The 142,754-nt window shown below is 50.5% G+C and overlaps 4 protein-coding genes across 4 annotated transcripts in view; 2 read left to right on the top strand and 2 right to left on the bottom strand.

The window, feature by feature from the left end:
* LOC139228508 (SURP and G-patch domain-containing protein 2-like) overlaps positions 1 to 9,905 on the bottom strand; it is a 31,623-nt gene extending 21,718 nt beyond the window's left edge. The window contains exons 1-2 of the mRNA XM_070859576.1: positions 9,862 to 9,905; positions 147 to 2,150 (exon numbers count right to left, since the gene is read on the bottom strand). Coding sequence (XP_070715677.1) covers positions 147 to 2,150; positions 9,862 to 9,883 — 2,026 coding nt within the window. The 5' untranslated portion in view covers positions 9,884 to 9,905. The remainder of the gene's footprint in view (positions 1 to 146; positions 2,151 to 9,861) is intronic.
* Positions 9,906 to 10,180: 275 nt separating this feature from the next.
* sugp1 (SURP and G patch domain containing 1) lies at positions 10,181 to 44,323 on the top strand. Its single transcript, XM_070859575.1, has 14 exons — positions 10,181 to 10,243; positions 14,231 to 14,432; positions 16,198 to 16,292; positions 19,680 to 19,922; positions 23,165 to 23,288; positions 27,653 to 27,798; positions 28,752 to 28,875; positions 31,825 to 32,147; positions 36,430 to 36,536; positions 37,622 to 37,799; positions 38,789 to 38,895; positions 39,987 to 40,132; positions 42,102 to 42,231; positions 43,567 to 44,323. The coding sequence occupies exons 1-14, from the start codon at positions 10,222 to 10,224 to the stop codon at positions 43,591 to 43,593; spliced, it is 1,974 nt and encodes a 657-aa protein (XP_070715676.1). The 5' UTR covers positions 10,181 to 10,221; the 3' UTR covers positions 43,594 to 44,323.
* Positions 44,324 to 51,596: 7,273 nt separating this feature from the next.
* Positions 51,597 to 83,256, top strand: tm6sf2b (transmembrane 6 superfamily member 2b). Its single transcript, XM_070860769.1, has 10 exons — positions 51,597 to 51,685; positions 61,247 to 61,350; positions 64,133 to 64,230; positions 65,882 to 65,985; positions 66,224 to 66,306; positions 76,275 to 76,399; positions 77,149 to 77,250; positions 78,889 to 78,981; positions 80,589 to 80,708; positions 83,008 to 83,256. Exons 1-10 carry the CDS (start codon positions 51,597 to 51,599, stop codon positions 83,215 to 83,217), a joined length of 1,128 nt encoding a protein of 375 aa, XP_070716870.1. The 3' UTR covers positions 83,218 to 83,256.
* Positions 83,257 to 90,963: 7,707 nt separating this feature from the next.
* LOC139229109 (occludin) lies at positions 90,964 to 140,623 on the bottom strand. The gene is made up of 8 exons (XM_070860768.1): positions 140,559 to 140,623; positions 130,906 to 131,690; positions 118,857 to 119,018; positions 101,718 to 101,863; positions 99,927 to 100,121; positions 97,888 to 98,059; positions 92,887 to 92,928; positions 90,964 to 91,428 (listed from the first exon to the last, which is right to left on the bottom strand). The coding sequence occupies exons 2-8, from the start codon at positions 131,656 to 131,658 to the stop codon at positions 91,327 to 91,329; spliced, it is 1,572 nt and encodes a 523-aa protein (XP_070716869.1). The 5' UTR covers positions 131,659 to 131,690; positions 140,559 to 140,623; the 3' UTR covers positions 90,964 to 91,326.
* Positions 140,624 to 142,754: the final 2,131 nt, after the last annotated feature.

Below are 142,754 nucleotides of genomic sequence, written 5' to 3'. Positions count from 1 at the left end.
AATGACCTCAGCTGTCGTGGATTTAAACTCGTGTCTCTGGATCACTAGTCCAATAACATACCCACTATGCTACCGTACCCTATTCAAGCTGTGTATCTGTTGTAAAATACAGTATTACAAACTGTGAAATTAATTGGAGTACTTACTTCTTGAGAGCGCGTCGTTGTTTGATTGTTCCTCCGCGTTAATCGTGAACTTACTGGAACAAGAAACCTGGCTAGGTACTGGAGGGAAGTAGACTTGCTCTGCTCTGTTCCTCAGCTCGTGTGTGTATTTGTTCCCAAACAGCTGATTGTTCTCCAGATTCATGAAATTATCATACTTTGGAGCCACTGACACCAGCCCGGTCTTGTGCAACAGATTCTTCCTTCTCTCTTGGCTGACAAAAGCAAAGGTTTGCCCAATGAACACCATTGACTGGCGGCAAGCCATGATCGCCCGCTCGAGCGCACTGGCAAGTTCGTTAGGGGTCTGCGAGCTTGGCGGCTTGGAGCTCAGCTCATGGTTACTGCTTGTTAAAAGGAGTGGGCCTATGCATTCTAGCAGCTTGCTCTGGATCTTTTGCAAAAGAGGTTCTTCTTGACGTACAACATTGTCCAACTCTATCCTACTTGAAATGACATTCTTCCTTCTCAAAAGAGATACAAAAGAGTTATCTATCACAGGGCACGTGAGGCCTGGGTGCACCACTGATGTCGACTGACAGATATCCTGATGCTGCTTTGCCATCAAGCACCGGAAGGCCAAGGCTACCTTAGAATGGGTATCTGTGTTGGGATCAAACTTCTTTTTTATGGAATGGTCAACCGCGACACTATGAAAGCCAGCCCATTTTATTATCTGCCGCCCCAGTTCCATTTGACTACCTGGAGCAACAGATACATTCCCCAATGACTGCAAGTGAGGAGAGTCTGGGGCCACATTTGTGTAGGTGGCCACTGGCACGCTGGACACAGAAGACCCCATTAAACCAGCAGGGGCTGTCCCGAGAAGCCCAGGGGCGGTCCCTAAAAGCCCAGGGGCTGTTCCCAGAAGGCCCGGGGCTGTTCCCAGAAGGCCCGGGGCTGTTCCCAGAAGGCCCGGGGCTGTCCCTAGAAGGCCAGGAGCTGTCCCGAGCAGACCAGGGGCTGTCCCAAGCAGACCAGGGGCCGTCCCAAGCAGACCAGGGGCTATCCCTAGAAGCCCAGGTGCTCTCCCTAGAAGGCCCCGTCGCACTGGAGCCTTTGGACGCTTAAGCAAAGGCGCTCTTGCACTTTTAGGAGGCACATGAAAAGAACGACTTCTTCTGGAAGCTTCCGTGCTTTTAGGAACATAACTGTGCTGGTCCAAGTGAGGGTTATAATCCTCAGCTGCATGGAATCCATCTGTAGGTGCATCGGTCTGATAAACAGAAGAATCCATTTGAGAGGTGTCCCTGGATGGGTCTCTCCAGGATGTGTGAGTGGGGTCATTCTTACTAGCCGCCATACGGCGAGCATTATCAATAACGTTACTTAATAACTTGTATAACTCTGCATCAGGCGCCTTAACAGGACTCCTGGGTCGAGGGTTTGATCCCTGATCCCTGGTCTCATCGCCAGGGCTCCAGGATCGCCTGTGTGATTCCGAGTGTCCTGTTTTATCAACAGGATTTTGGGATCTATTGTATGAACTTTGACCATCTCTGCCATCAGGACTTTGAGATCTCCTATAGAATTGGTAATCTCTCGAGTCATTAACTGGACTTTGAGACTGCCAATTACTTGGGCTGGTTGGTCTTCTGTACAATCCTGGCCGATCTCTAGACTCAGCAGGGCTGACTGATCTTCTGTAGATCCCAGATCCCCTCCTGGCATCACCATCATTGGAATTTCCAAACAACCCTGGATCCCCAGTGGGTTCAACGGGGTTCCTTAATTCATTATACTGCGAATGGTGATCATCTCTGGCATCGTGATCCAGGAAATTCTCTCTTGCTGATGTAGAATAGGAAGCATCATCATAATACCTTCTGTTATCTTCGGAAGGCATTTCTGCCTGATTGGACATATTCCTCCATCTCTCCGACCTGTGAGATGGAGATTCATAGTCATCATAGGGCCGGTCATCGTATTGTGTATTTTCTTCATAAGATTCCCTGGGATATCGCCTGGGTGCATAGTTGAGCATTTCTTCAATGGTAGAGGGGGGGGAAGAAAGGAAGAAAAAACGTGTTTAGCTTTTCTTTTATTAAAATTGAAACAATTCTAAAAACGTTGCAATCTATATTTCATGTAAAAGCTAATGTATTAGAGATCACTTGGGCATGCTGATAACGCCACGAAGATCAGGAAGACATGATGGGTTTGCAAGCACAAAGTGCACCTGGCTAACTGCTTTTAGGAAATCTGACATAGTCCAAGTGATGCAAGTGAGAAAATCAGGAATGATTTGTCCTATCAATGGGGGCATGCGTTGTCCTCCTCAAGATACTAAACAATGAGCATTCTAAAGAGAGAGCCTCACACCTTTTGTCCTCTGGGCTCAAGAATAGATGGTGAATGGAGGTCTGAAGTGCCCTGGCACCAACCCACTTGCTCAAATGGAGCAAAGCAGCTTGGAGAAAGCCAACTTTAGACAAAGGTATACTGGACCATACTGCGCCAAGATACGCTGGCCATTTGTAATCCATTCACCAAGGACCAAATTCAGCAGACAAGATCCCGTACAATTACTCTCTCCTTTGTAACACATAAGGCAATATTGTGTAGCTCCAGATGTGGAGGTGCAAGTTTGCGTTGCTTCACCTCCAACACGTTGATGAGGCTCAACTTATACTTTGGCTAAAAGCTGAATGTGTCGCCGAATAACGAGCCACCTCCCCAATCAGTCCTTACAGGTAAATCAAGGACAAGAGGTCCTGAATGGTTCATGATGTTGATAATACATCAAGGTTCGTCTTCCCCAAGGATGGCTCAGTTCTTCTTGGAATCTTTGCTGACTCCATAAGGAAAGCCACTGTTGAGTAAGAAACTCAAGGGTGACATGGAAGTGTGAAGAAAATTTGTGTTATGCAAGACGCACTCAAAAGATAACATTTCGTATGTGGGCTGGCACCAATGAAAAAAAAAAGAGTTGCATTTCTAAAGCACCTTTCACCACCTCAGGATCTCCCAAAGCGCTTTACATCCAACGAAGGATTTTCTGAAGTGCAGTCACTGTTGTAATGTGGGAAATGCCGCAGCCAATTTGTGCACAGCAAGCTCCCACAGACAGCAATGTGATAATGACCAGATCAGTTTTAGTGATGCTGGTTGAGGGATAAACATTAGCCAGGACACCTGCACTTCTTTGAATAGTGCCATGGGATCTTTTACGTTCACTTGAGAGCGCAGGCAGGGCCTCAGTTTAACGTCTCACCCGAAAGACGGCATCTCTGACAGTGCAGCGCTCCCTCGTACTGCACAATGAAGTCTTATGGTACAAGTTCATTACAAAAGCCAGGATTTGGTGTTAGGAACGAGGGCTGACCTATGCTTGGTAGATTACAGTCTTGTGCTAGCAGGGAGTGCACAAACAAGAGGAGTTCACCAGTTGCAGTATTAAGAGTGAGAGAACTTGTTAAAAACAATCAGTAAAGTGGAAAATGGAATATTCTGAGCTTGTTCTGTTTCAAAGCAAACCACGTACACAACTGTAACTTTCAAAATCAAGTTAAAAACATCTAATATATATACATAAGAATGGGGTTCAATTCAATGGCACATTTTAAATATTCCAACCTAAATGTGATCACTATATAAAAGGATTCAACAATCCCATATGGCAGCATCCCACCTGCACAGGCATCTCACAGAGTGAAACCATTCTGCAGTAAGCTGCTTTAATAGTGTATCGGTCTATCCGTGCAATGATGCAGGTTCACTTTGTCAATGTGATTCCAGCCTGGCAGCCCAGGAAAACTGTAAATGATGAAATGTTCTTCTCCAGTGGCGGGGGACCGAGACAACAGCCCAGCTACCTTGCGTCATTCTCCCTGCATCTCGTGCAAGAGCCAGGTACAAAGTTAGGGCAGGGAAGGGAAATTCAATTAAAAATAATCCCACCAGCCCTGGCGCCGAGACCAAAATGTGAATCTAATTCTTCACCACCTGCAAATCACATTTTCAAAATGGCAGCTCAAATGAATGCTGGCGAGTCTCTGTTCATAACGGTCTTCGATGTGGTCCATCAAAAAATATACAGGTGGTGTGCAGGTAGAACACTCAGTGAGAAAAGTGATTTATTCTGCTCAGAGGTGACTATGAGAGCTGAGCCATCAGGTCTTCTTCATTCCTGGAGTAAGTTGTGTTTTGCACATACCCTAGTGTCCATCTGAGAATTAAAGATCTGCATTTCTATAGCGCCTATCACAACCTCAGGACATCCCAACGTGTTTTACAGCCAATGAAGTACTTCTGAAGTGTAGTCACTGTTGTAGTGTAGGTAGTCATTGCTGTGATGTGGAAAACGTGGCAGAAATTCACGTGCAGCATTAACATGGTATGCATAGTCAGATCAGTGATTTCCTTCATTCTATGATCACGAGTGTATCTATACGGAGGCTTCCATTGGAACAGTCATTTACCTCCCCCCCCACATTGCGTGCTATCCCAATCTTTGCGCGTCTAAAACTCTTGCAATTAGAAAATGTTCCCAGGTATTTTTCCAAGGAAGCAAAGTGTGCTGTGAAACATTTCTTGCAATTCCAAACTGCTTCACTGGTTGTCAGTAGGGTTAGGCTTACCTACTGTTGCCACCTCTTGTAGCACAGCAGCTGGGCGAGCTTCCTAGGTAGGAAATAATTAGCGGCACCAGGAGAACGAGTACAGCCAATCCCAGCCTCCCAGTGGAAGACATCCAGAGGGGTAGGAGCAGGAAAACGATAGAGAGGAAAGATTACTCAAATAAGTTAAACCATGGTACCAAAAACTAGAAGTTCTGACCATGTGATAGCATCACTGCCCTCAGGGACAAAGGAGGAATGAATTAGCCGCATTAAGTCCAACCTTTACGTGCAGTCTATCTGAATATTAGAAAATATCAATGTTAGGAATGACTAAGATCATACTGATCAGCAAACCCTGAACAGTAAGATTGCAGGTCAGGAAGAGGTCAGGCCCCTTTGTCATTGTACAGCATGAAGGAAAGTGCATTATTAAACAGAGAAGACTAACGACAAACCACTGTCCTGTGATGCATCAGTCTAGACTTCTGAAAGCATACGAAATAGAAGGAAAGTAAGAGACTTACGACTGTGCAAGAAAATTCATATGGAATAAAAGTGGCTGCCACAAGATCACTGTCCAGGGTGCTCTGGCCAAAACCCTTTCCTCTCGGCTAAAGAGAAAGGCGACATCACCAGCATCAGGACTGAAGGCAAAGAGGAGGCTTTGCGAATGTCAAAAAGAGGTGTCTTAACATGCAAGATATTAAAAAGTATCAGGTCACCTCAGGTGTGGGGGCATCTCAGTTCTCTCTGAAGAACATTGAGAGCAGGCTTCATTCCAATATCCCTACTTGCAAAAGACCCTGGTAAGTGTATCAGAACAGGCTGTTCCAAGAATGAGTTTGGCCTCCTGATGCCAAGCAGGGACTTTCGAATTACTCACCTGATAAGGTAAAAGAGCAGTTAGTCAGGTTCGGTGGTAATAGGATGCGGCAGAAAATGCAAGCAGCAGTGAGCATTTGTACTTCTGTGTCAAGGTAAATAATGATGTCATGTTTCTACTCATGAGATTTAGGAAGGATAAATCATACTACAGATGCCGTTCAATGTCCTGGAGGATTTTTAAACTTGGAATGGGAGGGGAAAGGAAGAACAGCATTCGAGACACAATATTTCAGATCTTCAGATCCACGCAGGTTTTCCCTAGTAATAGGGTATGGATTTTTTCAAGATGATTCAGTCTATCTCTTCTTTTGGTGATCGGGAGCTTCAGGTAGCAGTTAGCCATCAGCACTCATAGAACAGTACAGCACAGAAGGAGGCCATTCTGTCCATCGGGTCTGCGCCGGCTCTTTCGAAGAGCGATCCCATTAGTCCCAGTCCCCCGCTCTTTCCCCACAGCCCTGCAATTTTTTCTCCTTCCAGTATTTATCCAATTCCCTTTGAAGGCTACTATTGAATCTGTATCCACCACCCTATCAGGCAGTGCACTCCAAATCCTAGCCACTCGTTGCATAAAAAGGTTTTTCCTCATCAGCCCTCTGGTTCTTTTGACAATCACAATTCAGTGTCCTCTGGTTACCGATCCTTCAGCCATTGGAAATAATTTCTCTTTAATTACTCAGTTTCAACCCTTCATGATTTTAAACACTTCTATCAAATCTCCTCTTAGCCTTCTCTGCTCCCACAACCTCAAGTTACTTCTTGCCTTAGATGCAAACACAAAGAAGGGAAGTCTTGGGGATGCTTTCCATTTAAAGTACTCCCATATTCTGTATTCAAAAAAATCTATTCTCAGAAAAGCTATCCTTGCTTTTGGAATATTTACCCTACAGGCAGCTTACTAGATCAGGTAGTCTCCTCGCTAGTGGGCCAATCCCTGAGCTCATGAACAGTAAAGCACTTGGTGTCGTTGCATTGAAACCAATAGAGGGATAATTAAGTTGGACTAGTTTTAAAGTTGCTGCCTGACCCTAGATTGGCAACTACTCATTGGATAAGCAGAGCGAGCTAACAGTGAGGAGTAAACCACTGCTGTTGAGGCAGCTGTCTGTTCAGGTGAAGGTTCGATACCTTTTTAAAAAACAGGATAATTTTTCTGAACTTATTTTTAAGATGTGGAGTCAGCAGGTGTGACACTGCTTTCCCTTTCAGGTAAATCACTGTGCACAAAGTCCTGCAGTAGGAAAGCTGCACAGTTCCCAGTTGAAAATAAATCAACAATTTCATTAATCTGAGATTTCAGACAGATGACTCTACATCTGAATGCAGACCAGCAGAGACAATGCCTGGTAATGTGGACACAAAATAGCTGCCACACTTCTCCCATCCACTACAAAAATATCCGTGGGCTACAGATGAATTTCATTTATCGAGATTAAAGCGCTAATTACAGAAATTCCATTTCAAAAACCAACCAATGTGAAATATACATTTCCCCTTTCCGACTTTTTAATCAATGTGAATTAAAATCAGGGGCGATCACTTCCTACTCCGCTCCCATTTACAATCTGAAGAAACGTGTGCTGGCCATTTCCACCAGCCAGTCACTGACTCAGCAGCATGGTCGGCAGAGCCAAACAAGCTCAGCTGTCAATGTACGGGGGGGGGGGCGGGGGGGGAGCGGACCAGCTGGACTGCCTGGGGAGAGAACACACTGCCTTCTTTGAAAACATATAGCCTTGAAGGCTGTTGTAGAGCTTATCCTTGTACGGCTAGCTCATGGTTGTTTAGTGACACTTTTTCTTTCTATGGAATGTACAGCACAGAAACAAGCCATTCGGCCCAAAGGGGTCCATGCTGGTGTTTATGCTCCACATCAGCCTCCTCCCACCCCTCTTCAGCTCACCCCATCAACAAAACCCTCTATTCCTTACTCCCTCATGTGTTGATCTAGCTTCTCCTTAAATGCATCTATACTATTCGCCTCAACTGCTCCTTGTGGTAGCGAGTGTAGGTCAGCCTGGGATTTCAATAAAGCATAATGGAAGATGTTTAAAAATTCCATGCCATATCCACTTGAACTGTAAAAGTCAGTCAACAGTATAGTTATTGGTTCTGTCCTTCCAAACTTGTGTTGTGCCTGGAGAAGTAATTTACAGCTATATAACACGGAGGTGAAGATCAGATCAGCAGCACCGGCAACACCATATCCATTACTGTTTCTAAGCCTTACAATCCATACAATACATTTAAACATGGGAAATTTCTGCACATCAGAGGCTGTTCAAGTAGGACGGTCACTGGCGGTGGGTGTAATTTGAATGAGCAGCCAATGCAGTGGCATTTTTTCCACATATTATATAATGGTTCCAACAGAGATAAACCTATGGACAATATGATTTACCATTTCGAAAAACAACTATACAGGTCTCGGTATTGTTAACAGTCGTGGATGTGAATGAGATAGAAACCATTTTAGCATAAGGAACCTTTCACTACAAGAGTGAACACGCAGCAGGACATTCTTTAGCAGAAACCAGTGGATTTTCATTATATTTAATATCTCAAACCTACATCTCAATAAAAATAGGTCAATAAGATTGCATCAATAAGACAATTGAACAGAGCCATCGAGAGGAAAGCTCAGCCTTGAAGAGAACAAACAGCATCTACCACACACATGCGCACAAAGAATTTTGTCAAGAAATAATGACAGATCATTTTCCATATACACAACAGATCTGTCAGCATGAAAACAGGCGAAGACTCTCCGTTTGTGCCTCAGCCGAAAGGTGAATGTCAGATGCTGATGGTCGTGTGTTCGCAGGGCTATCTGCTTTTATTTAAGATCTCCAGCATTTGCAGTTATTGTTTTAATCTGATTAAGAGCTGGGACCTCCTTCAATTTCAGAAAGCATTTTAGTGAAACATTTATAAACCCAGAGGTCTTTTTTAGTATTCTCTGGTTACCTTGGTGGAAGGGTCAGAACCTTTGCTCATTTCCCATATGGAGCTCAGTGCCCCTCACTCCTCCAGGTGGGGGTGTTTAACCCTCTCTTCATACAGGACCTGGTTATCCAGGTTGGGGCAGAAATAATCAGATCTGTTGCCAAAACAGGTCCTTGTAACCCTGGGGTGGAATTATTAAAACCCTCCCCATACAGGGTCTTCTTACTCAACAGTTACCCCGGGAAGAGGAAAGGGGTGGAATTAGCCCCTCTCAGGGACCAGTTACCCTGGGAAGGGGAAAGGGGTGGAATTAGCCCCTCTCAGGGACCAGTTACCCTAGGATTAGTGTTGCCAACTCTCCAGAATTGCCCTGGGGTCTCTGGCAATTGGAGATGAATCTCCAGGACACTGGCTGTGTGCAAAACCCTGGACAAAAAAAAAATCATAGGGGTGTTTAAAAAATATTTCTTTCCATATTCTTTTGATTATTAGTGATAGAAATATTGGAAAGGGTGGAGGGAGTGCGGTTTAACTGGGCAAGGTATGTGATGAAACCTCCAGGAATTCATGGGGGAATCTAGAACTAGGGGCATAGCTTCAGAATAAGGGGATGAGGAGGAATTTCTTCTCTGAGGGTTGCGAGTCTTTGGAATTCTCCAGTCCTGACAGCTGGATCATTGAATATATTTAAGGTGGAGATACAGATTTTTGAACGATAAGGGAGTGAAGGATTATGGGGAGCGGGCAGGGAAGTGGAGTGGAGACCAAGATCAGATCAGCCATGATCTTATTGAACGGTGGAGCAGGCTCGAGGGGCCAAATGGCCGATTCCTGCTCCTATTTCTTATGTCTCACCAGAGGTGTCAGACCTTCCCCCCCAGAACAAGGGCCTTGTTGCCTCGGGGTGGGGCTGAGACACTCTCCCCCAGACAGGGCCGGGTTCTCTCTCCCCCCCCCGGGAGGGAGAGGGGGACCTCGAGCCTTTGCCCAGCGCACAAGGCCCGGTTGCTCCTGGTTACCCCGGGCTGGGGGCGCTCGGCCCTTCTCCCCGCACAAGGCCCGGTTGCTCCTGGTTACCCCGGGCTGGGGGGCGCTCGGGCCTTCTCCCCGCACAGGGCCCGGTTGCCCCTGGTTACCGCGTTCGGGCCCCGGCCTGTGCCACCCAACCCGCCGCACACAGAGCCTCCAGGGAGCGAGTATTGCCCCCCACCCCCACGCCCCCAGCAGTGCCCCGAGACCAGGTGCGGGATTCGGCCTCACTTCCCACCCCCCCGCGGCTCTCCCTTTCCTTCCCCACCACAAACCTGAACAAAACCTCTCCTCCATTGCTGCCAGCGCGTCACTTCCGTCCCCCCCAACCGGAAGCACCCCGCGCAATCTGCCATAAAAAAAACTATTGCTCAAATTCTTATATTTTGGAAAAAAATATTCGCGACTGTATACCTTACAGAGAAATAAATAAATTAGGAATCACAAAAGTGGTTTCTGCTTTTTTTTTAAAGATGTGTTTTTTAAACAACTGTTGTAGTTTTTATCCCGGCTCCTGCCTTTGAGGTCAGCGGAGGCGGGAACTACAACTCCCAGCGTGCCGTGCGCAGAGACTTCCGGTCTGGTGGCGGTTGCGGCCCGGTTTACCGGAAGTGAGGTCAGCAGGAGATGAAGCCATGGCGATGGAGGGAGAGACAGGTTGGTACTGAGCGCCATGGGGGCTCGGGGAGGGGGTACCGGGCACTTCACAAGGGGCAGCTGCACACAGAATTGGGGGAACATCTCTCATTAACCAAGTGCGCCTTCCATCCCACTCCAGAGGCTTGAATCCAGGCTGACACTCCCAGTGCAGTACTGAGGGAGTGCCGCACTGTCGGAGGGGCAGTACTGAGGGAGCGCCGCACTGTCGGAGGGGCAGTACTGAGGGAGCGCCGCACTGTCGGAGGGGCAGTACTGAGGGAGCGCCGCACTGTCGGAGGGGCGGTACTGAGGGAGTCTGCACTGTTGGAGGGGCAGTACTGAGGGAGCGCCGCACTGTCGGAGGGGCAGTACTGAGGGAGCGCCGCACTGTCGGAGGGGCAGTACTGAGGGAGCGCCGCACTGTCAGAGGGGCAGTACTGAGGGAGCGCCGCACTGTCGGAGGGGCAGTGCTGAGGGAGCGCCGCACTATCGGAGGGGCAGTACTGAGGGAGCGCCGCACTGTCGGAGGGGCAGTACTGAGGAAGCACCGCACTGTCGGAGGGGCAGTACTGAGGGAGTGCCGCACTGTCGGAGGGGCAGTACTGAGGGAGTGCTGCACTGTAGGAGGGACAGTACTGAGGGAGCGCCGCACTGTCGGAGGGGCAGTACTGAGGGAGTGCCGCACTGTCGCAGACACCGTCTTTTGGTTGCGTCGTTAAACCGAGGCCCCGTCTACTCTCTCGGATCCAAGCGCACTCTTTTGAAGAAGAGCCAGGGGAGTTCTCCCCGGTGTCCTGGAGTAAATATTTATTCCTCAATCAACATCACTAAAACAGATTATCACATTGCTGTTTGTGGGAGATTTCTGTGCGCAGATTAGCTGCTGCGTTTCCCACATTACAACAGTGACTACACTTCAAAAAGTACTTCCTTGACTGTAAAGTGCTCTGGGATGTCCAATGGTTGTGAAAGGCGCTATAGAAATAAGAACATAAGAAATAGGAGCAGGAGTAGGCCAGTCGGCCCCTCTAGCCTGCTCCACTATTCAATAAGATCATGGCTGATCTGATCTTGGCCTCAACTCTAGACTCCCGTATAGTTCTTGAATCTGTCTATCTCAGCCTTGAATTTATTCGGCCTCCACAGCTCTCTGTGGTAGATAGCAAGTCTTTTTCTAGAATACAAATAGGGAAGGAGGGGGAAAACCCCCAATTGGGGGTTCATCTCCCCCCACCCCCACCAAGGGGGCAGCGGATTCCGATTAACTCCAGTTACAGGAGGGGACATTTGTTCAATTTTGCATCATTGACTGTCCTTGTCCCATTTACCCCAAGTGATTAACACCCTCTAACCCAGCTTACTGATTAGGAGCTAGTTCCTGGTTGCCATGGTATCCATTTTCCTCTTGCAGGTTTGTAGGACTTCAGGATTTGTCACTCAGCTCATCTTTAAAAAAACAAAGTCACCTAATTTGATGTGTAAGCATTCTTAAGACTAGCATTCAGCCTGTTTGTGTTTCTAAGTGAAGCCACAATCTGTCTCACTTGTGCTATTTGAAGATCCCACCATCCCCCACCCCATTGTTCACAGATCTGGATATCAGAGTTGCCTTCATTTTCTGGCATGCATTTTTTCCAAAGAATGTTATTATTGTTTACATGTTTGCCAGGGTTATGCTGCAGTGTAGAATGATACAATGGGTCTGTTGGCGTAATGTTCTAGTGAAAAGTTACATGCCTGAAATGGCAGCAGCTCGTCTTTACTCTTTACAGCTACTGCCTGGCCTGTCTTATCTTCAGTATTTTCTGTTTTTATTTTAAAAGAAAATAAATATTTTCATTTCTATAGCGCTTTTCACGATCTCAGGGTGTCCCAAAGTGTTTTACATACTTTTGGAGTGTAGTTACTGTTAGAATGTAGGAAACGTGGCAGCTAATTTGTGCACACCTAGCTCCCACAATGACCAGATAATCTGTTTTTTTAGTGATGTTAATTGAGGGATATATCTTGACCAGGACACTAGGGAGAACTCCCCTGCTCTTATTCAAAATAGTGCCGTAGGATCTTTCATGTCCACCCGAGAGGGCAGACAGGGCCTCGGTTTAACGTCTCATCTGAAAGGTGGTATCTCCAACAGTCCAGCACTCCCTCAGTACTGCCCCTCCAACAGTCCAGCACTCCCTCAGTACTAATACAAAAACAAAACTGCGCGAGTGTCACCCTAGATTTGAATGCTCAACTCTCTGGAGTGGGACTCAAACCCACAATCTTCTGACTCCAAGGCAAGAGTGCTACCAACTGAGCCATGGCTCAGTGTTGACTAGTGCAGTGGCGAGGATCAGGGTGTTATCTATGCAGTGGCCACGCGGGAGAAGAATGGTATCACATAGCATTTACAGCACAGAAACAGGCCATTCAGCCCAATGGGTCTGTGCCGCTGTTTCTGCTCCACGCGAGCTGCCTCCCACCTTACTTCATCTCACCTGACCAATATATTGTGTGGTTGCACATGAACAGTTGGAAGCTGCTGTGCTCATGTCTAGGATTGTGGTTGGATTTACTTATGGTGGCCAGTGCATCAGAAGAATGTCCTTCTGTCTCCTATCTGGTGCTAATTTGTCTCTCCCACCGTGAGGGAACCTGTGGTGGAGCTTATGCAGGGGCAGTGTGTAGCCTTGTGTAGGACACTGAGTGCTACAGCACATAAGAACATAAGAAATAGGAGCAGGAGTAGGCCATTTGGCCCCTCGAGCCTGCTCCGCCATTCAACAAAAGCGTGGCTGATCTTCTACCTCAACTCCACCGTCCCGCGCGATCCTCAGATTCCTTAATTCCCTTGATTCCCAAAAATTTATCGACCTTTGTTTTGAATATAATCAACGACTGAACATCCACAGCTTTCTGGGGTAGAGAATTCCAAAAATTCACAACTCTCTGAGTGAAGAAATTCCTGTTCATCTCAGTCCTAAATGACCTCACTTATCAATTTCTTGGTCCTCCTTTGCTGAATTCTAAAATCCTCCCAATCCTCAAGCTTGCTACTCTTTTTGGTAATATTATAAGCCTCTTCCTTTGATCTAATACTGTCTTTAACTTCTCTTGTTAGCCACAGATGGACCACTTTTCCTTTGGGGTTTTTGTGCCTTAAATGAATGTATATTTGTTGTAAATTATGTATTCATTCTTTAAATGCTGGCCATTGCTTGTCTACCGCTATACATTTTAATGTAGTTTCCCAATCTACCTAAGTCAACTTGCCCCTCATACCTATGTAGTTTGCTTTGTTTAGATTTAAGACCCTAGTTTCGGACTTAACTAAATTACTTTCCAACTCGATATAAAATTCTCATATGGTCACTCTTCCCTAAAGGCCCATTTATTACAAGGTTATTAATTAACCCTTTTTCATTACACAATACTAGATCTAAAATAGCTGGTTGTCGAGTTGGTTCCTCAACATACTGATCTAGAAAGCTATCTTGAAGGAGGCCATTTGGCCCATCACTATTAGCAGATGAAAGTATTGGGAATATTAGCATAAGTGTGCATTGTTAAGGAGAAAGAACTACATTTATATAGTACCTGTACCATTCAATAAGATCATGGCTGATCTTGAACCTCAACTCCACTTTCCCGCCCAATCCCCATATCCCGTGATTCCAAGAATCTATCAATCTCAACCTTGAATATACTCAAAGACTGAACATCCACAGCCCTCTGGGGCAGAGAATTCCAAAGATTCACCACCCTCTGAGTGAAGAAATTCCTCCTCATCTCAGTCCTAAATGGTTGACCCCTTATTCTGAGACTGTGTCTCCCAGTTCTAGACTCTTCTGTCAGGGGAAACAACCTCTCAGCATCTACCCTGTCAATCCCCCTCAAGAATCTTGTATGTTTCAATGAGATCACGACTCATTCTAAACTCCAGAGAGTATAGACCCAATCTACTTGATCTCTCCTCATAGGACAATCCTCTCATGTCTTTTGTTTTTTTCCTTATTGCAGGAAAGGCTGGTGGTGCCACCAAGTCGAGCAGTGAGCGGTCCTTTAGCCTGGAGCGTCTGGGCTCCTCCAACAGACCCAATAAGTTGTACGTGAATCTAATGAAACAGGAGGAGCTGATCGCTCAGAAGAAAAAGGAAATCGAGGCCAAAATGGAGAGGGCGAAAAAGGACAGCTTCACGAAGCTGCAGGCGACGCGTGCTCAGTACGTGCCGATTACTGCTTCGTATTGACCAGCATGCAATTCGCTTCACCTTTAACTTGCACTCATTGAGATCAGGGATGTTGGCACTGCGAATGGAACACACTTCATTTCAGGCTCCTTGTGTCCACATCAATCGCTACCACATTGGATTAGAAAGGGTTAGATACAGAGTAAAGCTCCCCCTACACTGTCCCATCAAACACTCCCAGGGCAGGTACAGCACGGGTTAGATACAGAGTAAAGCTCCCTCTACACTGTCCCATCAAACACTCCCAGGGCAGGTACAGGGGGTTAGATACAGAGTAAAGCTCCCTCTACACTGTCCCCATCAAACACTCCCAGGGCAGGTACAGCATGGGTTAGATACAGAGTAAAGCTCCCTCTACACTGTCCCATCAAACACTCCCAGGGCAGGTACAGGGGGTTAGATACAGAGTAAAGCTCCCTCTACACTGTCCCATCAAACACTCCCAGGGCAGGTACAGGGGGTTAGATACAGAGTAAAGCTCCCTCTACACTGTCCCATCAAACACTCCCAGGGCAGGTACAGGGGGTTAGATACAAAGTAATGCTCCCTCTACACTGTCCCATCAAACACTGCCAGGGCAGGTACACGGGGTTAGATACAGAGTAAAGCTCCCTCTACACTGTCCCATCAAACACTCCCAGGGCAGGAACAGGGGGTTAGATACAGAGTAAAGCTCCCTCTACACTGTCCCATCAAACACTCCCAGGGCAGGTACAGCACGGGTTAGATACAGAGTAAAGCTCCCTCTACACTGTCCCATCAAACACTCCCAGGGCAGGTACAGGGGGTTAGATACAGAGTAAAGCTCCCTCTACACTGTCCCATCAAACACTCCCAGGGCAGGTACAGCACGGGTTAGATACAGAGTAAAGCTCCCTCTACACTGTCCCATCAAACACTCCCAGGGCAGGTACAGGGGGTTAGATACAGAGTAATGCTCCCTCTACACTGTCCCATCAAACACTCCCAGGGCAGGTACAGCATGGGTTAGATACAGAGTAAAGCTCCCTCTACACTGTCCCATCAAACACTCCCAGGGCAGGTACAGGGGGTTAGATACAGAGTAAAGCTCCCTCTACACTGTCCCATCAAACACTCCCAGGGCAGGTACAGGGGGTTAGATACAGAGTAAAGCTCTCTCTACACTGTCCCATCAAACACTCCCAGGGCAGGTACAGGGGGTTAGATACAGAGTAAAGCTCCCTCTACACTGTCCCATCAAACACTCCCAGGGCAGGTACAGTGGGTTAGATACAGAGTACAGCTCCCTCGACACTGTCCCATTAATACACAAGTGACTCCCACTACAACAGGTTGGCGATTTCTATTGGTGCACACCAGCCATCCTGCAGCCTCCTCATTAGCTGTTATTTTTTTGCTGTTGTACCATCTCCATCGGCAACTAGGCCGAGACTGGTCAAACCCAATTCACAAAGTACCCTTACAGTCAACACAGCGAGGAAACTTCCAACCCATCGCTGGATTGGGTTTGAACCCAAAGGCTTTGTGTAACCCAATACACAACCCTGTTACACTAATGTATCTGCCACTGGGTCACCTGGACATCATTCTTAATGATGGTTCTCGTTGTGTTGTTAAGAGTTTGCATGGACCTTTTATTTGATGTGTGCAAGGTATATTTTCAGAACTAGTTGAATTCTGAGACCTTGGTGCTCAGCCCGGGTTGGCTTTTTGCTGGTTTGTCTGGAATTCACTGTCATTCTAATTATTCTGCAGGGATAATGACCAAAAGAACACATCCAACAAGTTTGCCAATGACGGGAGCTTCCTGCAGCAGTTTCTGAAGATGCAGAAGGAGAAAGCGAGTACAGGTGAGCGCAGTGCGGAGGTGGGTACACATGAGGAAAGGGTGGAGGTGGGTACAAGTGAGGAGAGGGTGGGGGCAAGGCGGGTACAGGTGAGGAGAGGGTGGGGGCAAGGCGGGTACAGGTGAGGAGAGGGTGGGGATGGGTACAGGTGAGGAGAGGGTAGAGGCAAGGCGGGTACAGGTGAGGAGAGGGTGGAGGTGGGTTGACTGAGTGTAGAGACGTGAGCCACTCACAACGGGGAGGGGGGGAGGGGAGTGGGTGGAGTCTAGAACAAGGGGTCCAAATGTTAAACTGAGAGCTATGCTGTTCAGGGGTGATGTCAGGAAACACTTCTTCACACAAAGGGCAGTGGGAATCTGGAACTCTCCCCCAAAAAGCTGTTGAGACCGGGGGTCAATTGAAAATGTCAAACCTGAGATTGTTAGATTTTTACAAAAGCAAAATACTGCAGATGCTGGAATCTGCAATAAAAATTGAAAATGCTGGAAATCTCAGCGGGTCAGGCAGCATCTGTGGAGAGAAACAGAGTTAGCATTTCAGGGTGATGACTCTTCACCAGAACTGGCAATAGTTTGAAATGTAACAGATTCTTAAGGAAGCCCTGGGGCCCCCAGCACTTCTTTAAGACTCTGTTACATGAATAGATTTTTGTTGGGTAAGGGTATTATGGGTTATGGAACCAAGGCGGCTCGATGGAGTTAAGATACAGATCAGCCGTGGTCTCATTGAATGGTGGAGCTGAGGGGCTGAATGGCCTCATTTTCCAATATAGAGACATTGCAGCGCCACCACTGGCAGGAGGCTGTAATTACAACATGATGAGTTTACATTATCAATGTGAATATGGACATTTATAATGGAAATATAAAAATAAGGACAGAATGTATGACTTTATAAAATAGGGACTCGGATATGTCTGCGTGCCTGGTCCAGTTAACCCCCCCCTCTAACCCTGCTTCACCTGAAGACTGCACTTGCTCTTCACTGCTAGTGTGGAACAGAAGGTCAATTTGTTTAAAAATGAATTAGTTGTACATAAGAACATAAGAAATAGGAGCAGGCGGAGGCCATTTGGCCTCTCGAGCCTGCTTCGCCATTTAATAAGATCATGGCTGATCTTATCTTGAGCTAAGCTCCACTTCCCTGCCCACTCCCCATAACCCTTCACTCCCTTATCGCTCAAAAATCTTGTCTATCTCTGCCTTAAATATATTCAATGTCCCAGCCTCCACAGCTCTCTGGGGCAGAGAATTCCACAGATTTACAACCTTCTGAGAGAAGAAAATCCTCCTCCATCTCCATTCTAAATGGGCGCCCCCTTATCCTGAAACCATGCCCCCTAGTTTTAGATTCCCCCACAAGGGGAAACATCCTCTCTGCATTCACCCTGTCGAGCCCCCTCAGTATCTTGTTTCAATAAGATCACCTCTCACTCTTCTAAACTCCAATGAGTATAGGCTCAATCTTTCTTCATAAGTCAATTCCTTCATCTCAGGAATCAATCTAGTGAGCCTTCCCTGAACTGCCTCCAATTAAAGTATATCCCTCCTTAAATAAGACCAAAACTGTACGCAGTATCTAGGTGTGGTCTCACCAATACAGTGTACAGTTGCAGCAGGATTTTCCTGCTTTTATACTCTATCCCCCTTACAATAAAGGCCAACATTCCATTTGCCTTCCTGATTACTTGCTGTACCTGCATACTAACTTTTTGTGTTTGGTTTACAAGGACCCCCAGGTCCCTCTGTACTGCAGCATTTTGTAATCTCGCTCCATTTAAATAATAGTTTGGCTTTTTATTGTTCCTGCCAAAGTGGATAACCTCACACTTTCCTACATTATACTCAAGTCAAATATTTGCCCACTCATTTAGCCTGTCTATATTCCTTAGCAGATTTTTCGTGTCCTCCTCACAACCTGCTTTCCCACCCATCTTTGCATCATCAGCAAATTTGGCTACATTATGCTTGGTCCCTTCATCCAAGCTATTAATATAGATTGTAAATAGTTGAAGCCCCAGCACCGATCCCTGTGGCACCCCACTAGTTACCGTTTGCCAACCGGAAAATGACCCATTTATCCCGACTATCTGTTTTTTGTTAGTTAGCCAATCCTCTATCCATGCTAATATATTACCTCAACCCCATGAGCTCTTATCTTGTGCAGTAACCTTTCATATGGTACCTTATCGAATGCCTTCTGGAAATCCAAATACACCACATCCACTGGTTCCCCCTTATCCACCCTGCTCGTTACATCCTCAAAGAACTCCAGCAAATTTGTCAAACATGATTTCTCTTTCATAAACCATGCTGACTCGGCTTGACTGCATTATGATTTTCCAAATAACTTTTAATAATGGTCTCCGGCATTTTCCCAACGACAGATGTTAGGCTAACTGGTCTATAGTTTGCTGCTTTCTGTCTCCCTCCTTTTTTAAATAGGGGCGTTACATTTGCAGTTTTCCAATCCGCTGGGACACCTCCAGAATCCAGGGAATTTTGGTAGATTACAACCAATGCATCCACTTTCTCTGTAGCCTCTTCTTTTAAGACCCTAGGATGCAGGCCATCAAGTCCAGGGGACTTGTCCACCTTTAGTCCCATTATTTTACCGAGTACTTTTCTTTAGTGATGGTTTTAAGTTCCCCCCCTCCCTATAACCCCTTGATTTTCTATTATTGGGATGCTTTTAGTGTTTTCCACTGTGAAGACCGATGCAAAATATTTGTTCAAAATCTTTGCCATTTCCCTCTTCCCCATTATTAATTCCCCAGTCTCATCCTCTAGGGGACCAACATTTACTTTAGCCACCCTCTTTTTATGTACCTGTAGAAGCGCTTACTATCTATTGTTATATTTCTTGCTAGTTTACTCTCATAATCCATCTTCTCTCTATTTTTTTAGTTGTCCTTTGCTGGTTTTTTAAAAATTCCCAATCCTCTGGCCTCCCACTAATCTTGGCAACATTGTATGCCTTTGTTTTCAATTTGAAACCATTCTTTACTTCCTGAGTTAGCCACAGATTGTTCTCTTAAAGTCTTTCCTTCTCACTGGAATATATTTTTGTTGAAATATCTCTGTAAATGTCTGCCACTGCTCATCAACCGTCTTACACTTTAATCTATTTTCCCAGTCTACGTTAGCCAACTCTGTCTTCATAACCTTTGTAATATCCTAGTATTAGGGTGTTTTCAGTTAGCTGCGCATTCAACCATTTCCACAGGGTGGGAGTCAGGAATTTTATTCCTGGAATTGAGATAAGGTAAAAGTTTAACTCACAGTGGGAGGAGCGGGTGGGGTTGCAATGTAACTTTGTGCTTTCGACCTAAGTAAGTTTGTCTTTGATTGCAACGTCCGACCCACTGACCCCGGATTTTTACCCCCGAAGGTGTGACAACGGGCAATGGCAGCAGCTCCAGCAGCCCCTCGGGGTCCCAGGTGCAGAGGAGGCAGATTCTGATCGGGAAGCGGCCCGGCCTGGGAGTCAGCTCTTTGGGCAGCACTTTGGGCCAGATGAAGAACTACACCCACGCCAAGCAGACGCCAATCGCGGCCCGCCCCAGCGTCTTCCAGTCGCCAGATGACGAGGAGGAGGAGGATGACGACCTTGAGCAGTGGGCGGAAGTGAAAGGTAACTTGCATTGCCTAAACTGCGATACTGTGCACTCGAATTCAGCAGCTGCGGCTGTCCTGCGTAAGGACTCTGGCTGAAGTTTGAGCGTTTCGCTGAGAGGCCATTTTGTTAACTTCCCCACTTCTCCTGAGGGTGCTGACTCACGGGATCCAGTTCCAAGGATTGTAACTTACATAAGAACATAAGAAATAGGAGCAGGAGTCGGCCATTTGGGCCCTCGAGTCTACTCTGCCATTCAATAAGATCATGGCTGATCTGATCATGGACTCAGCTCCACTTCCCCTCCCACTCCTCATTCCCTTATGTTCAAAAATCTGTCTTTCTCCGCCTTAAATATATTCAATGACCCAGCCTCCACAGCTCTCTGGGGCAGAGAATTCCACAGATTTACAACCCTTTGAGAGAAGAAATTCTTCCTCATCTCTGAGACTATGCCTCCTAGTTCTAGATTCCTCCACGAGAAACATAGAAAATAGGTGCAGGAGTAGGCCATTCGGCACCTCGAGCCTGCACCGCCATTCAATAAGATCATGGTTGATCATTCAACCTCAGTACCCCTTTCCTGCTTTCTCTCCAAACCTCTTGATCCCTTTGGCAGTAAGGGCCATATCTAACTCCCTTTTGAATATATCTAATGAACAGGCCTCAACAACGGGAACATTCTTCCTGCCTCTAACCTGTCCAATCCTGTCAGAATTGTATATGTTTCTATGAGATCCCCTCTCATTCTTCTAAACTCCAATGTATAAAGGCCCAGTTGATCCAGTCTCTCCTCATATGTCAGTCCTGCCATCCCAGGAATCAGTCAGGTGAACCTTCGCTGTACTCCCTCAATAGCAAGAACATCCTTCCTTAGATTAGGAGACCAAAACTGAACACAATATTTCAGGTGTGGCCTCACCAAGACCCTGTACAACTGCAGTAAGACCTCCCTACTCCTATACTCAAATCCCATCGCTATGAAGGCCAACATATCATTTGCCTTCTTCACCGCCTGCTGTACCTGCATGCTAAACTTCAATGACTGATGTACCATGACACCCAGGTCCCGTTGCACCTCCCCTTTTCCTAATCTGCACCATTCAGATAATCTGTTTTCCTGTTTTTGCCACCAAAGTGGATAACCTCACATTTATCCACATTATACTGCATCTGCCATGCATTTGCCCACTCACCTAACCTGTCCAAGTCACTCTGCAGCCTCTTAGCATCCTCTTCACAGCTCACACCGCCACCCAGCTTAGTGTCATCTGCAAACTTGGAGAAATTACATTCAATTCCTTCATCTCAATCATTAATGTATATTGTAAATAGCTGGGCTCCCAGCACTGAGCCGTTCAGCACTCCACTAGTCACTGTCTGCCATTCTGAAAAGGTCCCGTTTATTCCGACTCTCTGCTTCCTGTCTGCCAACCAGTTCTCTGTCCACGTCAATACATTACCCCCAATACCATGTGCTTTAATTTTGCACACTAATCTCTTGTGTGGGACCTTGTCAAAAGCCTTTTGAAAGTCCCAATACACCACATTCACTGGTTCTCCCTTGTCCACTCTACTAGTTACATCCTCAAAAAATTCTGGAAGATTTGTCAAGCAGGATTTCCCTTTCATAAATCCATGCTGACTTGGACCGATTCTGTCACGAGGGGAAACAAATTCTCTGCATCCACCTTGTCAAGCCCCCTCATTATCTTATATATTTCAATAAGATCACCTCTCATTCTTCTGAACTCCAATGTGTATAGGCCCAACCTGCTCAACCTTTCCTCATAAGTCAACCCCCTCATCTCCGGAATCAACCGAGTGAACCTTCTCTGAACAGCCTCCAATGCAAGTATATCCTTCCTTAAATAAGATCATCAAAACTGTACACAGTACTCCAGGTGTGGCCTCACCAATACCCTGGCTCCCTGCGGCAGAAGAAACAAATCAGCCAGGGCTCCCACTTCTGATTGCTATCCTGTCTGATTTTCCATAATGTGTGGTTCTTTATCTGCACTGGTACCCTACCAAACGCAAGTTGGCTGCTGCGTTTCCTACATTATAACAGCGAGTGAGTCCATGTTCAGATCAGCCATGGTCTTATTGAATGGCGGAGCAGGCTCGCGGGGCCGTATGGCCTACTCCTGCTCCTATTTCTTATGTTCACTCCTCTCCTCGGCTGTAAGTAAACGGTATGGTCCATGAGTTTTGGCGCCGGGCGAGGATTGGATCGGGGCTGCTCCCCAACCTGCTAACGCTCACTGTCCCGGCTCTCGCGTGTACAACAGTCACTTGGGAAAGATCGCGGGACCGTCCGGTTGCTATGGAACTGTACAGTGTGAAAAACTGACAGGACAGGAGAATGCTGGGGAGGAGGGGCGCGCTTTATTTTGTAGCTGATCAGTGGACGCATAATTTGTCGCTTGGTACTAGTGCGGAAAAAGCACCACAAGCTACGGAAAATCAGACAGGATCCCTCGAGAGAATGCAAAAACTGCAGTTGGTAAATATAAAGAAATGGAAAGTATTTGCGATCTCCCAAAGCGCTTTGCAGCCAACGAAGTACTTTTTGGCGTGTAGTCACTGTTGTAATGTAGGAAACGTAGCAGCCAATTTGCGCACAGCAAGCTCCCACAAACAGCAGCGTGATAGTAACCAGATCATCTGTTTTTAGATTTTGGTTGAGGGATAAATATTGGCCCAGGACACCGGAGAGAACTCCCCTGCTTTTCTTCAAAATAGTGTCATGAGATCTTTTGCGTCCACCTGAGAGAGCAGACGGGGCCTCGGTTTAACGTCTCATCCGAAAGACGTCACCTCCAACAGTGCAGCGCTCCCTCAGTACTGCCCCTCCAACAGTGCGGCACTCCCTCAGTACTGCCCCTCCAACAGTGCGGCACTCCCGCAGTACTGCACTGGAGTGTCAGCCTAGATTTATGGCTCAAGTCCCTGAGGTGGAACTTGAACCCACAACTGGCTAACACCTACAGGCATTGACTATATATGCACTAAGACATTGGGGGAGCATTTCTTGGTGTGTATGGAGGAGGAGAGTTTACTTTGCATTCTCCAATGAACAAACCCAGTGCCAGCGTAGAGTGTTTTACATAGTACGTGTTCTCAACATTGGCTTCCTCCACCGTTTAACCCATCCTCTTCCTGTATCCCGCTCTTACCCACCGACGCTTGTAGACCTTGTTTGGCTGTTGACTGTTGGGTGTGTGAGTTGAACTCAAGTACTGATAGCCTGCTTAAAGTTTCACCCCCAGAGGACCCGGAGGTCCGGAGCGTCGCTGAGAAGCTGGCGAAATACGTAGCGGACGGGGGTCATGAGGTCGAAAAGCTCGCCATTCAGAACAACAGGGACAACCCGGCCTTCTCGTGAGTATCGTCGGTTTCCTGTGTCAGCTAATGATGTGACTCAAATAAAACAGGTGCAGGGTCTGCGCAGAGCCAGTGTTTAAAGATCCTGTCAGTGTCAGAGCCAGTGTTTCTAGATCCTGTCTGTCAGAGCCAGTGTTTCTAGATCCTGTCTGTCAGAGCCAGTGTTTATAGATCCTGTCTGTCAGAGCCAGTGTTTCTAGATCCTGTCTGTCAGAGCCAATGTTCATAGATCCTGTCAGAGCCAGTGTTTATAGATCCTGTCTGTCAGAGCCAATGTTCATAGATCCTGTCAGTGTCAGAGCCAGTGTTTATAGATCCTGTCTGTCAGAGCCAATGTTCATTGATCGTGTCAGTGTCAGAGCCAGTGTTTCTAGATCCTGTCTGTCAGAGCCAATGTTCATAGATCCTGTCAGTGTCAGAGCCAGTGTTTATAGATCCTGTCTGTCAGAGCCAATGTTCATAGATCCTGTCAGTGTCAGAGCCAATGTTCATAGATCCTGTCTGTCAGAGTCAGTGTTTATAGATCCTGTCTGTCAGAGCCAATGTTTATAGATCCTGTCTGTCAGAGCCAATGTTCATAGATCCTGTCAGTGTCAGAGCCAGTGTTCATAGATCCTGTCTGTCAGAGCCAGTGTTCATAGATCCTGTCTGTCAGAGCCAGTGTTTAAAGACCCTGTCTGTCAGAGTCAGTGTTCATAGATCCTGTCTGTCAGAGCCAGTGTTCATAGATCCTGTCTGTCAGAGCCAGTGTTTATAGATCCTGTCCGTCAGAGCCAGTGTTCATAGATCCTGTCTGTCAGAGCCAGTGTTTATAGATCCTGTCTGTCAGAGCCAGTGTTTATAGATCCTATCTGTCAGAGCCAGTGTTTATAGATCCTGTCTGTCAGAGCCAGTGTTCATAGATCCTGTCTGTCAGAGCCAGTGTTCATAGATCCTGTCTGTCAGAGCCAGTGTTTATAGATCCTGTCTGTCAGAGCCAGTGTTTATAGATCCTGTCTGTCAGAGCCAGTGTTTATAGATCCTGTCTGTCAGAGCCAGTTTTTATAGATCCTGTCTGTCAGAGCCAGTGTTTATAGATTCTGTCCGTCAGAGCCAGTGTTTATAGATCCTGTCTGTGTCAGAGCCAGTGTTGGTGTCAGTGTCTATGTTTCGATCCTGTCTGTGTCAGTGTCTGCTCGTCTCCAGACATGCTCTCCCCATCCCCAGACGTACAGTCGGGGAAATGTAAACTGACGTGATTTGTCTGGTCTGATAGACATAGGACAGATGGGGTGTGGGTGGGTAAATTGCCATGTATAGTCTGTATATACCTAAGGCAAAAAGCAAAAAAGGGCACATTACAGCAAAATTCTAAAGGGGCAAAGTATGTTAGAAAGACAAACCTGAAGGCTCTGTGCCTCAATGCGAGGAGTATTCGGAATAAGGTCGACAAATTAACTGCGCAGATAGCAGTTAATGGGTATGATGTAATTGGCATCACGGAGACATGGCTCCTGGGTGACCAAGGCTGGGAACTCAACATCTAGGAGTATTCAACATTTAGGAAGGATAGACAGAAAGGAAAAGGAGGTGGGGTGGCGTTGCTGGTTAAAGAGGAAATTACTGCAATAGTAAGGAGGGACATTAGCCTGGATGATGTGGAATCGGTATGGGTGGAGCTACGGAATACCAAGGGGCAGAAAACGCTAGTGGGAGTTGTGTACAGACCACCAAACAGTAGTAGTGAGGTTGGGGACAGCATCAAACAAGAAATTAGGGATGTGTGCAATAAAGGTTCAGAGGTTATCATGGGCGACTTTAATCTACATATTGATTGGGCTAACCTAACTGGTAGCAATGCGGTGGAGGAGGATTTCCTGGAGTGTATTAGGGATGGTTTTCTAGACCAATATGTCGAGGAACCAACTAGGGAGCTGGCCATCCTAGACTGGGTGATGTGTTATGAGAAAGGACTAATTAGCAATCTTGTTGTGCGAGGCACCTTGGGGAAGAGTGACCATAATATGGTAGAATTCTTTATTAAGATGGAGAGTGACACAGTTAATTCAGAGACTAGGGTCCTGAACTTAAGGAAAGGTAACTTCGATGGTTTGAGGCGTTAATTGGCTAGAATAGACTGACAAATGATACCAAAAGGGTTGACAGTGGATAGGCAATGGCAAACATTTAAAGATCACATGGATGAACTTCAGCAATTGTACATCCCTGTCTGGAGTAAAAATAAAACGGGGAAGGTGGCTCAACCATGGCTAACAAGGGAAATTAAGGATAGTGTTAAATCCAAGGAAGAGGCATATAAATTGGCCAGAAAAAGCAGCAAACCTGAGCCCTGGGAGAAATTTAGAATTCAGCAGAGGAGGACAAAGGGTTTAATTAAGAGGGGGAAAATAGAGTACGAGAAGAAGCTTGCCGGGAACATAAAAACTGACTGCAAAAGCTTCTATAGATATGTGAAGAGAAAAAGATTAGTGAAGACAAACGTAGGTCCCTTGCAGTCGGATTGAGGTGAATTTATAATGGGGAACAAAGAAATGGCAGACCAATTGAACAAATACTTTGGTTCTGTCTTCACGAAGGAAGACACAAATAACCTTCCGGAAGTACTAGTGGACAGTAGTCGAGTGAGAAGGAGGAACTGAAAGATATCCTTATTAGGCGGGAAATTGTGTTAGGGAAATTGATGGGATTGAAGGCCGATAAATCCCCGGGGCCTGATAGTCTGCATCCCAGAGTACTTGAGGAAGTGGCCCTAGAAATAGTGGATGCATTGGTGATCATTTTCCAACAGTCTATTGACTCTGGATCAGTTCCTATGGACTGGAGGGTAGCTATAATGTAACCCCACTTTTTAAAAAGGGAGAGAGAAAGCAGGTAATTATAGACCGGTTAGCCTGATATCAGTAGTGGGGAAAATGTTGGAATCAATTATTAAGGATGAAATAGCAGCGCATTTGGAAAGCAGTGACAGGATCGGTCCAAGTCAGCATGGATTTATGAAAGGGAAATCGTGCTTGACAAATCTTCTGGAATTTTTTGAGAATGTAACTAGTAGAGTGGACAAGGGGGAACCAGTGGATGTGGTGTATTTGGACTTTCAAAAGACTTTTGACAAGGTCCCACACAAGAGATTGGTGTGCAAAATTAAAGCACATGGTATTAGGGGTAATGTACTGATGTGGATAGAGAACTGGTTCACAGACAGGAAGCAGAGAGTCGGGATAAACGGGTCCTTTTCAGAATGGCAGGCAGTGACTAGTGGGGTGCCGCAGGGCTCAGTGCTGGGACCCCAGCTATTTCCAATATACATTAATGATTTAGATGAAGGAATTGAGTGTAATATCTCCAAGTTTGCAGATGACACTAAGCTGGGTGGCAGTGTGAGCTGTGAGGAGGATGCTAAGAGGCTGCAGGGTGACTTGGACAGGTTAGGTGAGTGGGCAAATGCATGGCAGATGCAGTATAATGTGGATAAATGTGAGGTTATCCACTTGGGGGGCAAAAACACGAATTCACAATATTATCTGAATGGCGGCAGATTAGGAAAAGGGGAGGTGCAACGAGACCTGGGTGTCATGGTACATCAGTCATTGAAAGTTGGCATACACTTACAGCAGGTGGTGAAGAAGGCAAATGGTATGTTGTCCTTCATAGCTAGGGGATTTGAGTATAGGAGCAGGGAGGTCTTACTGCAGTTGTATAGGGCCTTGGTGAGGCCTCACCTGGAATATTGTGTTCAGTTTTGGTCTCCTAATCTGAGGAAGGACGTTCTTGCTATTGAGGGAGTGCAGTGAAGGTTCACCAGACTGATTCCCAGGATGGCAGGACTGACATATGAGGAGAGACTGGATCAACTGGGCCTTTATACATTGGAGTTTAGAAGGATGAGAGGGGATCTCATAGAAACATATAAGATTCTGACGGGACGGGACAGGTTAGATGCGGGAAGAAAGTTCCCGATGTTGGGGAAGTCCAGAACCAGGGGACACAGTGTTTGGATAATGGGTAGGTATTTAGGACTGAGATGAGGAGAAACTTCTTCACTCGGAGAGTTGTTAACCTGTGGAATTCCCTGCCACAGAGAGTTGTTGATGCCAGTTTATTGGATATATTCAAGAGGGAGTTAGATATGGCCCTTATGGCTAAAGGGATCAAGGGGTATGGAGAGAAAGCAGGAAAGGGGTACTGAGGGAATGATCAGCCATGATCTTATTGAATGGTGGTGCAGGCTCGAAGGGCCGAATGGCCTACTCCTGCACCTATTTTCTATGTTTCTGTGTGTGACACCGTGTGGATCTCGTGCTGGGCCCTCTCTGCCTATCAAAAGTCGCTAAGGATTTTTTCCACCCTTTCAATTTTCACAGGTTTCTGTACGATCGCAACAGCCGAGCTTTTCTTTATTACAAGAAAAAAGTGGCCGAAATCAAACGAGAGAAACTGTCCGGCCTGTCAGTGCCCAAATCGCCTGTGCCAAGCTCCGCCTCCTCCTCATCATCATCAGTGCCAAAAGGTAGGGGAATTGGAAGGGGGCAACCTCTGCCTTTCAGATTGAACTCCCGAGTAACAGTTTGACCTGCACAATGTTCAGAAACCAGGGGTCAACGCTAGGGTTTATTTCTAGAGGCATAGAATTGAAAAGTATAGAGGTTTTGCTCAACTTGTATCAAACCTTGGTTAGACCGCACTTGGAGTACTGTGCACAGTTCTGGTTGCCACATTATAAGAAGCATATTATAGAGGCAGTGGAGAGGGTGCAAAAATGATTCACGAGGATGATACCAGAAATGCGAGGTGATACCTATTGGGAAGGGCTGAACTGACTGGGTCTCTTTTCTCTTGAAAAGAAAAGGCTGAGGGGTGACCTGAGAGAGGCCTATAAAATTATGAAAAGTTTTAATAGAGCAGACACAGGGGGAATGTCTCCACTTGTGGGGAAGAACATAATTAGAGGTCATCAATATAAGATAGTCGCCAAGAACTCAAAACAGGGAATTCAGAAGGAACTTCTTTATCCAGAGAGTGGTGCATAAATGCATCTCTGCTATTCACCTCAACCACTTCATGTGGTAACGAGTTCCACATTATCACCACTCTGGCTAAAGACGTTTCTCCTCAAATCCTTACTAGATTTATTCGTGACTATTGTCTGTCACGTTGTTCCTTTTGGAGGGGAGGAATTGGGTATGTAGACATGCGTAGAGTGCTTGAAGTGAAGTGATTTGTATTGGAACGCTGTCTACAGGGTTCTGGGCTGATAGCCCAATGGGCAGCCAGTTAAAACCCAAAGGTTTGAGAGCTAGGTGCAGCTGTGTGGGACACTGTCTCCATTAAACCACTTGTGAATGTGATTTAATCAATGCTCTCCCTGTATCCCACTCTTACCCATCAACGCTTGTAGACCTTGTTTGGCTGTTGACTGTTGGGTTTGTGAGTTGAACTCAAGTACTGATAGCCTGCTTAAAGTTTCACCCCCAGAGGACCCGGAGCTCCGGAGTGTGATTGAGAAGCTGGCGAAGTTTGTGGCTGACGGGGGTCCGGATATGGAAGGGATGGCCGTTCAGGATAATCGAGACAACCCAGCCTTCTGGTGAGCAAGATTTTGTCACGCTGCCTGGTTTCCAAGGCTTGTAGCCGCTTAAGAAAGAAGATAGGAAGAACTTGCATTTCTGTAGTGCCTTTTTCGACCTCTGGACATCCCAAAACGCTTTACAGCCCATGAAGCACTTTTTGAAATGTAGTCACTGTTGTAATGCAGGAACAGCGGCAGCCAATTTGTGCACAGCAAGCTCCCACAAACAGCAATGAGATAAAAGTCCAGATAATCTGTTTTAGTGATGATTGAGGGATAAATATTGACCCCAGGACAACGGAGAGAACTCCCCTGCTCTTCTGGGAGCATCTGAAAGACGACCCCTCCGACAGTGCGGCGCTCCCTCAGTACTGTCCCTCCGACAGTGCGGCGCTCCCTCTGTACTGCCCCTCCGACAGTGCGGCACTCCCACAGTACTGCCCCTCCGACAGTGCAGCACTCCCTCTGTACTGCCCCTCCGACAGTGCGGCACTCCCACAGTACTGCCCCTCCGACAGTGCAGCACTCCCTCTGTACTGCCCCTCCGACAGTGCGGCACTCCCACAGTACTGCCCCTCCGACAGTGCAGCACTCCCTCTGTACTGTCCCTCCGACAGTGCGGCGCTCCCTCAGTACTGCCCCTCCGACAGTGCGGCACTCCCACAGTACTGCCCCTCCGACAGTGCGGCGCTCCCTCAGTACTGTCCCTCCGACAGTGCGGCACTCCCACAGTACTGCCCCTCCGACAGTGCGGCGCTCCCTCAGTACTGTCCCTCCGACAGTGCGGCACTCCCACAGTACTGCCCCTCCGACAGTGCGGTGCTCCCTCAGTACTGCCCCTCCGACAGTGCGGCGCTCCCTCAGTACTGCCCCTCCGACAGTGCGGCGCTCCCTCAGTACTGCCCCTCCGACAGTGCGGCGCTCCCTCAGTACTGCCCCTCCGACAGTGCAGCACTCCCTCAGTACTGCACCGGAATTTCAGCCTGGATTATGGGCTCAAGTCTCTGGAGTGGGACTTGGACCCACAACCTTCTGACTCAGTGGCCCAGACTAAACTACGGTGCGGAGTTAGTTACTTGGGAGGAGGTGGAGGTGCTCGGTCCTGAAGCATACACACACTGGGTTTGATGTTGCGTGTGAGGCGGGGAGTGTTAGAACTGGTAACGGGAACTGTCGATGACAAGTATTTTGTTGTATCTGTAAAACAATAAAACGTTAATCCAAGTGCCCCCTGGCTAAAAGGGGGGTGGGGGCACTAAAACCGACAAACTTAAACAAATTAAACTTTAGATAGTCAACTGGTTCAAATTAAAATTTGGTTGCCGGGGGTGATGATGCACTCCAGTCCCTCCCGCGCCCACCTCTTGCGGAAGGCCGCGAGCGTACCGCGTGGACACCGCGTGCTCCATCGCCGGGGACACCCTGGCTCGGATGTAACCGCGGAAGAGAGGCAGGCAGTCGGGCTGAACGACCCCCTCGACCGCCCGCTGCCTGGACCGGTTAGCTGTTGATTACAACACTGGGGAAAAGCTTCTCACACAATGAGAAGCAGAAATGCCCTGAGCAGAGGTACCACCAGGGTATGTTTACCAGTTACCTTGGTGTGGGGGAGAGGAGGAGGAGGGGAGGGGGTTGCTGGTGAACCTGTCCTGTGGAACATCTTCCCATTGCTCACCTCTTGCTTATTCCCATATAGCACTCACTCCAGCTGTGATAGTCATGTGTATGGTGCCTCGTTGGGTTCTTCTCACCCAATGCAATGATGACGGGTATATAGGAATTGCTAGACGTAAAAACACCAAGGTCCATTTAATTTACCTTCTAGCATCCAGGTAGTCGCACGGTACCACAATCGCAGCAATTAATCTTGATCAATGAGTCTACAACAGACCCAGACATGAGGCGAAGAAACCGGCCAGTGGTGGACAACAGTGGCCTGTCCCCATAAACCAGTGTTCTCCCTGCACAGCTTGCTTACCTGTGACCAATCTTTTCTAAATGTTTGCAACTTTTAAACGTTACTATGGTGTTGGCCTTGCCCCTCTCTGCAGTCCCACAAACCCCCCACGATCTCTGACTCCTTCAATTCCGGCCTCTTGCGCATCCCTGATTTTAATCACTCCACCATCGATGGCCGTGCCTTCAGCGGCCTGGGCCCTAAACTCTGGAATTCCCTCCCTAAACCTCTCTACCTCTCCCTCCCCCTTTAAGACGCTCCTTAAAACTTACCTCTTTGACCGAGTTTTTGGTCACCTGTCCTAATTTCTCCTTATGTGGCCCGGTGGCAGATTTTGTCTCTCAATCGCTCCTGTGAAGTGCCATGTGACGCTTTAATATGTTAAAGGCGCTATATAAATGTAAGTTGTTCTGGTTGGTTTGGGAGCCTTGCTTTAGGAAGGTTGTCGAGGCCATGGTGAGGGAACAGAAGTGTTTTCTCGGCTGGTGTCAGAGATGAGGTGTTTAGTTATGAGGAGAGACTAGAGAATAAAGAAGGCTGAGAAGAGCTGCTAGAGGTGCTCCCAATTATTGAGTGGCTTGGATACGGTACAACAGCCAAACTATTTCCGCTGTTTGGTGATCGGGAAACCAGAGGGCATATAGTTAAGGTCGTCACCAAAAGGATAACGGGAATGTTAGGAGAATTATTTCTCTTTTGCACAGAGGGTTGCTGGGGCAGAGGAGGCCCTATCAGCAGCAGTGGTGGAAGCAGAATCTGTAATAGCTTTTAGCACCGGCATGATGGGCTGAAGGGTCTCCTTGTGCTGTCTCATTTTATGAAAAGGGAAGTAGAGAAATATTTGGAAAATAAACATTTTCAAGGGTGTGGGGAACTAAGTGGATAGCTCTTTCAGAGAACAGGCATTGGCACGATGGGCTGAACAGCCTCCTCCTGTGTTGTAAAACTCTGATTCTGAGCATGCTGTTGTCGAGCACAGAAGCACCTGACACTTCCCTTCCTCTCCCTAGGTTTCTCTATGAGCAGAATAGCGATGCGTATCGATACTACAGGGACACAGTCGAAGTCTTCTGTAAAGTCAAGACCATCGCTCAGAAGGCGGTCCAAGCCAGCATGATGGCGATGTCCTCTTCTGGCACACAGAAGCGCAAGAGCTCTCCCGAGCCCGTTTCCAGCAGCTCGCCCTCGGAGCCTGCGCCCTCACCCGCACCTTCATCGTCCTCGTCCTCTTCTCTTAAAAAGAAAAAGAAGAGCCGGTGGGGCCCAGAGGACGACAAGATTGAACTTCCTCCCCCTGAATTGGCTTATCCGATGCAAGTGCCCGGCTTAACAAGTACGTTCTGTGAATAAGGAAATGATGTCGCCGGTTCCTCGGCACAGGGGGTCGGGTTACATAAGAACATAAGAACATAAAAATTAGGAACAGGAGTAGGCCATCTAGCCCCTTCAGCCTGCTCCGCCACTCAACAAGATCATGGCTGATCTGGCCGTGGACTCAGCTCCACTTACCCGCCCGCTCCCCGTGACCCTTAATTCCCTTATTGGTTAAAAATCTATCTATCTGTGACTTGAATACATTCAATGAGCTAGCCTCAACTGCTTCCTTGGGCAGAGAGAGATTAAAAGAGACGGGCGGAACTTGGAGTGGTGGAGTAAGTTGCCAAGGGCAACAGGCACTATAAATGCTTACAAGGGGCAAGCGGATGTGTTTCTGGACGGAGAAGTTGATTAAGGGGTATGGTGAGACGGTGGGATTGAGGGATATGGGGAGAGGATGGGTAGATGGGGTTGAGGGAGATGAGGAGAAGCTGGGATTGAGGTATTGTGGAGAGTAGGTGGGATTGAGATATATGGTGAGATGCTGGGTCGGTGGAGTTGGGGGATTTGGTAACTAGGTGGGTTCGATCTATGAGAAAGGGTTGGGCTCTTTGGGCCAAATGGCCTTTCTCTGTTGCTAAAAATTGGTACTGGTGGTTGTCGTGTTTTGCCTCTTGTAGAGAGCATGTGGTCCGGGTCCACTTTCATGATCATCATCATAGGCGGTGCCTCGTATCGTGGATGACTTGCTTCCGCGCCAAAAAGGGATGAGTTCACAGGTGTTTCAATGAAGGACCTAATATTCCAGATCCCGAACTGTATCTTGGAGGGTGGAAGATGCCTGTGCTTTGATTTTTTTTTAACGTGTGGTGGCCGTTGCACACCAGCCACCACACGGGCTTTACGTTGATGCGATGGTACAAAAGGAACATGGCCTCCTGTGCTGATCGGTAGCTCTCCTCCTCCGATTCCAGGGACTTATCCTTTTTGAAGTCTGAAGCGCTGTCTTCCTGTCCCTTGACACCCCCACTCCCCGTCCCCCCGTCCCCCGAACCCCCCACTACCCGTCCCTCGACCCCCCACTCCCTGTCCCCCGACCCCCCCACTACCCGTCCCCTGTACCCTGACACCCCCACTCCCCGTCCCCTGTCCCCTGTCCCCCGACCCCCCCCACTCCCTGTCCCCTGACACCCCCAGCTCCCCGTCCCCTGACACCCCAGCTCCCCGTCCCCTGACACCCCCGCTCCCCGTCCCCTGACACCCCCGCTCCCCGTCCCCTGACACCCCCGCTCCCCGTCCCCTGACACCCCCGCTCCCCGTCCCCTGACACCCCCGCTCCCCGTCCCCTGACACCCCCGCTCCCCGTCCCCTGACACCCCCGCTCCCCGTCCCCTGACACCCCCGCTCCCCGTCCCCTGACACCCCCGCTCCCCGTCCCCTGACACCCCCGCTCCCCGTCCCCTGACACCCCGCTCCCCGTCCCCTGACACCCCCGCTCCCCGTCCCCTGACACCCCCGCTCCCCGTCCCCTGACACCCCCGCTCCCCGTCCCCTGACACCCCCGCTCCCCGTCCCCTGACACCCCCGCTCCCCGTCCCCTGACACCCCCGCTCCCCGTCCCCTGACACCCCCGCTCCCCGTCCCCTGACACCCCCGCTCCCCGTCCCCTGACACCCCCGCTCCCCGTCCCCTGACACCCCCGCTCCCCGTCCCCTGACACCCCCGCTCCCCGTCCCCTGACACCCCCGCTCCCCGTCCCCTGACACCCCCGCTCCCCGTCCCCTGACACCCCCGCTCCCCGTCCCCTGACACCCCCGCTCCCCGTCCCCTGACACCCCCGCTCCCCGTCCCCTGACACCCCCAGCTCCCCGTCCCCTGACACCCCCAGCTCCCCGTCCCCTGACACCCCCGCTCCCCGTCCCCTGACACCCCCGCTCCCCGTCCCCTGACACCCCCGCTCCCCGTCCCCTGACACCCCCGCTCCCCGTCCCCTGACACCCCCGCTCCCCGTCCCCTGACACCCCCGCTCCCCGTCCCCTGACACCCCCGCTCCCCGTCCCCTGACACCCCGCTCCCCGTCCCCTGACACCCCCGCTCCCCGTCCCCTGACACCCCCGCTCCCCGTCCCCTGACACCCCCGCTCCCCGTCCCCTGACACCCCCGCTCCCCGTCCCCTGACACCCCCGCTCCCCGTCCCCTGACACCCCCGCTCCCCGTCCCCTGACACCCCCGCTCCCCGTCCCCTGACACCCCCGCTCCCCGTCCCCTGACACCCCCGCTCCCCGTCCCCTGACACCCCCGCTCCCCGTCCCCTGACACCCCCGCTCCCCGTCCCCTGACACCCCCGCTCCCCGTCCCCTGACACCCCCGCTCCCCGTCCCCTGACACCCCCGCTCCCCGTCCCCTGACACCCCCACACCCCGTCCCCTGACACTCCTACTACCCCGTCCCAAGTGGGTCGTACCGAGTGCATTTTCTTGCCTGCGGTGTTAGTGGCCTCACTGTACGATAGATGGTTAGACTGATGGAATGTCACTCACCTTTGTGTGGGAGCCACAATCCAAAGCCGGGTGTTGCTCAAAGCCAACACTCCACACTGGGAGATGCTCCTGGCCCCACTGACGCCCCACACATTGAGCAAGTCCCCAGCTTCGTGCTTATCGCTTCCCCACAGCAAAGTAATATGAGACCAGTGACACTGGAAAGCGGTGCATAAAGATTTGCAGGGCTACGGGGGAAGAGCAGGGGGAGCGAGGCTAATTTTTCAGAGAGCCGGCACAGGCACAGTGGGCCGAATGGCCTCATTCAGTGCTCTATGATTCTATGACCCTTTCACTCGTTGTGTGGAATCTGGGATCGACCTGCTTCCGAGCAACAGTCCCTTGCCTTCCTTTGCTGGAGGGACAGGACAGGACGGGAGAGGGAAGGTGGAGAATCACAGCTCGGTCCATGTGCCGTGTGAATGGAGGCCCAGAGACTCGTGGAGCAGGTGAAGGGCTCATTGGGCTGAAGGTGGCTCCCAGTGCCACAGCTTTGAACTTGTGCTTAAAGCAAACCAAGCACTGGGGTTCATTTCCACAGGTATTGAATTGGAAAGCAGAGAAATTATGATAAACTTGTATCGAACCTGGGTTAGACCACACTTGGAGCACCGTGCACAGTGCTGCTCTCCATATACCTGCGTTAGACCACACTTGGAGCACTGTGCACAGTGCTGCTCTCCATATACCTGGGTTAGACCACACTTGGAGCACTGTGCACAGTGCTGCTCTCCATATACCTGCGTTAGACCACACTTGGAGCACTGTGCACAGTGCTGCTCTCCATATACCTGGGTTAGACCACACTTGGAGCACTGTGCACAGTGCTGCTCTCCATATACCTGCGTTAGACCACACTTGGAGCACTGTGCACAGTGCTGCTCTCCATATACCTGCGTTAGACCACACTTGGAGCACTGTGCACAGTGCTGCTCTCCATATACCTGGGTTAGACCACACTTGGAGCACTGTGCACAGTGCTGCTCTCCATATACCTGCGTTAGACCACACTTGGAGCACTGTGCACAGTGCTGCTCTCCATATACCTGGGTTAGACCACACTTGGAGCACTGTGCACAGTGCTGCTCTCCATATACTTGGGTTAGACCACACTTGGAGCACCGTGCACAGTTCTGGTCTCCATAATTTAAAAAAGATACAGAGGCACAGGAGAAGATGCAAAAAGGATTTACAAGGATACCAGAACTGAGAGGTAATACCCATCAGGATTGAACCAGTGGGGCTCTTCTCTCTAGATAAGAGAAGGCTGAGGGGTGACCTGATGGAGGTCTTTAATAATATGAAAGGGTTCGATAGGGTAGACGTAGAGAAGATGTTTTCACTTTAGGGGAGACCAGAACTAGGGGCCATCAATATCAGACAGTCACTGATAAATCCAATGGGGAATTCAGGAGAAACCTCTTTACCCAGAGAGTGGTGAGAATGTGGAACTCGCTGCCACAGGGAGGGGTTGAGGCGAATAGTATCGATGCATTTAAGGGGAAGTTAGATAAGTACATGAGGGAGAAAGGATTTGCTGATAGGATGAGATGAAGAGGGGTGTGAGGAGGCTGGTGAGGAGCAGAAACCCCGGCACGGAGCGGTGGGGCCCAATGGCCTGTTTCTGTGCTGTAAATACTGTGTAATTCTATGCATCACGTGGAACAGGCGCATGGGTAATGGGCTCCCAGGGTCATAATACAAGTGCTAGGGTGTAAACTGGTGCTGAAGTAATGCCTCTTGTGTGTGTGATTGCAGCTCAGGAGCTGAAGGGGCTCGGCTATCAGAAAGGTAAGCCAGTCGGATTGGTGGGAGTCACCGAGCTCAGTGACGCACAGAAGAAGCAGTTGAAGGAGCAGCAGGAGGTAAATCCCAGCGAGACGATGGTTAATGGCAGGGTGTGGCCACGGGGAGTGCAGCCCTGCGGTGGTGCCGGACTCCGGCATTGCTGCAACTGGGCTCGGAGGCGGCCTGCTTGTGGGCAGTCTTGCTCTGTGCTGCTTTGCTTCTGAGCTGCAGTGCTGCCAGCACAAGGCGATGGTTACATGCTCTCGTGTACCAGGACGCTGACTCTCCTCGCTTTACTCACTCCTTCCTCCTTAAACCTTTTGAAGAACTGAAGCGTCTTTTCTGCTTTTCGAAATGCACCCGTTTGGCAGCAACCTCTGCAAAACTGAGCTAAAAATAAAGCTTAATGTGCGAGTAGAGAAATTAACTGCCACTGCGGGTTGTGGGCTGCCGTGCTTGGAGAGGAAGAAGGATGGACACTTTCAGAGAGAGAGAGAGATGTGGCTACTGGGCAGTGATAATTAGCTAGAGAGAGAAACCGGGCATAGATACAGAGATACAGACAGATACTGGTGAAGGGCAAAGAGAAACACACAGACACTCGGCAGTGATAGCTACCGAGAGAGAGACGAGAACCACTCCGGGCAATTTGAAGCAGGGCAAAAACCAGGCAGGGTCACCTACACTGAGGGGCTGCACCGCAATATCACCAGAATAAGGAAACTGGCCAGTAGCATTTAGCGAGTGAGCTGGAGAGGAACTAGTTCGGGCATTTACAGCGCGAGCAAGGGGGAGCTGTACAGGGGCATTTTCAAAGAGGGACCAGGCAGTGTCTTCTAGAAAGAGGCTGCATTTAAGGAGCGGAATATTGGACAGGTCGAACAAGAGCATTTATGGATGAAGAGGACACGGAGAGACACGGGGCTGGTGATATTGCAGAGGCTGGGTAGAAATGTTTCTAGAGAGTGGTGGAGAGACGTATCGAAGAACGCAAGACTGGGTTGAAGCGTCCCAGAGAGGCAGTGAGGGAGGGGAGGGGTGGGATGAGGGGTGGGAGGTAGTGAAAGAGGGGGGGGGAGGGGCCTAGGGAAGGGGTGAGGGGGCTGATGCAATCTCTGGGCATTTGGCAGGATGGCTGATGTGATTTCTGGGTGGTTTGCAGATGCAGCAAATGTACGATATGATCATGAAGCACAAGCAGGCCATGCAGGAGATGCAGATGATGTGGGAGAAAGCCATTCAGGATCACCGGCACGAGTACGACAGCGACGAGGAGATCGATGGTGACGCAGGCACCTGGGAACATCGCCTGCGGCACATGGAGATGGAGAAGACCAGAGGTAACCACGGGGTCGCTGCAGAGGTCAGGGGTAACCACGGGGTCGCTGCAGAGGTCAGGGGGAACCACGGGGTCGCTGCAGAGGTCAGGGGTAACCACTGGGTCGCTGCAGAGGTCGGGTAATTGCAGGGTTGCAGCAGTCTGCAGAGGTCAGTCAGGGGTAACCACTGGGTCGCTGCAGAGGTCGGGTAATTGCAGGGTTGCAGCAGTCTGCAGAGGTCAGGGGTAACCACAGGGTCGCGGCAGCCTGCAAAGGTCAGGGGTAACCAGAGGGTCACGGCAGTGGTCAGGGGTAACTGCGGGGTCGTGGCAGGCTGCATAGGTCGGGTAACCGTGGGGTCATGGCAGGCTGCAGAGGTATGGGTTAACCGCGGGGTTCCGGCAGGCTGCAGAGGTCAGGGGTAACCGCGGGGTCGCGGCAGGCTACAAAGGTCAGAGAATGGTAAAGGGTTTAACCAGCAGGGGGCATCCACTGCTGGTGATGCCGAGATATGGTGCGGCCGCTGGGGATCTGAGCTCATCTCGGTTACAACCCATTGACACGGTAGAAGCAAGTCGTATTCAAGTCGTATGGGCTTGGGGTGTCCAGACTCGCGTGTGTCCCTAACGCCCTGGCACTAGGGGGGGCCTGTGTGTCATTCGGTCCACACGCAGGCAGACCAGCATCCACCAGGATCCCCTGTTGCTGCTATACCTCTGCAGCCAGGCAGTAATACTGGCTCGCAGAGAAACTCGGGGACAGGAGTGGACCAGTCGGCCCCTCGAGCCACTTCCGCCATTCCATCGCAGCTGATTTGCTTCTGTTGCCTTCGGGGACTCTAACAATACTGCATGGAGGGAACGGTTCAACACTGTATTAGGGCTGCCTTCCTTGTTTGAGAATCCCAGATCATGTTCCGTGTTCTCCGTCACTGGGAAGGGCTCTGCGCTAATGGAGCTTCACAGCTCCAGGTCGATAGTTCCATCACCATTTGTACTCTTCTCTGCTAGAGTGGGCAGAACAACTGACTGAAATGGGTCGAGGAAAACACTTCATCGGAGACTTCCTGCCCCCCGACGAACTGGACAAGTTCATGGAGACATTCAAAGCTCTAAAGGCAAGTTAGATTGGCCGAAAACACTTTTTAAAATGGATTATGGCTGTTGCTACTTTGGGTAACTCTTTTGTATCTTTACCAGAGCAGGTACAGCACGGGTTAGATACAGAGTAAAGCTCCCTCTATAATGCCCCATCAAACACTCCCAGGGCAGGTACAGCACGGGTTAGATACAGAGTAAAGCTCCCTCTATAATGTCCCATCAAACACTCCCAGGGCAGGTACAGCACGGGTTAGATACAGAGTAAAGCTCCCTCTATAATGCCCCATCAAACACTCCCAGGGCAGGTACAGCACGGGTTAGATACAGAGTAAAACACCCTCTATAATGTCCCATCAAACACTCCCAGGGCAGGCACAGCACGGGGTTAGATACAGAGTAAAGCTCCCTCTACACTGTCCCATCAAACACTCCCAGGGCAGGTACAGCACGGGTTAGATACAGAGTAAAACACCCTCTATAATGTCCCATCAAACACAACCAGGGCAGGCACAGCACAGGGTTAGATACAGAGTAAAGCTCCCTCTACACTGTCCCATCAAACACTCCCAGGGCAGGTACAGCACGGGTTAGATACAGAGTAAAGCTCCCTCTATAATGTCCCATCAAACACTCCCAGGGCAGGTACAGCACGGGTTAGATACAGAGTAAAACACCCTCTCTAATGTCTCATCACACACTCCCAGGGCAGGTACAGCACGGGGTTAGATACAGAGTAAAGCTCCCTCTATAATGGGTGTAAGGGCTGGAGGAGGTTCCAGAGATAGGGAGGGGAGTAGGGGCTGGAGGAGGTTAGAGATAGGGGTGTAGGTGCTGGAAGAGGTTACAGAGATAGGGAGGGGTGTAGGGGCTGGAGGAGGTTACAGAGTTAGGGAGGGAGCGAGGGCCATGGAGAGATTTGAAAACCAGGAAGAGAATTTTAAAATCAAGGTGTTGCAGGACCGAGAGCCAATGTAAGTCAGCGAGCACAGGAGTGATTGTATACAGTCAAACACAAGTATACTGACACACATGTGTGCATACACACTGCCCCTCCCCATTGTTCCCTGTCGTCTGATTGCTTCAACGTTGTCATGTCTGTTTCCCACAGGAAGGCAGAGAGCCTGATTACTCCGACTACAAGGATTTCAAAATTACCGTGGAGAACATTGGTTACCAGATGCTGATGAAAATGGGCTGGAAAGAGGGCGATGGACTGGGTTCTGAGGGGCAAGGCATCAAAGCTCCCGTCCCCAGGTACGGAATGGAGTGACGGGATCACCCTGGCTCTGATCTATGAAATGAACCTGTGTTGTTAACGTGGGTTGGAAAGCCAGTGCAGCCTGCACTGGGGAAGCAAAAGGAGACTGAGCTTTGAACCTGCACACCCGCAATGCGAACAGCATTCCTCATTATCTGTTTCAGAAGTGCCCAGTTTTACAGGGGAGCAAAGCAGGTAGTTATAATACCCCCCTGCAAAGGTGCTGATTTGTACTTGGGTAAGAAAGAAATAAAGACTTGAATTTATATAGCGCCTTTCACGACCTCTGGTCGTCTCAAAGCGCTTCACAGAAAATGAAGTACTTTTGGAGTTTAGTTGCTGTGAGGAAACGCACAAGCCAATTTGCGCACAGCAAGCTCCCACAAACAGCAATGTGATAATGACCAGATAATCTGTTTATGATGTTGGTTGAGGGATAAATATTGGCCCCAGGACACCGGGGAAAACTCCCCTCTTCTTCGAAATAGTGTCATGTGATCTATGTCCGCCTGAGAGAGCAGACGGGGCCTCGGTGTAAAATCCAAGGCTGCTTTGCGCAGAAGCAGGAAAGCCACAGTAGTGATATCTAACGGCCGATTGGCTGCCCTCCGCGGGCAGGAGGAACCACGCTGAATTTCTGTTGGGTTTTCCCTTACTCTGCCATTTTAATTTCATTTTGTTATTCTAGTTTTGTTTAAAAAATATAAATGTTTTCGGTGCGAGCTCGCCCTTCCTCGCTGGGGTCTCTTTTTTTAAGTGCAGGCTCTTGATGTTTCCCCCGTAGAGTTGGGCTTTACCCCGATTCTAACTGGGGCGTGAGCACGGCGTTGGGGGGGGGGCCCGGGCCGTGAGGGAGCTGCTCAGTTGGCCGGGGGGGCCAGGCCGCGAGGGAGCTGCTCAGTTGGCCGGGGGGCCAGGCCGCGAGGGAGCTGCTCAGTTGGCCGGGGGTGGGGGCCGCGAGGGAGCTGCTCAGTTGGCCGGGGGGCCGGGCCGCGAGGGAGCTGCTCAGTTGGCCGGGGGGCCGGGCCGCGAGGGAGCTGTTCAGTTGGCCGGGGGGCCGGGCCGCGAGGGAGCTGCTCAGTTGGCCGGGGCGGGGGCCGCGAGGGAGCTGCTCAGTTGGCCGGGGCGGGGGCCGCGAGAGAGCTGCTCAGTTGGCCGGGGGGCCGGGCCGCGAGGGAGCTGCTCAGTTGGCCGGGGCGGGGGCCGCGAGGGAGCTGCTCAGTTGGCCGGGGAGGGGGCCGCGAGGGAGCTGCTCAGTTGGCCGGGGAGGGGGCCGCGAGGGAGCTGCTCAGTTGGCCGTGTGGTGTAACATCCATTTTAATTCCTCGTCCTCATTTTAATTTTCCAAATCGGACTCCCAATCGATGCTGGCGGGAAAGATGCGATGGCCAACAGACGGGAGCAGGAAATCCCACAGCCATGGGCCGCTCCCTGAATTATGTTATATTCTCAACACAGCCAAAGTTATTCCTTGGGGGCATGGGGGGGATCGCCCACGCTTTCCCAATCCCGCGTGTCCCCCTGCTCATCCAATCACAATCTCACTCCAGATCACAACAACTCGCTGCATATTAAAGAAACATTCTCCTTACCTCCCCTCTGGCTCTTTTGCCGATTATCTTCAATCCATGTCCTCTGGTTACCGACCCTCCTGCCATTGGAAACAATTTCTCCTTATTTACTCTTCTCAAAACCCCTCGTAGTTTTAATATTAAATCTCCTCTTCACCTCCTCTGTACTTCATTGGCTGTAAAGTGCTGAGAGATGTCCGGTGGTCGTGAAAGGCGCTATATAAAGCCAAGTCTTTTTTCTTTAACCATCTCTGCCGTGAGGAGAACAATCCCAGCTTCTCTCGCCTCTCCATGTAACTGAAGTCCCTCTTCCCTAGTACCAGGGGGAAAGATGTTAAACCACGATATAAATGTAAGCCTTTTGGTGATATTTAATTTAATTTAACCCGCACAGAGGCAGCACGGCAGTGGACGGAGCCGGCTTTGGTGTCGATCGGCCAGCGGAGCTGAATAAAGATGATGATGAATACGAAGCATTCCGTAAGCGGATGATGCTGGCCTACAGATTCCGGCCCAACCCACTGGTAGGTGTTCTTCACGGGCAAGGGGCGCGGAGAGACTGGGAGTGGCTTGGGCTGCTCGCGATGTTGCCAGCTCCGTGCATGCAGTGCCCCAACTTCATAGAATTTATTCAGATCGTCCTGAGAACCTTCGCTTCTCCACAAAGACCTTGAACTCTGTTGGATTTCGGATCTCACATTTGGAAATAAAAGGCGCGTTTCTGTTGGATGACGGAACAGGCTCGAGGGTTAAGCTGGGTGGACTCGCAGCGCTCTGGAGGTCCCGCGCAGGCTGCTCACTGACTTTTCAATGTAAATAACTAAACACTAAAGGGCCTGTGCACCAAATAAATTACAGGGAACGTTGGCTAAATGGACTACTCCTGTTCCTATGTTCCTAATCGGATAGCTTTTACAGAGAGCCGGCATGGACACGATGGGCCGAATGGCTCCTCCTTGTGCTGTGTGATTCTATGTGTGACTTGGAGGTGATGGTGCCCCCACTGCATTGCTGCCCTTGTCCTTAGTGGGCGAGCTCGTGGGGGGGGTGGGGTGGGTGGGGGTGAGGGGTAGATGCTGTTGAAGTAACCTTGGTGAGTTGGTGCAGTGAACCCCATAGATCACTCACACTGCAGCCACGGTGCGCAGGTGATGGAGGGGGTTGATATGGCGTCCTGAGGCAGTGTACCAATCGAGTGGGTTGCTCTGTCCTGCCTGGTTCTTGTGGCTGCAATCCTACAATCCTGGAATCATAGAAATTTACAGCACGGAAGGAGGCCATTCGGCCCATCGTGTCCGCGCCGGCCGACAAAGAGCTATCCGGCCTAATCCCACTTTCCAGCTCTCGGTCCGTAGCCCTGTAGGTTACGGCACTTCAGGTGCACATCCAAGTACTTTTTAAATGTGCTGAGGGTTTCTGCCTCTACCACCCTTTCAGGCCGTGAGTTCCAGACCCCCACCACCCTCTGGGTGAAAAAAGTTCTCCTCATCTCCCCTCTAATCGTTCTACCAATTACTTTAAATCTATGCCCCCTGATTATTGACCCCTCTGCTAAGGGAAATTGGTCCTATTTGTGGACTCCACCTGTCCAGGTGAGTGAGTTTCCGGTCACACTGCTGACTTGAGCATTTTGCTGAGTATTTTTTCCCCCTTGTTGGCCCTGGATTTTTCTTGCTGGTTATTTTCTGCCTCTCCCAGGGGATTGCGTGACTGGTGGGGTGGGTGTGGCAGGGATGGAGTAGGAGGTGTCTAGTCAGGCTCCAGGCATCGTGGAGTGTGGGGCAAGCTCGGTGGACCAGCTGGGTCTTTTGCTGCCTGTCGTTTTCGCACAAAGTAACACAAACTTTCCTTTGTTTCAGAACAACCCGAGGAGGCCATATTACTGACCCTTGCACCCCCGACCCCCCCCCACACACACAGCCGCAAAGAGACTTTACCATTCAATCCTTGGCTGTGTTGTTTAGTTTGGTTCTTCAACAGCGCAGCGATCATATGAACATCGCAAGGGATGAACGCAAGGGTTGGATTTCCCTGATAAACAGTGCCGGAACTTCCTGTACCGCTGCTATTAGGACACATCCCTCCCAATTTCCTTTCCGACTCAAAATCGAGCCCCTTTTCCCTCGTCACACGGGACCGGGGACCGCGCCGGAAAAAGCAAAAATCCCGGAACGAAATGAGTGTTTTCGTTTTTGACGGTCTCGCCTTGTTCCCAGCCGCCGTGAATGGTCTTGAATCTCTCAGTAAACGGCAAGAGTCCTGGTACTGGGGGTGGGGGGGGGCGAGCATTATTAAGCCTCCTCCTCCCCCATCCCCACCCCCTCTGCGGAGATTCAGCTGCGAGAGGAAACTGCAATGTGTCTCGCTCTGGTCCCGTGTGTCCTGACCCAATCGCTGAGGGAGGAATTCTTTTACCTTCCCTGCTTCAAACACTGCGAGGGAAACCCGGGGGAGTGCTACTGAGCACCGACGCCCTGCAGGCGAAATCTCAACCATTTTAGATATCTCTGCTAGTCGCTCGGTAACCTTTTAATCTCCAGTAGGTCATTTGAACATTTTCTTGCAAAAATGTAGGACTGTTGCATGTTTGTGCATAAATAAATTTATTAATTATAACATTGAGTCTTTTTTTTTTAAATTGCGGCTGTTTTTGCATTTAACTCGAAGGTCACAGTGTAACTGAGGCATCCATCATCATAGGCAGAATCGAGGAAGACTTGCTTCCACTGCTGAAGTGAGTCCTTAGGTGGCTGAACAGTCCAATATGAGAGCCACAGACTCTGACACAGGTGGGACAGATAGCCGTTGAGGGAAGGGGTGGGAGGGACTGGTTTGCCACACGCTCTTTCCGCTGCCTGCGCTTGTTTTCTGCATGCTCTCGGCACAACGGTGAGGAAGTCCCAGGTTTGATTCCGGGACCCTGTTGGGTGAGCCGATCTCCAATGGAGGGGGGGTAGTGGGGAAACTCTACAATTCGACGCCCTATTCTAAATGTGGCCCAACCAATGCCTGGACCCACTTGCTGATCCCTGCAGGACAGTGAAACGTTGGCAGGTTATTGGATCATGGTGGGAGGGGGCAACACAGATGAGACAAATCCTGTCCTCGCACGCTGTCCTCCCACACACACAGGTTCAGTGGGTAACGAGGGAGAGCAGGAACCCTGACACTCTTTCCCCCCCCATATCACAGCAAGTACTTGTATTTATACGTAGTAAATTGTCCCAAGGTGCTTCACAGGAGTATTATCAAAGGAAAATATGATGTCGAGCCACTTAAGATATTAGGACAGGCGACCAAAAGCTTGGTCAAAGAGGTAGGTTTTAAGGAGCATATTAAAGGAGAAGAGAGAGGTGGAGAGGTTTAGGGAGGGAATTCCAGAATTTAGGGCCCAGGCAGCTAAAGGCACGGCCGCCAATGGTGGAACGATTACAATTGCGGATGCTCATGGGGCCAGAATTGGAGGAGTGCAGAGATCTCGGGGGAGGGGGGGGGGGTTGTGGGGCTGGAGGAGGTTGCAGAGGTAGGGAGGGGCGAGGCCATGGAGGGATTTGAAAACAAGGATGAGAATTTTAAAATGAAGCTTATTGTATCCATCCTTTTGGTTGAGGTCGAAGATCAGCTGTGATCTCATTGACTGCCGGAACAGGCTCGAGGCGCTGAATGGGGCTTGGTCCAGGGATCTGCCCAGATTCCTGGCACGGAGATACATCTCGCAGTTTGTCTTCAGGGGGATCACTAACCGATCGAAAGCTACAGGTGTTCCCGGGACTGGGAGTCCTCGGTATTCCCGGGGCTGGGAGTTCCTGGTGTTCCCAGGGCTGGGAGTTCCTGGTATTCCCAGAGCTGGGTGTTCCCAGTGTTCCCGGGGCTGGGTGTTCCCAGTGTTCCCGGGACTGGGAGTCCTCGGTATTCCCGGGGCTGGGTGTTCCCAGTGTTCCCGGGGCTGGGTGTTCCCGAGGCTGGGAATTGCATAAGAAATACGAGCAGGAGTAGGCCATATGACCCCTTGCACCTGCTCTGCCATTTAATACGATCATGGCTGATCTGACTCAGGTCCATTTCCCTGCCTGCTCACCATAACCCCTTATTCCCTTATCGTTTAAGAAACTGTTTATTTCTGTTTGAAATTTATTCAACGTGCCCGCTTCTACAGCTCTTTGAGGCAGCGAATTCCACAGATTTACAACCTTCTGAGAAGAAATTTCTCATCTCAGTTTTAAATGGGCGGCCCCTTATTCTAAGATCATTCCCCCTAGGTCTAGTCTCTCCTATCAGTGGAAACATCCTCTCTGCATTCACCTTGTCAAGCCCCCTCACAATTGTTGTGTATCTGTAAAGCATGCACTCCCATGTTCCGCCACCAGGGAGCTCATCCCCTGAAGTCCCAAAGGATCCCAGCATCCCTTGGGAGCACTGCATATAAGCCGGCCCCTAAGGCCTGTGAGTAAAGACTGAGGTCACTGTTACTTTAACCTCCCTGTGTGCAGCCTCATCTGTGTTAGGAACACAATAACTGGCGACGAGAATACGAATCCAACGCAAAGATGCAGCAAACTGTGGGCATCCTGGAGAAGTTCTCGGAGGGTGAGGACTGGGAAGCCTATGTAGAAGGGCTAGACCAGTACTTTGTAGCCAACGAGCTGGACGGAGAAGGAAGCGCTGCAAAAAGGAGAGCGGTCCTCCTCACAGTCTGCGGGGCACCGACCTACAGCCTCATGAAGAATCTTCTGGCTCCAGTGAAACCCACAGATAAGTCATATGAGGAGCTGTATACACTGGCTCCGGAGCAGCTTAACCCGAGGGAGAGCGTGCTGATGGCGAGGTATCGGTTCTACACGTGCCAGCGATCTGAAGGTCAGGAAGTGGCGAGCTACGTCGCCGAGCTACGGCGACTTGCAGGACAATGTGAGTTTGATGGCTACCTGGAGCAAAAGCTCACAGACTTTTTTGGACTGGGCATTGGCCACGAGCAATGTTCATAAATTAACTGGAACTGTGTTTGTGAGCAGAAATGTACAGGGCAGAAACCACAAGCCTGCAACTACCAGCAGACTTCGGGTGACCCAGATGACTGAGCCCCAACAAAGGATGAATGCAAGACAATTCACACCTTGCTGGCGTTGTGGAGGCTTCCATTCAGCCTATTCATGCCGCTTCAAAGGGTATGTTTGCAAGAGCTGTGGAACAATGGGGCACGTCCAACGAGCTTGCAAACGAGCTGCAAGCTCTGCAAAACCTGCTAACCACCACGTGACAGAGGAAGATCGGTCCATGGTGGATCAAAGCAATTTCGAGCCTCAGAGAGAGGAGGCAGATGCTGAAGTACACGAGGTCCATACATTTTTGACGAAATGTCCACCTATAATGTTAAACGTAAAATTGAATGGCTTACCCGTAGCCATGGAACTGGACACTGGCGCTAGCCAATCCATCATGAGTAAAAAAATGTTTGAGAGATTGTGGTGCAACAAGGCATTCAGACCAGCCCTGAGCCCCATCCACACGAAAAATGAGAACATACACCAAAGAGCTTATCACTGTCCTGGGCAGCGCCATGGTCAAGGTCACCTACGAGGGCACGGTGCATGAACTGCCACTCTGGATTGTCCCAGGCGATGGCCCCACACTGCTTGGAAGGAGCTGGCTGGGCAAAATCCGCTGGAACTGGAATGACATCCGAGCGCTATCACATGTCAATGAGGCCTCATGTACCCAGGTTCTTAACAAATTTCCTTCCCTTTTTGAGCCAGGCATTGGAAACTTTTCCGGGGCGAAGGTGCAGATCCACTTGGTCCCAGAGGCACGACCCATTCACCACAAGGCGCGAGCGGTACCTCACCTGATGAGGGAGAGAGTGGAAATCGAGCTGGACAGGCTGCAATGCGAGAGCATAATCTCCCCAGTGGAATTCAGCGAGTGGGCCAGCCCGATTGTTCCAGTACCCAAAAGTGATGGCACGGTCAGGATTTGCGGCAATTATAAAATAACTATTAATTGTTTCTCGCTACAGGACCAATACCCGCTACCTAAGGCAGATGACCTATTTGCGACGCTGGCAAGAGGCAAGATGTTCACCAAGCTCGACCTGACTTCGGCCTACATGACGCAGGAGCTGGAGGAGTCTTCGAAGGGCCTCACCTGCATCAACACGCAGAAGGAACTGTTCATCTACAACAGATGCCCGTTTGGAATTCGGTCGGCTGCAGCGATCTTCCAGAGAAACATGGAGAGCCTACTCAAGTCGGTAGCACACATGGTGGTCTTTCAGGACAACATATTGGTCACGGGTCGGGACACTGGTGAGCACCTACAAAACCTGGAGGAGGTCCTTCAGCGACTGGATCGCGTAGGGCTATGGCTGAAGAGGCCGAAATGAGTTCATGGCAACAGAAGTGGAGTTTTTGGGGAGAAAGATTGCGGCGGACGGCATTCGGTCCACAGGTGCCAAGACAGAGGCTATCAGGAACGCGCCCAGGCCACGGAACGTCATGGAGCTGCGGTCGTTCCTGGGACTCCTCAACTATTTTGGTAACTTTCTACCGGGGATAAGCACCCTCTTAGAGCTCCTACATGTGTTATTGCACAAAGGTGAGAACTGGGTATGGGGAATAAACCAAGTAATTGTTTTTGAGAAAGCCAGAAACATTTTATGCTCCAACAAGCTGCTTGTATTTAACCCGTGTAAAAGACTTGTGCTAGCATGTGACGCATCGTCGTATGGAGTCGGGTGTGTATTACAACAAGCTAACGTTGCGGGGAAGTTGCAACCTGTTACCTATGCTTCCAGGAGCTTGTCTAAGGCCTACCGCATGATTGAGAAAGAGGCATTAGCGTGTGTGTGTTCGGGGTAAAGAAAATGCACCAGTACCTGTTTGACCTCAAATTTGAGCTGGAAAATGATCTCAAGTCCCTCACATCCCTGTTCGGTGAAAACAAGGGGATAAATACTAATGCCTCAGCCCGCATACAAAGGTGGGCACTCGCGCTATCAGCGTATAACTATACCATCCGCCACAGGCCAGGCACCGAGAACTGTGCGGATGCTCTCAGTCGGCTACCATTGCCCACCACGGGGGTGGAAATGACGCAGCCTGCAAACTTGTTGATGGTGGCGCAGCCCGCAGACTTGTTGATGGTAATGGAAGTGTTTGAAAATGCTAAATCATCTGTCACGGCCCGCTGAGATCCTCTGCTGACCCTAGTAAAAAAAAACTGTGTACTGCATGGGAGCTGGACCAGCATCCCTGTTGAAATGCAAGAGCTAATCAAGCCGTTCCAGCGATGAAAGGATGAGTTGTCCATTCAGGCAGACTGCCTGTTGTCGGGTAACTGCGTAGTGCTAACAAAAAAGGGCAGATAGACGTTCATCTCGGATCTCCACAGCACACACCCGGGTATAGTAATGATGAAAGCGAAAGCCAGATCCCACGTGTGGTGGCCCGGTATCGACTCTGACTAGGAGTCCTGTGTTCGGCAATGCAGCATATGTGCTCAGTTGAGCAACACGCCCAGAGAGGCACCACTAAGTTTGTGGTCCTGGCCCTCCAGACCATGGTCGAGGATCCATGTCGACTATGTGGGCCCGTTTCTCGGTAAAATGTTCCTGGTGGTGGTGGATGCCTTTTCAAAATGGATTGAAAGTGAGATAATGTTGGGAAGCACCACCACCATTGAAAGCCTGAGGGCCATGTTTGCCACCCACGGCCTACCTGACATACTGGTCAGTGACAACGGGCCATGTTTCACCAGTGCCGAATTTAAAGAATTCATGACCTGCAATGGGATCAAACATGTCACCTCGGCCCTGTTTAAACCAGCCTTCAATGGGCAGGCAGAGCGGGCAGTACAAACCATCAAACAGAGCCTTAAACGAGTCACAGAAGGCTCACTCCAAACCCGCCTGTTCCAAGTACTGCTCAGCTACCGCAGGAGACCCCACTCGCTCACAGGGGCCCCCGGCTGAGCTACTCATGAAAAGGACACTTAAAACCAGACTCTCGCTGGTTCACCCCAACCTGCATGATCAGATAGAGAGCAGGCGGCAGCAACAAAATGTAAACGATGGTCGCGCCACTGTGTCACGGGAAATTGATCTGAATGACCCTGTGGATGTGCTAAACTATGGACATGGTCCCAAGTGGATCGCGGGCACGGTGATAGCTAAAGAAGGGAATAGGGTGTTTGTAGTCAAACTAGACAATGGACAAATTTGCAGAAAGCACCTGGACCAAACAAGGCTGCGGTTCACAGACTGCCCTGAACAACCCACAGCAGACACCACCTTTTTCGAGCCCACAACACACACCAAAAGGATCAACGACACCATGCCCGACCAGGAAATCAAACCCATCACGCCCAACAGCCCAGCAAGGCCAGGCTCACCCAGCAGCCCTGCAGGGCCAACAACACGCCAGCCCAGCGAGGGCACAGCCAACACACCAGAACAGACATTTGTACCGAGGCGGTCCACCAGGGAAAGAAAGGCTCCCGACCGCCTCACCTTGTAAATAGTTTTCACTTTGACTTTGTGGGGGCGGGGGGGAAGAGTGATGTTGTGTATCTGTAATGCATGCACTCCCATGTTCTGCCACCCGGGAGCTCATCCCCTGTAGTCCCTAGGGATCCCAGCATCCCTTGGGAGCAGTATATAAGCTGGCCCCTAAGGCCTGTTCCTCACTCTGGAGTGTCTTATTAAAGACTGAGGTCACTGTTACTTTAACCTCCCTGTATGCAGCCTCATCTGTGTTAGGAACACAATAATCTTTTACGTTTCGATAAGATCACCTCTCATTCTTCTGAATTCCAATGAGTAGAGGCCCAACCTACTCAACCTTTCTTCATAAGTCAACCCCCTCATCCCTGGAATCAACCGAGTGAACCTTCTCTGAACTGCCTCCAAAGCAAGTATATCCTTTTGTAAATATGGAAACCAAAACTGCACGCAGTATTCCAGGTGTGGCCTCACCAATACCCTGTATAACTGTAGCAAGACTTCCCTTCTTTTATACTCCATCCCCCTTTGCAATAAAGGCCAACATTCCATTGGCCCTTCCTGATCACTTGCTGTACCTGCATACTAACCTTTTGTGTTTCATGCACAAGTACCCCCAGGTCCTGCTGTACTGCGACACTTTGCAATCGTTCTCCATTTAAATAATAACTTGCTCTTTGATTTTTTTTCTGCCAAAGTGCATGACCTCATACTTTCCAACATTATACTCCATCTGCCAAATGTTTGTTCACTCACTTAGCCTGTCTATGTCCTTCTGCATATTTTTTGTGTTCTCCTCACACATTACCTTTCCTCCCATCTTTGTATCATTAGCAAACTTGGCTACATTACACTCAGTCCCTTCTTCCAAGTTGTTAATATAGATTGTAAATATTTGGGGTCCCAGCACTGACCCCTGCAGCACCCCACTAGTTACTGGTTGCCAACCAGAGAATGAACCATTTATCCCAACTCTGTTTTTTGTTAGTTAGCCAATCCATGCCCCCAACCCCGTGAACTTTTATCTTGTGCAGTAACCTTTTATGTGGCACCTTATCAAATGCCTTCTGGAAATCCAAATACACCACATCCACTGGTTTTCCTTTATCTACCCTGGGAGTTACATCCTTAAAGAATTCCAGCAAATTTGTCAAACATGACTTCCCCTTCATAAATCCATGCTGACTCTGCCTGACCGAATTTTGCTTTTCCCAGGGTGTTCCCGGGGCTAGGAGTTCTGGTGTTCCCCGGTCTCTGTGTGTGTGTGTATGTGTGTGAATGATCCGCGACCTTTGCCTCCTCTCAGTCTGAACCTTTGTCAGACCGACAGCTCCCGGGACCCGGAACAGTCCGAGCCCCGCCCGGGAGTCGCCGTGTCTCCAGGAAGCAGCGAAAATGCGGGTCCCCGGAGCGGCGGGGTTGCTCCTGTCTCTCACCGCCATCCCCGTCTCATTCCTGCTCAACAGGCAGCCGGCCATGGACAGGTGAGAGTGAGCCCGAGTGTGCAAGGGTCTGCGAGCCCGAGTGTGCAAGGATCTGAGAGTCCAAGTGAGCCCGAGTGTGCAAGGCTCTGTGAATCCGGGAGTGAGCCCGAGTGTGCAAGGCTCTGAGTCCAAGTGTGAGCCCGAGTGTGCAAGGATCTGAGAGTCCAAGTGAGCCCGAGTGTGCAAGGCTCTGTGAATCCGGGAGTGAGCCCGAGTGTGCAAGGGTCTGTGAGTTGGTCTGTATGTAAGGGTTTGAATCAGGTCAGTTACACACTCACACTGGGGTACAGTACTGGTGTGTACAGGTTTGTCTCTGTATAGCACAGAGATTGGGACCTGTACCCCAGTGAGAGTCAACACCTTCAGGGGAGGGGGTGCCTGTACCCCAGTGAGAGTCAGCACCTTCAGGGGAGGGGGTGCCTGTACCCCAGCGAGAGTCAGCACCTTCAGGGGAGGGGGGAGCCTGTACCCCAGTGAGAGTCAGCACCTTCAGGGGAGGGGGTGCCTGTACCCCAGTGAGAGTCAGCACCTTCAGGGGAGGGGGGCGCCTATACCCCAGTGAGAGTCAGCACCTTCAGGGGAGGGGGGGGGACCTGTACCCCAGTGAGAGTCAGCACCTTCAGGGGAGGGGGGTACCTGTACCCCAGTGAGAGTCAGCACCTTCAGGGGAGGGACCTGTACCCCAGTGAGAGTCAGCACCTTCAGGGGAGGGGACCTGTACCCCAGTGAGAGTCAGCACCTTCAGGGGAGGGGACCTGTACCCCAGTGAGAGTCAGCACCTTCAGGGGAGGGGGGGGACCTGTACCCCAGTGAGAGTCAGCACCTTCAGGAGAGGGGGGGGACCTGTACCCCAGTGAGAGTCAGCACCTTCAGGGGAGGGGGGACCTGTACCCCAGTGAGAGTCAGCACCTTCAGGGGAGGGACCTGTACCCCAGTGAGAGTCAGCACCTTCAGGGGAGGGGGGGGACCTGTACCCCAGTGAGAGTCAGCACCTTCAGGGGAGGGGGGTGCCTATACCCCAGTGAGAGTCAGCACCTTCAGGGGAGGGGGGTGCCTATACCCCAGTGAGAGTCAGCACCTTCAGGGGAGGGGGGTACCTGTACCCCAGTGAGAGTCAGCACCTTCAGGGGAGGGGACCTGTACCCCAGTGAGAGTCAGCACCTTCAGGGGAGGGGACCTGTACCCCAGTGAGAGTCAGCACCTTCAGGGGAGGGGGGGGGACCTGTACCCCAGTGAGAGTCAGCACCTTCGGGGGAGGGGGGGGACCTGTACCCCAGTGAGAGTCAGCACCTTCAGGGGAGGGGGGTGCCTATACCCCAGTGAGAGTCAGCACCTTCAGGGGAGGGGGGGGGACCTGTACCCCAGTGAGAGTCAGCACCTTCAGGGGAGGGGGGGGACCTGTACCCCAGTGAGAGTCAGCACCTTCAGGGGAGGGGGGTGCCTATACCCCAGTGAGAGTCAGCACCTTCAGGGGAGGGGGTTGCCTATACCCCAGTGAGAGTCAGCACCTTCAGGGGAGGGGACCTGTACCCCAGTGAGAGTCAGCACCTTCAGGGGAGGGGGGGGACCTGTACCCCAGTGAGAGTCAGCACCTTCAGGGGAGGGGGGTACCTGTACACCAGTGAGAGTACACCGAATGTCTCGAAGCGCTTTACAGCCAATTAAATACTTTTTTGAAGTGCAGTAATGTGGGAAAGTTTATATTGTGGGAACAGTTCGAGTTCCAGATCGCTCCCATGTGGCCAGATCCATTTATCAGCAGCTTCTGTGGTGTCACACTTGACCTTTGTACTCTTGGCACACTCGACCTTTGAAACTCTGCCACAGTCGACAAATTCAATCTTGACTTTAAACCTTTGGTTCGGAGTTGCAGTTCCTCTTTGTTGAGCACTGTTAGATGCCGATGTCTGGGGATTATACCCAGGCTGTCGTCAGACTTAGCTCTGGGCGATTATTTCAGCCTGGGTATATCCATGTGATTTTTAATGTATTTTTTGTCAGTAGTCAGTAATGTGTCCTCAAACCTGTGAAGGTGTAAAAGGGCTCTCTGCGTTTTGTTTTTTGCTGATCATTGCGGTCATTTCGACTCCCGCTGAAGTTACCATAGAATAAAACTTTAACATGCAGCAGAGTCAGGCTATTGGGCCCACTGCTCCGTGCCGGGGTTTATGCTCCACACCAGCCCCCTCCCTCTTCATCTCACCCCATCACCATATCCTTCGATTCCTTTCTCCCTCATGTTTTTATCCAGCTTCCCATTAAATGCATCGATACTATTCGCTTCAACCACTCCCTGTGGTAGCGAGTTCCACATTCTCACCACTCTCTGGGTAAAGAAGTTTTTCCAACATAAGAACATAAGAAATAGGAGCAGGAGTCGGCCATCTGGCCCCTTGAACCTGCTCCGCCATTTAATAAGATCATGGCTGATCTGATCATGGACTCAGCTCCACTTCCCCGCCCACTCCCCATAACCCCTTATCCCTTATCGGTTAAGAAACTGTCTATTTCTGTCTTAACTTTATTCAATGTTCCAGCTTCCACATTTTTCTGAGGCAGCGAATTCCACAGATTTACAACCCTCTGAGAGAAGAAATTTCTCCTTATCTCTGTTTTAAGTGGGTGGCCCCTTATTCTAAGATCATGCCCCCTAGTTCTAGTCTCCCCCATCAGTGGAAACATCCTCTCTGCATCCACCTTGTCAAGCCCCCTCATAACCTTAAACGTTTCGATAAGATCACCTCTCATTCTTCTGAATTCCAATGAGTAGAGGCCCAACCTACTCAACCTTTCCTCATAAGTCAACCCTCTCATCTCCAGAATCAACCTAGTGAACCTTCTCTGAACTGCCTCCAAAGCAAGTATATCCTTTCGTAAGTATGGAAATCAAAACTGCATGCAGTATTCCAGGTGTGGCCTCACCAATACCTTGTATAGCTGTAGCAAGACTTCCCTGCTTTTATACTCCATCCCCTTTGAAATAAAGGCCAAGATACCATTGGCCTTCCAGATCACTTGCTGTATCTGCATACTATCCTTTTGTGTTTCATGTACAAGTACCCCCAGGTCCTGCTGTACTGCGGCACTTTGCAATCTTTCTCCATTTAAATAATAACTTGCTCTTTGATTTTTTTCTGCCAAAGTGCATGACCTCACACTTTACAACATTATACTCCATCTGCCAAATTTTTGCTCACTCACTTAGCCTGTCGATGTCCTTTTGCATATTTTGTGTGTTCTCCTCACACATTACCTTTCCTCCCATCTTTGTATCGTTAGCAAACTTGGCTCCCTTCTTCCAAGTCGTTAATATAGATTGTAAATATTTGGTGACTCTGCCTGACTGAATTTTGCTTTTCCAAATGTCCTGCTTTAATAATGGACTCTAATATTTTCCCAACCACAGATGTTAGGCTAAACATAAAGGTGAATCAGAAAGTGAGGTCAAAGCAAGAAAGAATAGTTAAAAAAACAAATTTAAAAGCTCTTTATCTGAATGCACGTAGCATTCGTAACAAAATAGATGAGTTGACGGCACAAATCGATGTAAATGGGTATGATCTGATGGCCATTACAGAGACGTGGTTGCAAGGTGACCAGGGCTGGGAATTAAATATTCAGGCATATTTGACAATTTGGAAGGACAGACGGAAAGGAAAAGGAGGTTGGGGAGCACTCTTAATAAAGGATGAGATCAGTGCCTTTGTGAGAAATGATATTGGCTCAGATGATCAAGATGTTGAATCAGTTTGGGTGGAGATAAGAAATAATAAAGGGATAAAGTCACTGGTGGACGTAGTTTATAGGCCACCTAGCAGTAGCAACACTGTTGGACAGAGTATAAATCAAAAAATAATGGAGGCTTGTAATAAAAGAACGGCAATAATTATGGGCGATTTTAACCTTCATATTGATTGGACAAAGCAAATTGGCCAGGGTAGCCTTGAGGAAGAGGTCATAGAGTGTATCCGGGATAGTTTCCTTGAACAAAACGTTGCGGAACCAACCAGGGAGCAGGCTATCTTAGATCTGGTACTGTGTAATGAGACAGGATTAATAAATGATCTCCTAGTAAAGGATCCATAAGAACATAATAATTAGGAACAGGAGTAGGCCATCTAGCCCCTCGAGCCTGCTCCGCCATTCAACGAGATCATGGCTGATCTGGCCGTGGACTCAGCTCCACTTACTCGCCCTCTCCCCGTAACCCTTAATTCCCTTATTGGTTAAAAATCTACCTATCTGTGATTTGAATACATTTAATGAGCTAGCCTCAACTGTTTCCTTGGGCAGAGAATTCCACAGATTCACAACCCTCTGGGAGAAGAAATTCCTTCTCAATTCGGTTTTAAATTGGCTCCCCCGTATTTTGAGGCTGTGCCCCCTAGTTCTAGTCTCCCCAACCAGTGGAAACAACCTCTCTGCCTCTACCTTGTCTATCCCTTTCATTATTTTAAATGTTTCTATAAGATCACCCCTCATCCTTCTGAACTCCAACGAGTAAAGACCCAATCTACTCAATCTATCATCTCCGGATTCAGCCTAGTGAATCGTCTCTGCACCCCCTCCAAAGCCAGTATATCCTTCCTTAAGTAAGGTGACCAAAACTGCATGCAGTACTCCAGGTGCAGCCTCACCAATACCTTATACAGTTGCAGCAGGACCTCCCTGCTTTTGTACTCCATCCCTTTCGCAATGAAGGCCAACATTCCATTCGCCTTCCTGATTACCTGCTACAACTGTATAAGGTATTGGTGAGGCCGCAATTGGGATTTTTGGGATTCATGCACAAGGATCCCCAGGTCCCTCTGCACCGCAGCATGTTATAATTTCTCCCCATTCAAATAATATTCCCTTTTACTGTTTTTTTTTCCCCAAGGTGGATGACCTCACATTTTCCAACATTGTATTCCATCTGCCAAACCTTAGCCCATTCACTTAACCTATCTAAATCTCTTTGCAGCCTCTCTGTGTCCTCTACACAACCCGCTTTCCCACTAATCTTTGTGCTATCTGCAAATTTTGTTGCACTACACTCTGTCCCCTCTTCCAGGTCATCTATGTATATTGTAAACAGTTGTGGTCCCAGCACCGATCCCTGTGGCACACCACTCACCACCGATTTCCAACCCATTTATCCCGACTCTCTGCTTTCTGTTCGCCAGCCAATTCTCCATCCATGCTAATACATTTCCTCTGACTCCGCGTACCTTTATCTTCTGCAGTAACCTTTTGTGTGGCACCTTATCGAATGCCTTTTGGAAATCCAAATACACCACATCTATTGGTACACCTCTATCCACCATGCTCGTTATATCCTCAAAGAATTCTAGTAAATTAGTTAAACATGATTTCCCCTTCATGAATCCATGCTGCGTCTGCTTGATTGCACTATTCCTATCTAGATGTCCCGCTATTTCTTCCTTAATGATAGCTTCAAGCATTTTCCCCACTACAGATGTTAAACTAACCGGCTTATAGTTACCTGCCTTTTGTCTGCCCCCTTTTTTTAAACAGAGGCGTTACATTAGCTGCTTTCCAATCCGCTGGTACCTCCCCAGAGTCCAGAGAATTTTGGTAGATTATAACAAATGCATCTGCTATAACTTCCACCATCTCTTTTAATACCCTGGGATGCATTTCATCAGGACGAGGGGACTTGTCTACCTTGAGTCCCATTAGCCTGTCTAGTAATTGTCTCAAGGTCCTCCCTTCCCACATTCCCATGACCAGTAATTTTTGGCATGGTTTTTGTGTCTTCCACTGTGAAGACCGAAGCAAAATAATTGTTTAAGGTCTCAGCCATTTCCACATTTCCCATTATTAAATCCCCCTTCTCATCTTCTAAGGGACCAACATTTACTTTAGTCACTCTTTTCCGTTTTATATATCTGTAAAAGCTTTTACTATCTGTTTTTATGTTTTGCGCAAGTTTACTTTCGTAATCTAACTTTCCTTTCTTTATTGCTTTCTTAGTCATTCTTTGCTGTCGTTTAAAATTTTCCCAATCTTCTAGTTTCCCACTAACCTTGGCCACCTTATACGCATTGGTTTTTAATTTGATACTCTCCTTTATTTCCTTGGTTATCCATGGCTGGTTATGCCTTCTCTTACCGCCCTTCTTTTTCACTGGAATATATTTTTGTTGAGCACTATGAAGGAGCTCCTTAAAAGTCCTCCACTGTTCCTCAACTGTGCCACCGTTTAGTCTGTGTTTCTAGTCCACATTAGCCAACTCTGCCCTTATCCCACTGTAGTCCCCTTTGTTTAAGCATAGTACGCTCGTTTGAGACACTACTTCCTCACCCTCAATCTGTATTACAAATTCAACCATACTGTGATCACTCATTCCGAGAGGATCTTTGACTAGGAGATCGTTTATTATTCCTGTCTCATTACACAGGACCAGATCTAAGATAGCTTGCTCCCTTGTAGGTTCTGTAACATACTGTTCTAAGAAACAATCCCGTATGCATTCTATGAATTCCTCCTCAAGGCTACCCTGTGCGATTTGATTTGACCAATCGATATGTAGGTTAAAATCCCCCATGATTACTGCCGTTCCTTTTTCACATGCCTCCATTATTCCCTTGATTATTGCCCGCCCCACCGTGAAGTTATTATTTGGGGGCCTATAAACTACGCCCACCAGTGACTTTTTCCCCTTACTATCTCTAATCTCCACCCACAGTGATTCAACATTTTGTTCATTAGAGCCAATATCGTCTCTCATAACTGCCCTGATATCATCCTTTATTAACAAAGCTACCCCACCTCCTTTCCCTTCTTGTCTATCTTTCCGAATTGTCAGATACCCCTGTATGTTTAATTCCCAGTCTTGGCCACCCTGCAACCACATTTCTGTAACGGCCACCAAATCATACCCATTTGTAATGATTTGTGCCGTCAACTCATTTACTTTATTTCGAATGCTGCCTGCGTTTAGGTAGACTGTTTTAAGACTAGTTTTTAAACCATCCCCTGGGAATGAGTGATCATAACGTGGTTGAATTTCAAATTCAGTTGGGGGGGGTAAGAAAGTTGGTTCTCAAACCAGTATCCTAAGCTTAAATAAAGGAGACTACGAAGGTATGAAGGCAGAGTTGGCTAAAGTGGAAAATAGATTAAAGTGTGGGATGGTTGATGAGCAGCTGCAGACATTTAAGGAGATATTTCATAACTTGCAACAAAAATATATCCCAATGAGAAGGAAAGACTGTAAGAGAAGGGATAATCATCCGTGGCTAACTAAGGAAATAAGGGATGGTATCAAATTGAAAACAAGGGCATACAAAGTGGCCAAGACTAGTTGGAGGCCAGAGGATTGGGAAACTTTTAAAAGCCAGCAAAGAACGACTAAAAAAAATGATACAGAGGGAAGATAGATGATGAAAGTAAACTCGCACAAAATATAAAAACAAATAGTAAGCGTTTCTACAGGTACATAAAAAGGAAAAGAGTGGCTAAAGTAAATGTTGGTCCCTTAGAGGATGAGACTGGGGAATTAATAATGGAGAACAGGGAAATGGCAGAGATGTTGAACAAATATTTTGTATCGGTCTTCACGGTAGAAGACACTAAAAATCCCAATAGTGGATAATCAAGGGGCTGTAGGGAGGGAGGAACTTAATACAATCACTGTCACTAAAGAAGTAGTACTCGGTAAAATAATAAGACTAAAGGCGGACAAGCCCCCTGGACCTGATAGCTTACATCCCAGGGTCTTAAAAGAAGGGGCTGCAGAGATAGTGGATGCATTGGTTGTAATCTACCAAAATTCCCTGGATTCTGGAGCAGTCCCAGCAGATTGGAAAACTGCAAATGTAACGCCCCTATTTAAAAAAGGAGGCAGACAAAAAGCAGGAAACTACAGACCAGTTAGCCTAACATCTGTCATTGGGAAAATGCTGGAGTCCATTATTAAGGAAGCAGTAGCAGGACATTTGGAAAATCATGATTCAATCAGGCAGAGTCAGCATGGTTTTATGAAAGGAAAATCATATTTGACAAATTTGTTGGAGTTCTTTGAGGATGTAACGAGCAGGATGGATAAGGGGAACCAGTGGATGTGGTGTATTTGGATTTCCAGAAAGCATTCGATAAGGTGCCACATAAAAGGTTATTGCACAAGATAAAAGTTCATGGGGTTGGGGGCAATATATTAGCATGGATAGAGGATTGGCTAACTAATAGAAGGCAGAGAGTCGGGATAAAAGGGTTATTTTCCGGTTGGCAAACAGTAACTAGTGGGGTGCCACAGGGATCGGTGCTGGGGCCTCAACTATTTACAATCTATATTAATGACTTGGATGAAGGGACCGAGTGTAATGTAGCCAAGTTTGCTGATGATACAAAGATGGGTGGGAAAGCAAATTGTGAGGAGGACACAAAAAATCTGCAAAGGAATATAGACAGGCTAAGTGAGTGAGCAAAATTTGGCAGAGGGAGTATAATGTGGGAAAATTGAGATTATCCACTTTGGCAGAAAGAATAGAAAAGCAAATTATAATTTAAATGGAGAACAATTGCAAAGTGCTACAGTACAGAGGGACCTGGAGGTCCTTGTGCATGAAACACAAAAAGTTGGTATGCAGGTACAGCAAGTGATCAGGAAGGCAAATTAAATTTTGACCTTTATTGCAAGGGGGATAGAGTATACACCTGGAGTACTGCGTGCAGTTTTGGTCTCCGTATTTAAGGAAGGATATACTTGCATTGGAGGCTGTTCCGAGAAAGTTCACGAGGTTGATTCTGGAGATGAGGGGGTTCTCTTATGAGGATAGGTTGGGTGTATACATGTTGGAGTTCAGAAGAATGAGAGGTGATCTTATCAAAACATATAAGATAATGAGGGAGCTCAACAAGGTGGGTGCAGAGAGGATATTTCTACTCATAGGTGAACCTAAAACTAGGTGACATAGTCTCAGAATAAGGGGCCACCCATTTAAAACTGAGATAAGGAGGAATTTCTGCTCAGAGTTGTAAATCTGTGGAATTCTCTGCCCCAGAGAGCTGTGGAGGCTGGGTCATTGAATATATTTAAGGCGGAGATAGACAGATTTTTGAGCGATAAGGGAATAAAGGGTTATGGGGAGCGGGCAGGGAAGTGGAGCTGCGTCCATGATCAGATCGGCCATGATCTTATTGAATGGCGGAGCAGGCTCGAGGGGTCAGGTGGCTTACTCCCTTCTCCCTCAGGTGTTTACCCAGCTTCCCCTTAAATACATCGATACTATTCGCCTCAACCCCTCCCTGTGGCAGAGAGTTCCACATTCTCACCGCTCTCTGGGTAAAGAAGTTTCTCCTGAATTCCCCATTGGGTTTATTAGTGACTGTCTTATATTGATGGTCCCTAGTTCTGGTCTCCCTCACAAGGGGAAGCATCTTCTCTATGTCTACCCTATCCAACCCCTTCTTAATCTTACAGACCTCCATCAGGTCACCCCTCGGCATTCTCTTCCCTAGAGAACAGAGACCCAGCCTGTTCAGCCTTTCCCGATAGTTATCCCAGCTCTGTGGGACCTTCGGTGATGGCTTCTTTTTTCCCTTTCCCTGTGGAAGTCCTGTGATGGTGTTTGCTGCTGGTGCTGCCGTTCTCCTCGGCCTACCGCTGGTGCTGTACCTGCTCGTCGGAGGAAGCTGCCCCAAGGACCCGCTGTTTTACGGTAAGCGATTGGGTCAGTCGCCTCGCTGGTCCGCGGAGGAGGCAGAGGTCCATCGGGGTTTAGTATCCATCCTATGGTGGGCGGTGGGGGGGGCTCTCGATCGCGCTGGTATCTGGAGGAGCATCGCCCACTGCACATCTGTTCACACCTGTGTACAACTGAATCTGGGTCAACGGCTTTACCCCAAAATAGGAGCAGCCAGCCCCGGTGAGAGGTCATTGCCAATGATTGGTGTTGATGCAAACTGCGATCACTCAACCAAGGGTCATGGAAAAGATGAGTAAATCCACAGTAGAGTTTTTTTTCTCCCATCGCCTGATAGATCCACAGATCAGTCAGGGCCCCCCATCGACCTCACGTTGACAGTGGCGCGGTGTGACGTGGGGAGGGGGGGGAAGTGGGGAGACGGGGGGGGAAGAGCGTGACGGGGGGGGAGAAGAGCGTGGCGGGGGGGGGGGGGGGGAAGAGCGTGACGGGGGGGGAAGAGCGTGACGGGGGAGGGGAGAGCGTGACGGGGGGGGGGAAGAGCGTGACGGGGGGGGGGAAGAGCGTGACGGGGGGGGAAGAGCATGACGGGGGGGGAAGAGCATGACGGGGGGAGAAGAGCGTGACGGGGGGGGGGGAAAGAGAGCGTGATGGGGGGGGGGAAGAGGACAGCGTGGGGGGGGGGAAAGAGCATGGGGGGGGAAAGAGCGTGACGGGGGGGGAAGAGCATGACGGGGGGAGAAGAGCGTGACGGGGGGGGGGGAAGAGAGCGTGACGGGGGGGGAGAGGACAGCGTGGGGGGGGGAAAAGAGCATGGGGGGGGAAAGAGCGTGACGGGGGGGGAAGAGCGTGACGGGGGGGGAAGAGCGTGACGGGGGGAGGGGAGAGCGTGACGGGGGGAGGGGAGAGCGTGACGGGGGGAGGGGAGAGCGTGACGGGGGGGGAAGAGCGTGACGGGGGGAGGGGAGAGCGTGACGGGGGGAGACGAGAGCGTGACGGGGGGAGGGGAGAGCGTGACGGGGGGGGAAGAGCGTGACGGGGGGAGGGGAGAGCGTGACGGGGGGAGGGGAGAGCGTGACGGGGGGAGGGGAGAGCGTGACGGGGGGGGGGAAGAGCGTGACGGGGGGGGGAAGAGCGTGACGGGGGGGGGGAAGAGCGTGACGGGGGGAGGGGAGAGCGTGACGGGGGGGGGAAGAGCGTGACGGGGGGGGGGAAGAGCGTGACGGGGGGGGGGAAGAGCGTGGCGGGGGGGGGAAGAGCGTGACGGGGGCAGAAGAGCGTGGCTGGGGGGGGAAGAGCGTGGCTGGGGGGGGGGGAAAAGAGCGTGACGGGGGCAGAAGAGCGTGGGTGGGGGGGGGGGGGAAGAGCGTGACGGGGGGGGGGGAGGAAAGAGCGGAGCGGGGGGGGGGGGGGAAAGAGCGTGACGGGGGGGGGGGAAGAGCGTGGCGGGGGGGGGAGGGAAGAGCGTGGCCGTGGGGGGTGGGGGGAAGAGCGTGGGGGGGGGGAGAGCGTGGGGGAGGGGGAGAGCGTGGGGGGGGGAGAGCGTGGGAGGGGAGAGCGTGGGGGGGGGAGAGCGTGGGAGGGGAGAGCGTGGGGGGGGGGAGAGCGTGGGTGGGGGAGAGCGTGGGGGGGGGAGAGCGTGTGGGGGGGGAAGAGCGTGGGGGGGGGGGGGGAAGAGCGTGGCGGGGGGGAGAGCGTGGGGGGAGGGGAGAGCGTGGGTGGGGGAGAGCGTGTGGGGGGTGGAAGAGCGTGGGGGGGGGGGAGAGCGTGTGGGGGGGGAAAGAGCGTGGGGGGGGGGGAGAGAAGTGGGGGGGGGGAGTGGGGGGGGGGGGAGAGCGTGGGGGGGGGAGAGAGTGACGGGGGGGGAAGAGCGTGGGGGGGGGGGAGAGCGTGGGGGGGGGGGAGAGCGTGGGGGGGGGGGAGAGTGGGGGGGGGAGAGCGTGGGAGGGGGGGAGGGAGGGGGGGGGGGGTGGGGGGTGGGGGGGGGAGAGCGTGGGGGGGGGAGAGTGTGGGGGGGGAAGAGCGTGGGGGGGGGGAGAGCGTGTGGGGGGGGAAGAGCGTGTGGGGGGGGGGAGAGCGTGGGGGGGGGAGAGCGTGGGGAGGGAGGAGCGGTGGGGGGGGGGAGAGCGTGGGTGGGGGAGAGCGTGGGGGGGGGAGAGCGTGTGGGGGGGGAAGAGCGTGTGGGGGGGGGAGAGCGTGGGGGGAGAGGAGAGCGTGGGGGGGGGAGAGCGTGTGGGGGGGGAAGAGCGTGGGGGGAGGGGGAGAGCGTGGGGGGGGGGAGAGTGTGGGGGGGGGGAAGAGCGTGGGGGGAGGGGAGAGCGTGGGGGGGGGGAGAGTGTGGGGGGGGGGGGGAGAGCGTGGGGGGGGGAGAGCGTGTGGGGGGGGAAGAGCGTGGGGGGAGGGGAGAGCGTGGGGGGGGGGAGAGTGTGGGGGGGGGGGGAGAGCGTGGGGGGGGGAGAGTGTGACGGGGGGGGAAGAGCGTGGGGGGGGGGGGAGAGCGTGGGGGGGGGGGAGAGCGTGGGGGGGGGGAGAGTGTGGGGGGGGAGAGCGTGGGGGGGGGGAGAGTGTGGGGGGGGAAGAGCGTGGGGGGGGGGGAGAGTGTGGGGGGGGAGAGCGTGGGGGGGGGGAGAGTGTGGGGGGGGAAGAGCGTGGGGGGGGGGAAGAGCGTGGGGGGAGGGGAGAGCGTGGGGGGAGGGGAGAGCGTGGGGGGAGGGGAGAGTGTGACGGGGGAAAGGTGTAATGGGGGGGAGGGTGGTATGACGGCGGGTTGTGGAGTAACTTCTTACTTTTGTTGCAGCCTTCGCCGTGTTCTCATTCACAAGTGTCATCGATTTAATTATGTCCCTGGAACAGGACGGCTACATCAAAGGATTCATGGGGTTTTACTTGAAGGAGGTTGGTTCTGAACGTTCTGTTACTGACGCTGGGGAGAATTTCCGTCACCCTCTCTCGATTGCCTGCCGGCATTCAGTCCATTTCTCTGGTGGTCCCGTTAATCTCCTATAGGAGGATCCCATGGCTATTTCAGACCCTTCCCTCCACTCTGTAGACTTGAGCCCATAGTCCAGGCCGACACTCCCAGTGCAGTATTGTGGGAGCACTGCACTGTTGGAGGGGCAGTACGGAGGGAGTGCTGCACTGTCGGGGGGGCAGTACTGAGGGAGTGTCGCACTGTCAGAGGGGCATTACCGGAGGGAGTGCTGCACTGTCGGAGGGGCATTACCGGAGGGAGTGCTGCACTGTCGGAGGGGCAGTTCTGAGGGAGCACCGCACTGTCGGAGGGGCAGTACTGAGGGAGCACCGCATTGTCGGAGGGGCAGTACTGAGGGAGCACTACAATGTTGGAGGGGCAGTACTGAGGGAGCGCCGCACTGTCGGAGGGGCAGTACCGGAGGGAGTGCTGCACTGTCGGAGGGGCAGTACGGAGGGAGTGCTGCACTGTCGGAGGGGCAGTACGGAGGGAGTGTCGCACTGTCGGAGGGGCATTACCGGAGGGAGTGCTGCACTGTCGGAGGGGCAGTACGGAGGGAGTGCTGCACTGTCGGAGGGGCATTACCGGAGGGAGTGCTGCACTGTCGGAGGGGCAGTACTGAGGGAGCGCCGCACTGTCGGAGGGGCAGTACCGGAGGGAGTGCTGCACTGTCGGAGGGGCAGTACCGGAGGGAGTGCTGCACTGTCGGAGGGGCAGTACTGAGGGAGTGCTGCACTGTCGGAGGGGCAGTACTGAGGGAGCGCCGCACTGTCGGAGGGGCAGTACTGAGGGAGCGCCGCACTGTCGGAGGGGCAGTACCGGAGGGAGTGCTGCACTGTCGGAGGGGCAGTACTGAGGGAGCGCCGCACTGTCGGAGGGGCAGTACCGGAGGGAGTGCTGCACTGTCGGAGGTGCGTCTTTCAGTTGAGATGTTAAACCGAGGCCCTGTCTGCTCTCTCAGGCAGATGTAAAAGATCCCACGGCCACTATTTCGAAGAAGAGCAGGGGAGTTCTCCCCGGTGTCCTGGGGCCAATATTATCCCTCAATCAACATCACTAAAACAGATTATCTGGTCTTTATCACATTGCTGTTTGTGGGAGCTTGCTGTGCGCAAATTGGTTGCTGCATTTCCCACATTACAACAGTGACTACACTCCAAAAATGTACCTCATTGGCTGTGAAATGCTTTGGAATGTCCTAAGATGGTTGAGATGATGAAAGGCGTTCTAACTGTGATTTGAGCGGTGAGGGAGGAGGAGGAGGAGAGGGAAAGCTGTATCGCTGTGTGTGGGGCCCGCCAACGGTGTACGTTCGCAACCTGGCAGTGCAGCTGGTGTTCAGGGTTGGGATGGATGGACGGAGGGCGGCGACGGGGGGGGAATGTGGGGAGGGCAGGGATAGGGGGAGGATGGGGATGGGGGGATTGCGGGGACGGGGGGGGGGAACGGGAGGATAGGGAGGGGGGATATGCGGGGTGGATGGGGAGGGGGGAAGGGGTTGAGACATGGGGGGATTGGGGAGCGTGTATAGGATAGTGATGGACGGTTGGTACTGAAGCTCTGCTCCTTTGACAGGGTGAGCCATATCTTCGCAGTGCCTATGGAATACTGGTCTGCTACTGGGACGGGACAGTCCATTACGCACTCTACCTGACCATGATGGCTGCTATAACACTGAGGTAAGGCGCCAAATTGCAGCACACACTGACAGATTGCTCGAATGACCCCATCCGAAACCCTGTGTTGAGGTCGTGGCTCCGGTTCAGGAGGGATATATTGGTCTTGCAGCACAGATTGATCAGAATGATCGCGGGGCTGAAAGGGTTGGATGAACTTGGTGTGTATGGGAACTGAAATGTGTGCAGTAGTGCGGATGGCTGTCGCGTGTGATCAGTAAACCCTGTGCTTTCCCCACAGTTGGAGTTACCGGAGTGTCGGCCTCTACTGGATGGGCTCGGTGCTGATGAGTCTCATCACACTCCTACTCGGAACCGTTGTAGGTGAGTGACAATTGTCGTTCAAGGTTATTCCCTGATCCGCAGCAAACTGTTACACTGAACTGGGAGTAAGGGAATATAGACACAGGATAATGGGAATAAATCACTTGGGCATAATCTTCAGTCTGGGACGTGTTAGACATCCTGGAGAGATGTACGTTGGACATCTTGGGGAATTAAGGGTTAACAGTCGAACTTCTTTGTATCTTAAAGCAACAGGCTTTCCAAGATATAACCAGGATAGCATTAAAGTGTCTGCGGAGAAGCCATTACTTGTTTACTGAAATGTAAAGTGCTTGTGTACAGGAATGAGTGTTAGTGATGATGTAACCCATGAATGGTTAATGTTTAGTTTCAGGGTAATAAAGATGGGACGTTATGTGTGCATTCTATACAGGTAACAGTTGGTCAATGATGCTGGAAAATGTTACGTCAGGAAATCTCATTTAGGGGGAATGGCTCTGAGATTTACATCGATAGTCTGTTTCCAGAGGATTTGGAAAATCAACACGTCATTTTGAAATGCTCCTTTGATCTAATCAACATACGGTGTATAAAGGAGCATGGTTTTAACAGTTTGTCAGAGTGTGCTCGGAGGATACGGAAACCGAATATCCACTCTCTGTACACAGTGATAGGCCGCTCACCTTTACTATGTATCAATACAGTCCCTTCCATATACACCACCACCAAGTCTCGTGCTTGCTTGAAACGTGTTGTGAACCAGAGGAGATAGGAGACAGGAAGGTATGTCGTGACCTTATAATAATCACTGGGACAGTGTAGAGGGAGCTTTACTCTGTATCTAACCCCGTGCTGTACCTGCCCTGGGAGTGTTTGATGGGGCAGTGTAGAGGGAGCTTTACTCTGTATCTAACCCCGTGCTGTATCTGCCCTGGGAGCGTTTTGATTCAGAAAGTGGATGTAAATAGTGAGAATTTCTCCTAACTTCCTGCTGAACATAATATTCCATCAATAAAACATGAAGCTAAGATTACCAAAAAGGAAGAAATGTGAATTGTTGTGTATCTGTAAAGCATGCACTCCCATGTTCCGCCACCAGGGAGTGCATCCCCTGAAGTCCCAAGGGATCCCAGCATCCCTTGGGAGCACTGTATATAAGCTGGCCCCTAAGGCCTGTTCCTCACTCTGGAGTGTCTTATTAAAGACTGAGGTCACTGTTACTTTAAACTCCCTGTGTGCAGTCTCATCTGTGTTAGGAACACAACAACTGGCGACGAGTATACGAATCCAACGCAAAGGTGCAGGAAACTGTGGGCATCCTGGAGAAGTTCTCGGAGGGTGAGGACTGGGAAGCCTATGTCGAACGGCTAGACCAGTACTTTGTAGCCAATGAGCTGGACGGAGAAGGAAGCGCTGCAAAAAGAAGAGCGGTCCTCCTCACAGTCTGCGGGGCACCGACCTACAGCCTCATGAAGAATCTTCTGGCTCCGGTGAAACCCACAGATAAGTCGTATGAGGAGCTGTGTACACTGGTTCGGGAGCATCTTAACCCAAGGGAGAGCGTGCTGATGGCGAGGTATCTGTTCTACACGTGCCAGCGATCCGAAGGTCAGGAAGTGGCGAGCTACGTCGCTGAGCTAAGGAGACTTGCAGGACAATGTGAGTTTGATGGCTACCTGGAGCAAATGCTCAGAGACTTTTTTGTTCTGGGCATTGGCCACGAGACCATCCTACGAAAACTTTTGACTGTAGAGACACGTACCCTCAGTAAGGCCATTGCGATAGCACAGGCGTTTATGTCCACCAGTGATAACACCAAACAAATCTCTCAGCACACAAGTGCTAGCAATGTTCATAAATTAACTGGGACTGTGTTTGCGAGCAGAAATGTACAGGGCAGAAACCACGAGTCTGCAACTGCCAGCAGGCCTCAGGTGACCCAGATGACTCAGAGTCCGCAACAAAGGATGAATGCAAGGCAATTCACACCTTGTTGGCATTGTGGAGGCTTCCATTCAGCTGATTCATGCCGCTTCAAAGGGTATGTTTGCAAGAGCTGTGGAACAATGGGGCACCTCCAACGAGCTTGTAGACGAGCTGTTAGCTCTGCAAAACCTGCTAACTACCACGTGGCAGAGGAAGATCGGTCCATGGTGGACCAAAGCAATTTTGAGCCTCAGAGAGAGGAGGCAGATGCTGAAGGACACGGGGTGCACACATTTTCGACGAAATGTCTACCTATAATGCTAAATGTAAAATTGAATGGCTTACCCGTAGCCATGGAACTGGACACTGGCGCTAGCCAATCCATCATGAGTAAAAAGATGTTTGAGAGACTGTGGTGCAACAAGGCATTCAGACCAGCCCTGAGCTCCATCCACACGAAACTGAGAACGTACACCAAAGAGCTTATCACTGTCCTGGGCAGCACCATGGTCAAGGTCACCTACGAGGGCACGGTGCATGAACTGCTACTCTGGATTGTCCCGGGCGATGGCCCCACACTGCTTGGAAGGAGCTGGCTGGGCTAAATCCGCTGGAACTGGGATGACATCCGAGCGCTATCACATGTTGATGAGAACTCATGTACCCAGGTTCTGAACAAATTTCCTTCCCTTTTTGAGCCAGGCATTGGAAACTTTTCCGGGACGTAGGTGCGGATCCACTTGGTCCCAGAGGCACGACCCATTCACCACAAGGCGCGAGCGTTACCTCACATGATGAGGGAGAGAGTGTAAATCGAGCCGGACAGGCTGCAACGCGAGAGCATCATCTCCCCTGTGGAATTCAGCAAGTGGGCCAGCCCGATTGTTCCAGTACCCAAAAGTGATGGCACGGTCAGGATTTGCGGCAATTATAAAGTAACTATTAATCGTTTCTCGATACAGGACCAATACCCGCTACCTAAGGCAGACGACCTATTTGCGATGCTGGCAGTAGGCAAGACGTTCACCAAGCTTGACCTGACTTCGGCCGACATGACGAAGGAGCTGGAGGAGTCTTCGAAGGGCCTCACCTGCATCAGCACACACAAGGGACTGTTCATCTACAACAGATGCCCATTTGGAATTCGGTCGGCTACAGCGATCTTCCAGAGAAACATGGAGAGCCTACTCAAGTCAGTACCACGCACGGTGGTTTTTCAGGACGCATATTGGTCACGGGTCGGGACACCGTCGAGAACTGACAAAACCTGGAGGAGGTCCTCCAGCGACTGGATCGCGTAGGACTGCGGCTGAAGAGGTCGAAATGCGTCTTCATGGCAACAGAAGTGGAGTTTTTGGGGAGAAAGATCGCGGCAGACGGCATTCGGCTCACAGACGGCAAGACAGCGTGTGGAGGTGCGTCGCTGAGTCGGGAGCAGCGTCGGAGGTGCGTGGAGAGGCTTGAGTTCCGGGGTCGGCGAGAGGCCTACAAAAGGCCCAACGCGGCGGCAGTCGGGAGCAGCGTCGAGGAGGTGCGTGGAGAGGCGAGCCGGTGCAGCTACAGGGAGAAGGCATAAAAAAAAGTAGAAAGAAACAGACATCACAGCCAAAGGGGTAAGTGATTGGCTGGTGATTGGTGAGTAGTTTTTCTTTTTTCTCTTCTATAACAGTGAGTAAACTTTAGCATTGTTATTGCCTATCTAAGGGTTAAGTCATGGCAGGAGAGCTCGGTCACGTGTTATGCTCCTCCTGTACCATGTGGGAACTCAGGGACGACTCCAGTGTTCCTGACGACTACATGTGCGGGAAGTGTATCCACCTCCAGCTCCTGACAGACCGCGTTGCGGAGTTGGAGCTGAGGGTGGATTCACTCTGGAGCATCCACGATGCTGAGAATGACGTGAATAGCACGTTTAGTGAGTTGGTCTTACCGCAGGTGAAGGGTCCACAGCCAGCTAGGGAATGGAAGACCAGCAGGAAGAGCAGTGCAAGGAAGGTAGTGCAGGGGTCCTCTGCGGTCATCCCCCTGCAAAACAGATACACCGTTTTGAATACTGTTGAGGGGGATGACTCATCAGGGGAGGGCAGCAGCAGCCAAGTTCATGGCACCGTGGCTAGCTCTGCTGCACAGGAGGGCAGGAAAAAGAATGGGAGAGCGATAGTGATAGGGGATTCGATTGTAAGGGGAATAGATAGGCGTTTCTGAGGCCGCAACCGAGATTCCAGGATGGTATGTTGCCTCCCTGGTGCAAGGGTCAAGGATGTCTCGGAGCGGGTGCAGGACATTCTGAAAAGGGAGGGTGAACAGCCAGTTGTCGTGGTGTACATTGGTACCAACGATATAGGTAAAAAAAGGGATGAGGTACTACGAAACGAATTTAAGGAGCTAGGAGCTAAATTAAAACGTAGGACCTCAAAAGTATTAATCTCGGGATTACTACCAGTGCCACGTGCTAGTCAGAGTAGGAATCGCAGGATAGCTCAGATGAATAAGTGGCTTGAGCAGTGGTGCAGCAGGGAGGGATTCAAATTCCTGGGGCATTGGAACCGGTTCTGGGGGAGGTGGGACCAGTACAGGCCGGCAGGACCGGAACCAATGTCCTCGGGGGAGTGTTTGCTAGTGCTGTTGGGGAGGAGTTAAACTAATGTGGCAGGGGGATGGGAACCAATGCAGGGAGACAGAGGGAAACAAAAAGGAGGCAAAAGACAGAAAGGAGATGAGTAAAAGTGGAGGGCAGAGAATCCCAAGGCAAAAAACAAAAAGGGCCACTGAATATAAAGGGGCTGCAGGAGGGGTCAAAACTAAAAATCATGGATTAAAAACTAGTATTAAAACACTCTACCTAAACACACGCAGCATTTGAAATAAAGTAAATGAGTTGACGGCACAAATCATTACAAATGGGTATGATTTGGTGGCCATCACAGAAACGTGGTTGCAGGGTGGCCAAGACTGGGAATGAAACATACAGGGATATCTGACAATTCGGAAAGATAGACAAGAAGGGAAAGGAGATGGGGTAGCTCTGTTAATAAAGAATGATATCAGGGCAGTTGTGAGAGACGATATTGGCTCTAATGAACAAAATGTTGAATCATTGTGGGTGGAGATTAGAGATAGTAAGGGGAAAAAGTCACTGGTAGGCGTAGTTTATTGGCCCCCAAATAATAACTTCACGGTGGGGCGGGCAATAATCAAGGGAATAATGGAGGCATGTGAAAAAGGAACGGCAGTAGTCATGGGGGATTTTAACCTACATATCGACTGGTCAAATCAAATCGCACGGGGTAGCCTGGAGGAGAAATTCATAGAATGCATACGGGATTGTTTCTTAGAACCTACAAGGGAGCAAGCTATCTTAGATCTGGTCCTCTGTAATGAGACAGGAATAATAAACAATCTCTTAGTAAAAGATCCTCTTGGAATGAGTGATCACAGTATGGTTGAATTTGTAATACAGATTGAGGGTGAGGAAGTAGTGTCTCAAACGAGCGTACTATGCTTAAACAAAGGGGACTACAGTGGGATGAGGGCAGAGTTGGCTAAGTAGACTGGAAACACAGACTAAACGGTGGCACAATTGAGGAACAGTGGAGGACTTTTAAGGAGTTCTTTCATCGTGCTCAACAAAAATATATTCCAATGAAAAAGAAGGGCGGTAAGAGAAGGGATAACCAGCCATGGATAACCAGGGAAATTAAGGAGAGTATCAAATTAAAAACCAATGCGTATAAGGTGGCCAAGGTTAGTGGGAAAATAGAAGATTGGGAAAATTTTAAACGACAGCAAAGAATGACTAAGAAAGCAATAAAGAAAGGAAAGATGGATTACGAAGGTAAATTTGCGCAAAACATAAAAACGGATCGTAAAAGCTTTTACAGATATATAAAACGGAAAAGAGTGACTAAAGTAAATGTTGGTCCCTTAGAAGATGAGAAGGGTGATTTAATAATGGGAAATGTGGAAATGGCTGAAACCTTAAAGAATTATTTTGCTTCGGTATTCACAGTGGAAGACACAGAAACCATGCCAGAAATTGCTGGTCACAGGAATGTGGGAAGGGAGGACCTTGAGACAATCACTATCACTAGCGGGGTAGTGCTGGACAGGCTAATGGGACTCAAGGTAGACAAGTCCCCTGATCCTGATAAAATGCATCCCAGGGTATTAAAAGAAATGGCGGAAGTTATAGCAGATGCATTTGTTATAATCTACCAAAATTCTCTGGACTCTGGGGAGGTACCAGCGGATTGGAAAGCAGCTAATGTAACGCCTCTGTTTAAAAAAAGGGGGCAGACAAAAGGCAGGTAACTATAGGCCGGTTAGTTTAACATCTGTAGTGGGGAAAATGCTTGAAACTATCATTAAGGAAGAAATAGCGGGACATCTAGATAGGAATAGTGCAATCAAGCAGACGCAGCACGGATTCATGAAGGGGAAATCATGTTTAACTAATTTACTGGAATTCTTTGAGGATATAACGAGCATGGTGGATAGAGGTGTACCGATGGATGTGGTGTATTTAGATTTTCAAAAGGCATTCGATAAGGTGCCACACAAAAGGTTACTGCAGAAGATAAAGGTACACGGGGTCAGTGGAAATGTATTAGCATGGATAGAGAATTGGCTGGCGAACAGAAAGCAGAGAGTTGGGATATATGGGTCCTTTTCGGGTTGGAAATCGGTGGTTAGTGGTGTGCCACAGGGATCGGTGCTGGGACCACAACTGTTTACAATATACATAGATGACCTGGAAGAGGGGACAGAGTGTAGTGTAACAAAATTTGCAGATGACACAAAGATTAGTGGAAAAGCGGGTTGTGTAGAGGACACAGAGATTTAGATAGGTTAAGCGAATGGGCTAAGGTTTGGCAGATGGAATACAATGTCAGAAAGTGTGAGGTCATCCACCTTGGGAGAAAAAACAAAAAAAGGGAATACTATTTGAATGGGGAGAAATTACAACATGCTGTGGTGCAGAGGGACCTGGGGGTCCTTGTGCATGAATCCCAAAAAGTTAGTTTGCAGGTGCAGCAGGTAATCAGGAAGGCGAATGGAATGTTGGCCTTCATCGTGAGAGGGATGGAGTACAAAAGCAGGGAGGTCCTGCTGCAACTGTACAGGGTATTGGTGAGGCTGCACCTGGAGTACTGCGTGCAGTTTTGGTGGTCACCGTACTTAAGGAAGGATATACTAGCTTTGGAGGGGGTACAGAGACGATTCACTAGGTTGATTCCGGAGATGAGGGGGTTAACTTATGATGATAGATTGAGTAGACTGGGTCTTTACTCGTTGGAGGATGAGGGGTGGTATTATAGAAACATTTAAAATAATGAAAGGGATAGACAAGATAGAGGCAGAGAGGTTGTTTCCACTGGTCGGGGAGACTAGAACTAGGGGGCACAGCCTCAAAATACGGGGGAGCCAATTTAAAACCAAGTTGAGAAGGAATTTCTTCTCCCAGAGGGTTGTGAATCTGTGGAATTCTCTGCCCAAGGAAGTAGTTGAGGCTAGCTCATTGAATGTATTCAAATCACAGATAGATAGATTTTTAACTAATAAGGGAATTAAGGGTTATGGGGAGTGGGCGGGTAAGTGGAGCTGAGTCCACGGCCAGATCAGCCATGATCTTGTTGAATGGCGGAGCAGGCTCGAGGGGCTAGATGGCCTACTCCTGTTCCTAATTCTTATGTAAGACAGAGGCTATCAGGAACGCGCCCAGGCCACAGAACGTCACGGAGCTGCGGTCGTTCCTGGGACTCCTCAACTTTTGGTAACTTTCTACCGGGGTTATGCACCCTCTTAGAGCCCCTACATGTGTTATTGCGTAAAGGTGAGAACTGGGTATGGGGGAAAAAAAATCAAGTAATTGCTTTTGAGAAAGCCCAAAAAATTTTATGCTCCAACAAGCTGCTTGTATTGTATAACCCGTGTAAAAGACTTGTGCTAGCATGTGATGCGTTGTCGTACGGAGTCGGGTGTGTATTACAACAAGCTAACGTTGCGGGGAAGTTGCAACCTGTTGCCTATGCCTCCAGGAGCTTGTCTAAGGCTGAGAGGGCCGACAGCATGATTGAGAAAGATGCATTAGCGTGTGTGTTCGAGGTAAAGAAAATGCATCAGTACCTGTTTGGCCTCAAATTTGAGCTGGAAACCGATTGCAAGCCCTTCATATCCCTGTTCGCTGAAAACAAGGGGATAAATACTAATGCCTCAGCCCGCATAAAAAGGTGCTATCAACGTATAACTATACCATCCGCCACAGGCCAGGCACCGAGAACTGTGCGGATGCTCTCAGTCAGCTACCATTACCCACCACGGGGGTGGAAATGGCGCAGACTGCAAACTTGTTGATGGTGGCGCAGTCCGCAGACTTGTTGATGGTAATGGAAGCGTTTGAAAATGACAAATCACCTGTCACGGCCTGCCAGATTAGGACTTGGACCAGCCAAGAACCTCTGCTGTCCCTCGTAAAAAACTGTGTACTACATGGGAGCTGGGCCAGCATCCCCGTTGAAATGCAAGAGCCAATCAAGCCGTTCCAGCGGCGAAAGGACGAGCTGTCCATTCAAGCAGACTGCCTGTTGTGGGGTAACTGCGTAGTGCTACCCAAAAAGAGCAGGGAGACGTTCATCTCGGATCTCCACAGCACACACCCGGGTATAATAATGATGAAAGCGATAGCCAGATCCCACGTCTGGTGGCCCGGTATCGACTCTGACTTAGAGTCCTGTGTATGGCAATGCAGCGTGTGTGCTCAGTTGAGCAACGTGCCCAGAGAGGCACCACTAAGTTTGTGGTCCTGACCCTCCAGACCATGGTCGAGGATCCATGTCGACTATGTGGGCCCGTTTCTCGGTAAAATGTTCCTGGTGGTGGTGGATGCTTTTTCAAAATGGATTGAATGTGAAATAATGTCGGGAAGCACCGCCACCGCCACCATTGAAAGCCTGAGGGCCATGTTTGCCACCCACGGCCTACCTGACATACTGGTCAGTGACAACGGGCCAGGTTTCACCAGTGCCGAATTTAAAGAATTCATGATCCGCAATGGGATCAAACATGTCACCTCGGCCCCGTTTAAACCAGCCTCCAATGGGCAGGCAGAGCGGGCAGTACAAACAATCAAACAGAGCCTTAAACGAGTCACAGAAGGCTCACTCCAAACCCGCCTGTCCCGAGTACTGCTCAGCTACCGCACGAGACCCCACTCGCTCACAGGGGTGCCCCCGGCTGAGCTACTCATGATAAGGACATTTAAAACCAGACTCTCGCTGGTTCACCCCAACCTGCATGATCAGGTAGAGAGCAGGCGGCAGCAACAAAATGTAAACGATGGTCGCGCCACTGTGTCACAGGAAATTGATCTGAATGACCCTGTGTATGTGCTAAACTATGGACATGGTCCCAAGTGGATCGCGGGCACGGTGATAGCTAAAGGAGGGAATAGGGTGTTTGTAGTCAAACTAGACAATGGACAAATTTGCAGAAAGTACCTGGACCAAACGAGGCTGCGGTTCACAGACTGCCCTGAACAACCCACAGCAGACACCACCTTTTTCGAGCCCACAACACACACCCAAAGGATCAACGACACCACCCCGGACCAGGAAATCGAACCCATCACGCCCAACAGCCCAGCAAGGCCAGGCTCACCCAGCAGCCCTGCAGGGCCAACAACACGCCAGCCCAGCGAGGGCACAGCCAACACCCCAGAACAGACATTTGTACCGAGGTGGTCCACCAGGGAAAGAAAGGCTCCCGACCGCCTCACCTTGTAAATAGTTTTCACTTTGACTTTGGGGGGAAGTGATGTTGTGTATCTGTAAAGCATGCACTCCCATGTTCCTCCACCAGGGAGTGCATCCCCTGAAGTCCCAAGGGATCCCAGCATCCCTTGGGAGCACTGTATATAAGTCAGCCCCTAAGGCCTGTTCCTCACTCTGGAGTGTCTTAATAAAGACTGAGGTCACTGTTACTTTAACCTCCCTGTGTGCAGTCTCATCTGTGTTAGGACCACAACATGAATGGTTTGAGTTTTTCCAAATCTCGGTCTTTAATTTTCTGTCTCCAATCTGAAGGTAAATTTGGAACTGAAATACGTCCTGCCTTCCTGTTGAATATTGTGTACGTGTTGATCCCGATTTGGGCTGGAAAGAAAATCTATGGGATGCCCAGAGCATTGCCAAAGGCAACGGCGGATCAGGTGAGGAGTGACGTGCACTTGACCCGGAGAAACCACAGCACTCGTTTCCGCAAGAGTCGGAGCAGATCTTTCAGAGCCCGAGTTTCAGAAACAGCATAGAGGGAGCTTTACTCTGTATCTAACCCGTGCTGTACCTGCCCTGGGAGTGTTTGATGGGACAGTGTAGAGGGAGCTTTACTCTGTATCTAACCCTGTGCTGTACCTGCCCTGGGAGTGTTTGATGGGACAGTGTAGAGGGAGCTTTACTCTGTATCTAACCCGTGCTGTACCCACCCTGGGAGTGTTTGATGGGACAGTATAAAGGGAGCTTTACTCTGTATCTAACCCCGTGCTGTACCTGCCCTGGGAGTGTTTGATGGGACAGTGTAGAGGGAGCTTTACTCTGTATCTAACCCCGTGCTGTACCTGCCCTGGGAGTGTTTGATGGGGCAGTGTAGAGGGAGCTTTACTCTGTATTACGCAGTATGTAATCATAATTATGTTAATTATTGAGCATTGCTAATGATGACTTATTCGAGCATATTTCTGGTTTGTTATTAGCTGCTAATAGTTATTGATTAACTAAGGTTTAATTATTAATCACAATTTATTCATTAGATTATTACTGGTTTATTCACCATTGACATTATGATTTGCAGGCTGTAGTTTGATATTGATTTTGATAAACAGTGTGAAATCAATATTGATTATCGATCAGTTGTCAGCCTGAAGCAGTACTGATCCTGGCTGTTCCGTCTCTGTTGCCTCAGATTGCCGCGGCTCAGTGTAAGTGGTTGTACCGACGCCCTCTGGACATGTGCCTGGTGATTTACCTGATATTTGCTGCTCTCTACACACTCTTCAGGGGCTTGGTAAGTATTGGCCATTGAAAGGGAAGCTCTATTTGGCTAGATGGAAGGATCCTGTTTATTTCACCCCTCCCAAAGCCTGCTGATCGTTCCGATATTTGAGGGTGTGTGGGGGTTGAGTGTTTACCTGTTGCAATGGAGCCCCTTCGGGGAAACTGTGCAGGACCATCGGCTAACACCCCGTCGTTCCGTCGTGTCAGCTGTGGCTCAGAGCGTTGCACACTCGCCTCTAGTCATAAGGTCGTGGGTTCAAGACCCACACTCGAGTACAAAATCCAGGCCGACACTCCAGTGCCAGTGTCGTAGGCGCAGTAGTGAGGGAGCGCCGCACTGTCGGAGGGGCAGTACTGAGGGAGCGCTGCACTGTCAGAGGGACAGTACTGAGGGAGTGCCGCACTGTTGGAGGGGCAGTACTGAGGGAGTGCCGCACTGTCGGAGGGGCAGTACTGAGGGAGTGCCGCACTGTTGGAGGGGCAGTACTGAGGGAGCGCTGCACTCTCAGAGGGACAGTACTGAGGGAGCACCGCACTGTCGGAGGGGCAGTACTGAGGGAGTGCCGCACTGTTGGAGGGGCAGTACTGAGGGAGTGCCGCACTGTTGGAGGGGCAGTACTGAGGGAGTGCCGCACTGTTGGAGGGGCAGTACTGAGGGAGTGCCGCACTGTCAGAGGCGCAGTACTGAGGGAGCGCCGCACTGTCGGAGGGGCAGTACTGAGGGAGCGCCGCACTGTCAGAGGCGCAGTACTGAGGGAGTGCCGCACTGTTGGAGGGGCAGTACTGAGGGAGTGCCGCACTGTTGGAGGGGCAGTACTGAGGGAGTGCCGCACTGTCGGAGGGGCAGTACTGAGGGAGTGCCGCACTGTTGGAGGGGCAGTACTGAGGGAGCGCTGCACTCTCAGAGGGACAGTACTGAGGGAGCGCCGCACTGTTGGAGGGGCAGTACTGAGGCAGCGCCGCACTGTTGGGAGGGGCAGTACTGAGAGAGTGCCACACTGTTGGGAGGGGCAGTACTGAGGGAGCGACGCACTGTTGGGAGGGGCAGTACTGAGGGAGCGACGCACTGTTGGGAGGGGCAGTACTGAGGGAGCGACGCACTGTTGGGAGGGGCAGTACTGAGAGAGCGCCGCTGGAGGTGGGGTGGGAAATTTCAACTGGAAAAGAATATTGTGTAGCCAGAAATTGTGCCGGGCGACTCAATGGTTAATTCGCCCCGTTTACCATCCCAGACTGGAGCAATTTTAACCGAACCTGCCCGTGGGAGACTGACGGGATTGAGTGCAACACAGGTGTTACTGAAGTCAATGGAGAGCAAAATTGTGCAGGGTGCAAAACCGGTGTAAATCTGGCGTAAGGCCGGCGTAAAACCGGTGTAAATCTGGCGTAAGGCCGGTGTAAATCTGGCGTAAAGCCGGTGTAAATCTGGCGTAAGGCCGCTGTAAATCTGGCGTAAAACCGGTGTAAATCTGGCATAAAGCCGGTGTAAATCTGGCGTAAGGCCGCTGTAAATCTGGCGTAAAACCGGTGTAAATCTGGCGTAACACCCGATGCGGTGAGTTTTGGGGCCGTGAGTTGGGTTAAAGTTGACCCGCTGTACATTTGGTGGAGCCAGGAATGGGTTGTGATCTGTGATTGTCTGGTTTAGGTCGCCCTCGAATGTTCCTTCGACTCCTGTGACACGTACCTCTATGGTCACGAGCCCTACCTGCTGGACCCAGTCATCTATCCCAAGATCCAGGTAAGCCGTCGCTCGCTGGGGGAATCCCAAATAGAACAGGGTGTTGCTGATGAAGGGGAGTGGGCTTGGATTATAAAGTCGAGTGTACGTGGTTTTGTGAAAGGAGATTAAATAGACGGGTTGAGTCCATAATAGAAAAAAGAAAGACTTGCATTTCTATAGCGCCTTTCATGACCACCAGACATCTCAAAGCGCTTTACAGCCAATGAAGTACTTTTGAAGTGTAGTCACTGTTGTAATGTGGGAAATGTGGCAGCCAACTTGCGCACAGCAAGCTCCCACAAACACAATGTGATAATGACCAGATAATCAGTTTTAGTGATGTTGATTGAAGGTAGAGTGTACTGTGGAGGGAGACTGAATCGGTCCATGATAGGGTAGACTCTGTGGTACACCAATGTCATGATTTTAAATTTACATAAGAACATAAGAAATAGGAGCAGGAGTAGGCCATATGGCCCCTTGAGCCTGCTCCGCCATTCAATAAGATCATGGCTGATCCGATCATGGACTCAGGTCTACTTCCCCGCCCGCTCTCCATAACCCCTTATCCCCTTATCGGTTAAGAAACTGTCTATTTCTGTCTTAAATTTATTCAATGTCCCAGCTTCCACAGCTCTCTGAGGCAGCGAATTCCACAGATTTACAACCCTCTGAGAGAAGAAATTCCTCCTCATCTCAGTTTTAAATGGGCGGCCCCTTATTCTAAGATCATGCCCCCGAGTTCTAGTCTCCCCCATCAGTGGAAACATCCTCTCTGCATCCACCTTGTCAAGCCCCCTCAAATCTTATACGTTTCGATAAGATCACCTCTCATTCTTCTGAATTCCAATGAATAGAGGCCCAACCTACTCAACCTTTCCTCATAAGTCAACCCCCTCATCCCCGGAATCAACCGAGTGAACCTTCTCTGAACTGCCTCCAAAGCAAGTATATCCTTTCGTAATTATGGAAACCAAAACTGCACGCAGTATTCAAGGTGTGACCAAATTTCTTACCCTCGTGTTCACATCTCTCCATGGCCGCACCCTTCCCTATCTCTGTAACCTCCTCTAGCCCCACAAGCCTCCGAAATCTGTGCACTCCTCCAATTCTGGCCTCTTGCGCCTCCCCAAATTCTTTCACTGACCAATTGGCGGCCGTGCCTTCAGCTGCCTGGGCCCTAAACTCTGGAAATCTCTCCTTAAACCTTTCGGCCTCTCTCTCTCCTCCTTTAAGACATTGCTTGAAACCTATCTCTTTGACCAAGCTTTTGGTCACCTGTCTTAATATCTCCTTCTTTGGCTCTGTGTCAATTTTTGTCTGATAATGCTACTGTTATCCTTTGTGGGATTAGGGTGGATAGCTCTTTGTTGACCGACGCGGACACGATGGGTCGAAATGGCCTCATTCCGTGCCGTAAGTTTCTATGATTCTACATTAAAGGCGCTATATAAATACAAGTTGTTGTTATATCGGCTCCTTTACCCTGTAATACTTACTGTCTGGTTGGACACTCCCACACACTCACAACTCTCGCTCGCACCTCGCAGGTCAGAGTCTCTGGGACCCGCGTCCTTTGAGGGGGTTTCTGTCGCTGTGGACTGAAGTTGTCTCCTCTCTTTCAGATGCTAGTCAACATGTTCTACCTCCTGCCCTTCTTTGGCCTGGCGCTCTATGGCCTGCTGGAGCCCGGTTGCGTGTGGATGCCCGATCTGACTGTGGTGTTTGCAGGGGCCATCGCCCAGGTAAGTCGTGCGCATAGAGTTTCAAAGTCAATGCCGTTGGGAAGCTTTGGAACAGGAATGATGGGCAGGGGCAGGTCCTGCCTGCTTAGGAAACCCATGGGTAGAAAGAGTCAGGTCCCGACCGAGTAATAAAATCCAAGATGGCAATTGGAAGTGTGAGGTTTATTTGAAGAGCGGTCCAATGAAAACAGACTCATAGTAAAATCTGCTGAATGTTAAATCTTGGTGATCTCCATCTCTTCCTTGAATTGTGGATTGATACAGCATAGGAGGCCATTCGGCCCATCGAGCCTGTGACGGCTCTGTGACAGCGATCCAATCAGTCCCACTCCCCCCGCTCTTTCCCCACAGCCCTGCTAATGTTTCCTGTTCAAGTATTTATCCAATTCCCGGTTTGAAAGTCACTATTGAATCTGCTCCCACCGCCCTTTCAGGCAGCGCGTTCCCGATCACAACAACTCTCTGCGTAAAAACATTCTCCCCATCTCCCCCTCGGGTTCCATCGCCGATTATCGTCAGTCTGTGTCCCTCTGGTTACCGGCCCTCCTGCCTCCGGGAACAGTTTCTCCTTATTTACTCTGTCAAAACTCTTCATGATTGTGAACACCTCGATTAAATCTCCTCTTAACCTTCTCTGCTCCAAGGAGAACAACCCCAGCTTCTCCAGTCTCTGCACATCACTGAAGTTCCTCATCCCTGGAACCATTTTGGTCAATTTCCTCCTCACCCTCCCCAAGGCCTTCCTAAAGATTGGTTTGAAAAGAGATATTCTAAGCAGTTGGAGTCTTGCCACCAAGAATGGTGTCGACAGTGAAGAGGATGCAGCCTGGTATCTTTATTCACCGAATGTCACCCGTACCTGCCTGGTGTCCATGTCCTGAGATTTAACAGGCATTGGAAGGTGGTGTATTGGGGCATCTTACAGAAGGCATGTTTATGGAGGTTTGTCCAGACTGATTTTGTCCATCTTTACCTGTGGTAACCCCAGGATGTCACAGTGGAAGTTTGAGCCTGGTTGGGAAGAGGGGAGGAGCTGATATCATCCTTCTCACTTGCTGAAGGTTGTTCCGCTCGATTTGTTCCTCTATCTGGGCAGAAGAAAGATATAGAGGTTGGGGATAAGGGGTCCTAATGCAGCTGGGAAAATGTATTGTATTTACTTGTAAATGGCTGGAGCAGATTGTTCGCAGCCTCGGTGTCCTGTTTGACCCGGAGCTGAGCTTCCTACCCCCATATCCTTATCATCACCCAGGCCACCTATTTCCACCTCAGTAACATCGCCCGTCTCCACCCCTGCCTCAGCTCATCCGCTGCCTTTGTAACCTCCAGACTCAACTATTCCAACACCCTCCTGGCCGGCCTCCCACCTTGCACCCTCTGTAAAGTTGAACTTATCCAAAACTCTGCTGCCCCGTGTCCTAACTGGCACACAGTCCCGCTCACCCATCACCCCCTGTGCTCGATGCCCCGTGTCCTAACTGGCACACAGTCCCGCTCACCCATCACCCCCTGTGCTCGATGCCCCGTGTCCTAACTGGCACCAAGACCCACTCACCCATCACCCCCTGTGCTCGCTGCCCCGTGTCCTAACTGGCACCAAGACCCACTCACCCATCACCCCCTGTGCTCGCTGCCCCGTGTCCTAACTCACACCAAGTCCCGCTCACCCATCACCCGCCGTGCCCCGTGTCCTAACTGGCACCAAGTCCCGCTCACCCATCACCCCCTGTGCTCGATGCCCCGTGTCCTAACTGGCACCAAGTCCCGCTCACCCATCAACACCTGTGCTCGCTGACCTACATTGGCCCTCGGTCCGTGAAAGCCTCAATTTAAAAATTCTCATCCTTGTTTTCAAATCCCTCCATGGCCCTCGCCCCTCCCGATCTTTGTAACCTCCTCCAGCTCGACAACCCTCCCAGATCTCTGCGCTCCTCCAATTCTGGCCTCTTGAGAATCCGTGATTCTAATCGTTCAAACATTGGCGATCGTGCCTTCAGCTGCCTGGGCCCCAAACTCTGGAACTCCCTCCCTAAACCTCACTACCTCTCTCTCCTCCTTTAATACGCTTCCTAAAACCTCCCTCTTTGAACAAGCGTTTGGTCTTCTGCCCCATTATCTCCTTATGTGGCTCGGTGTCGAAATTGTGTTTGATTATAATCTCATAATATTCTTGTGAAGGGCCTTGGGAAGTTTTAACTAAGTTAAAGGTGCTGTATAAACGCAGGTGGTTGTTGTTGTGTGGACTGAGAAAAGACCTTGAGTAATTCTTTTGAATTCTCCTCTTTCTTCCTCCCCCCAGGCTCAGTTTTCCCACGTCGGTGCCTCGCTGCACCCGCGCACTTCCTTCACGTACCGCGTCCCAAAGAACACAAGGTCAACCTTCCTCTATGCCAACGTTCTCCTCGCTGTCGGCGCTCAGCTCCTGGCATTCCGCTGCGCCAAATACTCCAACTTCTTTCTGAAAGGCATGCCCAGAAATAAGGAGGAGGTGGAGAAGAAAGTAAATTAAGGACACTGGACAAGTGGAGCAAAGGCTGAGGGGGAGCTGGGACTGTTGTTGCTGTTAAAATGATTAAAATGATGCTAAAATGAGAAGTCAGCCGTGGCTCAGTGGGTCACTCTCTCTCTCGCCTCGGAGTCAGAGGTTGTGGGTTCAAGTCCCACTCCAGAGACTTGAGCACAAAAATCTAGGCTGATGCTCCCAGTGCAGTGCCGATGGAGTGCCGCATTGTCTGAGGTGCCACCTTTCGGGATGAGACGTTAAACCGAGGCCCCGTCTGCTCTCTCCGGTGGATGTACTGTAATAGATCCCACAGCAGTATTTCGAAAAAGAGCAGGGGAGTTCCCCCCAGTGTCTTGGGGCCAATATTTATCCCTCGATCAACATCACTAAAACAGTTTATCTGGTCATTATCACATTGCTGTTTGTGGGAGCTTGCTGTGCGCAAATTGGCTGCTGCGTTTCCCACATTACAACAGTGACTACACTCCAAAACATACTCCACTGGCTGTAAAGGGCTTTGGGACGTCCCACTTTTGTGAAAGGTTCTATATAAATGCAAGTTCTTCCTTTTCATTTCTTGAGACAACCCGTCCAATTGTCCTCTGTTCTATATTGGTGTATAATGGGACGGCAATCTGCTACCACCCATTTTACAAAGTAAAATTTTATCCAAAGGTCTCCTTTCTCCATCCCAACCCCGAACCCAACCCCCCAACCCTGAACTCCCCAAACCGAACCCCCAACCACTCAAACCCAACCCCGAACACCCCTGACCCAACCCCCCAACCCTGAACTCCCCAAACCGAACCCCCCCCCAGCCACTCAAACCTAATCCCAACCCCGAACCAACCAACACCCCCAACCCCAACATCCCTGACCCAACCTCTCAACCCTCAAGCCCAAAACCCTCCAAAACCCCAACCCCTCCAACCCCACATACCAAACCCTAAAATCCCCAACCCCCCAAAACCCAACCCAACCTCCCAAAACCCCAAACCCAACCCTGAACTCCCCAAACCAAACCCCCCAATCCTGAATCCCAAGCCCCAAAACCCTAACCCCAGCTCCAACACCCCTCCTCACCATTGTGAAGCACCCTGGGACATCTTGCTATGTTAAAGTCACCGTAGACATGTCACTTGTACTTCAGTAAACCCCTGTACATTCTTAATGACTTGACTCCTGAAGGAGTTGGTTGTGCATTGGAAGGGATGAGGGGAAACTTTAAAACTGGAGCGAGGCCATTCAGGGGTTGGCTTCCAACTCTGGTGACACATATTCCTGGAGCTATCATCAAAAGTTCTCCAAGTTCCCCAACCGGTCAAACAGCCTTTGTTTCCTAGCTCTAATATTTTTATCACTAATAAATAAATGTGTTCAAAGAACTTTTTAAAAAGCACACAATGTTTTTAATGTCTCTCTGATTTTTGCCCCAGGTTTGCTCCCAGCAGAGTCCAGGAGAATAATCTTCCATTTCCGGAGACTCCGGACCAATCCTGGCGGGTTGGCAACTGTATTCCGGGGTGAGGTCAGGAGACGCTTCATCACACAAAGGCTAATTGAGGCTGGAGGTCAATTGAAAATTTCAAAGGTGGAGTGGGCGGGGAAGTGGACCCAAGTCCATGATCGGATCAGTCATGATCTTATTAATTGGCGGAGCAGGCTCGAGGGGTCAGGTGGCCTACTCCTGCTCCTATTTCTTATGTTCTTATGAGATCCATAGATTTTTGTTGGGTAAGGGTATTAAGGGTTACGGGACCAAGGCGGGCAGATGGAGTTACGATACGGATCGGCCATGATCTAACTGAATGGTGGAACAGGCTCGAGGGGCTGAATAGCCTCCTCCTGTTGCTGACCAGTCGGTACCCTGCGTGCCGTATTGCTCTATAATTCTTGAGAGGGTTGCACTGGGATACGGGATGGACGCAATCCCAAAGTGGCAATCGCTATCTTAAGGCTGCAGCTCGAGATCTCACTGGATCCTGTTACAGTCCGCCGCATTGAGTTCCTGCTACTTACAGGTGTGTCATTGTATTGTGGTCAGGTGGCACCAAGCCGTGCTGTGTCAGCCTCGCTCAGGTAGCCAGCCACTTGGGAAGTGACAATGGGCTCAGTGTTCTGGAGCTGCTCACCCAGGGCTCTCACTCTTGTTCACAAAGCAGCAACACCTTGCGGAGACTGCCCACAGCAGGGGGGCAGAATAAGGCAGTAAGGGGGGGGCGAGAGAGCCTTGCGGATGGTCACTATGAGCCCACCCACAGAAACTGGACTCTCGGGCCGTACTCCAGTGAGAGAGGAGTCGCCAACCCTCCCGGGAGTCTCCCAGAATTGAAGATTAATCTCCAGGACACTGCCGCGAGCAAAAACCCTGGAGGAAAATCATCGGGGCAATAAAAATAATTGCGTGTTTTTCTCTTTTTTTTTGACCAGTTCTGTTTATTAATTATAAAAATATTGGAGATCGAGGGGAAAAAGATTGACTGATAGTCAAGAATCATCCAATCGGGTAACAGTGTTCGCTTTCCGTCTGGCCGTGGGAGGGCGGGGCTCCGCGAGGATGGATGTGCCGGGCGACCAATGGTGTGAGTGTGAGTGTGGGGGTGGGGGTGGGGCTGTTGGAGGTGGAAGGTCATGTGATCAATGTTCCCTTTAATTTATTTTGGGCGCATGGCCACAACAGCGTGCATGCGCGGCCTCAAAGGGAACATTGCACGTGACGGAACCCCCCAGGAACATCCCGCGCTGGCAACCTTGCAGCGAGAGGCTTGACTGGCCCATCGCCCCGACTGACACATCGCCCATTGCCCCGACTGGCACATTGCCCATTGCCCCGATTGGCCCATCATTGCCCCGACCGGCCCAACCTCTCCGTGCTGGCGCTGTGACCCCCTCCAGCCTGTCTGTATTGCGAGTGTTGGAATAGCTAATCTTGTTCTGGGGTTCACCCTTTTCCCTCGGTTATATAAAAGGAAGATCTGTTTTATATTAATTTTGGCCTCTCCGCTGGGCAATGGGATTGAGGTTTGGTTATGTTTGATTTTACAAGGTGCACAATACTTGTCAGTTTTATCAATTTGAAATCCAGCCTGCCAGAGGGGTTAAGATGCCCGTATCGCGTAGCTGCGAGTCACAGCCATCCCTCCGCGCTGACCTCTGCCCTCCCTCCACGCTGACCGCTGCCCCCCTTCCCCGATCTCTGCCCCCCCGCACTGACCTCTGCCCCTCCCCCGCGCTGACCTCTGCCCCCTCCGCGCTGACCTCTGCCCCCCCCTCCGCGCTGACCTCTGCCCCCCCCCCGCGCTGACCTCTGCCCCCCCCCCCGCGCTGACCTCTGCCCCGTCCACTCGTGCTGAGTGACTGACGCACGGCGAGAGGCTCAGTGCTAACCAATGGTCATTGGCCATTTGATGCAGACTGCACAGAAAGGGAATTCTGTTGTCCTGCATCTTCCCGTCTGTACCTCCCGTTAGAAGAACAAGCTCGCACATTGTTCCCAACTAGGAACTTGATCAATCGATCTGCCCCCAAACACACTTCATGCTAAACCTTTATAAATCACGGGTACGGCCCCAGCTGGAGGATTGTGGCCAGTCCTGGGCCCCGCACTTCAGGGAGGATGTGAAGGCCTTGGAGAGGGTGCGGAGGAGATTGACCAGAATGGTCCCAGGGACGAGGGACTTCAGTGACGTGGATAGACTGGAGAAGCTGGGGCTGTTCTCCTCGGAGCAGAGAGGGTTAAGGGGAGATTTGCTAGTGGTGTTCACACTCATGACGGGTTTTGACAGAGTAAATTAGGAGAGACTGTTCCCGGGGCAGGAGGGTCGGTAATCAGAGGGACACAGATTGACGATAATCGGTGATGGAAGCAGATGGGGAGAATGTTTTTACACAGCGAGTTGTTGTGATCGGGAATGCGCTGCCTGAAAGGGCGGTGGGAGCAGATTCAATAGTGACTTTCAAACCGGGAATTGGATAAGTACTGGAAGGGGTTAACTGTGCCGGGCTGTGGGGATTGGATCGGTCTATCACGATGGACCGAATGGCCTCCTCCTGTGCGTTACGTTCGGATGAGACATTAAATCGAGGCCCCGTCTGTCCCCAGGTGGCTGTAAAAGATCCCACGGCACTGTTTCGAAGGAAAGCAGGAGAGTTATCCTCGGTGCCCTGGCCAGTATTTATCCCTCAATCAACATCACAAAAACAGATTATCTGGTCATTATCACATTGCTGTTTGTGGGAGCTTGCTGTGCGCAAATTGGCTGCTGTGTTTCCCACATTACAACAGTGACTACACTACAAAAGTACTTCATTGTCTGTAAAGTGCTTTGGAACTTCCGGTGGTCGTGAAAGGTGCTATAGAAATGCGAGTCTTTTACTATTCGATGATGTGACTCGCTGGGTAAACTCGCTGGGTGGATTGAAGGATAATGGCTGAACTTCAACACAGTAAGTCACAGTCCCTGCTCGTTAGTGAGCATAATATTAAATATATTTAAGATACATTTCATTCAAAAATACAAGAGTTTCTTAAAAAAATGATTTCATAATAAGCAGAAGCAGATTAAAGCAAAACTTTGCAACAGTTGGGAGTAATAACATGTAATAACGTGTAATAAAGAAGTCAAAGCATTGCAACAAACCATCAGGCTACTGGCCTCCTTAGGAAGGTCTCGGGGCCCTGAATCTACATTGGAGCAATATTACAAACCAAGCGTTGACATTGTGTAACGTCTCCGCTAATTGGGCCGGGTTTTGCGGTGGAAGTAACAGCGTTGACTTTTATTAAAGTGTAAATCCAGACGGCAACTTCTGGCGACACATTACACCGCTAAACGCAGAAACCCGGAAGCTGCCGCCCCGAGTAGTCCTGCTCCGCCAGAGGCAGCGCCTTACCTTGCTGAGCGTCTCGGCGTGAATTTGCGTACTTTCCCACTAGAGACCCACTAAATAGAAGAACTTCTCCATTGAAGTACAAGTGCATTTTTAATGAGGCGAAAAGCAACCTTCCCGATAATTTTTTTTTGGGTGCATGGCCCCTTTAACGAATTGCGCGGCACAGCCAAATTATCGCGCACCCACGGGTTTTTCCATTTAGAAGCCGGTGAATGGCCTGCGCGGGACATCCAGATTGCTACGCGGTTTAATGGGAATATTGGTGATAAGTCTTAATTACTGGCAAACAACCTCTCTGGCACTGAAAATTAACGATTACAAGTGTGGCGTCTCATTCCTTCAAATTTTAATTATTGTTGGAGATTTTTAAAAATTTAAATTAAAAAAATCTTTCTTTCCCATCTTTCTTTCCTTCGCTTTATTTCGCCTTCTGTACCTGATTTGGCACGGAGTTCAATATTTTAACTGACACTTTATTCATACCTGGAGTACTGCGTACAGTTTTGGTCTCCGTATTTAAGGAAGGATATACTTGCATTGGAGGCTGTTCAGAGAAGGTTCACTAGGTTGATTCCGAAGATGAAGATATATTGAGTAGGTTGGGCCTATACTCATTGGAGTTCAGAAAAATGAAAGGTGATGTTATTGAAACTTATAAGACAATGAGGGGACTCAACAAGGTGGATGCAGAGAGAATATTTCACTCATAGGGGAAACTAAAACTAGGTGACATAGTCTCAGAATAAGGGGCTGCTCATTTAGAACTGAGCTGAGGAGGAATTTCTTCTCTGAGGGTTGTAAACCTGTGGAATTCTCTGCCCCAGAAAGCTGTGGAGGCTGGGTCATTGAATATATTTAAGGCAGAAATAGACAGCTTTTTGAGCGATAAGGGTGTAAAGGGTTATGGGGAGCGGGCCAGGAAGTGGAGCTGAGTCCATGATCAGATCAGCCATGATCTTATTGAATGGCCGACTCCTGCTCCTATTTCTTATGTTCTTATGTAGTCCCTGGTTCAAACTCTGCGCTGCTCTTTAATGATCCTTCAATCTGATTGGTTAAGGAGACGCACAGTTGCTTTCCCTGTTCACACAGGTCCCAGAGCCCCGTAGAGGGCGCTGAGCTGAAATGGCTTTCTAACTTAAAGCAAGTTCCAGTGCAAAACCTCATTGAAGGTCGGTGGGAGAGTGTAAATGTAATGCACAGCTGGCCACTGATCACAAACTCCGGCCCAATACCTGGGAACTTTAGGGATCATATGTATAGTTTAAAATCCCTGTCCCTGTTAATTCCATTACATGTCAAGTTGCTGATACTAAGAGATCTAGCAATAAGGTAAGCCAAGAACTGCCCTTTCCAAACCTCCAGGCCCACAGAATACACACAGGATAAATCAGCGAGTATAAACACGAACAGGACTGACTTGCCGGGGCTCGGACTGGTGGGTTCAGGGCCCATTCTGGCTCGACACTGTTCCCTTAATCAATTAAACGTAATTATTTCTAACATTATATAGATTTCAATGCCGATCGCAGCTCGAATGATCAAAGAGCAAAATAAACTAGAAACACATTAATATTCAAAATAAAACTCCGGATTACTGGCAGTACTGTAAAGGCTGGGGAAAGATTGTTGAAGCTGCCCCGATTGCAAAGATTCAGGGGGAGCAGCTTCTAACACAGAAAGTGATTGGACTGCTGGACAGGCCAGAAGCTGTCCTTTCCACAGTCCAAGATGTTTCCTGTGTATTGATCACCCGACTACCAACTCCAACACACACATTGAACACTGTGGATGGACTCCTCCATATATCGATCACTCCTGTATTTAACAATTAAATATTGGGAAGACCAAAGCCATTGTCTGTGGACCCTACTGCACACTCCGTTCCCTCACCTCCGACTACATCCCGCTCCCTGACCACTGTCCGAGGCTGAACCAGACTGCTCGTAATCTCCGTGGCCTACTGAACCCTGGGTTGAACTACCGATCCCGTAACCTCTCCATCACTAAGACCGCCTACTTCCACCTCCGTAACATCGCCCCCGCCAATCTGCTGCTGAAACCCTCGTCCGTGCCTTTGCTATCTCCAGACTCGACCATTCCAACGCTCGCCTGGCCTCCCACCTTCCATAAACTTGAGCTCATCCAAAACTCGGCTGCCCAGTGTCCTAACTCGCACTAAGTCCCGCTCACCCATCACCCCCTGTGCCCCGTGTCCTAACTCGCACCAAGTCCCGCTCACTCATCACCCCCTGTCCTAACTCACACTAAGTCCCACTCACCCATCACCCCCTGTGCCCACTGCCCCGTGTCCTAACTCGCACCGAGTCCCACTCACCCATCACCCACTGTGCTCGCTGATCTACATTGGCTCCCGGTCTGGCAACACCTTGATTTCAAAATTTTCATCTTTGTGTTCAAATCCCTCCGTGCCCTCGCCCCTCCCTATCTCTGTAACCCCCTCCAGCCCCACAACCGCCCCCCCACCCCCAGAGATCTCTGCTCCCCTCCAATTCTGGCCTTTTGCTCATCTCGTTTTTAAACTCGCTCCACCATTGGAGGCCGTGCCTTCAGCTGCCTGGGCCCCAAACTCTGGAATTCCCTCCCTAAACCCCTCTACCTCTCTCTTCTCCTTTAAGATGTTCCTTAAAACCTACCTCTTTGACCAAATTTTTGGTCATCTGTCCTAATATCTCCTTATGTGGCTCGGTGTCATATTCTGTTTGATAATCGCTCCTATGAAGCGTCTTGGTATGTTTTACTATATTAAAGGGGCTATATAAATGCAATTTTTTGTTGTTCTGTGGGGCTCGGGAATGACCTCAAATAATTTGATCTTTTAATGCCTTGGATTGTTCCCGTGGATTGAATGCTATAGACTGACTCCTCCCATGTTTTGCCCACCCATGTATCACTGAGCGACCATGTATTGAACATGACATCCCCATGCATTCAGAGCAAAATTGTCCTAAAAACCGGCGTAGCAATGGAGCTTTCTCCAGGCTGGGGCTCCTGCTCAGAGTTCGGTGTCCATTCAGACTCACCGAGGTCTGGTTTGCGATGGTGAATCCTGTAATATTCCTGATCGTGGCCCCACAGGCAGAGTTTCTGATTGGAGTTTGGAAGCTTCACTGTAATCGGCAGGACATTTCCGACTTTCCATATTGGGGGTGGGGGTAGGGAAAGGGGGAAGGTGCTGAAGGATGTGTATCCCTCTCCATCTTACTCTCGCTGGCGGTCATACTCGCTGACCATCCGCTTGATGTGGGACAGTTTGCTCTTCAATCGCTTGCTCTGCAGTCGCTTTCTCTGGTACTCCGAGGTCTGAAAACAGCAGAGAATACGACAAACTATCAGGAAAAACTCACGCAACGGACAGCTCCGCTCTCCTGTTTAACAGGTTTCCTTCCTCTGAGACACACACAGCGAGGGATGTCAGCGCTGTATAATGGAATATTTTCTCTTTCTGGCACCCAGTGTCAGCATCAAACACTCGCAGGGCAGGTACAGGGGGTTAGATACAGAGTAAAGCTCCCTCTACACGGTCCCATCAAACACTTCCAGGGCAGATACAGCACGGGTTAGATACAGAGTAAAGCTCCCTCTACACTGTCCCATCAAACACTTCCAGGGCAGGTACAGCACGGGGTTAGATACAGAGTAAAGCTCCCTCTACACTGTCCCATCAAACACTCCCAGGGCAGGTACAGGGGGTTAGATACAGAGTAAAGCTCCCTCTACACTGTCCCATCCAACACTCCCAGGGCAGGTACAGGGGGTTAGATACAGAGTAAAGCTCCCTCTACACTGTCCCATCAAACACTTCCAGGGCAGGTACAGCACGGGTTAGATACAGAGTAAAGCTCCCTCTACACTGTCCCATCAAACACTTCCAGGGCAGGTACAGGGGGTTAGATACAGAGTAAAGCTCCCTCTACACTGTCCCATCAAACACTCCCAGGGCAGGTACAGCACGGGTTAGATACAGAGTAAAGCTCCCTCTACACTGTCCCATCCAACACTCGCAGGGCAGGTACAGGGGGTTAGATACAGAGTAAAGCTCCCTCTACACTGTCCCATCAAACACTCCCAGGGCAGGTACAGGGGGTTAGATACAGAGTAAAGCTCCCTCTACACTGTCCCATCCAACACTCCCAGGGCAGGTGCAGGGGGTTAGATACAGAGTAAAGCTCCCTCTACACTGTCCCATCAAACACTTCCAGGGCAGATACAGCACGGGTTAGATACAGAGTAAAGCTCCCTCTACACTGTCCCATCAAACACTTCCAGGGCAGGTACAGGGGGTTAGATACAGAGTAAAGCTCCCTCTACACTGTCCCATCAAACACTTCCAGGGCAGATACAGCACGGGTTAGATACAGAGTAAAGCTCCCTCTACACTGTCCCATCAAACACTTCCAGGGCAGGTACAGGGGGTTAGATACAGAGTAAAGCTCCCTCTACACTGTCCCATCAAACACTCCCAGGGCAGGTACAGGGGGTTAGATACAGAGGAAAGCTTCCTCTACACTGTGGAGAATGAATTGTTGAGTATATTCAAGGCTGAGTTCAATAGATTTTTGGCCTCCAGGGGAATCGAGGGATATGGGGATCGGGCGGGAAAGTGGAGTTGAGGTCGAAGATCAGCCTTGGTCTCATTGAATGGTGGAGCAGGCTCGAGGGGCCGAATGGCCAACTCCTCCTCCTGATTCTTACATTCTTGTCGCAGATTTGATCAATCAACAGATAGTGAGTGAGTTGATCTATGAACGACACACTCACCTTTTTGAGCTCCTTTAGCCTGTTGTATTCCTCAGCAACTCCCTGAAAAACAGCAAAACAAGCAATAAATCCGATGTGTGGAGGGGTTATAATGAAAGCGTGCTTGGCAGTGATCCAGAAAACACGAGTTCAAATCTGTCCCTGGCAGTTTGAGAATTTGAAACATAGAAAATAGGTGCAGGAGTAGGCCATTCGGCCCTTAGAGTCTGCACCACCATTCAATAAGATCATGGCTGATCATTCCCTCAGTATCTCTTTCCTGCTTTCTCTCCATACCCCTTGATCCCTTTAGCCGTAAGGGCCATATCTAACTCCCTCTTGAATATATCCAATGAACTGGCATCAACAACTCTCTGCAGCAGAGAATTCCACAGGTTAACAACTCTCTGAGTGAAGAAGTTTCTCCTCATCTCAGTCCTAAATGGCTTACCCCTTATCCTAAGACTACGTCCCCTGGTTTTGGACTTCTCCAAAATCGGGAACATTCTTCCTGCATCTAACCTGTCCAGTCCCGTCAGAATCTTATAGGTTTCTATTAGATCCCCTCTCATCCTTCTAAACTCGTGAATAAAGGCCCAGTTGATCCAGTCTCTCCTCATATGACAGTCCAGCCATCCCTGGAATCAGTCTGGTGAACCTTCGCTGCACTCCCTCAATAGCAAGAACGTCCTTCCTCAGATTAGGAGACCAAAACTGAACACAATATTCCAGGTGAGGCCTCACTAAGGCCCTGTACAACTGCAGTAAGACCTCCCCTGCTCCTCTACTCAAATCCCCTAGCTATGAAGGCCAACATACCATTTGCCTTCTTCACCGCCTGCTGTACCTGTATGCCCACTTTCAGTGACTGATGAACCATGACACCCAGGTCTCGTTGCACCTCCCCTTTTCCTAATCTGCCGCCATCAGATAATATTCTGCATTCGTATTTTTGCCCCCAAAATGGATAACTTCAGATTTATTCACATTATACTGCATCTGCCATGCATTTGTCCACTCACCTAACCTGTCCAAGTCACCCTGCAGCCTCTTAGCATCCTCCTTACAGCTCACACCGCCACCCAGTTTAGTGTCATCTGCAAACTTGAAGGTATTACACTCAATTCCTTCATCTAAATCGTTAATGTATATTGTAAAGAGCTGGGGTCCCTGCCTGCCATTCTGAAAAGAACCCGTTTATCCCGACTCTCTGCTTCCTGTCTGCCAACCAGTTCTCTATCCACATCAGTACATTACCCCCAATATCATGCACTTTGATTTTGCACACCAATCTCTTGTGCGGGACCTTGTCAAAAGCCTTTTGAAAGTCCAAATACACCACCTCCACTGGTTCTCCCTTGTCCACTCTGCTAGTTACATCCTCAAAAAATTCCAGAAGATTCGTCAAGCATGATTTCCCTTTCATAAATCCATGCTGACTTGGTCTGATCCGGTCACTGCTTTCCAAATGCGCTGCTATTTCATCCTTAATGATTGATTCCAACATTTTCCCCACTACTGATGTCAGGCTAACCGGTCTATAATTACCCGTTTTCTCTCTCCCTCCTTTTTAAAAAAGTGGTGTTACATTAGCTACCCTCCAGTCCATAGGAACTGATCCAGAGTCGATAGACTGTTGGAAAATGATCACCAATGCATCCACTATTTCTAGGGCCACTTCCTTAAGTACTCTGGGATGCAGACTATCAGGCCTCGGGAAATTATCGGCCTTCAATCCCATCAATTTCCCTAACACAATTTCCCGCCTAATAAGGATATCCTTCAGTTCCTTCTTCTCACTAGACCCTCGGTCCCCTAGTATTTCCAGAAAGTTCTTTGTGTCTTCCTTCGTGAAGACAGAACCAAAGAATTTGTTCAATTGGTCTGCCATTTCTTTGTTCCCCATTATAAATTCACCTGAATCCAACTGCAAGGGACCTACGTTTGTCTTCACTAATTTTTTTCTCTTCACATATTTATAGAAGCTTTTGCAGTCAGTTTTTATGTTCCCTGCAAGCTTCCTCTCGTACTCTATTTTCCCCCTCTTAATTAAACCCTTTGTCCTCCTCTGTTGAATTCTAAATTTCTCCCAGTCCTCAGGTGTGTTGCTTTTTCTAGCCAATTTATATGCCTCTTCCTTGGATTTAACACTATCCTTAATTTCCCTTGTTAGCCATGGTTGAGCCACCTTCCCAGTTTTATTTTTGCTTCAGACAGGGATGTACAATTGCTGAAGTTCATCCATGTGATCTTTAAATGTTTGCCATTGCTTATCCACCGTCAATCCTTTAAGTATCCTTTGCCAGTCTATTCTAGCTAATTCATACCTCATACCGTCGAAGTTACCTTTCCTTAAGTTCAGGACCCTAGTTTCCAAATTAACTGTGTCACTCTCCATTTTAATAAAGAATTCTACCATATTATGGTCACTCTTTCCCAAGGGGCCTCGCACAACAAGATTGCTAATTAGTCCCTTCTCATTACACATCACCCAGTCTAGGATGGCCAGCTCTCTAGTTGGTTCCTCGACATATTGGTCCAGAAAACCATCCCTAATACACTCCAGGAAATCCTCCTCCACCGCATTGCTACCAGTTAGGTTAGCCCAATCAATACGTAGATTAAAGTCGCCCATGATAACTGCTGTACCTTTATTGCACACATCCCTTATTTCTTGTTTGATGCTGTCCCCAACCTCACTACTACTGTTTGGTGGTCTGTACACAACTCCCACTAGCGTTTTCTGCCCTTTGGTATTCCGTAGCTCCACCCATACCGATTCCACATCATCCAAGCTAATGTCCTTCCTTACTATTGCATTAATCTCCTCTTTAACCAGCAACACCACCCCGCCTCCTTTTCCTTTCTGTCTATCCTTCCTAAATGTAGAATACCTCTGGATGTTGAGTTCCCAGCCTTGGTCACCCTGGAGCCATGTCTCCGTGATGCCAATTACATCATATCTGTTAACTGCTATCTGCGCAGTTAATTTGTCCACCTTATTCCGAATACTCCTCGCATTGAGGCACAGAGCCTTCAGGCTTGTCTTTTTAACACACTTTGCCCCTTTAGAATTTTTCTGTAATGTGGCCCTTTTTTTTTTGCCTTGGGTTTCTCTGCCCTCCACTTTTATTATTCTCCTTTCTATCTTTTGCTTCTGCCCTGCCTCCATTTCATTTCCCTCTGTCTCCCTGCATAGGTTCCCATCGCCCTGCCATATTAGTTTAACTCCTCCCCAACAGCACTAGCAAACACTCCCCCTAGGACATTGGTTCCGGTCCTGCCCAGGTGCAGACCGTCCGGTTTGTACTGGTCCCACCTCCCTCAGAACTGGTTCCAATGTCCCAGGAATTTGAATCCCTCCCTCTTGCACCACTCCTCAAGCCACGTATTCATCTGAGCTATCCTGCGATTTCTACTCTGACTAGCACGTGGCACTGGTAGCAATCCTGAGATTACTTCCTTTGAGGTCCTACTTTTTAACTTAGCTCCTAGCTCCTTAAATTCGTCTCGTAGGACCTCATCCCTTTTTTTACCTATATCGTTGGTACCAATGTGCACCACGACAACTGGCTGTTCACCCTCCCTTTTCAGAATGTCCTGCACCCGCTCCGAGACATCCTTGACCCTTGCACCAGGGAGGCAACATACCATCCTGGAGTCTCGGTTGCGGCTGCAGAAACGCCTATCTATTCCCCTTACAATCGAATCCCCTATCTCTATCACTGTCCCACTATTTTTCCTGCCCTCCTGTGCAGCAGAGCCATCCACGGTGCCATGAACTTGGCTGCTGCTGCCCTCCCCTGATGAGTCATCCCCCTTAACAGTACTCAAAGCAGTGTATCTGTTTTGCAGGGGGATGACCACAGGGGACCCCTGCACTACCTTCCTTGCACTGCTCTTCCTGCTGGTCTTCCATTTACTATCTGGCTGTGTACCCTTTACCTGCGGTAAGACCAACTCGCTAAATGTGCTGTTCACGTCATTCTCAGCAGTCAACAGTCAACAGTAAAAAGTGAGCATGAAGCTGTCAGGTTGTCACTAATACCCTTTCGGGAAGGAAAGCTGATGTCCTTACCCAGCCTGGGCCTACAGGTGATTCCAGTCCCCAGTGTGATGGATTCCTCACTGCCCCCTGAAGTGACGCAGCGAGACACTCCGTTATATCAAATGGCGGCACCTTCAATATTTCAAGTGCAGCGGTTCAAGGCGGCCCACCATCGCCTTCTCCGGGCAACTAGGGATGGGCAATACATGCCTGCCTTGCCAGCGATGTCCTCATCCCGAGAATGAAAGAAACCCCTTTGTTTTAGTCTCTTCCGTTGCCCTTCCTGCTGACTCTACACAATCCCATTCAACCAGTCTCCCCGGAGCAGCACCAACCCTGATAGTGGACGAGAACAAAAGAACTTGCATTTCTATAGCATCTTTCACTCACCTCAGAATGTCCCAAAGTCCCTTACAGCCAATTGAGTTTGTCTAAAGTGTAGTCATTGTTGTAATGTAGGAACCATTATATGGGAAGAAGATGGGATTGAGGGATATGGTGCCTGGGTGGGATTGTGGGCTTTGGAGAGAAAGTGGGAAGGTGGGATCGGGGGATATAGAGAGAAGGTGGGTAGGTGGGGTTAGGGGATATGGGGAGAAGGTCCCCATTAATCCGCATATATCTCAGGTGCTGATACGAACAGATCTCCGTGTCCTGATTTAGTATTTAGCCCCAACGAGGGAACAGCACCAAGATCGGCCTCGAACCAAACTCCCCCCCACACCCCCCCCCACCCCCCCCCACCCCACAACACTCAAACCGGGCAGAGAACGAACCACCAGCGCCAAGTGCTCGGAGTTCCTGGGGGCTTGGGGTTGAATAGCTGGGGCTCACGGGTAGACAGTCCAGAGCTACAGCACTTCAGCTGGGGCCATGCCTGCCCCCATCAGTCACCTCCGCACCGGATAGGTGGAGGGGGAGGGGAGGGGTCTCCGCACCGGATAGGTGGAGGGGGAGGGGAGGGGTCTCCACACCTGATAGGTGTCACTGTCCTCAGTCAAGATGTCGAGCCGTTTACTCAGGAAGGTAATCTGGTTGTTGATTTCGTCCATTTCAGCGCAAATCTGCTTATATTCCCGATGATCAGCATCAAATTCCCGCTTGTATTCCTGCCTTATGGGGTCAGAGGTTATGGGAGGATACAAGCTGATAAGACAAGAAAATACGGGGTTAGAACACAACCTGTTCGTATGATTCCGCCTCCCACTATCCACCGCCATCGTTAACATGCACTCGACAAAGTCTACACAAGGAGGGGGCAAGGCTTAGCATTAAGAAAGACTTGCATTTAAATAGCATCTTTCATGCACTGTCGGAGGGGCGGTGCTGAGGGAGTGCCGCACTGTCGGAGGGGGCAGTACTGAGGGAGCGCCGCACTGTCGGAGGGGCGGTACTGAGGGAGCACCGCACTGTCGGAGGAGCGGTACTGAGGGAGCACCGCACTGTCGGAGGGGCGGTACTGAGGGAGTGCCGCAAGCGCCGCACTGTCGGAGGGGCAGTGCTGAGGGAGCGCCGCACTGTCGGAGGGGCAGTACTGAGGGAGCGCGCACTGTCGGAGGTGCCGTCTTTCGGATGAGACGTTAAATCGAGGCCCCGTCTGCCCTCAGGTGGATGTAAAAGATCCCGCGACACAATTCGAAATTGGAGGCAGGAGATCAAAGCTCCGGGAATATATCCAACCAACGTTGGCAGCTCCACCCTGGATGGGTCAATGATGCTCCTTACATGGAAAGGATGAGACGGGTAAAAGCCTCCTGCACTCAAGGGATGATGCTTGCTATCGAAAGAACTTTAATTTATATCGCACCTTTCACAACCTCATGACGTCACTTTACAGCCAATGAAGTACTAATTAAATTGGAGTGTAGTCACTGTTGTAATGTGGGAAACGCAACAGCTAATTTACGCACAGCAAGCTCCCACAAACAGCAATGTGATAATTACCGGATAATACTTTTTAGTGATGATGGTTAAGGGATCAATATTGGCCAGGACACCGGGGAGAACTCCCCTGCACTTCTTCAAAATAATGGCTATGAGATCTTTTACATCCACCTGAGGGGGCAGACGGAGCCTCAGTTTAACGCCTCATCCGGCCCCTCCGACAGTGCAGCGCTCCCTCACTACTGCCCCCTCCAACAATGCGACACTCACTCAGCACCGCCCCTCCCACAGTGCAGCGCTCCCTCAGTACTGCCCCTCCAACAGTGCAGCGCTCCCTCAGTACTGCCCCTCCCACAGTGCAGCGCTCCCTCAGTACTGCCCCTCCCACAGTGCGGCGCTCCCTCAGTACTGCCCCTCCAACAATGCAGCACTCCCTCAGTACTGCCCGTCCGACAGTGCAACACTCCCTCAGTACTGCCCCTCCGACAGTGCGGCGCTCCCTCAGTACTGCCCCTCCGACAGTGCGGCGCTCCCTCAGTACTGCCCCTCCGACAGTGCAGCACTCCCTCAGTACTGCCCCTCCGACAGTGCAGCACTCCCTCAGTACTGCCCCTCCGACAGTGCAGCGCTCCCTTAGTACTGCCCCTCCGACAGTGCGGTGCTCCCTCAGTACTGCCCCTCCGACAGTGCAGCACTCCCTCAGTACTGCCCTTCCGACAGTGCGGCGCTCCCTCACTACTGCCCCTCCGACAGTGCAGCGCTCCCTCAGTACTGCCCCTCCGACAGTGCGGCGCTCCCTCAGTACTGCCCCTCCGACAGTGCGGCGCTCCCTCAGTACTGCCCCTCCGACAGTGCAGCACTCCCTCAGTACTGCACTTGGAGTGTCAGTCTGGATTATGGGCTCAAGTCTCTGGCGGGTGGCTGGAACCATCACCTGACTCGGAAGCGAGAGTTCTGCCCACTGAGCCCGCGGCTGTGTGAGAGTTGAGGCCTGTTACCTGGTGAAGAGTTAACTCTATGGATAGGGACGAGGACAACTATATGGTTAAGAGCCTGCTTTACGGATACGAGATGAGGCCTAAAGAATCACAGCGCATCACTGGGCCCCAGAGACCGGTGTGCAGCTCACCTGTCCCATTCGTCATCATCCATGTCATCACAGGATTCCGCTCCCGTGGTGTAGTCGGTCTCGTACTGAGATTCCTCCACCTCGGACCTACCTCGTCTCCTCCTCCGCTTCCTCCGACTGGCTGGAGGCTTCTTCGTTGCCTCCTCAGACGGGGTAGAATTGTAGTTCCGCAAGGGGGAGTATGTGGGCTGGTACCTGGGAACAAAGAACAGTCACGTGATCTTCATAAACACAGGACATGTTTCCCAGGATAACCCCTTGCCTGGGCCTGAACCACAATCATCCGTAAAGACTTGACGGACAGAAGCTCATCACCAAGACCCTTCCTTGCTACGTTTCCCTCCCCTGATCTGAATGTGTTGCCTCCTTGTTGGGGGACAGGACCAGCAGGTGAGCTTTCGATAGGATATGGTCACATGGGTATTATACAATAGGTATACATACTTTATCTCAAACACAAGTCTGAGGACCAGGGAACACTGCAAACATCTGGCTAATCCTCTTTGCTAAATCAAGTCAATGGGATAAGTTTTTTGATGCTGTTGATGTAGTCTACATGGATTTCCAAAATTCGACAAAGTGCCATATAATCGGTTTGCAGCAAAGTTGAAGCCCATGGAATAAAAGGGACAATGGCAGCATGGATAGGGAATTGGCTCAGTGACAGGAAACACAGAGTAGTGGTGAACGGCTGTTTCTCGGACTGGAGGAAGGTATACAGTGGTGTTCCCCGGGGGTCAGTACTGGGACCACAGCTTTTCTTGATATATATTAATGACTTGGACTTTGGTGTACAGGGCACAATTTCAAAATTTGCAGATGACACAAAACTTGGAATATAGTGGACAGTGAGGAGGGTAATGAGAGACTTCAGGAGGACACAGACCAGCTGGTGGGATGGGCGGGCACGGGGCAGATGGAATTTAACGCAGAAGAGTGTGAAGTGATACATTTTGGTAGGAAGAATGAGTAGAGGCAATATAGACTCAAGGGTACAATCCTAAAGGGGGTGCAGGAACAGAGACCTGGGGGTATATGGGCACACAGCGCTGAAGGTGGCAGGGCAGGTTGAGAACACGGTTAAAAAAGCTTACGGGCTTCAGAAATAGAGGCATAGAGTGCAGAAGCAAGGAAGTTATGATGAACCTGTATAAAGCACTGGTTCGGCCTCAACTGGAGTATTGTGTCCAATTCTGGGCCCCGCACTTTAGGAAGGATGTGAAGGCCTTAGAAAGGTGCAGGGGAGATTTACGAGAATGGTTCCAGGGATGAGGGACTTCAGTGACGGGAATAGACTGGAGAAGCTGGGGTTGTTCTCCTTGGAGCAGAGAAGGTCGAGAGGAGATTTGATCGAGGTGTTCACAATCATGCGGAACTTTGATAGAAACAGATTCTCCTTATTTACTCTGTCAGAGAGTAAAATTTCCTGCCGGGTGGAGTTAGCTTTACATTCCCGTCCATACAACAATTCTCCAAGGTCTTCCCCTCACAGTGCTGCCCGCTCGACTCAGACAGTTATTGGCAAACGACCCCGAGGGGGAGATGGGGAGAATGTTTTTACGCAGCGAGTTGTTGTGATCGGGAACGCGCTGCCTGAAAGAGCGGTGGGAGCAGATTCAATAGTGACTTTCAAACCGGGAAATGGATAAATACTGGGACAGGAAACATTTGCCGGGCTGTGGGGAAAGAGCGGGGGGGAGTGGGACAGAGCTGACACAGGCTCGATGGGCCCAATGGCCTCCTGTGCTGAGAGATTATTAACTGAGTCGTTCGCTCTTTCATGCCACTTACTGATTGTCAGCGCGATTCCCCAAGTTGTACGCGGCTGGGAGCAAGTTAAACTCGTTGGAGCACATTGAAGTGACGCCATTGGCTGGTTTATCTGAGAACGGAATTGTTTCCGTTTCATCGTTAACTCCTCCCGGAACAGTCTTCACCTGAAAGAGCAGAGAGGAGCAGAGAGTGAGTGGGGTGTGTGATCACTTACCTCCAACTGTTACAGAATGGCCCATCACAATCGCACGGCTGCGTTTACTTCGTGGTGAATTGTGAGGAGGATTGTGCACAACTTCAGATCAGCTAAGGATGGGGAGTGAGGGGAGAGTGGGATTAGACTGGTGAGATATTAAAGGGTGTGGGGAGCACTCCCTCAGTACTGCCCCTCCGGCAGTGCGGCACTCCCTCAGTACTGCCCCTCCGACAGTGCGGCATTCCCTCAGTACTGCCCCTCCGACAGTGCGGCGCTCCCTCAGTACCGCCTCTCCGCCACTCCCTCAGCACTGCCCCTTCGACAGTGCAGCACTCCCTCAGTACTGCCCCTCCGACAGTGTGGCACTCCCTCAGTACTGCCCCTCCGACAGTGCAGCACTCCCTCAGTACTGCCCCTCCGACAGTGCAGCTCTCCCTCAGTACTGCCCCTCCGACAGTGCAACACTCCCTCAGTACTGCCCCTCCGACAGTGCAACACTCCCTCAGTACTGCCCCTCCGACAGTGCAGCGCTCCCTCAGTACTGCTCCTCCGACAGTGCAGCACTCCCTCAGTACCGCCCCTCCGACAGTGCAGCACTCCCTCAGTACTGCCCTCCGACAGTGCAGCACTCCCTCAGTACCGCCCCTCCGACAGTGCAGCACTCCCTCAGTACTGCCCCTCCGACAGTGCGGCACTCCCTCAGTACCGCCCCTCCGACAGTGCGGCACTCCCTCAGTACTGCCCGTCCGACAGTGCGGCGCTCCCTCAGCACTGCCCCTTCGACAGTGCAGCACTCCCTCAATACCGTCCCTCCGACAGTGTGGCGCTCCCTCAGTACTGCCCCTCCGACAGTGCAGTGCTCTCTCAGTACCGCCCCTCCGACAGTGCAGCGCACCCTCAGTACTGCCCCTCCGACAGTGCAGCACTCCCTCAGTACTGCCCCTCCGACAGTGTGGCACTCCCTCAGTACTGCCCCTCCGACAGTGCGGCGCTCCCTCAGTACTGCCCCTTCGACAGTGCAGCACTCCCTCAGTACTGCCCCTCCGACAGTGCAGCACTCCCTCAGTACTGCCCCTCCGACAGTGCAGCTCTCCCTCAGTACTGTCCCTCCGACAGTGCAACACTCCCTCAGTACTGCCCCTCCGACAGTGCAGCGCTCCCTCAGTACTGCTCCTCCGACAGTGCAGCACTCCCTCAGTACCGCCCCTCCGACAGTGCAGCACTCCCTCAGTACTGCCCTCCGACAGTGCAGCACTCCCTCAGTACCGCCCCTCCGACAGTGCAGCACTCCCTCAGTACTGCCCCTCCGACAGTGCAGCACTCCCTCAGCACTGCCCCTCCGACAGTGCGGCATTCCCTCAGTACTGCCCGTCCGACAGTGCAGCAATCCCTCAGTACCGCCCCTCCGACAGTGCAGCACTCCCTCAGTACTGCCCTCCGACAGTGCGGCGCTCCCTCAGTACTGCCCCTCCGACAGTGCAGCACTCCCTCAGTACTGCCCCTCCGACAGTGCAGCACTCCCTCAGTACTGCCCCTCTGACAGTGCAGCACTCCCTCAGTACTGTACTGGGAGCGTCGGCCTGCATTATGGGCTTAAGTCTGTGGAGCGGGATGTCCACCCATGGCCTGCAGACTCAGAGGCCGCCCACTGAGCAAGCAAATATTTAGCTACAGAGTTACATGAAGCAACAACAACTTGCATTTATATAGCGTCTTCAACGTATAAAACGTCCCAAGCCATTTCACAGGAGCGATTATAAAACAATATTTAACACCGAGCCACATCAGTAGATATTAGGACAGGTGACCAAAAGCTGGGTCAAATTGGGAGGTTTTAAGCAGCACCTTAGAGGAGCAGAGAGGCGGAGAGGCTTAGGGAGGGAATTCCAGAGCTTGGGGCCCAGGCAGCTGAAGGCCCGGCCACCGATGGTGGAGCGATGGGAATTAGGGATGTGCAAGAGGCCGGAATTGGAGAAGTGCAGAGATCACGGAGGGTTGTAGCATTGGAGGGTGTTAGAGATAGGGAGGGGTGTAGGGGCTGGAGGAGGTTACAAAGATAGGGAGGGGTGTAGGGGCTGGAGGAGGTTACAGAGATAGGGAGGGGTGTAGGTCCCCTGCAGTCAGAATCAGGGGAAGTCATAACGGGGAACAAAGAAATGGCGGACCAATTGAACAAGTACTTTGGTTCGGTATTCACGAAGGAGGACACGAACAACCTTCCGGTTATAAAAGGGGTCGGATGGTCTAGTAAGGAGGAGGAACTGAGGGAAATCCTTATTAGCCGGGAAATTGTGTTGGGGAAATTGATGGGATTGAAGGCCGATAAATCCCCAGGGCCTGATGGACTGCATCCCAGAGTACTTAAGGAGGTGGCCTTGGAAATAGTGGATGCGTTGACAGTCATTTTCCAACATTCCATTGACTCTGGATCAGTTCCTATGGAGTGGAGGGTAGCCAATGTAACCCCACTTTTTAAAAAAGGAGGGAGAGAGAAAACAGGGAATTATAGACCGGTCAGCCTGACATCGGTAGTGGGTAAAATGATGGAATCAATTATTAAGGATGTCATAGCAGTGCATTTGGAAAGAGGTGACATGATAGGTCCAAGTCAGCATGGATTTGTGAAAGGGAAATCATGCTTGACAAATCTTCTGGAATTTTTTGAGGATGTTTCCAGTAGAGTGGATAAGGGAGAACCAGTTGATGTGGTATATTTGGACTTTCAGAAGGCGTTCGACAAGGTCCCACACAAGAGATTGATGTGCAAAGTTAGAGCACATGGGATTGGGGGTAGTGTACTGACATGGATTGAGAACTGGTTGTCAGACAGGAAGCAAAGAGTAGGAGTAAATGGGTACTTTTCAGAATGGCAGGCAGTGACTAGTGGGGTACCGCAAGGTTCTGTGCTGGGGCCCCAGCTGTTTACACTGTACATTAATGATTTAGATGAGGGGATTAAATGTAGTATCTCCAAATTTGCGGATGACACTAAGTTGGGTGGCAGTGTGAGCTGCGAGGAGGATGCTGTGAGGCTGCAGAGCGACTTGGATAGGTTAGGTGAGTGGGCAAATGCATGGCAGATGAAGTATAATGTGGATAAATGTGAGGTTATCCACTTTGGTGGTAAAAACAGAGAGACAGACTATTATCTGAATGGTGACAGATTAGGAAAAGGGGAGGTGCAAAGAGACCTGGGTGTCATGGTACATCAGTCATTGAAGGTTGGCATGCAGGTGCAGCAGGCGGTTAAGAAAGCAAATGGCATGTTGGCCTTCATAGCGAGGGGATTTGAGTACAGGGGCAGGGAGGTATTGCTACAGTTGTACAGGGCATTGGTGAGGCCACACCTGGAGTATTGTGTACAGTTTTGGTCTCCTAACCTGAGGAAGGACATTCTTGCTATTGAGGGAGTGCAGCGAAGGTTCACCAGACTGATTCCCGGGATGGCGGGACTGACCTATCAAGAAAGACTGGATCAACTGGGCTTGTATTCACTGGAGTTCAGAAGAATGAGAGGGGACCTCATAGAAACATATAAAATTCTGACGGGGTTAGACAGGTTAGATGCAGGAAGAATGTTCCCAATGTTGGGGAAGTCCAGAACCAGGGGTCACAGTCTAAGGATAAGGGGTAAGCCATTTAGGACCGAGATGCGGAGGAACTTCTTCACCCAGAGAGTGGTGAACCTGTGGAATTCTCTACCACAGAAAGTTGTTGAGGCCAATTCACTAAATATATTCAAAAAGGAGTTAGATGAGGTCCTTACTGCTAGGGGGATCAAGGGGTATGGCGAGAAAGCAGGAATGGGGTACTGAAGTTGAATGTTCAGCCATGAACTCATTGAATGGCGGTGCAGGCTAGAAGGGCCGAATGGCCTACTCCTGCACCTATTTTCTATGTTTCTATGTTTCTATGTAGGGGCTGGAGAGGGTTACAGAATAGGGACGGGCAAGGCCGTGGAGCGATTTGAAAACCAGGATGAGAATTTTTAAAAAATCGACGTATAACCAGACCTCGAGCTCCATGAGTCACATTCCTCCCCCCCGGCTCCTGACGGTTACTGGGTCTCGGTTTGAGCTTGGGCCACTAACTGGTACCTTAGCCAATCACGGCCCTTTATCTCGAGCTAAACTGGTCAGTGAGCGACAGCAGACTATTCGACCACATGATGCATCATCATCATCATAGGCAGTCCCTCAGAATCGAGGAAGACTTGCTTCCACTCTTAGCATGAGTTCTTAGGTGGCTGAACAGTCCAATACGAGAACCACAGTCCCTGTTGCAGGTCGGACAGATAGTCATTGAGGGAAGGGGAGGGTGGGACTGGTTTGCCGCATGCTCCTTCCGCTGCCTGCGCTTGGTTTCTGCACGGTCTCGGCGACGAGACTCGAGGTGCTCAGCGCCTTCCTGGATGCTCTTCCTCCACTTAGGGCGGACTGGTCTTTGGCCAGGGACTCCCAGGTGTCAGTGGGGATGTCGCACTTTATCAGGGAGACTTTGAGGGTGTCCCTGTAACGTTTCCTCTGCCCACCTGGGGCTCGTTTGCCGTGAAGGAGTTCCGAGTAGAGCGCTTGCTTTGGGAGTCTCGTGTCTGGCATGCGGACAATGTGGCCCTGCCCAGCGGAGCTGGTCGAGTGTGGTCAGTGTTTCGATGCTGGGGATGTTGGCCTGGTCGAGGACGCTAACGTTGGTGCGTCTGTCCTCCCAGGGGAGTTGTAGGATCTTGCGGAGATATCGTTGGTGGTATTTCTCCAGTGACTTGGAGGTGTTTACTGTACATGGTCCGTGTCTCTGAGCCAGACAGGAGGGCGGGTATTACAGAGGAAAAGAGTGTTTGAAGACCACATGGTGCAGTGCAGCCAAACTCCACCCGGGCGTGTGTGCAGGCGCAATGTCAGCCAAGCGTCACCAGAGGGCGATGAGGAGCAGGGAGCCCGGAGCCTGGCCTTTCTCAATCTATAACCGCAGCTCGCATCGACCAAGGTGGGACCTGCTGATTAAACACACACCCGGGAGCAACTCGCCTGGGGCGTTAATCACCATCAGCCTCTGGGGGTAGCACGACAGCTTCCATTGCACCATAATGCTGCTGTTGTTTCCCCCAGGCGGCAGCAGCAGGAACACACCACTCCCCGAGTGTGACTCGACTTTGTGTTGTGCGAGTGTCAAAACAGGCCATTGCTGGGATCTCAATCATACTCCCGTCGAACGTGAATCTGCAGGGCACCGCCGGAGGCCTTGTACATCGTGGGAATACACTCAGCAGCTTCTGTCCCTGGCCGAAGGGACCCCATTTCCCTACTACTGATGTCAGGCTAACCGGTCTATAATTCTCTGTTTTCTCTCTCACTCCTTTTTTAAAAAGTGGGATTACATTAGCTACCCTCCAATCCATAGGAACTGATCCAGAGTCCATGGAATGTTGGAGAATGACCACCAATGCATCTACTATTTCTAGGGCCACTTCCTTAAATACTCTGGGATGCAGACAATCAGGCCCTCGGGATTTATCAGCCTATAATTCCATCAATTTCCCTAACACCATTTCCTGACTAAAAAGGATTTCCCTCAGTTCATCATTTTTGCTAGACCCTCGGTCCCCTAATATTTTCGGGAGGTTATTCGTGTCTTCCTTAGTGAAGACAGAACCAAAGTATTTGTTCAATTGGTCTACCATTTCTTTGTTCCCCATTATAAATTCACCTGAATCTGACTGCAAGGGACCTACATTTGTTTTCACTAATCTTTTTCTCTTTACATATCTATGGAAGCTTTTGCAGTCAATTTTTAATGTTCCCTGCAAGCTTCCTCTCGTACTCTATTTTCCCCTTCTTAATTAAACCCTTAGTCCTCTTCTGCTGAATTCTAAATTTCTCCCAGTCCTCAGGTTTTCTGGCCAATTTATATGCCTCTTCGGTGGATTTAACACTATCCCTAATTTCTTTTGTTAGCCACGGTTGAGCCACCTTCTTCGTTTTATTTTTATGCCAGAGAGGGATGTACAATTGTTGAAGTTCATCCATGTGATCTTTAAATGTCTGCCATTGCCTATCCACCGTCAACCCTTTAAGTATCATTCGCCAGTCTATCCTAGCCAATTCACTAAGATCATCTCTCATTCTTCTGAATACCAATGAGTAGAGGCCCAACCTACTCAACCTTTCCTCATAAGTCAACCCCCTCATCTCCGGAATCAACCGAGTGAACCTTCTCTGAACTGCCTCCAAAGCAAGTCTCAGCAATACCCCTGTATAACTAACAAGACTTCCCTGCTTTTATACTCCTTCCCATCTTCTCCGCACATCCCCTCAACCCCAGCCAGCCAGCCAGCTTCTCCCCCTATCCCCCAACCCCACCTACCCACCATATCCCCCAACCCCTACCTTCCCTTCTCTCTTTTCGCTGTCGGTTTCAAATGTCCTTCCCTGGTATTATATTCTCCTCGAACAAACTCGATCGCCCTTTGGATGAAATGTTTCCCCCAAACACAATCGGAGCAGGAGGGGGCCATTTAGCTCCTCGAGCGTGCTCCGCCATTCCGTTAGATTATGGCTGATTTGCATATCGACTCCATCTCCCTCGATACCCTTGCTGAACAAAGAAATCTAAAAATCAAAGACTGGAAGATGAGAGGAAGCAGCTGTCTAAAAGTGCCAGTCCGTGCAGCATGCGATGCTCAGCGCTGGGTCACTGATGAAGACACAATCTGAGTGTTGGGTCCTTGTTTTTACCTGCGGTGTGGGGGTGGGGCCCGATTGCAGCTTCCCGGAGCCAAGGCCGAAGAGTCGCCTTAACCCAGGAAGTAAAGGGTTAATTGAAACCAAGATTGATTTTTTAAAGTGTCTCGATTTTCAGAGAACTTGCATTTATATAGTGCCTTTCACAACCTCAGGACGTCCCAAAGCACTTCAGAGCCAACAAAGTACTTTAAGAGTGTAGTCACTGTTGGAATGTAGGAAACGCGGCAGCCAATTTGCGCACAGCAAACTCCCACAAATTCTTCTCAAACTCTTCTTCTAAATAGTGCTGTGGGATCTTTTGCATCCAGCTGAGAGAGCAGACAGGGTCTCGGTTTAATGTCTCATCTGAAAGACAGCACCTTCAACAGTGCAGCACTCCCTCAGTACTGCTCTCCGACAGTGCAGCACTCCCTCAGTACTGCCCCTCCGACAGTGCAGCACTCCCTCAGTACTGCCCCTCCGACAGTGCAGCACTCCCTCAGTACTGCTCCTCCGACAGTGCAGCACTCCCTCAGTACTGCTCCTCCGACAGTGCGGCACTCCCTCAGTACTGCACTGGGAGTATCAGCCTGGATTATGTGCTAAAGTCTCCTGAATGGGACTTGACCCTGTGACATTCTGACTCAGAGGTGAGAGTGCTGGCCTCTGAGCCACGGCTGACATCTTATTATATCTGAATAATGCAGTGTATATATTTGATGATCTTGCAGGCTGGGATCGTCTCTGGAGCCATTGGAGGGAGCAGCGTACGGCGGTATACCACTGCAGGGAGCAGCGTGTGGCGGTATACCACTGCAGGGAGCAGCGTGTGGCGGTATACCACTGCAGGGAGCAGCGTGTGGCGGTATACCACTGCAGGGAGCAGCGTGCGGCGGTATACCACTGCAGGGAGCAGCGTGCGGCGGTATACCAGTGCAAGGAGTAGTGTGTGGCGGTATACCACTGCAGGGAGCAGCGTGTGGCGGTATACCAGTGCAGGGAGTAGTGTGTGGCGGTATACCAGTGCAGGGAGCAGCGTGTGGCGGTATACCACTGCAGGGAGCAGCGTGTGGCGGTATACCACTGCAGGGAGCAGCGTGTGGCGGTATACCACTGCAGGGAGCAGCGTGTGGCGGTATACCACTGCAGGGAGCAGCGTACGGCGGTATACCACTGCAGGGAGCAGCGTACGGCGGTATACCACTGCAGGGAGCAGCGTGTGGCGGTATACCACTGCAGGGAGCAGCGTGTGGCGGTATACCAGTGCAGGGAGCAGCGTACGGCGGTATACCACTGCAGGGAGCAGCGTACGGCGGTATACCACTGCAGGGAGCAGCGTGTGGCGGTATACCACTGCAGGGAGCAGCGTGTGGCGGTATACCACTGCAGGGAGCAGCGTACGGCGGTATACCACTGCAGGGAGCAGCGTACGGCGGTATACCACTGCAGGGAGCAGCGTGTGTATACAGGGAGCAGCGTGTGGCGGTATACCACTGCAGGGAGCAGCGTGTGGCGGTATACCACTGCAGGGAGCAGCGTACGGCGGTATACCACTGCAGGGAGCAGCGTACGGCGGTATACCACTGCAGGGAGCAGCGTGTGGCGGTATACCACTGCAGGGAGCAGCGTACGGCGGTATACCACTGCAGGGAGCAGCGTGTGGCGGTATACCACTGCAGGGAGCAGTGCGTGCTGCTGCAGGAGGCGAGGGCTGTGAAGCCAGGTCACTGACTGCAGTGCGGGCAGGTACAGCAGGAGGGGCGAAGGAGCAGCGAGAGATTGTAGAGGGAAGTGACCGGGGCCCAGGAGAGGCGAGGGCCCAGGGGCAGCACGGACCCAGCCCACACTGTGATATGTGAGCGCACCAGGTCCGTGCAGCAGAGCAGGTCTCCAGTCGCCTTGGGTAATCCTTGCCCCTGGACCAAGACCTCGCTCTGTCAAGCCCGTGTGGTGACTGGTGTGCAACGGTCACCCCACGTTAAAAAAATCCACCCACAGGCATCTTCCATCCTTCAGGATGTAGTTCAGGATCTGGAATATTAGGTCCTTTATTGAAACACCTGGGAGCTCATCCCTTTTTGGCGGGGAAGTGAGTCATCCTCGTTTCGAGGGAGCGCCGATGATGATGTATATATTTGTATGTGGGTGACTCAATAGGTTGCGAGCGGACAGCGATTATTGAGAATTGCGGAATTGGAAGGTGTGGGTGAGGAGATCGAGCGTTTTGGGATCCTGGGGCAAGGCAGAGTTGCAGTTGGAGATAGTGCATTCGGTTACTGACAACCTGCTGGTGTTAAAGTATTCGCGCAGGCCTGAAGGAGCCAAAGGACTCTCCGAGGTGCTGGACTGTCCTCTTTAGAAGCCTAATGGAGCAGAGAAGATGCTGAGATACAAACACGAACTGGCTCCGTGTCTGACAGAGAGCAGAGAGTGAAAAACGCACGTCTCCAGCCCCGGCCACTGATCCATGGGCCCAGGCTGATCTCTGGCACCTCAGGCAATCAGTTAATGGTAGCAATCGCTGCTAAAACAACCACATCCTGTATTTATGTAACACCTTTAACGTAGTTAATCATCCCAAGGTGCTTCACAGGAGCTTAAAATCAAACAAACATTGACACCGAGCCGAAGAAAGATATATTACAAGGGGTGATAAAATCTTTGGCCAAAGAATAGGTTTTAAGGAGCATCTTAAAAGGAGGAGAGAGAGAGGCGGAGAGGTTTAGGGAGGGAGTGCCAGAGCTTGGGGCCCAGGCAGCTGAAGGCACGGCCACCGATGGTGGAGCGATTATAATCAGGGATGTTCAAGAGGCCAGAACTGGAGGAGCGCAGACATCTAGGGGGGTTGTGGGGCTGGAGGAGATTACAGAGATAGGGAGGGGCGAGGCCATGGAGGGATTTGAACTCGAGGATGAGAATTTTAAACTCGAGGTGTTGGCGATCTATGTAGGTCAGCGAGCACAGGGGGTGATGGGTGAGTGGGACACGGGGCACAGGGGGTGATGGGTGAGTGGGACACGGGGCACAGGGGGTGATGGGTGAGTGGGACACGGGGCACAGGGGGTGATGGGTGAGTGGGACACGGGGCACAGGGGGTGATGGGTGAGTGGGACACGGGGCACAGGGGGTGATGGGTGAGTGGGACACGGGGCACAGGGGGTGATGGGTGAGTGGGACACGGGGCACAGGGGGTGATGGGTGAGTGGGACACGGGGCAGCGAGCACAGGGGGTGATGGCTGAGTGGGACTCGGTGCGAGTTAGGACATGGGTCAGCGAGCACAGGGGGTGATGGGTGAGTGGGACTGGGTGTGAGTTAGGACACGGGGCAGTGAGCACAGGGGGTGATGGGTGAGTGGGACTGGGTGTGAGTTAGAACACGGGGCATTGAGCACAGGGGGTGATGGGTGAGTGGGACTGGGTGTGAGTTAGGACACGGGGCAGTGAGCACAGGGGGTGATGGGTGAGTGGGACACGGGGCACAGGGGGTGATGGGTGAGTGGGACACGGGGCACAGGGGGTGATGGGTGAGTGGGACACGGGGCACAGGGGGTGATGGGTGAGTGGGACACGGGGCAGCGAGCACAGGGGGTGATGGGTGAGTGGGACACGGGGCAGCGAGCACAGGGGGTGATGGGTGAGTGGGACTCGGTGTGAGTTAGGACACGGGGCAGTGAGCACAGGGGGTGATGGGTGAGTGGGACACGGTGTGAGTTAGGACACGGGGCAGTGAGCACAGGGGGTGATGGGTGAGTGGGACTGGGTGTGAGTTAGGACACGGGGCATTGAGCACAGGGGGTGATGGGTGAGTGGGACTGGGTGTGAGTTAGGACACGGGGCAGTGAGCACAGGGGGTGATGGGTGAGTGGGACACGGGGCACAGGGGGTGATGGGTGAGTGGGACACAGGGCAGCGAGCACAGGGGGTGATGGGTGAGCGGGACTTGGTGCGAGTTAGGACATGGGTCAGCGAGCACAGGGGGTGATGGGTGAGTGGGACTGGGTGTGAGTTAGGACACGGGGCAGTGAGCACAGGGGGTGATGGGTGAGTGGGACTGGGTGTGAGTTAGGACACGGGACAGTGAGCACAGGGGGTGATGGGTGAGTGGGACTGGTTGTGAGTTAGGACATAGGGCAGCGAGCACAGGGGGTGATGGGTGAGTGGGACTTGATGCGGGTTAGGACACGGGGCAGTGAGCACAGGGGTGATGGGTGAGTGGGACACGGTGTGAGTTCGGACACGGGGCAGTGAACACAGGGGGTGATGGGTGAGTGGGACTGGGTGTGAGTTTGGACACGGAGCAGTGCGCACAGGGGGTGATGGGTGAGTGGGACTGGGTGTGAGTTAGGACACGGGCCAGTGAGCACAGGCGGTGATGGGTGAGTGGGACTCGGTGTGAGTTAGGACACGGGGCAGTGAGCACAGGGGGTGATGGGTGAGTGGGACACGGTGTGAGTTAGGACACGGGGCAGTGAGCACAGTGGATGATGGGTGAGTGGGACTGGGTGTGAGTTAGGACACGGGGCAGTGAGCACAGGGGGTGATGTGTGAGTGGGACTGGGTGTGAGTTAGGACACGGGGCAGTGAGCACAGGGGGTGATGGGTGAGTGGGACACGGGGCACAGGGGGTGATGGGTGAGTGGGACACGAGGCACAGGGGGTGATGGGTGAGTGGGACACGGGGCAGCGAGCACAGGGGGTGATGGGTGAGCGGGACTTGGTGCGAGTTAGGACATGGGTCAGCGAGCACAGGGGGTGATGGGTGAGCGGGACTGGGTGTGAGTTAGGACACGGGGCAGTGAGCACAGGGGGTGATGGGTGAGTGGGACTCGGTGCGAGTTAGGACATGGGTCAGCGAGCACAGGGGGTGATGGGTGAGTGTGACTCGGTGCGAGTTAGGACACGGGGCAGTGAGCACAGGGGGTGATGGGTGAGTGGGACTCGGTGCGAGTTAGGACATGGGGCAGTGAGCACAGGGGGTGATGGGTGAGCGGGACTTGGTGCGAGTTAGGACACGGGGCAGTGAGCACAGAGGGTGATGGGTGAGCGGGACTTGGTGCGAGTTAGGACATGGGTCAGCGAGCACAGGGGGTGATGGGTGAGTGTGACTCGGTGCGAGTTAGGACACGGGGCAGTGAGCACAGGGGGTGATGGGTGAGTGGGACTCGGTGCGAGTTAGGACACGGGGCAGTGAGCACAGGGGGTGATGGGTGAGCGGGACTGGGTGTGAGTTAGGACACGGGGCAGTGAGCACAGGGGGTGATGGGTGAGCGAGACTCGGTGCGAGTCTGGAGGTAACAAAGGGATGGACGAGGGCTTCAGCAGTGGATGAGCTGAGGCAGGAGGGGAGACAGACGATGTTACGGAGGTGGAAGTTGGTGATCTTGATGATGCAGAGGATACGGGGGTGAGAAGCTCAGCCCAGGCACACACCCCACCCCCCACCCCAGCGAGATGTCTGCGCTCCTCCAATTCTGCCCTCTTGAGCATCCCTGATTTTAATCGCTCCACCATCGGTGGCCGTGCCTTCAGCTGCCTGGGCCCCAAGCTCTGGAACTCCCTCCCTATACCTCTCCACCTCTCTCTTCCCCATTAAGACACTCCTTAAAGCTCTTTAACTAAGCTGTTAGTCACCTGTCCCTAATATCTCCTTATGTGGCTCGGTGTCAAATTTAGTTTGATAATGGCACCTGTGAAGCACCTTGGGACGTTTTGTTATGTAACAGGCGCTATATAAATGCAAGTTGTTCAGTCTCAAAGCTGCAGCACCCCTCACCTTCCCTAATCTTTCCTACAACCAACACTCTACTGGCTTTCCAAACACATGTTTGCTTTCCTCTAATCACTGCTGCCTGATTTAATCTGTCTTCTCTCAGACGCTTTAACCTTGTTGATGTCCCTGTACCCATGTGCCTCGAGCCTTCATAATAAAAACAACTGGCGGGACCCCGAACCCTGTAAACTGGGCAGAGTGGCCTGGACAGAACCCTTTCGCCAGCACCCGTCCAGCAGCAACCCTTTGCTAATCTTTCACTTCCGTCTCTGGGACTGGGCCCCATTTCCCCAAACTGTGCATTGTGGGTTAGCAGTGGGGAATGATCGAGTGACTCACACCGAGGCAAGTGAGCGAGTGAAACCAAAGCAGCATCAACCAGGTTAATGAGTAATTGCACTGAAACCAAACTTATCAAAAAGCAAACACAGCTCGGTGTTACAATGGATTAATTGACAGGCATTCCACCACAAGCTGATAAGACCGGAAGGCGACAACGAGCACCATTAATATGGGCGCTGTTCGCTATCTCCCAGCGCCGATCGGCAAACAGGAGAAACGTAGTCGGAGGAGCCTCGCCTCTCCCCGCTCCGAGATACGGCCTGGGTCAATATTTGCGCCTCTCGGGTGTGCTGCTCAGACCCGACTGACGGAGGTGTGTGGCAGAGGAAAAAGGACAGGGCGCTGGGATAGATTTGGCAAATTGCCCTGATGGCTCTGTATATATCGACATCGCCTAACATGGTCCCCAACCCTACAGATTCGGAAGTCCCCAGGTTCTGTCCACAGACTGGGTTAGCTGGTCCCAGTGGTTCGGGTGCTATGAGAACATAAGAAATAGGAGCAAGAGTAGGCCATACGGCCCCTCGAGCCTGCTCCGCCATTCAATACGATCATGGCTGATCCGATCATGGACTCAGCTCTACTTCCCCGCCCACTCCCCATAACCCCTTATCCCCTTATCGTGTAAGAATCTGTCTATTTCTGTCTTAAATTTATTCAATGTCCCAGCTTCCACAGCTCTGAGGCAGCGAATTCCACAGATTTACAACCCTCTGAGAGAAGAAATGTCTCCTCATCTCAGTTTTAAATGGGCGGCCCCTTATTCTAAGATCGTGCCTCCTAGTTCTAGTCTCCCCCATCAGTGGAAACATCCTCTCTGCATCCACCTTGTCAAGCCCTCTCATAATCTTATACGTTTCAATAAGATCACCTCTCATTCTTCTGAATTCCATTGAGTAGAGGCCCAACCTACTCAACTTTTCCTCATAAGTCAACCGAGTGAACCTTCTCTGAACTGCCTCCAAAGCAAATATATCCTTTCGTAAATATGGAAATCAAAACTGCATGCAGTATTCCAGGTGTGGCCTCACCAATACCACCCTGTATAACTGTAGCAAGACTTCCCTGCTTTTATAATCCATCCCCTTTGCAATAAAGGCCAAGATTCCATTTGCCTTCCTGATCACTTGCTGTACCTGCATACTATCCTTTTGTGTTTCATGCACAAGTACCCCCAGGTCCCGCTGTACTGCAGCACTTTGCAATCTTTCTCCATTTAAATAATAACTTGCTCTTTGATTTTTTTTCTGCCAAAGTGCATGACCTCACACTTTCCAACATTATACTCTATCTGCCAAATTTTTGCCCACTCACTTAGCCTGTCTGTTTCCTTTTGCAGATTTTTTGTGTTCTCCTCACACATTGCTTTTCGTCCCAAGTTTGTATTGTCAGCAAACTTGGCTACGTTACACTCAGTCCCTTCTTCCAAGTCATTAATATAGATTGTAAATAGTTGGGGTCCCAGCACTGGTCCCTGCAGCACCCGACTAGTTACTGATTGCCAACCAGTGAATGAACCATTTATCCCAACTCTCTTATCTTTTAATTAGCCAATCCTCTATCCATGCTAATATATTATCCCCAACCTCTTAACTTTTATCTTGTGCAGTAAACCTTTTATGTGGCACCTTGTCAAATGATTGACCTTTGCATTCCCGGACTCCCCCGTCCCGTCACTCTCGATGTAAAGTGTGTCTATGTGGACAATAAGCGAGGGACAGGATCTGACTCTAGAATTCCCTCCTTGAACCTCTCCGCCTCTCGCTCCTCCTTTAAGACGCTCCTTAAAACCCACCTCTTTGACCAAGCTTTTGGTCACCTTTCCTAATATCTCCTTATGTGGCTTGGTGCCAATCCTTGTCTGAGTTATGCTCTTGTGAAGCACCTTGGGACATTTTTACTAGTTAAAGATGCTATAGAAATGCAGGCTGTTGCTGGGTGGTTGAATAGTCCACTCACCCTTCCAGGCTCACATGGGATTACCGCAGTGGGGTACTGGAGGCAGTGGGATAATATCCCGCAGTGACTTCAGGAAGTGGTGGATAATGAGAATCAAATCAGAGCGCGAGCAGTCTATCACTGGCGAGGGATTGTTTTGAAGCAACACCATAAACGGTACGGTTTCGAGGGTGCGACGCCTTTTGCTTCATCCTCACGAGTGTAAAACTATTTTGTAACCTGTTGACAGCAGCGGAGAAGTGAGCCTTCATCTAAATGACTGATTCACCTTGAGCATGCACCGACAGCTGATAAAGCCAATCACTGTGCATTAACCACTGACTTTGTGCCAGTTCTCAAGTAGCGTAGAACTTGTAAATAATCCGCCTGGGGCCTCACAAACAACGCAAGATGCAGGAACCATTGAATGTCTTTGTTCAAAAGGCCTCTACATTGGGTACTGTCCCAATGGAGTAGCGCACGGCACTTTCTCCTGTAGCACCTGGCTCTGAATCCACTGCGCACACACGGTGAAAGGCCCCTTACCTGAAGGGTCCTAAATGGAAAAGAAAAGGTTGAGGTGGTTGCAACCCATTCCTGGTGAGCAACATTTGGCATAAATTAGCAGTCCCAATTGGAGATAACAGGAAACATGGATTGAGAAAGGTCCACTTAGCCCATCTACCCCTCTCCTCTCACTCTAACTCCACTCGATCATGGACCCTACCCACCCATTTAATCTCCTCCACAGCCCATGGACACTCTCTCCCATCATGGACCCTACCCTCCCATTTAATCCCTCCACAGCCCATGGACACTCTATCATGGACCCTACCCACCCATATAATACAAGCGCAGGGAGGTTATGCTTGAACTGTATAAACATAGAAACATAGAAAATAGGTGCAGGAGTAGGCCATTTGGCCCTTCGAGCCTGCACCACCATTCAATATGATAATGGCTGATCATGCAACTTCAGTACCCCATTTCTGCTTTCTCTCCATACCCCTTGATCCCTTTAGCCACAAGGGCCACATCTAACTCCCTTTTGAATATATCTAACGAATTGTCTTCAACAACTTTCTGTGGTAGAGAATTCCACAGGTTCACAATTCTCTGAGTGAAGAAGTTTCTCCTCATCTCGGTCCTAAGTGGCTTACCCCTTATCCTTAGACTGTGACCCCTGGTTCTGGATTTCCCCAACATCGGGAACATGGTTAGGCCACAGCTGGAGTACTGCGTGCAGTTCTGGTCACCACATTAAAGGAAAGATGTGATTGCACTGGAGAGGGTACAGAGGAAATTTATGAGGATGTTGCCAGTACTGGAGAATTTTAGCTATGTGGAAAGATTGGATAGGCTGGGGTTGTTTTCTTTGGAACTGAGGAAGCTGAGGGTAGACTTGATTAAAGTGAACAAAGTTCTGAGGGGCCTAGATAGAGTGGATAGGAAGGACCTATTTCCCTTAGCAGAGGGGTCAATAATCAGAGGGCATAGATTGAAAGTAATTGGTAGAAGGATTAGAGGGGAGTTGAGGAGAACTTTTTTCACCCAGAGGTGGTGGGGGTCTGGAACTCACGGCCTGAAAGGGTGGTAGAGGCAGAAACCCTCACCACATTTAAAAAGTAAATGTGCACCTGAAGTGCCGTAACCTGCAGGGCTACGGACCGAGAGCTGGAAAGTGGGATTAGGCTGGATAGCTCTTGGTCGACTGGCATGGACACAATGGGTTAAATGGCCTCCCTCCGTGCTGTAAATTTCTATAATTCCCTCCACAGCCCATGGACGCTCCACCCAGCAATTTATTCTGCGAGAGAAAGTTCTCTATAAACAATCTGCGATCCCAAACGGGAATCAAGCAAAACTTCAGGCAAAATATTCGGTCCTGGCCTCGAGAGGACATTTGGTTACTGCCCCTTGCCCCCAATAGCTCAAGACCCATCATGTCCCCCAGGGGTCACTGATCCTATGTCTCCAGCCTGCAATCCCAATATTTACCCATCCCCCTGATTGGTCCCTTCTGTTGCTGTGACTGGGCTGAACGTACTACACCCAATTCGACCTGCCCGAGTCACGCTGTGAACCTCGCCCTTGGGGAGCCAGGCCTGCCCAGAGACAGTGGGAACCGTTCCACGGAGAACCACGAGCTCAGCTCTGACCGCCCATTGACCCAGGAACGCTTCACACTTACCCACTCCTCCACGTTCGGGCCCATCTCTTCTCCCGCAAACCCTCTCTCCCACAGGATATTCGGCTTCCCGTATTTCCATATTTTGTGCCGAACTCTTTGGGCGAAGAAAGCGATGATGCAAAACGTCAGGGCCACCAGGAATCCACAGACAATCGCCACGGCCTGTCGACAGGGAAGACACAGGAGTGGGATTAGCATCAGGGCCGTTGCAGTGTATTTGCTTCATGGGTTCTTTGCTTAAGAATTCATAGCAACACATTGCGATTAAAGATCTAGTCGGTTTATTAGCAAAGGTTTAACAATCACACTACATATTACCAGTTCATCCACCAAGCTCACCACCACCTGCCCCATCGTGGATCCCCCGAACCCAACTGGCTGGGGTTTTATTGAGTCTTGTGAACATCACGTGACTGGCTAAGCCACTCACAATGCAACAGCCCTATCTTAGACTGGGTGTTGTGTAATGAGAGAGGATTAATTAGCAATCTCGTTGTGCGAGGCCCCTTGGGGAAGAGTGACCATAATATGGTGGAATTCTGCATTAGGATGGAGAATGAAACAGTTAATTCAGAGACCATGGTCCAGAACTTAAAGAAGGGTAACTTTGAAGGTATGAGGCGTGAATTGGCTAGGATAGATTGGCGAATGATACTGAAGGGGTTGACTGTGGATGGGCAATGGCAGACATTTAGAGACCGCATGGATGAACTACAACAATTGTACATTCCTGTCTGTCGTAAAAATAAAAAAGGGAAGGTGGCTCAACTGTGGCTATCAAGGGAAATCAGGGATAGCATTAAAGCCAAGGAAGTGGCATACAAATTGGCCAGAAATAGCAGCGAACCCGGGGACTGGGAGAAATTTAGAACTCAGCAGAGGAGGACAAAGGGTTTGATTAGGGCAGGGAAAATGGAGTACGAGAAGAAGCTTGCAGGGAACATTAAGACGGATTGCAAAAGTTTCTATAGATATGTAAAGAGAAAAAGGTTAGTAAAGACAAACGTAGGTCCCCTGCAGTCAGAATCAGGGGAAGTCATAACGGGGAACAAAGAAATGGCGGACCAATTGAACAAGTACTTTGGTTCGGTATTCACTGAGGAGGACACAAACAACCTTCCGGATATAAAAGGGGTCGGATGGTCTAGTAAGGAGGAGGAACTGAGGGAAATCCTTATTAGTCGGGAAATTGTGTTGGGGAAATTGATGGGATTGAAGGCCGATAAATCCCCAGGGCCTGATGGACTGCATCCCAGAGTACTTAAGGAGGTGGCCTTGGAAATAGTGGATGCATTGACAGTCATTTTCCAACATTCCATTGACTCTGGATCAGTTCCTATGGAGTGGAGGATAGCCAATGTAACCCCACTTTTTAAAAAAGGAGGGAGAGAGAAAACAGGGAATTATAGACCGGTCAGCCTGACATCGGTAGTGGGTAAAATGATGGAATCAATTATTAAGGATGTCATAGTAGTGCATTTGGAAAGAAGTAATATGATAGGTCCAAGTCAGTATGGATTTGTGAAAGGGAAATCATGCTTGACAAATCTTCTGGAATTTTTTGAGGATGTTTCCAGTAGAGTGGACAAGGGAGAACCAGTTGATGTGGTATATTTGGACTTTCAGAAGGCTTTCGACAAGGTCCCACACAAGAGATTAATGTGCAAAATTAAAGCACATGGGATTGGGGGTAGTGTGCTGACATGGATTGAGAACTGGTTGTCAGACAGGAAGCAAAGAGTAGGAGTAAATGGGGACTTTTCAGAATGGCAGGCAGTGACTAGTGGGGTACCGCAAGGTTCTGTGCTGGGGCCCCAGCTGTTTACACTGCACATTAATGATTTAGACGAGGGGATTAAATGTAGTATCTCCAAATTTGCGGATGACACTAAGTTGGGTGGCAGTGTGAGCTGCGAGGAGGATGCTATGAGGCTGCAGAGCGACTTGGATAGGTTAGGTGAGTGGGCAAATGCATGGCAGATGAAGTATAATGTGGATAAATGTGAGGTTATCCACTTTGGTGGTAAAAACAGAGAGACAGACTATTATCTGAATGGTGACAGATTAGGAAAAGGGGAGGTGCAACGAGACCTGGGTGTCATGGTACATCAGTCATTGAAGGTTGTCATGCAGGTACAGCAGGCGGTTAAGAAAGCAAATGGCATGTTGGCCTTCATAGCAAGGGGATTTGAGTACAGGGGCAGGGAGGTGTTGCTACAGTTGTACAGTGCCTTGGTGAGGCCACACCTGGAGTATTGTGTACAGTTTTGGTCTCCTAACCTGAGGAAGGACATTCTTGCTATTGAGGGAGTGCAGCGAAGGTTCACCAGACTGATTCCTGGGATGGTGGGACTGACCTATCAAGAAAGACTGGATCAACTGGGCTTGTATTCACTAGAGTTCAGAAGAATGAGAGAGGACCTCATAGAAATGTTTAAAATTCTGACGGGTTTAGACAGGTTGGATGCAGGAAGAATGTTCCCAATGTTGGGGAAGTCCAGAACCAGGGGTCACAGTCTAAGGATAAGGGGTAAGCCATTTAGGACCGAGATGAGGAGAATCTTCTTCACCCAGAGAGTGGTGAACCTGTGGAATTCTCTACCACAGAAAGTTGTTGAGGCCAATTCACTAAATATATTCAAAAAGGAGTTAGATGAAGTCCTTACTACTAGGGGGATCAAGGGGTATGGCGAGAAAGCAGGAATGGGGTACTGAAGTTGCATGTTCAGCCAGGAACTCATTGAATGGCGGTGCAGGCTAGAAGGGCCGAATGGCCTACTCCTGCACCTATTGTCTATGTTTCTAAACCTGTGAGCATGCTCACAGGGGCATACAGTACACCGTGAAAAGTGACAGAAAGAGCAATGTTAATGTGGGAACTGCTGGAGCCTCCTGGATGCTTCAACTCTCTCTCTCTCTGTCGAGCTATGTGTTTCTGTGTCTCACTGTCTGTTTCTTTCTCAGTCTGCATGCCACTTTTTTCCTTCTGTCTCTTTCTATCACTCCACCTCTCTCTGTCGCTGTCCCTGTGTGTGTGTTTTTCTGTCTGTGTCTCACTCTCTCTCTCTCCCCATATCTCTCTCTCGCTGCTTGCGTCTGTGTGTCTTTGTCCCTTTCTTACTCTGCTTCTCTGTCTATCTTTTTTTTCACCTCTCTCTGTCCGTTTGTCTCTGTATCCCGCTGTCTCTCTCGGATTGTCCCGACCTCTCTCCTCATTTCTTATAATATAAACGGAGGGGGGGGGGGGGGCGTCTGCAACAACTTGCATTTATATACCGCCATTAACAGTGAAACAATTCCCTCAGCCAGTCGGAAAGCAAGCAGACTTTGTTCCTTGATTGACTGACGAGTCAAGAATCATCCAAACAGCTTTTTCTCCCCCGTCTCCAATATTTTTGTTACTAAGTTTTGGTCTCCTTATCTGGGAAAGGATAAACTTGCCTTAGAGGCGGTGCAGTGAAGGTTCACTGCGAGGAGAGCGTTGTCCTATGATGAGAGATGGTGTAGTTTGGGCCAATACTCTCTGGAGTTTAGAAGAATGAGAGGTGGTCTCATTGAAACACACAGGATTCTGAGGGGGATTGACAGGGTAGATGCAGGGAGGCTGTTGGTTCAGGGATAACCAGGGCACCAGGGAGAACTTTGCAATAGTGGCCATGAGGTCTTTCACACCAAGCGAGAGCGCAAACGAGGTCTTGGTTTAACATCTCATCGGAAAGGCAGCATCTCAGACGGTGCAGCACTCCCTCAGTACTGCCTCTCTGACAGTGCAGCACTCCCTCAGTACAGCCCCTCCGACAGTGCGGCGCTCCCTCAGTACTGCCTCTCCGACAGTGCAGCACTCCCTCAGTACTGCTCCTCCGACAGTGCAGCACTCCCTCAGTACAGCCCCTCCGACAGTGCGGCGCTCCCTCAGTACTGCCCCTCCGACAGTGCGGCACTCCCTCAGTACTGCCCCTCCGACAGTGCGGCGCTCCCTCAGTACTGCCCCTCCGACAGTGCGGCGCTCCCTCAGTACTGCCCCTCCGACAGTGCAGCGCTCCCTCAGTACTGCCCCTCCGACAGTGCGGCGCTCCCTCAGTACTGCCCCTCCGACAGTGCGGCGCTCCCTCCGTACTGCACTGGGATTATGTGCTCAAGTCCCTGGAGTGAGACTTGAATCGACAACCTTCTGACTTCGAGGTGAGAGTGCTGCCCACAGATTGCACAAATTAGGGTTGTATTCCCTGAAATTTGGATGGTTAAGGGATGACCTGATTGAAGTTTTCTGGATATTAAGGAGAACAGAGAGGGTAGATAGAGAGACACTGTTCCCGCTGGTTGGGGAGTCTGGGACTAGGGGCACTGTCTAAACATTAGAACCAGACCTTTCAGGAGTGAAGTTAGGAAACACTTCAACACACACAGGGTGGTAGAGGTTTGGAACTCCCGCAAATGGCAATTGATGCTGGGTCAATTGTTCATTGTAAGTCGTCGGAGTTTGGCAGCTTTCTGTTAATCGAGGGTATTAAGGGATATGGACCAAAGGCGGGTGTTTGGAATTAGGTCACAGATCAGCCATTGAATGGCGGAACAGATTGAGGGGTTGAATGGCCCCCTGCTGTACCTAGGTTACACCGAGCTGTGGCTGATCACTGGGTCTACTTTCATCCTTAAAACCCTCTTCAAGATGCATTCAATTCCTTTTGAAAAGGAGTCCATTGACACGGAAATCATTCCTTTAGCTGAGTTCCCATTTCATGCAATAACTACCCTGCCCTCTAATAAGGATTTCACTCATTAAACAGGACCCACAGCCTCCTCACTCAGAGGGAGTGCTACCCACCGAGCCAATCCAACACGTGCAAAACCAAAGTGGAACTGTAAACCCAGAGGAGGTGGGCCTGTACTTGAGAGCGAGAAGGTTGGCACTGAGGCCTGGGGAGCCAAACTTTTCCCAGCATTTCTCTTGGTATTGCCATTAACTTTGGGTTTTTCGTTGTTGTTAAGAACATGAGAATCAGAGCCATTCGGCCCCTCGAGCCTACTCCGCCATTCAATAAGATCACGGCTGATCTTCGACCTCAACTCCACTTTCCCGCTCGATCCCCGTATCCCTCCATTCCCTTATAGACAATAATTGGATTTGTGTCTTTCGCCATTGCTCCTTTCAAAATTAAAAAGACTTGCATTTATATAGCGCCTTTCACAAACACTGGATATCTCAAAGCGCTTTACAGCCAATGAAGTACTTTTGGAGTGTAGTCACTGTTGTAATGTGGGAAACACAGCAGCCAACTTGCGCACAGCAAGCTCCCACAAACAGCAATGTGATAATGACCAGATAATCTGTTTTAGTGATTGTTGGTTGTGGGATAAATATTAGCCCCAGGACACCGGGGAGAACTCCCCTGCTCTTCTTCAAAATAGTGGCCGTGGGATCTTTTACATCCACTTGAGAGGGGAGACGGGGCCTCGGTTTACTGTCTCATCTAAAAGATGGCACCTCCGACAGTGCAGCACTCCCTCAGTACTGCCCCTCCCACAGTGCGGCACTCCCTCAGTACTGCCCCTCCCACAGTGCGGCACTCCCTCAGTACTGCCCCTCCCACAGTGCGGCACTCCCTCAGCACTGCCTCTCCCACAGTGCGGCACTCCCTCAGCACTGCCCCTCCGACAGTCCGGCACTCCCTCAGTACTGCCCCTCCAACAGTGCGGCACTCCCTCAGCACTGCCTCTCCCACAGTGCGGCACTCCCTCAGTACTGCCCCTCCAACAGTGCGGCACTCCCTCAGCACTGCCTCTCCCACAGTGCGGCACTCCCTCACCCACAGTGCGGCACTCCCTCAGCACTGTCCCTCCCACAGTGCGGCACTCCCTCAGCACTGCCTCTCCCACAGTGCAGCACTCCCTCAGCACTGTCCCTCCCACAGTGCGGCACTCCCTCAGCACTGTCCCTCCCACAGTGCGGCACTCCCTCAGTACTGCCCCTCCCAGTGCGGCATTCCCTCAGTACTGCACTGGGAGTGTCGGCCTAGATTTATGTGCTGAAGTCCCTGGAGTGGGACTCAAACCCACAACCTTCTGACTCAGAGCCGAGAGGGAGTGTTGCCCACTGAGTCATGGCTGACACTTCGATTCACATTCTAGTGTTTTATGAAATAATCTCTCTGATTTCCCCTGGGCCTCCTCGTCCACTTCAGTGAGTTCATGTCCGCAGTGAATTCCAACAGTCCCATGAGGCATGACCGTCTCTCTCTCCAACCCCGCCGGACGCTCCATCAGATCAATGCTCTCTCGATCAACACTGCTAGCATCTCCCATGAACCCGTCTCAAACTTCACCCCCCCCTCACAGCTGCCCCCAGAATAACTACAAGACCTGACTCGTGCTGCACTCCAATACTTTGTGTATTAAGATTACAGAAGCAACCTTCAGGCACGACCTCTGGTGGAGTTAATGATAAGACGCTGATTTCTCACAAGTTTGGCTTAATCTGCAGCAAGTGGCTCCACAGAGGGGTCCACAGTAGGGTTCCCAACACCGGTTGGGCACATTCCTGGAGGTTCCGTCACATGATCACCTGCCTCTATCCGCCTGACCCCCACTCCCCCGCCATTGGTCGCTGTAATGTATGCACCCGTGAGTACACCCCCTGGAGATGGAGCACGCGGTTTCCACCGGTAGGCTCGCGTCCTTCCGCGAGAGGTGGGCGCTGGAGGGACTGGAGTGCATCATTACCCCCGGCAACCAAATTTTAATTTGATTTTAATGTCTAAAGTTTAATTTGTTTAAGTTGTTGGTTTTAGTGCTCTGCCCCCCCCCACCTCCCCCACCTTTTTAGCCAGGGGGCACTTGTATAATTTGTGTTTCTAGTGCCCTCAAAAAAAAAACACAAGGGGGCACTTGAAATGTTTTGTAGTGTGCACCCCCCCCACCCCCTTTAATCAGGGGGGCACTTGATTACTATACAACTAAAAGAGTTGTGGGGCTGTTGAGTGGCCGCCATGTTGTGGTACCGGCTGGTCACTTTGACCCCTCCCCCTGCGTTTGTCGCCAAGATACAGAAGAAGCTGGTGGACTTCTTCTGGAACAACAGGAAGCACTGGGTCTCTGCCGCGGTCTCGAGTCTCCCGCTTGAGGAGGGCGGTCAGTCGTTGGTGTGCGTCAGCGCCCAGCTCGCGACTTTCCGTCTTCAGACCCTGCAGAGATACCTTTACGTTGAGCCCCCTCCTAGGTGGTGTGCTCTGGCGACGTATTTCTTCCGCCAGCAGCTCGACCTCAACTATGACACGCAGCTCCTGTTTGTGAGCATGGGGGGCGTCAGGACCGCCGTCCAGGGGCTGCCTGTCTTTTACAAGGAACTCACCAGGGTCTGGAACAAAGTCTCCACCAAGCGCAGCTCTCCACCGGCTGGAGTGGCGGCTGTCCTGCAGGAGCCGCTGCTCGGGAATCAGTACCTCCACGACCGAGGTTTTAGGTGGCGGTTGGACGAGAGGGCTGTGGCTGGTGAGGTGACCAGGGTCAGGGACCTGCTCGATGGCGGAGGAGCGGGCTGGATGGCGCCAGACACGCTGGCACGGCGCCTAAACTGGGCCAACGTCCCGCGCGCGGCCGATGCCATCGAGTCGCTAAAAACAGCTCTGGGCCCTGACTCCGTTAGGTGCATCGAGGAGGCTCAAGCACGTGGGGAGATCCCGTCCGAACTGACCCCCGTCCGGACGGAATTCCTCATCGGCGCCAAACCCTGAAACCTCCCTCGGGAGCCGGCGTCTCACAACTTGAGCCGACTCGGGGAAATCCCCTCCGTGCCTTTCAGTTCCGCGCGGAGGGGTTTCCTGTACGGGCTGCTCATGCACACTCTCAACTTTGCCATCCTCGTCTGCCGTCCGGACACGCCATGGCGTACCATCTTGCCGTCCGGAGGAGGCGGGGGTCCCCCAGGGAGGGCACTCTATGCGGGAGTCCTCCCTATATTTATTGGGGACTTGGCCTGGAGGGTGGTGCACGGAGCAGTCCTGTGCAATACGTTTTTAAGTCGGTTCACAGGCTCCCAGGCCGTCTATAATTTCTGCGGTCTGGAGGAGTCCGTGTTCCGTGTGTATGTTCAGTGTGTGAGGTTGCAGCCCCTGTTCCATTATTTGAAGGGGCTGCTCCTCAAATTCTGGTTGCACTTCAGTCCCACACTCCTGATCTTTGGGCACCCTGTGCGGAGGGGAGCGGGTAGGTCGGAGGGCCTCCTCGTAGGACTGCTCCTGGGCATGGCCAAGGGGGCCATCAACCGGTTCAGGCAGTGGGTGGTCGAGGGGGTCGTTCAGCCCGACTGCCTGCCTCTCTTCCACGGTTACATCCGGGCCAGGGTGTCCCTGGAGATGGAGCACGCGGTGTCCACCGGTACGCTCGCGGCCTTCCGCGAGAGGTGGGCGCCGGAGGGACTGGAGTGCATCATCACCCCCGGCAACCAATTTTAATTTGATTTAAGTTAGTTTAAAGTTTAATTTGTTCAATTGTTTCGGTTTTTAGCGCTCCCCCCGCTTTAATCAGGGTGCACTTGTTTTAATGTTTCTACATAAAATAGTTGCGGAGCTGCTGAACTGTTTAAGGTTCACAAAGTTTTATTTGTTAACTTGTTGGTTCAAATTCCCCTTTAATAAGGGGGCACTCGGCTTTCTAGTTTAATTAAAATAGTTGGAGAACTGTTGAGTTGTGAGTGGCTTAGCCAGTCACGTGTTGTTCACAAGACTCAATAAAACCCCAGCCAGTTGGGTTCGGGGGATCCACGATGGGGCAGGTGGTTGTGAGCCCGGTGGATGAACTGGTAATGTGTAGTGTGATTGTTGAACCTTTGCTAATAAACCAACTAGTTCTTAACAGCAATGTGTGGCTGTGAATTCTTAAGCAAAGAACCCATGAAGCAAATACATTACAGTCGCCCGACACGTCCATCCTTGTGGCCCGCCTTCCCACGGACAATCGGAAAGTGAAACCCTCTTCATTGATTCTTGACTGTCAGTCATCGGCCTTCCCCCGCCCCTTGTCCGATATTTTTAGAACTAAAATAAACTAAAGTGTGAATTGCTAATTTGCTTTTTCTCCTGGCTTGCTCACAGCACTGCCTTGGAGACTCCAACAACAATTTGCATTTATATAGCACCTTGAACATAGTAAAAACTTCCCAAGGCGCTTCACAGGCACGATTATCAAAGAGAATTTGACACCGCGGCACATAAGGAGGTATTAGGGCAGGTGACCAAAAGCTTTGTCAAAGAGGCGGGGGGAGTGGGACTGGCTGAGGGGCTCTTGCAGAGAGCCGGCACGGGCTCGATGGACCGAATGGCCTCCTTCGGTGCTGTAACCATTCTATGATTCTAGATAGGATTTAATAAGTGGCTTAAAGGAGACAGGGGCGGAGAGGTTTAAAGGAGGCAATAACAGAGCTTAGGGCCCACCAATTAAAATTGATTAAAATCGGGGGATGCGCAAGAAGCCAGAATTGGAGAAGCGCCGTGATCTCGGAGGGTTGCAGGGCTGGAGAAAGTTACAGAGATAGAGGGGGAGAGGCTGAGCCCAGGTCAATCCTGGAGGGTTGACATCTGTAGTCCACAGGCAGCGAGCCTCTTCCAAGTGTAGGGCAGCATCAGCCGTGGCTCAGTGGGCAGCACACTCGCCTGAGTCAGAAGGTTGTGGGTTCAAATCCCACTCCAGGACTTGAGCACAAAAATCCAGGCTGACACTCCAGTGCATGCTGAGGGAGCGCTGCACTGTCGGCGGGGCAGTACTGAGGGAGTGCCGCACTGTCGGAGGGCGAGTACTGAGGGAGTGCTGCACTGTCGGAGGGGCAGTACTGAGGGAGTGCTGCACAGTCGGAGGGGCAGTACTGAGGGAGCGCCGCACAGTCGGAGGGGCAGTACTGAGGGAGTGCCGCATTGTCAGAGGAGCAGTACTGAGGGAGTGCCGCATTGTCAGAGGACCAGTACTGAGGGAGCGCCGCATTGTCAGAGGAGCAGTACTGAGGGAGCGCCGCACAGTCGGAGGGGCAGTACTGAGGGAGCACTGCACTGTCAGAGGTGCCGTCTTTCCGATGAGATGTTAAACCGAGGCCCCGTCTGCCCTCTCAGATGGATGTAAAAGATCCCAGGGCGCTATTTCAAAGAAGAGCAGGGGAGTTATCCCCATTGTCCAGGGGTCAATATTTATCCCTTAATCAACATCACTAAAACAGATTATCTGGTCATCATCACATTGCTGTTTGTGGGAGCTTGCTGTGCACAAATTGGCTGCCCGTTTCCTACATTACAACAGTGACCAGTGGTCGTGAAAGGTGCTATAGAAATGCAAGTCTTTCTATTTTAGGACACCTTCTGAAATCCTGGCGGAGCTCCTGGGGATGTTACGAGAATCTCTCATTAGGGATAGAATGACTGAACATTTAGATAAATGAGAGCAGGCATGGATTTGTGATGGTAAGTCATGTCTGACTAATCTAACTGAATTTTTTTAGGAGGTCATTAACATATTGTATAAGGGAGTGGCCGGTATCTATATGGACTTCCAGAAAGCATTTGACGAGTTTTCACACAAGATATTAGCAAAAAAAGGCACAAGTTCGGAGTGTGATGGAATACTCTCCATTTACCTGGATGGGTGCAGCTCCAACACGAAGGACACTTCAAGACAATCCGCTTGATCAGCACCCCATCCCCACCTTCAACATTCACCCCCTCTGAATTCCCCATTGGGTTTATTAGTGACTGTCTTATATTGATGGTCCCTAGTTATGCTCTTCCCCACAAGTGGAAACATTCTGTATCCACTCGATCAAAACCTTTCATCATTTTAAAGACCTCTATTAGGTCACCCCTCGGCCTTCTTTTTGCAAGAGAAAAGAGATCCAGCCTGTTCATCCTTTCCAGATATATATACCCTCGCATTTCTGGTATCATCCTTGTAAATCTCCTCTGCAACCTCTCCAGTGCCTCTATGTCCTATTCATAAGCACCTCCCAAACCCGCGACCTCTGCCACCTAGAAGGACAAGGGCATCAGGCCCATGGGAACACCACCACCTCCACGTTCCCCTCCCAGTCACACACCATCCCGACTGGGAAATATATCGGCCGTTCCTTCATCGTCGCTGGGTCACAATCCTGGAACTCCCTCCCTAACAGCACTGTGGGAGCACCTTCACCACACGGACTGTCGCTAGTGGGTAGGAACAAAATGTAATCTAAAGGCTGATGGAATGTTGGCCTCTATCTGGAGGGGAGCTGGAACACAGAGGGGAGGAAGTGAGGCTTCCGTTGTACAGAGCCCTGCTCAGACCCCGTGTGCAGTAACTGCGTCCAGTCCTGGGCCCCGTCCCTCGGGGAGGGTATATCGGCCTCGGAGGGGGAACAACGCAGATTCCCCAGGGTGATACCGGGCCTGAAAGGGTTAAATCCCGAGGACCGTTTGCCCAGACTGAGCCTGTGTTCCCTCGAGTGTAGAAGATTAAGGGATGATCTGATCGAGGTGTTTAAGATGATTAAAGGAGTTGATGGGGTCGATCGAGAGAAACTACTCCCTCTGGTGGGGGGAGTCCAGAACAAGGGGCAGGACCTTAAAATTAGAGCCAGGCCGTTCAGGGTGATGTCAGGGAGCACTTCTTCACACAAAGGGCAGTGGGAATCGGGAACTCTCTCCCCCAAAAGCTGTTGAGGCCGGGGGTCAATTGGAGCTTTCAGCACTGAGGTCGATAGAATTATGTTCAGCAGGAGTATCAAGGGATAGGGAGCAAGGGCAGGTGGTTGGAGTTAAGATACGGATCAGTCGTGGTCTAAATGAAGGCAGAACAGGCTCGAGGGCCTGAATGGCCTCCTCCTGTTCCTACGATCGAGTTAGTCAACAGCAAGCAGGGTGAAACCATGGACCTTCGCAGTGTTTATGACTTGGGGGTGGTGCACTTTATAACCGAGCCGTTGCGAGATCAACTTTACGATGTTTTTAGCAATAAACCAGCGCAGGGTTCGGAGAATGAATCTTTACTCTGCCAAAGGCCGAGTGAAACACAGCAATAATAAAGGGTGACTCACCTCCTGGGGATCCACCACGCAGTAGTGATACAGATACTGGTTAGCAAACAGCATGCCACCACCACCACCAGAAGAGAACTGGCTGCAGATGACCCTTATCTGGCTGTAGTACATGGAGCCTCCGCTGCCCGCCATGGGATTCACGCCCATGATGTAGACGATGCTGGCGATCAGTTCCATCCCGCCCAGGATGGCGCTGAATATCAGGACCAGCAGGTAGAACTTGCGAGTCCTGGAGTTGTGGGACTTGCCGACGCTGGCGATAAAGAAGGCCAGGCCGACGATAAACGAGATGGCCGCCATGGCGATCATGAACCCGGTGGCGGCCCTGGGGTCGGTGGTGCCTCTGCCGTAGCCGCCCATCCCGTTGTAGTACCCGCCGCCTCCGCCCATCCCGTTGTAGTACCCGCCTCCGCCCATCCCGTAGTACCCGCCTCCGCCCATCCCTCCAATCCCGCCCAACCCTCCGCCATAGCCATAGCCATAGTCATACTGCCACTGCAACGTCGAGGCCACACAGGCAAAAATAGCCAGACACAGGACTATGACGATGCCCTCTAAGATGCGGATGATTCCTGGCGGGGAGGTCCATTTGTAGAAGTGTTGCGGCTTATCTTCAATGTAGTAAGAGCCGGGAGCAGGGGAACGCACGTCAAATTCATAACTGCCCACAGAGGCTCTGTACGGGGCGGGCTGGTTGAAATGACTTGGGCTGTAAGCAGGTGGGCTCCCCACAGGTCGATTCTGGTACATTGTGGCAGACGCTTTAAAGTGGCTGAAGCGACCTAGAAATAAACACAAAAAGGAGGAAAATTTACCAGCAAGTCAAGTCGATGTCACTGAGACAAGCGATGGTGAGGGTGGCTGACACCAAGGCATTGTGTTCAGAGATGGTCTACGGTGGCTCATGAAGACCAACATGTTTGACAAATTTGTTGGAATTCTTTGAGGATGTAGCGAACAGGGTGGATAAAGGGGAACCAGTGGATGTGGTGTATTGGGACTTCCAAAAGGCATTTGACAAGGTGCCACATAAAAGGTTACTGCACAAACGTTCACGGGGTTGGGGGTAATATATTAGCATGGATAGAGGATTGACTAACAGAAAACACAGAGTCGGGATAAATCGTTCATTCTCGGGTTGGCAATCAGTAACTAGTGGGGTGCTGCAGGGATCAGTGCTGGGACCCCAACTATTTACAATCTATATTAACGACTTGGAAGGGACTGAGTGTAACGTAGCCAAGTTTGCTGATGATACAAAGATGGGAGGAAAAGCAATGTGTGAGGAGGACACAAAAAATCTGTAAAATGACATACAGGCTAAGTGAGTGGGCAAAAATTTGGCAGATGGAGTATAATGTTGGAAAGTGTGAGGTCATGCACTTTGGCAGAAAAAAAAATCAAAGAGCAAGTTATTATTTAAATGGAGAAAGATTGCAAAGTGCCGCAGTACAGCAGGACCTGGGAGTACTTGTCCATGAAACACAAAAGGTTAGTATGCAGGTACAGCAAGTGATCAGGAAGGCCAGTGGTATCTTGGCCTTTATTGCAAAGAGGATGGAGTATAAAAGCAGGGAAGTCTTGTTACAGCTATACAGGGTATTGGTGAGGTCACACCTGGAATACTGTGTGCAGTTTTGGTTTCCATATTTACGAAAGGATATACTTGCTTTGGAGGCAGTTCAGAGAAGGTTCACTAGGTTGATTCCGGAGATGAGGGGGTTGTCTTATGAGGAAAGGATGAGTAGGTTGGGCCTCTACTCATTGGAATTCAGAAGAATGAGAGATGATCTTATCGAAACGTATAAGATTATGAGGGGGCTTGACAAGGTGGATGCAGGGAGGATGTTTCCATTGATGGGGGAGACTAGAACTAGGGGGCATGATCTTAGAATAAGGGGCTGCCCATTTAAAACTGAGATGAGGAGGAATTTCTTCTCTGATGGTTGTTAATCTGTGGAATTCGCTGCCTCAGAGAGCTGTGGAAGCTGGGACATTGAATAAATTGAAGACACAAATAGATAGTTTCTTAAACGATAAGGGGATAAGGGGTTATGGGGAGCGGGCGAGGAAGTGGATCCGAGTCCATGATCAGATCAGCTATGATCTTACTGAATGGTGGAGCAGGCTCGAGGGGCTTTATGACCTACTCCTGCTCCTATTTCTTATGTTCTTATGATCCAATAATCATCCTGGTGTTAAGTTAGACTGAATTTTGACAGAGTAGATGCTGAGAGGTTGTTTCCCCAGGGCTGGAGAGTCTCGAACTAGGGGACTCTCCAGGGGACTGTGCAAAACATAAAAACAGATAGTAAAAGCTTTAATCGATATATAAAACGGAAAAGAGTGACTAAAGTAAATGTTGGTCCCTTAGAAGATGAGAAGGGAGATTTAATAATGGGAAATGTGGAAATGGCTGAGACCGTAAACAATTATTTTGCTTCAGTCTTCACAGTGGAAGACACAAAAACCATGCCAAAAATTGCTGGTCACGGGAATGTAGGAAGGGAGGACCTTGAGATAGGGGGTAGTGCTGGACAGGCTAATGGGACTCAAGGTAGACAAAGACAAGTCCCCTGGTCCTGATGAAATGCATCCTAGGGTATTAAAAGAGATGGCGGAAGTTATAGCAATTGCATTCGTTATAATCTACCAAAATTCTCTGGACTCTGGGGAGATACCAGTGGATTGGAAAGCAGCTAATGTAACGCCTCGGTTTAAAAAAGGGGGCAGACAAAAGGCAGGTAACTATAGGCCGGTTAGTTTAACATCTGTAGTGGGGAAAATGCTTGAAGCTATCATTAAGGAAGAAATAGCGGGACATCTAGATAGGAATAGTGCAATCAAGCAGACACAACATGGATTCATGAAGGGGAAATCATGTTTAACTAATTTACTGGAATTCTTTGAGGATATAACGAGCATGGTGGATAGAGGTGTACCGATGGATGTGGTGTATTTAGATTTCCAAAAGGCATTCGATAAGGTGCCACACTAAAGGTTACTGCAGAAGATAAAGGTACGCGGAGTCAGAGGAAATGTATTAGCATGGATAGAGAATTGGCTGGCTAACAGAAAGCAGAGAGTCGGGATAAATGGGTCCTTTTCGGGTTGGAAATCGGTGGTTCGTGGTGTGCCACAGGGATCGGTGCTGGGACCACAACTGTTTACAATATACATAGATGACCTGGAAGAGGGGACAGAGTGTAGTGTAACAAAATTTGCAGATGACACAAAGATGAGTGGGAAAGCGGGTTGTGTAGAGGACACAGAGAGGCTGCAAAGAGATTTAGATAGGTTAAGCGAATGGGCTAAGGTTTGGCAGATGGAATACAATGTCGGAAAATGTGAGGTCATCCACCTTGGAAAAAAAAAACAGTAAAAGGGAATATTATTTGAACGGGGAGAAATTACAACATGCTGTGGTGCAGAGGGACCTGGGGGTCCTTGTGCATGAATCCCAAAAAGTTAGTTTGCAGGTGCAGCAGGTAATCAGGAAGGCGAATGGAATGTTGGCCTTCATTGCAAGATGAATGGAGTACAAAAGCAGGGAGGTCCTTCTGCAACTGTACAGGGTATTGGTGAGGCTGCACCTGGAGTACTGCGTGCAGTTTTGGTCACCTTACTTAAGGAAGGATATACTAGTAAAGAGACGATTCACGAGGCTGATTCCAGAGATGAGGGGACTACCTTATGATGATAGATTGAGTAGACTGGGTCTTTACTCATTGGAGTTCAGAAGGATGAGGGGTGATCTTATAGAAACATTTAAAATAATGAAAGGGATAGACAAGATAGAGGCAGAGAGGGTGTTTCCACTGGTCGGGGAGACTAGAACTAGGGGGCACAGCCTCAAAATACGGGGGAGCCAATTTAAAACCGAGTTGAGAAGGAATTTCTTCTCCCAGAGGGTTGTGAATCTGTGGAATTCTCTGCCCAAGGAAGCAGTTGAGGCTAGCTCATTGAATGTATTCAAGTCACAGATAAATAGATTTTTTAACCAATAAGGGAATTAAGGGTTACGGGGAGAGGGCGGGTAAGTGGAGCTGAGTCCACGGCCAGATCAGCCATGATCTTGTTGAATGGCAGAGCAGACTCGAGGGGCTAGATGGCCTACTCCTGTTCCTAATTCTTATGTTCTTATGAATCTCCATTTGAGATGGAAAATGGGGCTGTGGTTGTGCCATCTGAGAGCACTTCACCTGTTATGTTGTCAGGATCTGTAAAGCCAGCCAGGCACTTGGTCGCTTGGGCACTAAGGTGTTGAGTCACCACCACATCCAACAGTCAACTAAACTGTTGGTGTATAGGGCAGTCGTTCTCTTATCTCTCCTTTATGGATGTGAGACCTGGACACCTGACAGGCGTCACATCAAAAAGTTGGAAGCTTTCCATATGCGCAGTCTCAGATCTATACTCCACATACGCTGGCAAGACCGGGTGTCAAACTTTGAGGTTCTGGAGAGAGCACAATCAACTAGCATCGAGGTGATGATCAGGTGAGCCCAGTTCCGGTGGGCTGGACATGTCATCCGCATGGATGAGTCAAGGATCCCTTGTCAGCTTCTTCACGGCGAGCTCTGTGAAGGTCGAAGACACCAGGGGCGCCCCCACAAGCGCGACAAAGATTGCATCAAGGCTAACCTCCAGTACTGTGGCATCCGACCAAAGGACCTGGAGAATACAGCAGCTAATAAAATCCAGTGGTGAACCCACACGAGGACTGCCTGCCAGACCTTCGAGGAAAGCCGATGTCAACGCCTGTGGGACACTAGAGATAGACGACATCAGGTGACAGTACTGTCAGCATCAGGCACATCGAACTTCCCTTGTCCCACGTGCAGGAGACTATGTGCCTATTGGCCTATACTGCCACTTGAAGACACATGCCATTGCTGATTAGCACATCAACGTCTTTGTTGGATACGATAGACTACCAAGAGATGAATCTACTCGGCCATCCACTCGGGTTTAATTCCGATTGACTCCCTTTTTACATAACCCACGTTTTAGATGCTGAGTAACCCCAGATGTTGGATGTGAATGGTCTGAGTGCCCCGTAGGGGAGTGTGTATCGCCATGAAACTGGCCACCAAGTGGGTTCAATATCCCAGAGCTCAGTGTCTGGGACAACTTCGGTCTAAGATGAAACCATTTTAAAATCAACCAATTAGCATTGAGCTATTTTCAAACTGGGTTGGATTAAATCGGAGTTCAATGCAAGTCACAGGACCCTACAGCACAGCAGGAGGCCGCTTGTTCAAAGAGCTGTCCAGTTAGTCCCACTGCCCTGCTCTTTCCCCATCGCCCTGCATACTAGCCCAGAGTAAACTAACTGACTACCAGTGTAATCTTGGTAGCTATTTACCAAATTTAACTTAGTGCTAGTTTAGTTATGTTAGCTAGTTATCAAACTTAACTAAGTGCTAGTTTAGTCTCGCTTGGTTCAAATTCATTGCTAGTTTAGTCTTGTTTGTTATTTACCAAACTTAACTCCCCAGATTAGTCTCATTAGTTTGTCAGACTTAACTCAGTAGTAGTTTAGTTTTGTTAGTTAGTGTTGTTTGGTGTTGTTAACAGAAAGTGCTGGAAATACTCAGCCCCTCCTCCGGCTGCATCGGTGGGGTGTGCACTAGTTTGTCCCGCTACTTATTTACCAAACCTAAACTAGTTTACACTTCTTAGTTTCTTATCAGACTGGTTTAGTTTTCATGCTTGCAGCTTTCATTTCACAGTAAAGCTAATGTTTATTGAGTTCCCCAAATGAATCGCTATCGGGAGGCATTGAGCCAGAAGCTGGGGCCCTTTATGTGCATTTTACTCGCCGTTGAAGCCATTTAAATGGCAATCACCTTTCACTCCCTTGTGCACTGATACCCTTTCGGGAAGGAACCCTGCCATCCTTACCCGGTCTGGGCCTATATGTGATTCCAGTCCCCACACCCAACACGGTTGACCCTTAACTGCCCTCTGAAAAGGCCCAGTGAGACACTCAGTTTCTATCAAAACCGCTATTGGTGGTTCAAGATGGGACCCACCATCACCTTCTCAGGATAACTAGGGACGGGCAATAAATGCCGGCCTTGCCAGTGACACTCACATCCTGCAAATTTATTTTAATGAAGGGGGTCTGTTATGTTCAGAATAAATCCACAGGACTGTATCGCAAGTTGTGACCTTGGTCTCTTTATTCAGACTCCAGAGTGAGGAAGCAATATATACCTTTTATACCTGCTTGTCCCGGGGTGCACAGGTGATCTTTAGGTCTCCCACAGGTGTGCCCCCTAGTGGCAAGTCTTACATTTTGATACGGTTTACATACATACATAACAGGGTCAGCCTGGATTATGGGGATCAAGGCTCTGGACCCATGACCTTCTGACTCAAGACATGAGAGTGTGAATCATAGAATCATAGAAGGTTATAAAACATAAGAAATAGGAGCAGGAGTCGGCCATTTGGCCCATCGAGCCTGCTCCGCCATTTATTAAGATCATGGCTGATCTGATCATGGACTCAGCTCCACTTCCCTGCCTGCTCCCCATAACCCTTGACTCCCTTATCGCTCAAAAATCTGTCTATCTCCGCCTTAAATATATTCAATGACCCAGCCTCCACAGCTCTCTGGGGCAGAGAATTCCACAGATTTACAATCCTCTGAGAGAAGAAATTCCTCCTCATCTCAGTTTTAAATGGGTGGCCCCTTATTCTAAGACTATGCCCCCTAGTTTTAGTTTCCCCTATGAGTGGAAATATCCTCTCTGCATCCACCTTTGAGCCCCCTCATTATTTTATATATTTCGATAAGATCACCTCTCATTCTTCTGAACTCCAATGTGTATAGACCCAACTTATTCAACCTATCTTCATAAGTCAACCCCCTAATGGCACAGAAGGAGGCCATTGGGCCGATTGAGTCCGTGCCAGCCAAAAAAAAGCTATCCAGCCTAATCCCACTTTCCAGCACTTGGTCCGAAGCCCTTGGTTACAAATCCTCACCCCATGGCCTCGCCCCTCCCTAGCTCTGTAACCTCTTTCAGCCCCACAGCCCCACGAGATGTCTGCACTCCGCAAATTCTGCCCTCTTGAGCATCCCTGATTAGAACTGCTGAACCATCGGTGGCCGTGCCTTCAGCTGCCCCAAGCTCTGGAACTCCCTCCCTAAACCTCTCCACCTCTCTTTCCTCCTTTAAGATGCTCCTTAAAACCCACCTCTTTGACCAAGCTTTTGGTCACCTGCCGTAATTTCTTCTTATGTGGCTCGGTGCCAAATGTATTTGTTTTGTCTTATAAAACCAGTGAGCCGCCTTGGGACGTTTTATTATGTTAAAGGCGCTATATAAATAAAAGTTGTTCTGGTTGTTGTTGTTGTAGTAGGTTACGGCACTTCAGGTGCACATCCAAGTACTTTTTAAATGTGGTGAGGGTTTCTGCCTCTACCACCCTTTCAGGCAGTGAGTTCCAGAACCCCACCGCCCTCTGGGTGAAGACATTTTCCATCAAATCCCCTCTAAACCTTCCCCCAATTACTTCAAACGCATGCCCCCTGGGTATTGACCCTCTGCTAAGGGAAATAGGTCCTTCCTATCCACTCTATCCAGGCCCCCCATAATTTTATACACCTCAATCAGGTCTCTCCACAGCCTCCTTTGTTCCAAAGAAAACAAGCCCAGCCTATCCAATCTTTCCTCATAGCTAAAATTCTCCAGTCCAGACAACATTCTTGTAAATCTCCTCTGAACCCTCTCCAGTGCAGTGGTGACCAGTGCTGCACACTGAGCCACGCCAACACATGAACCTGCGCCAAATCCAGGCTGAGAGAGAAGGACTGGCGGATGCCAGAGATTCCATCCAATTCCAGATCCAATTCGGAAACAAAAATGGGGATCTCCTGGGATTGGGAATTTGTGCGGTCGATTTTCAGCAATGTGTTTGGGAAAGCTTCTTCTGTTGGGCATTCCTGGGCACCACATGGGCACCTTGCAATGGACACATGCCACCTGTACCAACACCAGGAGCCAACTCCTGGAGCCAATTCACATCTTCTGATATAAACACACAGTCAGGGTCCTAACTGGTGCACAGACTCTCACTCCATTTCACTCAGAAGCCAGGTTGGATCCTGATTCTCAATTTACACTACAACATCTTACGGATATGGGGTCAATTCCGACAGTTAGAAGTGCAGGCATGAATCAGAGAACCATAGAATGGTTACAGCATGGAAGGAGGCCATTCGGCCCGTCGAGCTCATGCCGGCTCTCTGCAAGAGCACCTCAGCCAGTCCCACTCCCCTGCCCTTTCCCCGTAGCTCTGCAATTTATTTTTCCTTCAGGTACTTATCCAACTCCCTTTTGAAAGCCACGATTGAGTCTGCCTCCACCACCCTCTCAGGCAGCGCATTCCAGATCCTAATCCTCATGTCATGATCTTATTGAATGGTGGTGCAGGCACGAAGGGCCGAATGGCCTACTCCTGCACCTATTTTCTATGTTTCTATGTTACCTTTGGTTCTTCTGGCAATCACCTTAAATCTGTGTCCTCTGGTTCCCGACCCTTCCACCAATGGGAACAGTTTCTCTCTCTCTACTCTGTCCAGACCCCTCATGATTTTGAACACCTCGATCAAATCTCCTCTCAACCTTCTCTGTTCCAAGGAGAACAACCCCAGCTTCTCCATCTATCCCCGTGACTGAAGTCCCTCATCCCTGGGTCCATTCTTGTAAATCTTTTCTGCACCCTCTCCAAGGCCTTCACATCCTTCCTAAAGTGCGGTGCCCAGAATTAGTTGAGGCTGAACCATTGTTTAATAAAAGGTACATTATAACTTCCTTGCTTTTGGACTCTATGCCTCTATTTATGCCTAGGAAGCCCAGGATCCTGTATGTTTTTTAAACCGCTTTCTCAACCTGCCCTGGCCCCCTTCAACGATTTGTGCATATACCGCCGCCCCAGGTCTCTCTGTTCATGCACCCCCTTTAGGATTGTACATTTAGTTTATACATGAACTAGACTCGCCACTTGCAGTCGGTTATTTACAGAGAGCTCCCTGGGCCATTCTGAACTATTCATTTGAACCTTCCCAGAATGATTAACAAAACTAAGCTCAGAGCCTACAGTCTGTATTTGACAGAGGGGGAAATATTGAAATAAAAAAGCAGACGGATATTAATCTCAATTCTTTAAAAGCCTGTCACTAAATAGTAGAATTACATTCCTTGAAAATCAATCGTGTTTTTTTTAATAAATAATCAATTGCGAAAAATAAATCTCCTGCGCCCTTCCCTTGCTGCCTGTACAGGGTCGGATCGCCCCCAACACACACTCGCAATTGCTGCACAAATTAAAGCGCTTTTATTCGAGGGCGATTACACTTGTACACGCAGTAATCTCCCCATGAATAAGATTCTTTGTCAGTCATTCCCAAATTATACCCCTCTCTTTCCTCTCTCTCTGGGTCACTCACCTACATTTAGAATTACCTTCTCCCCCCCGAAGGTCCATTTGCACCCTTAGCTCGTAATTTGCATGTAATTGCCATGACAACTCTTAAAAAGAAGTGACTTTCAAATATATAATACAGGGGGTGAAAGAGCCCTGGGAACTGAGGCGGCAGTGCAGGTTTGAGAGTGAGGGGAAAGGACTCTTACCTCTTTGCTCCCACTGACTCTCAGTCCGGGTGTGGTGTTCAAAGCTTTCCTGCAATTCTTCAAATCCGACTTGTCCTCACAAACAATGTTTGCAGTTTGCTTTCTCTGACTTTCTCTGGGAAGGATTGCCGAACAGTCAGGTGCTCCCAAGATCTCCGCCCCTTCCACGCAGTAGAAGTTTGCCCTAGTTCTCTGCCTCTCTCACTCTGGCTCGCTCCCAGGCTGCTGCTTTCAGTCCGTTACTGAGGAGTAAGATGGCAGCGACAAGGAATTAATCATTGAACCGACAAAAGGCAAGCCACTGTGAGAGGAGGCGAAAGTTCAGCTTCACCAATTCTCACTGCACACAGGGCCTTTCCTGGGCAATCCCCTCTCCCTATAACACACTGCAATAATTGCAGAATATTTAAACCCATCCCCCTTGACAGAAACTGCGAGGAACACCCTCTCACAAACACTGGGAGTTTCTATTGATCTGTTATTTATATATCAAAGTTAACAGTGAATGTCCGATTACTGATTCCCCAAATAAATATATACATCAAACAGCACAGATAGAAAGCAGCTGGTCCTGTGGTTCTTGAGAGCCACAATGCCACACACACAGACACACACACACACAGCTACCCAATCTCCTGGGAAGGGCAAAATTAGCAAACTTCAGGCCAAATTATGTGCTGACCTGACTTGTACTTATGTCTCCGATCTGCCCTGATCTATCGATCTCGAATAGTTTAGCCACAATATTTTAAAGACCTCAATCTTTCAAAGTGGTTCAGTGGTCGGCACCCTCGCCTCTGAGTCAGAGGGATGTGAGTTCAAGTCTCACTCCAGCGACCTGAGCAGAAAAAAACCAGGCTGACACTCCCAGTGCAGTACTGAGGGAGCGCCGCACTGTCAGAGGGGCAGTACTGAGGGAGTGCCGCACTGTCGGAGGGGCAGTACTGAGGGAGTGCTGCACTGTCAGAGGGGCAAGATGAGGGAGTGCTGCACTGTCGGAGGGGCAGCACTGAGGGAGCGCCGCACTGTCGGAGGGGCAAGATGAGGGAGCGCCTCACTGTCGGAGCGGCAGTACTGAGGGAGCGCCGCACTGTCGGAGGGGCAGTATTGAGGGAGTGCCGCACTGTCGGAGGGGCAGTACTGAGGGAGCGCCGCACTGTCGGAGGGGCAGGACTGAGGGAGCGCTGCACTGTCGGAGGGGGCAGTACTGAGGGAGTGCTGCACTGTTGGAGGGGCAGTACTGAGGGAGTGCTGCACTATCGGAGGGGCAGGACTGAGGGAGCGCTGCACTGTCAGAGGGGCAGCACTGAGAGAGCGCCGCACTGTCGGAGGGGCAGTACTGAGGGAGTGCTGCACTGTCAGAAGGGCAGTACTGAGGGAGTGCTGCACTGTCGGAGCGGCAGTACTGAGTGAGCGCCGCACTGTCGGAGGTGCAGTACTGAGGGAGCGCCGCACTGTCGGAGGGGCAGTAGTGAGGGAGTGCCGCACTGTCAGAGAGGCAGTACTGAGGGAGTGCCGCACTGTCGGAGGGGCAGTACTGAGGGAGTGCTGCACTGTCAGAGGGGCAAGATGAGGGAGTGCTGCACTGTCGGAGGGGCAGCACTGAGGGAGCGGCGCACTGTCGGAGAGGCAGTACTGAGGGAGTGCCACACTGTCGGAGGGGCAGAACTGAGGGAGCGCCACAGTGTCAGAAGGGCAGTACTGAGGGAGTGCTGCACTGTCGGAGGGGCAGTACTGAGGGAGTGCTGCACTATCGGAGGGACAAGATGAGGGAGTGCTGCACTGTCGGAGTGGCAGTACTGAGGGAGTGCTGCACTATCGGAGGGACAAGATGAGGGAGTGCTGCACTGTCGGAGGGGCAGTACTGAGGGAGTGCTGCACTATCGGAGGGACAAGATGAGGGAGTGCTGCACTGTCAGAGTGGCAGTACTGAGGGAGTGCCGCACTGTCGGAGGGGCAGTACTGAGGGAGTGCTGCACTGTCGGAGGGGCAGTTCTGAGGGAGTGCCACACTGTCGGAGGGGCAGTACTGAGGGAGTGCCGCACTGTCGGAGGGGCAGTACTGAGGGACCGCTGCACTGTCGGAGGGGCAGTACTGAGGGAGCGCCGCACTGTCGGAGGGGCAGTACTGAGGGAGCGCTGCACTGTCAGAGGGGCAGTACTGAGGGAGTGCCACACTGTCGGAGGGGCAGTACTG

The sequence above is a fragment of the Pristiophorus japonicus genome, chromosome 18, assembly GCF_044704955.1.
Source record: "Pristiophorus japonicus isolate sPriJap1 chromosome 18, sPriJap1.hap1, whole genome shotgun sequence".
Lineage (NCBI taxonomy): Eukaryota > Metazoa > Chordata > Chondrichthyes > Pristiophoridae > Pristiophorus > Pristiophorus japonicus.
The sequence above is the reverse complement of the archived record's forward strand: the minus strand, read 5'-3'. Positions and strand labels throughout refer to the sequence as shown.

Coding starts and splice junctions, on each gene's coding strand:
- sugp1 (XM_070859575.1), top strand. CDS start 10,222: ATGGCGATGGAGGGAGAGACAG. Junction 23,289..27,652: donor AGGGACAACCCGGCCTTCTC/GTGAGTATCGTC, acceptor CAATTTTCACAG/GTTTCTGTACGATCGCAACA. Junction 40,133..42,101: donor ATCAAAGCTCCCGTCCCCAG/GTACGGAATGGA, acceptor TAACCCGCACAG/AGGCAGCACGGCAGTGGACG.
- tm6sf2b (XM_070860769.1), top strand. CDS start 51,597: ATGCGGGTCCCCGGAGCGGCGGGGTTGCTCCTGTCTCTCACCGCCATC. Junction 51,686..61,246: donor AGGCAGCCGGCCATGGACAG/GTGAGAGTGAGC, acceptor TCCCTGTGGAAG/TCCTGTGATGGTGTTTGCTG. Junction 78,982..80,588: donor TCATCTATCCCAAGATCCAG/GTAAGCCGTCGC, acceptor CCTCTCTTTCAG/ATGCTAGTCAACATGTTCTA.
- LOC139229109 (XM_070860768.1), bottom strand. CDS start 131,658: ATGTACCAGAATCGACCTGTGGGGAGCCCACCTGCTTACAGCCCAAGT. Junction 101,864..118,856: donor GCCCGAACGTGGAGGAGTGG/GTAAGTGTGAAG, acceptor CTGCTCTTTCAG/GTGAAGACTGTTCCGGGAGG. Junction 91,429..92,886: donor GGCTAAAGGAGCTCAAAAAG/GTGAGTGTGTCG, acceptor TGCTGTTTTCAG/ACCTCGGAGTACCAGAGAAA.